Below are 144,179 nucleotides of genomic sequence, written 5' to 3'. Positions count from 1 at the left end.
CCTGCAACCTTCTATCTGTATATCAGATAACTCATTCAGGTGAAGGTAAAATTGTTGAATTTTCACCTCATGATGTTGTAATCAAGGATCTAAGAGATCCTAAATAGATTCTAGCTACTGGTATTGCTGATGATTCCACAAGGTTGTATAAGTTTCACAACTTTGGGTCATCAAATCTTCCCTCAGTATTTGTTGCTCATAATGATGAAGTGAGCAAACTTTGGCATGAGCGATTTGGTCACTTAAACTATCGCTCCCTTCAGCATCTATGTAAAGAAAATATGGTGACAGGTCTTCCTATGGTATCTTGCAGAGATGGTGTTTGTTCCGGATGTGTACTCGGAAAACATCATCGGGACAGTTTTGAAAAACGTGCCTCTTGGCACGCCTCAGCCCCTTTACAGCTTTTGCACAGTGATTTATGTGGTCCACTTCCTATTGCTTCATTCTCTGGCTGCAAGTATTTCTTAACTTTCATTGATGATTTCTCCAGACGCACTTGGGTATACTTCTTAAAACTCAAGAGCGAAGTATTTAACACTTTTTTGGCCTTCAAAGCCTTTGTTGAAAAACAATCTGGACATCAAATTCTTAAGCTAAGAACTAATAATGGTGGAGAATATGTTAAAAACACATTCATCAACTTTTGCACCGAAAATGGAATTCAAATGCAACATACTGTTCCATACACTCCACAACAAAATGGTGTAGCTGAAAGGAAAAATTGCATCTTAAAGGAAATGGCTAATTGTATGCTGCAATCTAAAGGACTCAGTCTTAGTTTTTGGGCCGAAGCAATTAATTGTGCAAATTATATAATCAATCGCACTCCTACTAAGGTTCTAAAGAATATCACTCCAGAAGAAGCTTGGAGTTCCATTAAACCAGATGTAAGTCACTTTCGTGTTTTTGGAAGTGAAGCATGGGCCGATATTCCAGATGAAAAGCATAAAGCTTTAGAACCTAAGAGTGAGAAATGTACTTTTGTTGGATATTCTGAAGATGTAAAAGGTTATAGACTTATTCCATTTAAGTCCAAAAATGTTATCATTAGAAGAGATGTAAAATTTGATGAAAATAAATCGGCCTGCGAGCCTAGTCCAGCGGATGTGCCACCTCTTCCTATCTCTTCTACTTTTGAAAACATTTCTTCTTCAGATGATGAAAGTGAGGATGATAATCCTCCCTCACCTTCTCAGGATCCTCAACTTCCAAGATGGGTCCGTGCTACTCGGGATGCAGCAGGTGATCTTGCCGGTGATCCTACAGATCAACGACGTACACGTTCTCAGTTTGAAAGAGCCTCTTCTTTACTGGCTCAAGCTCCAGTAAATCATGATCCTGACACTTTTGCAGAAGCTTCAGGCCATCCACATTGGGAAGCAGCTATGAATGAAGAATATCATTCATTGTTGACAAATGATACATGGGATCTTGTTCCTCTACCAAAGGGACGCAAACTTGTTAGATGTAAATGGGTTTACAGAACCAAGTATGGACCAGATGGGAAAGTTGATAAACATAAAGCTCGTCTTGTTGCTAAAGGCTTTTCACAGGTTGAAGGCATTGACTACACTGAAACCTTCTCCCCTGTTGCCAAAATGTACTCTATCCGCCTTGTTCTTTCCCTTGCTGCCTCTTTAAAATGGGAAGTCCATCAGATGGATGTTAAATCTGCCTTCTTGCATGGGGACTTGCATGAAGAAATCTATATGGAACAACCCATTGGCTTCATCCAAACAGACTCCAGCCTTGTATGTCGACTTAAGAAATCTCTTTATGGTCTCAAGCAAGCTCCTCGGGCTTGGTATGCCAAAATGGATAGCTTTCTTTTAGAGTCTGGATTTTCTAGGTGTTATTCTGACAATACTGTCTACACCAAGAAAGTGGGCAACTCTCTTATCATCCTTGTTCTTTATGTTGATGATCTTATTCTTACTGGTAGTGATCCCAACCTTATAAACCATGTGAAGTCCAGCCTTAAAAAGGAATTTGAAATGACAGACTTAGGACACTTACACTATTTTCTCGGTCTTCAAGTCTTGCAATCCAAGGAGGGTATTTCCCTTTCCCAGTCCAAGTATGCTTGTGATATTCTTCGTCATTTTCACATGGAAGACTGTAAGCCACCCCCTTCTCCCTTTCAGTCTGGAGTCAAACTTTCAGTCTCTTGTACTTCTCCTGAAGTTGATGCTACCTTATACCGTCAACTTGTAGGAAAACTCTTGTATTTAACCCATACTCGTCCTGACCTTTCCTTTGTTGTTGGCATTGTTGCTCGTTTTATGCAAAACCCCCGTGAAAGTCATTGGAAAGCAGCTAAAAGAATACTTCGTTATGTTCGAGGTACAGTACAGTTTGGGATTCATTACAGTGCCAAAGCAGCTCCTCTATTAGTTGGTTTCACTGATTCTGATTGGGCTGGTGACCCTAATGATCGGAAGTCTACTACCGGTTATGTCTTCACTCTTGGTTCAGGACCTATTACATGGGCTTGTAAGAAACAGGCTGCCATTTCTCTTTCGTCAGCAGAAGCAGAGTATCGTGGTGCTGTGGAAGCTAGTAAGGAAGCCTTGTGGCTTCGTCAGATCCTATCAGAGTTTGGCTTTGAGCACCAGCATCCAACCACACTTTGGTGTGATAATCAAAGTACCATTCAGCTATGCAAAGATCCAGTCCAGCATCAGCGCAGCAAACACATTGAACTACACATGCACCTCATCAGAAAGCTCATTCATGACCATGTTCTTGAAGTGCAATATTGTTCAACAGATGATCAGGTTGTAGACATCTTCACAAAGGCTCTCACAGAGGCGAAGTTCACTAAACTTCGATATATGCTTGGAGTTCAGGAAGTTGTCACTAAGGGGGGATAGGCTCTAGTGCCTCCTTCCTTCTCCTATTGTGTCATATTTGTAAATCCTTCAATCCTATCCCAAGTTGTTCTTAAGGGGGGATGTTAGGATATTCCGACACATAGGAAATAGTTAAGTTCAACTTGGTCTAGTATAGAGTTAGGTATAGAGTTAGGTAAAGTGTGTTTCTTTACCGTTGTACATTTTGTAACTTACAATCCGACGGTCACGATATGTAGTGATCCGACGGTTCACTCTCTCCTCGGTATTACCGACACTTGATCTGTGACTTGACACCCGATTGGTACATGAGTTCTATTTAAAGCGCATGGAGGGTCATTGTTCGGGTAATCCGTGCATGAGAGAAGCTTATGTAAATTTTCATTCTTTGATTAATAAATTGCCTGTAGTAGCCACGTTGGCGCAGGCCGTGGACTGTTTCCCTCTTTGAGGGTTTTAACCACGTCAAAAATACTGGTGTATTGATCTGTGATATGGTTGTGAGCGGTGTCCTTTTGGTGTTATTTCTGAGGAACTTACCCTGTAAATTCCTACAAAGTCTGAACAGATGAGCTGCTTGAAATATTCTAATGCAAATAACCTCATAGGCACATACCTAGGCAACTTGAATGGGCATAATTCACATCCATATATTCTGATTTCAGTGTGATTCTGGTAGAGGTACCAGTCACCTATCCTGTACTGTTTAGAAAGCTGTAAAATCTTTTTCATGTCACCAGAAATTCTAGGAGGAGGAGCTCCTATCAACAGAGTGGAGGTTGGGTGTACAAATAAGTCAATGAATTCACTATAGGTATAAGGGCAGTCACAGTCATGAAAAACTGAGCTCCAAATGATCACAAACCTCCGATTTCCTTTTGAGTCTAATTTCTTGATGGGAAATGGGAAACTGTCTGGGTGATAATATAACAGCAGATGGTATATGAAAGATGTATATTTAAACACTCATTCCCTTTCCAAATTCATGAATTGAGCATGGATTTTGTCAGCAATGAAAGTGGCATAGTCATACTTGACAGCAGGGGGCTGTCCTGGAGTAAAGATAGATAACAGAACCAGGGTGATATCATCCACATATTCACTGGACCTAAATCCCAAGATCAAGGATATCATGTCAAGAATGAGTTTTCTAGTCTCAGTGAACCAGACATGCAAATAGGGAGGTGGGCCTTGGGGTTGACAGTTTGGTTTCATGAACATCTGGGCAATACAAGTTATTTCTGAGCTGGGCAATTGAGAGGCCTTTTCAAGCAAAAATCCCATGGAAAGACGAGCGAGGGGTTCAGTGGAATGGAAATGTATCATCTCATTGATGGATTCAGTAGTTATGTAAAAAAGGATAGTTTGAGAAGGTAACATAACTGCTATGTGGACAGGGTCATAGCTGGCACGGCATTGGTGAATGATATCTGGGAAAACATGGATTGAGGGAAAAAAGTACATGGGGAGGTTGGATTCCCACAGTCCAAAAATGTCAGAGTTGCTTAAATAGCTATCCCTTATCTGGCAGAAGGTCTGAAGATGATTCCCGTCACCAGATGGGTCTTTTATTTGGAAATCTCTGTCGGCCAAAGGTAGATAATTCAAGTCTTTATGAGGTGCATTCACGGGCGCGACATTCAGGGCTATGGGAGCTTCCATGTTTGGTTCTTGTGTTTTCAAACAGGAATTTCGGGCTTCTGTGGAAAAATGGGCAAAACAACTGTTTTGGGTGTCCTGGTATGGCAGCTACGAACTGATTTTACTTGAATTTGGCTCTTTTTGGGAGAATTCACAGAGAAAAAACAAAATTACCGATTCGGGAAGTGAATTGGGGTAAATACCTGTTTTTAAAGGCGAACCGTGTAATTCGCAGGTTGCAGGACGAGCTGTAGAGCAGGATGCTGGAGTTTTTTGGGCAGGTGGCAGACTGGACATGATTTGCAATCAACTGGACGTATTTTGCATGAAAACAGTGCGCAGAAAAAATGGACGAAAATGACATTTTATCGTGGTTTTAATAAAATTTTGGCTTTGGCGGGGCTTTTTGGCGTTTATTGTGCGGCTGACATCACGGCGATGTGACATTTTGTCGTGAAGCGGAGGGTGGTAAGCGGTTTCCCCCGCACCACTTTTGGGGTTTGGCGGTTTCGGGCGGGGAGGTAGCGATCGCAGCAAGAGCTTGACGCGTGGCAAGGGTACGAGAGTAATACCGCCGGTTCCCCGTGAGTTAAAGGTCGGATGGAAGGGGGGGCGCGATATGAGCATGGACCGTTGGATGAGCGGGCCCAGATCTGACGGCTGATGGGCGTCGGAGATGGCGGAGGGTTAAGGAGCGGGCCCGATATATTTAAATAATGGTTTTTAATAATATCGGGGCGGGTTTGATTGGTTCGGGGGCGATGGTTCGTTAATTAACCAGAGGTTAATTAGTCCCATATGGCATGCGGGGTTTGGGTTGTTAATAAATTTCAAATAAATCTATTAATCCCCGATAAACATAATGCTATAGTCGTATTCGACCAGGGGGCGGGATATTAATACTTTGGGGTTTTATTGTATATTTACATTAATACGGGGAAGGGTATTCTTGCAAGGGAATTATATAATAAAAGTTAATATGGAAAATGACTGAAAGCGCCAAGTTTAATGTTTAGGAAACTCAGGCTTAAAGGGGAAAAGAGGGGTTTTTATGTGATATTTGTACATTTTCCTAAGTAAAAGGGGTTTTACTTAGGCTTTTTATGAAATGAGATGAATGGAAGGAGTTGTTTGGTGATATTAAGCAGATCTTAATATCACTGGGGAAGTTAGTAAATGATTTCAGGGAAACATGAGGGGAGTTAGTCATGCCTCTGCCATAGTACCTGTGATAGAGGTAAGATTATCATTCTGAGAGACAAAATCAATCACAAGTCTCTTTCTGCAACATCAAAACTGCCTACCCAGCCTACTGTACCTAACATTTTTTCTTCTTTTTCCAAGGGTGCATTTAGACTAGCAAACCCTTTTCAGCTTTTCTTTTCTTTACATGGCAAGCCTATCTAAGTCTGCACTTATTTCTTCCAAGGGCTCAGGTTAAACAGTTGAGCTCCTTTGCTTCTCTACCTACCTACTTATCTGCCAAGTTTAAACAGTTTGGACAAATTTTTATTCTCTATCTCTAAAACAGGAAATTCAAACATGAACTGGCCAAGATTAAGCTATTTGGCCATTCATCAACTACAGCATAAAGTTCAACAAACTGCACATGATACTTTATTTACAGAAAATGAAATAGTAGTGGCATTTGGACTTGCACACTCTACTAGTCCTTTTTTCTTTGGGGTTCAATTCTTTTCTTTTTTCTTTTGACCATTTATCTTTTCATCCTTTGATTTTTTATTTTAGGGTATACCCTCTTTTCATTTTTTAAATTTTTTGATCCTTTGAGAATATGGAAAACCTTTGCAACAAGGAAAGGTATGAACATATTGCAGAGCTAATCAAGTCAATCATGAAATATGATACCTATTGGTATAGGAGTATAACAGCACACAAGATTCTTTAGGTTGATTACTATTGGCCAACTATGTTTAAGGATTCATATGCATATGCACGCAAATGTAAAGCATGTCAAACAACTGCAGGAAAAGAAAAAATACCAACTTTGCCTCTTCAACATGTTGAAGTAGAAGGCTCATTCAAACAATGGGGTCTTTACATCATTGGTGAGATAAATCCAAATTCTTCAAAATTGAATAAATATATTGTCAGTGCAATTGACTATTTCTCCAAGTGGACTAAAGAAATCCCTTTGAAAAAGGTCAACGTTGAATAAGCAATGTGCTTTCTTGAAATATATATAATACCGAGGTTTGGAGTTCTTATATCTTTCGTATTTGAAAACACTTCTTATTTTTCATCCCTCAAGATGACTTAATATTGTTTAGATAAGGGCATTAAAATTAAATTTTCTGCAAATTGTTACCCTTAGGGTAATGGATTAGCAGAATCAACCAACAAAATATAATCCAAATATTAAAGAAAACTATTCAAAATCATCAAATAAATTGGCATAATCAACTCCCTAATACTTCATGGGTTAATAGAGTTACTCCTAAGAGAGCATTAGAGAATTCTCCTTACTTTCTTATCTATGGTAAGGAAATAATCCTCCCACTGAATATTTTCTTACCATCCATGCAATTAGCTGAGGATGTAAATCGAAGATATGGATGTTAGAATTGATACCTTACTGAAATTAGAGAAGAAGAGACAAAAACCTAAAGCGAATTTCCATGAACACCAACAAATCATTAAAATATGGTTTAATGTGTTGAATTATTATAGTTATGGTTGGTATTCATAATTGATATTTTATCCCTCCATATATGTGTAATATTAAATTCAATACATGTTCTTCATTTCTGTTGGGTCCCTATAATACTAGTAATTACCCCATTACTATTGTAGTTGCATCCCTTATTAATATTGTTGTGCCCCTATTATCCCCATATTTTTATTACTGTGCCCCATAGAATCCCTCTATTGTTATTTTTGTGGCTTTATATTATTATTGTTAGGTTGGCTGGGTTATATTGTGACTCCTTAGACTCCTATATATAGAAAGGAGGTTTTGTCATTTGTATCATCCAAGAATTGTTCATTTGTGTAATGTAAAGGAGGTTTCCCCCTCGAAGAGGCTGAATTATAAGGCGTTGATATCTTTTTTCTATCTTTTTGTGAGTTTGTTTCATAACATTTGGTATCAGAGCTTTGGATTCTAGGGTTTTGCTGCTCCAAACAGGTCATCGTGGAATTTTCGCTATAACTTTTTTTATGCGACGTTTCAGAAGTTGAAAAAAAAACCCATTTGAGAAGAAATCGCTCTGAACCTCGAGTCCAAATTTCAGAGCTTTTCGCACTATATTTGCGGAGATATGATCTGAGGAAGTTGGTCTTTTTGCAGACTCCTGAATTACATTCCAAAGAGGTGACCTGGGGATCGAATTGAAATTTCGTAAGAAGGTACAGAAAGAGGACGGATTTTAGTTTCTTGTATGCATTTTTTAGATCCAAAGGTCGAAACAGTGACTTGTCGCACGTCATACAAGTTCGCTCTACTGAACTAGTCTATAATAAAGTCACTGTGGGAGATTTCACATAACTCTTCCTTGGAGAATCCAATTTGGGTTAGACTTGTGGCATTGGAAAGAGGACACAGAGGGCTACTGCAGGTCACAAATTCAGAACTAGATGATCGAAAAGTACAGAGATACATCAGAGGCAATATCGAGCTCCTACAAAGTGAAAAAAGGTGTGTAGATTTTCTTAAATTTTTGCTTAAGCTTGGTTTGAAAATTTATTTTGAAGGAATTCAAAGGGCATAGTAGAGCATTATTATCGGTAACTGATGCCCCGAGGAAAGAAAATGCAAACACCTAGTAAGGAACCTGAAAGCTCTAGCATGACTCATGAAGAAGAGGAAGAAATGCTACATGATATATCAAAATTACAAGAACAAGTGCAACAAATGTCACTGTCACAAAAGCTAACAGAAGCTAAGATAAATGGTGTGGAAGCTAAGATGAATGGCATGGAAGCTAAGATGGACAACTTGAAGATAGATTTGAACACAAATTTGAAGACAGGCATGGCAGATTTGAAGACAGATTTGACAAATTTTCTACAAGAAATACTTACCAATGGTGAAAAGGTAGTAAAGGAAACTCATGATGCGAACAAAAGAAATGTTAATCATGATTTATTAGACTCTAATGTGGGATCGAAAACCCACCATATTCAAAAAATCGATATGAGGAAGTTTGATGGCAAGGATCCCGCAACATGGATATTACAAATGGAGCAATTTTTCGATCTCAATAATGTGCAAAACACACAAAAGGTACGTATTGCAACTTTATATTTGGAACCAAATCAGTTTGTATGGTATCAATGGCTTTGCTCTCATAAACAATTTATCACTTGGGCAATTTTTACGGAAGAATTGATAGCACATTATGAGGATACAAAAAGCAACACTTTTTTTAGCCAATTGATAAGTCTCAAACAAAAGGGTTCAATAATGGAGCACATTGAGGAGTTCCAAAAATTGAACATAAGGGTAAAAGATATTCTAGAGGAGCATAGGATTGATGTGTTCATAGGGACTTTAAAGGATAATATCCAACATGATGTTCACCTTTGGGAACCTGATTCATTAGAGAAGGCATTCAGGTTAGCAAGAAAAATGGAAAGCAAAATTATGGCAACCAGGAAGCATACCACTCACAACTATAAAGATGGAAGTGTTGTTGCTCCTAGTCTTCCACAACCTATAAGGTTGACACCACAACAATTGGAAGAAAAAAGAGCAAAAGGGCTTTGTTACAGTTGTGATAGCAAATACACTAAAGGTCATAAGTGTGCTGAGAAGAAATTATTCTACATAGATTGTGAAGAGGAAGAAGAAAAGGAGCAAGAAAGGTCAAAAGAAGAGGATATACTCCAGGAACAAAGCCTAGATAAAGAAGAAATGAATCCGACCATATCTTGTAATGCATTGGCGAGAATTACCACTCCTCAAACCATCAAGATAGAAGGACAAATCAAGAAGAAAAAGGTAATAGTGTTGATTGATTCAGGAAGTACCCACAATTTTATTCATTGTAAGGTAGCAAAAGAATTGAATTGCTTCTTATACCCAGCACCAGAGTGTCAAGTGATGGTTGCAAATGGAGGAACAATAAATTGCTCTGGAAAGTGCCATAATATCAAGCTATCGATGGGAGAATATGTATTGACTAGCCCAATGCTTTCCATTCCAATGGGAGGTGCTAATGTTGTACTAGGAGTCCAATGGCTACAATCCTTGGGTACAATAGCTTTTAATTTTCAAGAACTTTTCATGAAATTTTCCGTGGAAGGAAAGGAAGTTGAATTAAGGGGTATTGCAGGGAAACCGGAAAGATAATTAGCTCTAATGGTATGACAAAGCTTCTAAAAAAGGAACAAAGGGGTGTAATTGCACAATTATGTTCGCTAGATGTTTCCACATTGCAATCATCTATTTCTCCAGATCTCCAAAAAGTCTTGGACAATCATTCCAAGGTATTTGAGACTCCCAAAGGTCTCCCACCTATTCGTGATCATGATCATGCTATTCATTTGATTCCAGGAAGTGTTCCTCCAAACATCAGGCCGTACAGATATCCCTATTCCCAAAAGAGTGAAATTGAATGTATGGTTGCAGAAATGCTAGAGGCTGGTATAATTCAACCGAGTCAAAGTTCTTTCTCTGCTCTAGTAGTATTGGTGCACAAGAAGGATGGATCATGGCGCATGTGTCCGGATTATAGGGAGCTCAACAAGCTCACTATTAAAGATAAGTTTCCCATTCCCGTCATTGATGAATTACTGGATGAATTGCATGGATCAATTTACTTCACCAAGTTGGATCTTCGTTCAGGATATCATCAAATCAGAATGAAGACTGAAGACATTCCGAAAACAACATTTAGAACTCATGAGGGTCATTATGAATTTTTGGTCATGCCTTTTGGCCTTACCAATGCACCTTCAACATTTCAAGGTTTGATGAATTCCATTTTCAAACCATTCCTTAGAAAATTTGTGTTAGTATTTTTTGATGATATACTAATCTACAGCAAGTCTTGGAAGGATCATGTTGAACATGTTGACAGGGTGCTACAACTATTGGAGGAGAAACAATTATATGCAAAAAGATCCAAATGTTTCTTTGGAGTACAAGAGGTGGAATATCTGGGTCATATTGTATCTCATGAAGGAGTTAAGGTAGACCCTAGCAAAATTAAAGCCATTAAGGAATGGAAAATCCCCACATCCATAAAGCATCTGCGAGGATTTCTCGGGTTGACAGGGTATTATCGCAAGTTTGTTAAGAATTATGGGAGAATAGCAGCACCTCTAACAACATTATTGAAGAAAGATGCATTTTCATGGACTCCAGAAGCAACAAAGGCCTTCGAACATCTTAAAGAGGCAATGTGCCAAGCACCGGTCTTAGCTACACCGGACTTCACAAAAACCTTTATTGTGGAATGTGATGCTTCAGGAAATGGAATTGGTGCTGTTTTAATGCAAGATGAAAGACCCATTGCTTTTGAAAGTCGTCCAATCAAGGGAAAGTTTTTACACAAAGCTATTTATGAGAAGGAAATGTTGGCAATACTCCATGCACTTAAGAAATGGCGACCCTACCTAATGGGAAGACACTTCAAGGTAAAAACGGATCATGATAGCCTTAAATACTTTTTAGAACAAAGATTATCCTCTGAAGAGCAACAAAAGTGGGTCACAAAGATGTTGGGTTATGACTTTGAAATCATCTACAAAAAAGGGAAGCAAAATGTGGTGGCAGATGCACTCTCAAGAAAGGATGAGGATGTGGAAGCATTGTTGTGTGCCATTTCTATTATCCAACCAGATTGGATAAACGAAGCAAGGGAGGAATGGAAGAATGACGAAGAAGTGTGGGCACTTATTCGAAAGTTACAACAAGATTCCAGTACGTCTGATACATTTAGCTGGAAAAATGATTCTTTATGGTACAAAGATCGCTTATACCTCTGTAAGAATTCCCAACTAAAACAAAAGATTCTTATGGAATTGCACACTTCTCCCTTAGGAGGGCACTCAGGATTTTTAAAAACTTACCACAGGGTTAAGAAGGAATTTTTTTGGGATGGCCTTAAATCGGATATTCAAAAGTTTGTGGCGGAATGTTTGGTTTGCCAACAAAATAAAGTTGAAACAATTAAGACATCGGGTCTATTACAACCTTTATCCATTCCAAGCCAACGTTGGGAGGAGGTTTCAATGGATTTTATCACAGGTTTACCCAAGTCTGAGGGAAAGAGTGTCATCATGGTGGTAGTTGACAGACTTACCAAGTATGCACACTTTTGTGCATTATCACATCCATTTAAAGCCAGTACGGTTTCTACTGCATTTATGGAAACAATTCAAAAGCTACATGGAAACCCAAAGATTATTGTAAGTGACAGAGATCCCATTTTCACTGGAAATTTTTGGACAGAATTATTTTCTTGTCTTGGTACTCAGTTAGCTCATAGCTCATCTTATCATCCTCAATCTGATGGGAAAACTGAGATAGTAAACAAATGTTTGGAAGGATATCTTCGTTGCTTTGCATCTGATAAACAGACACAATGGGTCAAATGGTTGCCTCTGGCTGAATGGTGGTATAACACTTCCTTCCATACAGCAACAAAAATGACCCCATTTATGGCACTTTATGGATATCAGCCACCATCCATCACATCATATTTAAGAGAAAATTCTAAGGTTCAAGCAGTGGAACATCACATCGAACATCAACAACAAGTCCTCCAACTCTTAAAGGATAACCTCGTGTTGGCACAGAATAGAATGAAACAACAGGCAAATCAACATCGCAGCGAAAGAAGTTTTGATGTAGGTGATTGGGTATTCCTATAGCTACAACCATATAAGCAAATGTCCCTCAAGCAAGCTAAGAAGGATAATAAATTATCACCAAAGTATTATGGTCCATACAAGGTGTTGCAAAAGATTGGTACTATGGCATACAAATTGGAGCTTCCTGCAGCTTCTCGATTGCACCCAGTTTTCCATGTTTCATGTTTAAAGAAGGTTATAGGCGACAAGCTCCCAGTTCAAACAATATTGCCAGAACTTGACGAGGAAGGAAAAATTATATTGGAACCAGAAGCAGTCACAGAAACAAGAACTCGACAGCTACGAAATCGATCAATTTCAGAGTATCTTATCAAGTGGAAGAACTTATCCACTGAAGATTCCACATGGGAGGATGAGAATTTTATACAGAAGCATCCAGAACTACTCAAGTGTTGAGGACAACACTTTTTTTGAAGGAGAGGGGCATGTTGGGTCCCTATAATACTAGTAATTATCCCATTACTATTGTAGTTGCATCCCTTATTAATATTTTTGTGCCCCTATTATCCCCATATTGTTATTATTGTGCCCCATAGAATCCCTCTATTGTTATTTTTGTGGCTTTATATTATTATTGTTAGGTCGGCTGGGTTATATTGTGACTCCCTAGACTCATATATATAGAAAGGAGGTTTTGTCATTTGTATCATCCAAGAATTGTTCATTTGTGTAATGTAAAGGAGGTTGGCCCCTCGAAGAGGCTGAATTCTAAGGCGTTGATCTCTTTTTTCTATCTTTTTGTGAGCTAGTTTCATAACAATTTCAACTTCAAAAATATGGGATTTTGAATTTTTGCCTCCAAAGGTAAGGTTGGATTCAAGTCAGCCCCATTGAAGGTTGACACCAATTCAGCTTCCCAGAATCACTATATATATGCCATTCGACTTCCTCCTCTTAACCATTCAGATCAATCACAGAATAAAGTATCATCTGCTCATCCATGCGAAGTAGACATGGAAAGGAAGGATGGAGTTGTCTAGAAGAAGACTGATCCCTCTCTCTCTATCCTTGTTTGATATCACACGTGTATCAATTAGGCTAAATATTTATGGGCGTTTTCATTGTGAGCAGGCTGAGATTTTTTGTGGAAGGAGTAGGTTCGAATTTTGGCATGCTTGACTAACCTTGACCGAATATTCAAGCTACATTTTATCTCATCTTGTGGACAATTTGCCTTGGAATGTTTTTGGTTAGTTTTATCTTGTTTTGACTAGAAGGATTAGAGGTATTTATTGATGAACTAAATAATTTATCTAAGAAAATGTTGTTGGGGTTTTCCCCCAAGTGGGTTTTCCCATGGTAAAATTCTTGTGTCTCTTGTTTGGCTATCTCTTTATGATCCTACTGGAATTTTGTTTCTACTACTGAGATTTTCTATGTATTTGATTTATGATGAATGTGAATGCAACAGATATTAATATAAGAAATAATAAGAATCAATTATCATATTAGGAGACCCTTAAAAATTCAACATGATAAACATTCAATCATAGATAGGGATGTTTCAAGTGGTGATCTAGTGTTCAAGTGAGATAAGAGTCATGAGGAAAAAAGAAGGCATTCCAAGTTCCAACATTTATGGCTCGACCCTTTCCAAGCTGAGTGTAAGGGGCCGAGAGACTCAATATTGTCCTTAGGAAAGTTGAACAAGTCTGAAATCCCTCAAGGGCTGGGAAAATTAGGTTGTAGACCAAGGAAACTAAAAATCTTAACAATTCAAATCCATAATGCCTTAGAAATGATGAACAAAAGTTGCAAATGATAAGGATTCAACCATGAAGATGCCAATGATTTTGAAGAGGTCATGGATGTTGATTGATCTATCTTAAAGAAAACATGGAGAAATCATGATCCTGCTCTTGAGAAATTGAACTCATAAAGATGTGGAGGACAGTTTGAAAGCACTCTCAGTGCATAAGGATTTTTTGATATGATAAAGGTACATTTAAATATCAGATATGCTATTTCAAATCAAGGAGGAAACATGTAAAGCGTATGTTCTTTGATGTTTTGAACGAGTGATGTCATATATAATGGTACATTTATTCCTATATTCTCTGTTTTGAATACCATATCAAATCTTGTATGATGAGAATTTTATCGAAAGGTGCATATGGGAGGAAGATTGGCTTCATTATGATCATAGTTTCATTCCTTATTTCAGAGTATGATTGAATATGTGTGCTCTAATTGGGTATGTTACAAAAAACCAATCTCTTATCATGTTTACAATTTATATTGTTACCTATAATCCGTGGAGAGATTAAGTGCATAAGATTGAAATATGGAATGGTGAAACCAATCTTAAAAAAGGAGTAAGAGTTTGATCACATGTGAAATTGTGGAAGAAAGTTCAGGTTTGACAAAATCACAAAATACATATGACTAATCCAAGTTTTGACTTGAGTAATGATGAGATCAAGGAGTTTGAATTTTATGGAATAAAATGAACAAATTGAGAACAAGTGCGCAATTAGTAATCCAACATTCGATGGAAGCCAATGTTCAATACACAATTAAAATTTGTGCCAAAAATATATAGCTATCAGTTTTGATGCATGCATATGCGTGTTTTTTTGTAAGGATGCGATTTGATGCAAATTCAGTCCACAACTACCATCTACAATCCAATCCAAAAGGTAAGAGTTTCAATGATCTTAGATATATATTGTATTATAGCATAAATACCATGTAACTTATTCATGGACTTGTTTGATAAAGTGCGATCTATTTTCTCTCGAAAATATGAAGACATCCTTGTAAATAACAAGTTATTGTTGTTGGTATTATGAAGAATAGGTTGAGTTCCATTTCAAGTTTGGAGAATGAAGGCCTCTTTAGAAAGATGGGTCATTTGTATAACTGAAGCTGTTATTATTATTACTACTACTATGATGAAGGACAGGCTACTTGTAATAGCCCTGGATTAAGTTTCCATGTAAATAAATGGGCATTATAAAAGGAAAAAATAAGACCAAGACCAAGGTCATGGGAAATGTATTCCAAGCTAAATGAGGGGAAACACATTAAAGTGGGCATCATTTGTGGTTATTTATTGGCTGTGGAAATTGGCATTGGCATTGGAAAAAGGAAAAAGTCAATAAATAGAAATTAATTAAAGAAATAAAGAAAAATAGGAGAAAAGGAAGATGAAGGGACAAGAATATGCAGGCAAGGGAAAATGAAGGAAAAGCAAACAAAAGGAGAGAGAGAACATTCTATGCCTCTTGTAGCTACTCTTAGTCATACATACACTCTTGATCACTTCTTGGTTACTCTTGGATCATTCTAGCATTCACTTGGACATTGAGGAATTCTCACTTGGACTTGGAGAGAGAGAGCACTTGGAAAAAATCATGCAAGAAAGCAAAGGAATTCGTGAGAATGAAAGAGAAGGTTGGAAAAGAAGCTACAATAGGAGACCATTGTAGGTAACAAGTTACATGTGTGATTTCCTTGGTGAGATTTAAATGCATGGTACATGCATTTGGTTATTTGGTCACTTTGCTATAATTACATGGGATTCGCTTAGATTGACAGCGGTTTCAATCTTTCCTTGCAATTTCTTGGATAGCCATGATGTAGTGGGTTCTATGTTTTGATTAAGCGTTGGATGGTAGACTTTGGATCCTGGTTTAGATGGTATCGGGAAAATTCCCAAGGGTCGATGGTGGAGATGATGTTTCTCCTGGAACTCTCGATGGATGGGTGGAGATAGGAAAATTCCTCTAGGTATGGTGAAGAAAGTTGGAGGCATCCAAGCTTGTTTGGTATTAGTGATTTCTGAACCGATTGAAGTGAAATCAATGTGGTTGAGCATAGAAGTGGTTTAACCTCTTGATTCATTGGTTGGTTTTGTTTTGGTTTATCCCATGTGATCCCACATTCATGCTTGGAATATGTCACAGGGTGATTTGTTGAAATAAAGTATTGGTCAGCCCAATCTATGGTCTGGTGGTACGTGGAAGTTCCTAACTTGGTTGGATTTATGCATATGTTATTATGTGTTATTATTTAATGATGATCTATGAGCAAAAACTTTAATTTATGTGTGATTTTATGACTATTTTGTCATGGTCTCATTCTGGTTCAATGCAAGTTACATACATGGAATAACTCTCATTACATGATGTGATCTTATTATGGGTCCATTCCATGGTTTGGTAAGCTCTTGGTTATTTTATATGAATGCATCAACTAATATATATTTGTTGCAGCTAGTAAGAGAGGGAAACAAGCATTCTTGATGAACATATGATGAAACTAATTAAAACAATGAACAAACTATGCATCCATGACTTATAGGTACCACGATCATAAAATGTTTGTAAAAATTAATAACATGTGCAGACAAGTTAGACCCCATTTCCGTAACTACATCTTGGGATTTGGGTCATGCATAGTAACTCTCAACTCATGTTTACCTTGGTAAGTATGTTAAAGTGGGTAAATGAGGGGCGGGGTGTTACACTACTTGGGTTGAAAGGGTCGAAATCAATGTTTAACTGAGAATACATAATTTCAAGAATATCATTACTAGTACTGTTGATGCAGTAATCCAGTATTTCTTGGGTCTACCGTATTATTTCTTGATGAATACATCTCACATTTATATAACAATCTTTAATATTGATACATTTGTTTATTATAACATCAAAATGGAACATCCTTTGATTGTTTGATGACATGATGAACTTCATCACATATGCTGAACATTTGGATATGAAAAATAAATTTTGCAGATGACAAAGTATGGTAGACTTACAAAGGATGAAATGAAAATTCTAGGGTTTGTAAACCCTGACATACTAGAAGGACCTAGGGGTTATGGATAAAACCATAGAGCTAGACCTAAATCAGTGTTTCTATTGAAATAAGAAAACCTAGCTTATGCAAGGAAGAAAGGACATCACAAAAATGATGAGGATGAAGTTGGTAAATTTGCAAGATGGTTGCAAGAAGGCTAAGATCAAGAGGGAGTTGAAAATTCCCTTCAATCTATCATAAGATAAGTAACTTATATCTCTCTTCCTTAATTATATTGTTATCGTTTTTACTATTAGTTAGCTTCTTGTATTTTTATCCCATGCTTGGTTATAATTGTTCTTCCTTGGCCTCCTAGTGAGGATTGTAGGTACATAGTGAAGGATGCCAAGGCTCTGGTGGCAAATAGAAGTAGTGGAAGAATGAAACAAAGCTTGTAACAAGAGAACTCTCCCAGAATTAATGATTTGTGTTGAGAGACACTGCATTAGATGAGATCCAACCTTAGAGGGAGCAGGAATATCAACACATTTGAAGTATCCTTTGATTGTGTTGAAGGGAAATTATTGAAGACTTCCAAATTGATCTACAAGATCTCGCGTTCAAAAAATGGAACATAGACAAGTACAAAGCAAGATTCGATACAAGAAGGTTCTCCCATAAATAGGGAGAGAATCATGAAAAGAAATTTGTTGCAGTTGCCAGGTACACTTCTATTAGAATTATTCACTTCTATTATGGAATTACATTAGATGGATGTAGAGGTTGTTTTTCTCCCTAAATAAATTGAGGAATAAGTGTACATAGGACCACATCAAGACTTTGAGGGTCATGAAGGATTCTGTTGATTTAAAATGGAAGAATATACCTCAAACTTGGATTGATGGACCAAGGTTGATCCTATATGATTTGTTTATGACTGAAGCAAAAGGACTCATGTGACAAAGGAAGTAGTCAGGGATTCGTCAAGAGCCTTGTTTTAGCTTCAGAGGGAGTTGACCTCTGAGTTTGAGATGAAGGACCTATATTTGATGCATTACCTCCCTTATAAAAATAAGAATACTATTAAAGATCCCTCAAAGGATTTTGGAATGTTGGAATTCCATTGATATTGCTAGGCTAGATAACTGATATGCTACAGTAACTAAAAAGATGCAGTGGTAGAGGGAGCAACCAGGATTTCCACAACGCTATCTATTTTAGAAAGAACACCCAATTAGGGTAACTATAAAGTAGCCGATTAGATTATGGTTGAGCCAAGGCATGTGACTCAACATGTATTGAAGTACCAACATGGTACAATTGGTTATGGCAAAACTAGTTATGGTTTGAGATATGTCTCAAATAGTGAAATACAACTGCAGGGATACACAAATTCAGATTGGGAAGAAGATAGATAGAGTTCATCAGGATATTAATCCAGTTTGAGTTACGTTATAATTTCTTAGATGAGAAAGATGCAAACATTTTTTGCTATCAATATTGCAGAAGCCAAATATATTTCCACTTGGTTGGTGAGTTGAGAAGTAGTATGGCTTCAAAAATTATTTGCAGGATTTTTTGATCAAGTGCAGGTGAGAACCATGATGACAAGTCAAATCATAGTGGGATTTAGTACCGAGACATGGTACAAAAGGAAGCAATGTGGCTCCAATACTATTCTATAGACAAGCAAGATACTGATAAAACCTCTATCCCAAGATGAAGTTTGTGTACTTTGAGGACAAGTTTGAAGTGCCGCTCTTAGAAAGAGGGAGTGTTGAAGTTATATCATCAAGGAAAATTGTTCTCCCTAGGTCAAGTATATTGACCAAAATTAAGGACAATGATCCAGAGTGTTGATGTGATAGCATTAGGGACAAACATTCTCCTTGAGTCAAGTATGTTGACTAGGATTAGGCATAATGGACAGGAAGAGGATAGTCATTCTTCCTAGGTCAAGTATGTTGACTAGAATTAAGAAGAATGGTCGAAGAGGCCAAAAATTTCTCAACGAGAGAGTTGAGTGGTTACCTTTCAACATCAGTCTCAGAAATACTCTCCAGATAGGTTGAGTGAGCACATTTAGCATCGTGGCATAGAATTATGCCTTTGGATTTGGGACTAGGATTACTCATTGTGGATTGAGTGCGTCCCTAGGGTTTCACCATGGGTCAAAGAGATTGACCAGGATAATGGTGAACCAAGACTAGTCTCTGTACCATGGGTCAAAGGTGCCGACCAAAACCATGGTGACTAGTTGATGCTAATGATGTACCATGGGTTAGAGATGCTAACCAAAATTATGGTAACTAGTTGATGCTGTTGATTTTCTAAGCGTTAGAGTTACTGACCAAGATATGGTAATCAGATGATGTTGATACTGATAATAAATGACTAAGTTGTCTAAGCATTTTCTTAAAGAAATTGTTCATCAAGAGAACATTTGGATAGTCATTATGAATACCTCCCTAGATAAGAGGGAGTGTTCAATTTTTGTAGTTATGGTTAGTCTTCATAATTGATATTTTAGCCCTCCATATATATGTAATATTAAATTCAAGACATGTTCTTCATTTCAACTTCAAAAAGAGGGAATTTTGAATTTATAACTATTGAATTTCTCCAAATGGAAGGTTGGCTTCAAGTAAACCACGGTGAAGGGTCACACTTATTCAACCTCCCAGAATCACTATATATATGCCATTCGACTTCCTTCTCTTGGTCAATTAGGATTAACCACATAAGTAAGTATCATCTACTCATATAGAAAAGGAGATAAGGAAAGGATGAAGTTGTATAGAAGAAGACTAATCTCTCTCTCTCTCTCTCATTTAATTTCACATGTGTAACATATAGGTTGAATCTTTCAAGGCATCTTCATTGGGAGCAGTCTGATTTTCTATGGAATGAGTAGGTCTGAATTTAGGCCTACTTGAATGCCCTTGACTGAATCTTCAAGATGCATTTCATATCATCTCGTGGAAGATCTATCTTGGAATATTGCTAGTCAGTTTGATCTTGTTTTGACTAGAAGGATTAGATGTATTTCTTGATGAACTGAATAATTTCTCTAGGAAAAAGGTTGTTGGGTTTTCCCAGGGTAAAATTATTGTGTCTCTTGTTTGGCTATCTCTTTCTTTATGATCCTATTGGAATTTTGTTTCTACTATTGCGATCTTCTGTGTAATAACTTTATGATGAATGTGAATGCAAGGAAGATTAATATAAGAAATCTTAAGAAGTAATTAACAAATTAGGATATCCTTGAAAAATCAACATGATAAACATTCAGTGACAAATAAGGATTTGGAAATTGGTGATCTAGTGCTCAAGTGGGATAAGAGTCATGAGGAAAAAGGAAGGCATTCTAAGTTCCAACATTTATGACTTGTCCCTTTCCAAATATCTTCAAACCTTGGTCCTTCAACTTACATTCTGTAAACATTAGAAGGCAAGGTTGAAATTTTGTTCGTGAATTGCCATATTTGAAGAGATATTTCTCTTGAAAATCATTAGACCATATGTAAATAAATTTCCATTTACTAAAAGAAGTGGGTTTCCTAAAATTTACATTTTATTTTTGTAAATACTATAATGTTTCTTTTTGTACATAAGATTATATTTTTTGTTTTTGTTTTTGTTGTATAGTCTCAGCAAAAGTTACACTTGTAGAGAAATGTATGTTTATCATTATAATATTTATTATTCAAACATATCAAAATGTTAAGGGAAAAGTAATCTTCAATTATATACTATCATTCATGCTTGATATGAATTTATTTACTAAAGCTTTTCATTAGTTAAGAAAGTACTTGACTGATATTTTTGGGAGAGTACCTTTCACTTTCACATAAAATAATAGAATTTACTAGATTGATGATGAATAATAAAATGACAAGTTAGAATTATTAATGCACCAAAACTTCTACTAATCAAAATAACTCTCATATGATGTCGCTCTTAGATATCCAAAAAAATGCAAAAGAAATACACATATTCAATACCAAAAGGATATCAAATTAATAAGGAGTTGAAAACATTTCAAAACAAAAATGTGGAAAGTATTAGAAAACTTGTTGGGGCTATGAATGCTTTTTGGAAGTAGGTTATTTCTTCTCTGGCACGAACGCATCTTTTTCGGAGATATGAACATTCGCATGTAGCGAAGAAATTCTTGGTTAAGGAGAGATCATGAAACCATGAAGAAAATTGTTTTGGTAATATTAAAATTAAAAACTCAATATTAAAAAATTTAAAGTTAATTGAATTATGGTTGAGAATAATAACTAAAATTCATCATTTGGCTCTTCTATAAATTTCAGCCATGTTATGAGCACTTCCTTTGACTTGCCTTATTTTCTAAATACCAAGAATTTTAAAATTGATTGTAATTTTAGATGAAATTTCTAAAATCTTTAGGATTTATTTGAATTTATATATTTTATGTTAGAGATAACTATTTCTACTAGTGTGTTGCCATTTGATGCTAAGTCTAAAACAACCCCTTTTTTTGTCAAACCAAAAAAAATCTTAAAAGAGTAGGGACCCTTTTAATTTTTTTTTGCGTTTATTAAGAAACCTCCCAATGAAAAAAACGAAGTAACAAAATAATTTATTTTTCTTAGTGAGAATAAATTTTAAGTCGTATAGGTCAAAGGTCGGTCTGCAAACTAGAACTTTGTTTTTTTAGTCCTCCCAACTACCTCTCCTTTTGACCTCCTGACCTCTTGAGTTTTATTTTTTCTCGACCGTATCGACTCCTGACTTCTGGAGTGTTCAATATTGATTTATTTTGACTTAATGCTTTCAATGTTTTTTGTGCATTTTTAATAAAACCAATAATTTTGTGAATCAATATTCAGGTTACTTGGTGTTAGTTTAAATGTTAATTTAATAAATAACCTGACCTTCCAATCGCCCAACTACATTTTCCGCCAATTGAAGTGACAAGCAGTTGGTTATTTATTACATAATTTACTAAGACTTAACGTTTATCTCATGCTGTTGGAGGTTATTAACTCCATACGTTTTTCAAGAAAATAACCTTTTAGCTTTTCAAAAACCCATTACAACATTGTAATTTGAGATTTACGCTATAAGTTATTCCCTACCCTCTACGTGTGTTTTATCACTTTTTATTCAAAGAAGTATCAATGGTTCATAAGTTCAAAGCTCTTCAGGTTGGTATTATCTTGTTTCTTCCTTTGAATTCACCTTTCAAATTCATGATTTTTTAATTTTTTTTATATCTTATCATACTTTAATTATTACTTAAAAGTGAAATGGGTAAGAACGAGAAAACACAACCTTCCAAGCCAATGTTCCTAAACATCAAAATGAAAATGAAAGCAGTGGAAGCTCCAGAGTTTGAAGAAAGAAACCTCAATTCCTTATTTGTTTTAGAAACAACTTACAAAACTCAGAATGTAGGTATACTTTGTGGGAAGAAACTTATGTTTTTTTGAGAATAACAAGTGGAAGAGCCCTGATTATTCAAATGACAAGTCATCTGATAATGTTGTGGAGTTTAAACCGATAAAAAAGACAAAATTGCATAAGGTTGCAGCTAAGGCTACTATGTTTCCTTATTATGATATGGTAAGTTGGATTTTATCTCGTGCCCATGTTCAAAATTGTTCTATTGTTGACCATAATAGGAATGTGATTACTTCATGGAGACTTGAAGTGCTAAGTTCAATTTATAAGTTGAGTCCTCTTGAGATTCCGCTGAACAATTTTTTTATTATTTATTTTCATAACAATGTCCTTAGTGAAAGGAAAAATATTACATCCCACTTGTTAAGAAGTGGCTTCATGACCTTGAGGGTTCCAAACTCAAGACTAGTAAGGATTATCCAATAGCTCATTTCAAAGGGCCTCATAGATTTGTCATCAAAATTCTCTCTAGACTAAATGGTGAGTCGAACCTTGAGCACTGCAAAGTGGAAAGGGTTCCACTTGTTATTCTGTCCTAGAATTTATTAGAAGCAATCAAATTAGCCCTAGTCGCCCCTCCAAGGTTTGACCAAGGATTTTTCATGTCTACCTATCTCATGGATGTGGTTATTGCATCAATACCTTTCCCTTTAATGGAATGGAACTACCCCTTAAATCATGAAGAAACTATACATAATTTTTGTTCTATCTTGTGGGAAAGTAGATATAAAGACCATTTTTATGAATTTTTGTTTGGAAAGAGTCCACCAAGAGTAATAAATAGTTCCAATCTGCCTTGTTTAAAATAGGAGACTAGTCCACAAAGGATAAATTTTCTTATATCAAAGTTTATGGAAGTGAGGTAGGACCTCATGTGCTGTCACCATATATTCCAAATAGATTGGTAGTGAGGGAAATTGCTAATCAAACAATATTGAATGGAGTAACCATATTTTAGTACAAAATGTAAAATAAATTATGGCCTACTTTCCCTATTAGGATTGGCCAAATGATATTAAAGGATAGAGGGCATGCTGCTAAAGAAGCAAGTGATTTACATGATATCTCGTTACCTTCACTACCATTAAATAAATATTATCCTAGGAATGTTATTGTTGATCATTGCATCTCAATTACTTTATCCAAACTATATGTTCATTAGCAACATCCTTTCAATTATGTTTTTATTCACCATGATATTTTTGATCAAGTTGTATCAAAGGCTCATTTCATGAGCATGGAGGAGAAGGTTAACTTGTAGAAGTTTGGAGAAAACACTTGTGAAGTATACCTTAGTAATAGAAGTATGTATTCTGGTATAACATTGGAAAACTTAAAACTTTCTGAAGGTATTAGTTTTTGTTTTATTGACATCCCTTTAGAGCTTGATTTTCAATTCGCACAGGAGGAGAATGTTGAAATTAAAGAGTTGCATGTTTCTCCTACTCCAAATGATAAAACCCATATTCAATTAGTTTCAAACAAGACTTATCAAGGAGTTAGTTAGAAAAGAATATCAATACAGTCCCAATAAACATAGCAAATAATAGTACAAGCGCAAAGTATCTCTCTTCAAGAGAACATGATGATAGATGTTGAGTCTCATGAACAAATAACTTAACCTCACCCTGATGACCATATGAAGAATTATTCCACTGAAGCAAGCAAAGTTAGAGAGATAATTAAATCCCAAAACACTGTTCAAGCAATTATCTAGTAAATCAATAAATATATAGAAGAGAATCTAGCATCACCAACTTAGGAGATTCAAGATATTTCACTACATACTACTCTAGTTTCTATAACAACTTCTCAAAGCACATAGGAGTAGCTAATTCAAGAAATTGTACAAACTCCAGTTTCATTAATATAGGTTATAAAGGTTGTTTCTCCACAAGCATCAATTACTCCCATCTCCACCAATATTCCTTTTACTTCTTCAATTTTCAAGCCTATTTCAGAAGTTGCACTAATGACTGAAACTATACCTTCTTTTAGTGATTATTATTTCAACTCCCAAACCAGTTCAGTAGTCAAGAGATCCAAGGAAAGAAAACATGAATTTATTGAAAAAATTTCTAAGTTGAGTTGGAAAGCTACAAGAGACATTAAAGAAAGAGAAAATGAGTCAACATCAACACTTGAATCTTTTGTGACTTATACTCAGAGCCAAGTTAAGGAGTTAATTGAAGAATTTAATTAAAAGATCAACATGATTAAGGAGCTTGAAGAATAATTGGAGAAGAAAAAATTGTTTGGTGTAGAACAATGACAAATTCATTCCTTAAAACCTAGAGAGGGATTTACTTTGGCAATATAATAGATGGAGACGACACATAATTTAGAGAAATCTGATATAGAACAACAATGACGCTCATAGTTGCTAGAATCAAATGACCTACATTCTCAAGAAATTTCAACTTTGAAAGAACTCCAGAATAATGTAATCGAAGTTCTCAATCAAGGGACATAGATCAAAATCCAACTAGTCTCCTTAACTCATCAAGAACAGTTTCAGGCTCTGCATCAATAATTGAATCAAATTCAAGAGGTTTCTGCAGGTCAGTGCTCTTAGAGAACATGATTTAAAGGTAAATGAACAACTTAAAGGGATACAAATTAAGTTTTTCAAATATATGGGAAATATTTACGAATTATTTTAGGAGTTAGTATTTCTTTCAAGTAAAATATATTCATTAAGCATGGATGACAAGTTGATAAAGCATAGGTTTGGTTTGATTTCTGATTGAGAGAAACAATTCACTCTTGAAAATATTAAGAATTTATCCAAGAAAGATAAAAATCTAATGTGAGCATCATTAGATGAAAGGGATTCAAATTGTAATCAAATTAAGGAATGGATTGCTCAAGTTACAAAATTTGTGTTGTTGTTTGGGATTTTGGTCTAGACATAACATATGAGTTTGATATGCCTAAGCCTAAATCTATTTGAGAAGAAGTTCCAACATAAATCAATCAGCTGGAGGTAGAAGAAAAAAGAGAATCAAATGAAAATTTTATCAAGGAAATCAATGTGTGGGTTGTGCAAAATGTTCAAAAATTATTTCAATTTCCTTATGAGAAGATGAATTGATATCTAAATTTTCATTCGAATACAATGTGAAAAAGAGATAAAATGAAGGATTTGTGTCTAAATGCCAAATCAACATTGAGAATTTCATGCTTATCCAATTTTCACAAATATCTGAAAGGTTCACAGAGTGGTCTCAATACATTAAAAAGAATGCCCCAAGAAAGTTGGCAGATGACTCAATAGAAGTCATGCAACTGCAGGAGGAAAACTAAATGGACCACCCAAAAGACAGGGTGAATTTAATGAACCGATAAGATTTCATTTATTGTTATCACTTTAGGAGAATATCTTTCAAAATTTCTATCTTTAGAAAAATTTGATCTTATCTTTAATTTATTTTAGTTATTTATATGACCCTTTACATTGGAGTAAGGGTTGGAAATTGTTGCACTATAACACTTTGGTTTTCTAATCAACATATTGCAATCAATTTTTTGAAGGCCAATTAGACATTGATGTTTATTGAATGGCGTGATCTGAGTATTGTATGATCTTTTGTTTATTTAAAAGACATTGATGGTATTTTCCTCTATTAGTTTTTGGTTTTGTTTTTATTGATACTTGTTGAATGTTGGAATGTACTTTTGTCTTTTATTTTGAAACAATAAAGTATATGAATTGTCGAGTTAATTAATCACTCCAAATTTATTCTTAGTTTAATTTGAGTAAATTTACATTCATATTCGAAAAGATAGTTTGACAACCTTGCTCTCGTTATCGAGATATATTTATTTTATGTCATTTAAACGTATTCAGTTGCATCCAAATAAAAATATAAAATACGTAAAATATAAACCCCGACTTTTCATAATATCCATAAACAAATCCTAAAAATCAATCAAGTGATAAACTAGACCCACATTCCAATCTAAGGTAATCACCATCTCAAACAATCTGCAACATTGTTCAAGTTTTGCACTTGGGTGATTCCCCATATTTTTTTTCCACTGGAAAAATCCGTAATATTCATTATTATAGAGAAAATTACATATTGTAAATGCTGTTGCATATGCTGTAATCAGTGCCATCCATGTACTAACATGATGGGTTTTGTGTTATCCAGATACACCACGCAGGGCGATCTGACTATAAAACAAAACAACTGTTTAAAAAACTATTTATATGTCTGTATAAGCCTGTACATGACCACGCAGGGTCCTTTTCAGTATATTATCTCATAAGTAGTGTGTCTTTTATACATCAAAAAGATTTCAAAAATTGAGTTTCAGATCTTTACACTAAAAACCATTGATAGTTCAGGGACTAATGTCCCTTTGATAATGCTGATCTATATATGGCCAATGATAATAGCAGAATCCTTCGATCCCCCTCTGCTCCAGTATTAACCATTCTCCTCTGGGTAGTAACGTGGCCTCCTTGGATAATTGATTAGCGCTGCAGTTATACTCCCTGTATATGTGGTTACAAGAGATATTGTTAAATGTTGCCTTGAAAGTATTTACTTCGTGCAATATGTTGCTGAGTGTGTGAATGTGACAAATAGATATGTTATTGAACCAATTAACAATGATCTTTGAGTCCCCGAAAATGTTAAGATTATAGCACTGATGACCCAAAGAGAAATGTAATAAGTGGCGGAGGGTAATGAGTTCCGCGAAATTATTTGTGCCAGCACCGAGTCCCATCTTAACTTTGTAGCAATGTTGTTCATTTATGTAGAGAATGAAACCACCTCCACAGCCTTGTTGATTTGCGGCCCCATCAAAAAACGCCCAGGGGGTAGTTTTATCAATGCTGGGAGGAGGTTGAGTGCGTCTCTCCCTAGGGGGAGTAGGATCCAGCAGTTCATTGTATGAAGAGATAATGCCGGCCTCAATGCGCGGCCAACACACAACCAAGTTGTAAAAAATGTACCGGTTTCGGGCCTGCCAGATATACCAGCATACCAGTAAGGGGAGGCTCTGTAGTTTTGATCCTGTATGTCTGCCAAACCATTCCTCCCAAGCGCTGTATATATCATGGCCGGTCCATAACCCAGCTGAACAGATAGATGAGGATATACTCTGCCAAAGTGATCGAATTGCGGTGCAGAGTAGGAAAAGATGTTCCGTGGATTCCGATGCACATTTGCACAGTACACACCAGGTAGGCCCGTAAATCGCTCTATGTGTAAGGTGCTCCCCCGTGGGCACTATGTCTCTAAGAATACACCAGAAGAATAGTCTGGTGCGCGGAGGGGCGGTAAGCTTCCAAATATTTCGCCACCAATGCAGAGATTGTTCTGGTTTTTTGTGCTGTATTAGTGAGCAGTAGCCTGGCTTAGGGGAATATATACCATTCTCTGCCAAACACCAAACTAATTCATCGGGTCCCTCTTTGATTCTTATGTGTGATTCCGATAATGCAGTGGTATATTGGTGCCATTGTGGGGGGAGGTCAAGTTGTTGTGCAGACTTCCATGCCTGTGTGAAAATATCCGAATTTAGCTGATCTGCAATGTGCGAGAAAACCCTGATCTCATGTGCATGTAGATACATGATGAGGTCTCTATTAAGAATGTGTCTTCCTCCACTTCCAATCCACGGATCCTGCCCGATCCTTCCCAGAGAGCCATCATTGATTCTCCATGCCAAATTGTCTCGAATGTGGGGAAGGGAATGGAGCAATGCCTTCCATACCGATGAGCTACCCTTCGACGGCCAAGTAGGTAGTCTGATCCAGTCCAATATGTTCTGTGGCCAGATGTATTTGTGGTATGAGATATGATTCCATAGATTCTGACCAGTCACCAATGTCCAGCCCATTTTAGCAGCTAGGGCTTGAGCAAAAAGGGGAAGATCTTTCAGCCCCCATCCTCCCAATTTCTTTGGCAAGGCTATCTTTTGCCAGCTGATCCAGGCAAATAATCTTTTTTCCTGATTCCCATTCCAGAGGTATCTGTTGCATAGTTGATTTAGTCGGGCGAGGATATTCCTGGGAATCCATGCAAGAGCCATCCAGAAAACCGGTGTGGCCTCCAGGACCGATTTGATAAGCACTAATCTGCCCGCCCTGGATAAATATCTATAACTCCAGATTGAAAATCTCTTCTCCAGTTTAGAGACAAGCCAAACCCAGTCTGTAATTCTCTGGCAAGTAGGTTTTAGCCAGAATCCCAGATATTTGAGGCCTCTATCCAAGGGGTGTATGCTGTAGGGAAATACCTGATGAGCAAATTGGGATTCATGAACGGAGGTGCGGGTGAAGGTGATGGTGGATTTGGATTGATTTGCAAGCATTCTAGTAGTGGATGAGAAGAGAAGAAGTATCTTGGAAAAGGATCTGGAGTCCCGAATGCTGCCATCCAGCAGAATAAGCACATCATCCACAAATAGGAGGTGAGTAAGAAAGCAGTCCTCCAAAATCCTGAGGCCGCAAATATCTCCATTCATCTTGGCAGATGAAATTAGATGGCTAAAACCCTCCATGACAATAAGGAAAAGAAGTGGTGATAGAGGGCAGCCCTGCCTAAGCCCCCTTTCAGAGTGAAAGAAGTGTGAGGCCGAGCCATTGATGAGGACACTGAAGGTAGGGGAGGTAATGCAGGCCATAATCCAAGTGATGTAGTTGTGAGGGAAGCCCAAGTGAATAAGAAGCATCTTAATATAGAGCCAACTGACACGGTCGAAAGCTTTGGACAAGTCAATCTTGAGAATGATGCTTTTGAGATGCTTGGACCAGATAGAATGGATGGCTTCTTGTGCCAAACCGATGGCTTCATGGATCTGTCTGGATTCAAGGAAGGCAAACTGTTGAGGGGCAATATGTCTGGAGAGTATCGGCCTGAGACGATTTGCAATGATCTTAGAAATGATCTTATAAAGGTAGTTGCACAAGGAGATAGGCCTATAATCATCAAAAGATGATGGGGAATCGGATTTAGGGATGAGGGCAATGAAGGTCGAATTGATGGCGTGATAAATGGATCCCGTAGTTCTGCTCTCCTCCACTACTTTCAGAAGATCCTGCCCCAGGATCTCATAAAAAGCCAGATAGAATTCGATGGTCCAGCCATCCGGGCCCGGACTCTTATCTTTTTTGAACCATTTTAAAGTGCCCTCTAGCTCCCCTGAAGTAACCGGAGCAGATAGTTCTTCTGCATCATCCCCATTGACAAACCTTGGAAAATGTCCCGCCACATTGATGATATCAGGAAGATTTTCTCCACGAGGACATTTGTAGAGGTTTCTGAAATGTGTGGTGCCAAGGTGGGCAAGCTTGTTGAAAGTGTCAGCAGTGCCTCCCTCAGGTGAAGGGAGATTCCAAATGGTATTGGATACCTTTTGTCCCTTGGCATAGCTATGAAAGAACCTCGTGTTATCGTCCCCCACTTTTAACCAAATAGCTCTGCTCCTCAACCTCTGGGATTCCTCACACTCCTTTAGAATGTTTGCCTTCTGATTTTCCAGTTCTATCAATCGGATCTTATCCTCCGCAGAGATGAATCCCAGGCTTCATTCATCAAGTAATGAGCTCAGCTCAGATTCTATGTGAGTGAGCTGTAAAGTTTCCCGTGAGTGCTTCTCCCTGGCCCAAATAATGGAGAGGTGTTTGATCTCGGAGAGATTTTTGCAGAACCCTTTTGCGGGGGACTCTGCGCTATTAATGGGATTTGCAATCCAGTAATCAGAGACTAGCTTTATGTATGAAGGGTATCTCAACGAGACGTGGTTGAATTTGAAAGGGGCTTTCGGTTTCTTGAAAGGCCCCTGGATTTCCAGATATATAGGCGAGTGATCTGATATGCCCCCCGTGCCCACCCATTGCTTGTAGTGATGCAGCTGTTGTAGGAGCGAATCTTTCATTATAAATCTGTCAAGTCTACGAGCCAGTGCTGCATCCCCCACCCTTCTGTTCCTCCAGGTGGGTAGAAGTTTGTGCATGGGGACATCAATAAAATTTGTCTGTTCCAACAGATTTGTCATATAGTCGGTGATAACATCTATTTGAGCCGCAGACCCCCATGATTCTCTGAATCCCAATGAAAAGTTAAGATCCCCACCGATAATTGTCTGATCAGAGTCCAGAAGGGAGAGATGTAATATGCGCTGCCAAAATAGTTCCCTTTGTATACAGGGTCCATATACATTCACAATCCGAAGATTCATGCCCAGATCCGCTGAGAATATATCTAGTCCCAAAAATCCCGAACCCCCCCAAGATGCATCAACCTGGATGGTTCTAGGGTTATATCCAATGGCCAGTCCCCCAGATCTGCCAGCAGCATCTAGGGCGACAAAGGACCAGCTCGGGATCAAAGATTGAAGGGTGTGGGAGATCTGGTCGGCCTTGCAAAGAGTTTCTTGTAGCAGGATAATGTCAATCGGCTCAATCTCGATGAGTCTCTTCATGGCTAGTTTCTTGGAGGCACTAGCCAAGCCCCTGCAATTAAAGGATAAACACTTCATGGAGGAACACCACGCGGAGTGTTTCCTACTCTAAGGACCCCATCAATAGTGGATTGGTGACTGAAGACAACCTCCACCCCCGCTCTCTTAATAGCCTTGGATAGATCAGACTTCCTGCCCCTGGAAGACAGGGGAATAACACCGGGCAAAGTAAGACCAAGACCAGACTGTCGGACCGGAAATTCCTTGGTGTGGGATCTGGAGCGAAGGAAGTATTGGTGGGGGGGAGAGACCTCGGAAGATGACTGAGAGATAGTAGATGTAGAAGGTGAGAAAAATATGGGGGCAATAGTGGCAATGAGAGGAGGGGAGGACATGATACAATGAGCCATAGATGTCTGAACAAATGTGGCTACCGCAGTAGAAATATAATCAAAAGATGAGAGAGGAGGGTTCAGAGGAGTACCCGAAGCTATCACGGCTTCAGCAGCAGAACGGGCCCTGGTCAGCGGCGGCGAAGAATGTCTATGTCCCGGATCCACCGTGGGAGAGTTAACCACCGGAGCCGGACCAGAGGGCGCGGGGCGCGAGCTGACCGGTGAATTTGCCCTGGAAGGTGCAGGCGTGATCTTCGGGGAGTCTTCTGCTTTCCGATTAAGAGGGCAGTCTTTGAATAGATGTCCCACCTTGTGACATCGCCTGCAGCGAAACGGGACCCCCTCGTAGTCCAGAATCTGGACTCTGATGTACCTCCCCCACTGAAGGGTTATCTTTTCCTCCAGTCCCTCGCGAGTATCCAAGTGAACCAATATGCATGCGAGGGTTCTGCTTCTCGACTCCACAAAGGTACGATCATGATCTAGATATGTGCCCAGAGCATTTCCAATCCTGATAAAAACCTCTTCACCCCAGAACTGTAGTGGGAGTCCTGGCAAGCACACCCAAATCGGTCCTGCTCCAATTTGTTCACGTTCAGGGTCGAATAAAGGGCTCCACCGCTTGAGAAGGACTGGGGCCATCTCGATGTGCCAGTACCTGGCCAGTACCAAATCCGTGTAACTTTCCTTGGAGAAATGTAGGGAGAACCAACCTCTAGGCAGGACATGGACTTCTGGTAGTTCAATAAGCATCCCTCCCCAAATCTCCTTTACCCACTAAGTCAGCCTGTTGGCTGAATATGCTCGACCACGCACATGCCTTATTAATATAGTGCCTACCATGATTGCAAATTCACCAATAACCGAGGTCTCACCAAATCTGATGGTGATATCCTTTGAGGTCGCCTTGATGCACTTCGACTTCCTTTTGCTGGTGCGAGGAGATGACGGGTGGTCCACCAGAGGGTTTGGGACGCCTTCCAGAGGGGTATGCTTGGTTGGTTTAACCTTAACCGCAGGAGTCTCGAAACACCCAGATGGACGGGCTCCCGAGCAGGAGGTGTGGGCCGCAGCAGTAACCGGGGTATCGACAGGGGGAGCAGTGAAAAATGATGAAAGCGGGTCAAAGGAGGGCGAGGGAGGGGTGTGCGAGGATAAAATGTGGAGGGTGCCCGGTGAAAGAGGAGGGACTTCGAAGCTCGGAGAATCGATAGAATGAGACCCGGTGAGGGGTGGGACAGGGCTATGTCGAGGTAAAGATACGACGGGAGAGCGATGAGGCAGTTCCGGGGCAGCCAGCGGAGTAGATGTATCAATCGACAGAGCGGGAGTAAAACTAGGGTTATCGAAAATAACGTGATCCGGGTAGGGCTCCTCGGAATAGTCTACCTCTTCAATCTCCATAATGTCACCCATATCCAGCCACAGGTCGATATCAGAAAGTGATGGGTATGAGACGGTAACGGACCGGGTGTACAATGCGCGGTGCCGGAACAGGAACGGAAGTCTGCAGTGCCCAGAAAATACCTTAGGGTTTTACCCTAGACCTTCACTGATGTTCTCCATCTCCGCCCGTCCCCGTTACGTCTCCTACTTGTTAATTCATACAAGTTTGTGATTCCCTATCTATCTATATATATATATATATATATATATATATAGTATAGATCGATACTAACTCCAAATCTTTTAAGCACTAAGAGGGACCAAATATCTCAAGATGCAAACCTCATTTTGAGTGTAAAAGTCAAGGAAATGTTTGCAACTCGAGAGATTTGATTCCTCTTGATGCTTGGTAAATCCATAGTTAATAATATCATTTATATTTATATAAATTTCACATCTCTATATATAGAAATATTCTTATTTTTAATTTTATTAAAACATTGATAATACATATAGTGGTATTTTTCTTTGACATGTTTTTGTAATTTAATTTTGTATTGTGATATTCATAAAATTGGTTATATATGTATAACCGATCATAAATATTGAATTTTTATGTGCTTATTATTATTATTTTTTTAAGATGATGGAACCTTTCATTAATTAGAAAAAAGTTACATATAGTGCGAATTTGTGAAAGAAGACCAAAATCTAGGAGATTCTTTATCTCAAGTTTGGTTGACACTTACAAGCTACCTACCAATAATAGACAATTAGAAAATAACTATGACAATCATTACTACATAGAAAACGCCTTGAATATTTAAGAATTCAAGGGACAGAATGATGTTAACATTGGCACATTTTTCCTTGAGTTGACTAATTGGAACCATTTGCTTGAATCAATGCGTTATTGGTCTTGTGGCCTTGTTTTTTGGCTTCCTTGTCTTACTTAAGACCACCTTGAAATACTTTGTGTGAACCTGTTGTGGTAAAATCACAACCCCACCATTTTTAGCTTATTATCTTCATAATAATAATGAGGACCCTTTAAATAATTCTAGTTATATTGCCTTTTTGGTTAAGTGTGCGACAATTTTGTGAAATTTTCATTTTCTTCATATTTTCATTATGATTGCTTCATTGCGTTCAATTTCTCGTTGACTTTCCATCGGTTCTCGTCTCATCTCATTTGCACTCACGATTTACAAATGGTGCTTATCCGAAGTTCGATGATTTTTACCACCTGGATTAACAAATGTTCAAAATGTATATTATTTTATTTTTTATAAATTAATTAGTTTTAATGATAAATATTAATTTTTAATTTATTTTATTTTAACCGTTCTAGAGAACCACCACAACCGAATATATATATATATATATAAAACTTGGATTCGAATCTCAGAAGTCCTTTCTAATTCCAATTTTAAGATCCAAGATCCCAAAATTAATATTTATAATAGTGGTTGTAGTTGTTTTTTGATATACAAATAATATTAAATTGGTTGTAGTTTATATATGAGGGAGGGAGGTCCCACTCCTACGTGGGCCTCACCTCACTTCACCTTTCCTCCCTTATTCCTCCTTGGTACCTCGTAATCCTTCCATCTCGTAATTCCCTTTTCAATTTATCCCTGAAATCCTCTTCCTTCCGAAACCCTGAGACCTCCTTATATCTCCCTCCTTCCCACTTCATCTCGAGAATCCATTATTTCATAACTTCATTTCGGCATCAATTCCATATGACTCCCGATATCCCTTATACCTTCGACTTCCGAAATCACTCTACCTCCTTATAACTCCCGAGAACCTCACCTGGAATTCACCTTATGAAAATCCTCTCCTCCACTCCATACATAACAAGGAGAGTTGCAGAGCAACTAGTCCCTACCCAAGAGCATGATGGCAGGAGCAAAGTTGCAGGGCAGGAGAAAAGTTTGTTACAGAAACAAAGTCTGTTGCATACCCATGTTGAAGTCTACAATGCAATTCATACATGCTTTGTGCAAAAGAAAGAGCTTGGTTTGATATAGCAAACTCATATAATGTTTAGATATGTTGGCCTATTCTAAATTCTAGCATGGTATTTGATAGTGCAGTGTAATGAAATTTAGATACGCAGAACAGGTCACAGAGGAGAGAGAATTTTGCATTGTAGAAAACAACAGTAATACCCATGTTGAAGTCTACAATGCAATTCATACATCCTTTGTGCAAAAGAGAGAGCTTGGTTTGATATAGTAGACTCATATAATGTTTAGATATGTTGGTCTATTCTAAATTCCAACATGGTATTTGATAGTGTAGTGCAATGAAATTTAGATATGTAGAACAGGTCACAGAGGATAGAGAATTTTTGTTAGGTCCCTATAATACTAGTGATTCCCCCATTACTATTGTAGTTGTATCCCTTATTAATATTGTTGTGCCCCTATTGCCCCCATATTGTTATTACTGTGCCCCATAGAATCCCTCTATTGTTATTTTTGTGCCTTTATATTATTATTGTTAGGTCGGCTTGGTTATATTGTGACCCCTTAGACTCCTATATATAGAAAGGAGGTTTTGTCATTTGAATAATTCAAGAATTGTTCATTTATGTAATGTAAAGGAGGTTGCCCCCTCGAAGAGGCTAAATTCTAAGGCGTTTATCTCTATTTTCTATCTTTTTGTGAGTTGGTTTCATAGCATTTGGTATCAGAGCTTTGGATTCTAGGGTTTCGCTGCTCCAAACAGGTCATCGTGGCATTTGCACTATAACATTTTTTTGTGTGATGTTTCAGATGCTAAAAAAAACCCATTTGGGCCAAAATTGTTATGAACCTCGAGTCCGAATTTCAGAGCTTTTCGTGCTATATTTGCGGAGATATGATCTGAGGAAGTTGGCCTTTTTGCAGACTCCCGAATTTCATTCCAAACAAGTGACCTGGGGAAAATCATCATAACTTTTGTTTTGAGCATCGGATTGAAATTTTGTAAGAAGTTACAGAAAGAGGACAGACTGTAGTTTCTTGTGTATATTTTTTAGATCCGAAGGTCAAAACAGTGACATGTGGCACTTCATACAAGTTTTCTCTTTTGAAAAGGTCTATAATCAGGTCATCTTGGGATATTGTGCATAACTCTTTCTTGGAGAATCTAAATTCGATCAGAATGGTGGAATTGGAAAGAGGACACAAAGGGATACTGTAGGTCATAGTTTCAGAACTGGATGATAAAAAATTATAGAGATACATCATATTCAATATCGAACTCCTACAAAGTGAAAAAGGTGTGTAGTTTTTTTTTTTTTTTTTTGCATAAGCTTGGTTTGAAAAATTAGTTTGAAGGAATTCAAAGGGCATAGTAAAGCATTATTATCGATAATTGGTGCCCCAAGGAAAGAAAATTAAAGCACCTAGTAAGCAGCCTGAAAGCTCTAGCATGACTCATAAAGAAGAGGAAGAAATGTAACATGATATATCAAAATTATGAGACCAAGTGCAACAAATGTCACTCGCACAAAAAGTAACAGAATCTAAGATGGATGGTTTAAAGAAAGATGTAGAAGCTAAGATGTATGGTGTGGAAGCTAAGATGGATGGTTTAAAGAAAGATGTAGAAGCTAAGATGAATGACGTGGAAGCTAAGATGGATGGCATGGAAGCTAAGCTGAATGGCATGGATGCTAAGATGGATGGCATGGACGATAAGATGGAAGAATTGAAGATAAGTTTGAATGGGTTAAAACAGTCACCAAGGATGTGGTATCAGAAATTTGATACATATATACGGGGACTTGGCTTCACCAGAAGCAAATCGAATCACTGTGTGTATTTTAAATTAATTGGTGACTATGTTATTTATCTGGTCTTGTATGTGGATGATATGTTGATGTTTGGAAATAACAAAGAAATTATCCAGGAATTGAAGACCCAATTGTCCTCCAATTTCGACATGAAGGATCTTGGTGTTGCAAACTATATTTTGGGCATGAAAATTAAACGAGATCGGGAAAAGAGGAAGCTCTGGTTAAACCAGAGGAAGTATGTTGAGACAATACTGCAGAGGTTTAATAAGTAAGATAATAAACCGATGAAGGTTCCTATTCTTGTAGGTGTAAAGGTATTTGTTGAATAGTGTCCCAAGGGACAAGAAGAAGAAGGGTACATGTCCCATGTTCCATGCAAAAGTGAAATTGGTAGCCTGGTGTGTGCAATGGTCTATACTAGACCAAACATTACACATGTGGTGGGAGTATTGATCAGGTTGATGTCAAAACCAGGGAAGGAGCATTGGACCACAGTGAATCAAGTTTTCAAGTATTTGTGTGGCACTAGTGATTATGGTCTGTGCTACCAAGGAAGACCAGGATTGAACAGAGTTTTGGACATCCGTGGATTTGTTGATGCAGACTGGGCTAGAGATCTGGATTAGAGAAGATATACAAGTGGGTATGGGTTTAACCTATTTGGAGGTGCAATCAGTTGGATGAGCAAGAGACAGTCTTTAGTGGCACTTTCAACTACAGAGGTAGAATACATGGCAACCACCCAATCAAGCAAGGAATAAATTTGGTTGCAGAGATTATGTTCAAGTATGGGGTTACTACAGCGAGCTATAAGGATAGAATATGAAAACTAAAGTGTAATTTTCTTGGCAAAGAACCCTGCTTATCATTCAAAGACAAAGCACATTGATGTTCAGTATCATTTTGTGAGGGATATGGTTGAGGACAAAAAGGTGTTGTTGGTAAAGGTAGACACTAAGAAGAATGTTACATATGCATTGACAAAGTTTGTGAGCATTGAGAAGTTTTCTTGGTGTAGATAAATAATGGGTGTTGTAGGGCTATACCAATGACTAAGCTCTCCTGTGACCCCCTATGTGGAAAGAAAAACAGAAGTGGGAGAATGTTGGGTGTGTGTTATAATATTTCTATGACTAACATTATGTGTGAAGTCCTCTATGAGGTCCGGGGCTGTGCCCCGGGAAATTTTTTTTTGGACCCTATATTAGGTGGGCAAACCTACCTATGGTTTTATGCATGGGTTTTGCACATGGTTTTGGGCCTGATGGTTTTCTTCCCATGGTATCTTGTAGATCCGGTCAAGAGAACTATGGTTATGTTCTAATCCAGGGTTAATAGATTGGGGTTTATGAATGATTTGACTTGTATATATATATGTGTTGTAACATTGAAAGGATTATAATGAAACATAAATCTGGTAGTACCGGTTCTGGGATCTCGGGGAAAATATCTATGTATATTTGTTTCATGTTTTATGTTCTCGCCATTATTTATTTTATGTTTTTAGAATTCGTATGCAAGTAATCTATGTATAGGGTTAAAACCTACAATTTTGGAATACAAACAATGGTTCACATAGCTCTAGGTTGTGGCAAACATACAATGGTTCACATAGCTCCATACTATGGCTCGCATGGAAAAAATACAATGGTTTTCATAGATCCATGCTATGGCTCACATGGTAGACATACAATGGTTCACATAGCTTCATATAGTGGCTTGCATAACAAACACACAGTGAAATCAAATGGAAAATACATTCTATGCATGGCATCACTTCTATCTATGGCATCTCTTCTATGTTCTTTGTGGGGAATGACTTCTATACTCATGGTATGACTTCACTTCTATATCTCTGTGTAATAAAAAGTTGAGATTCTAGTGACATATGACTAGAATAAATGACGTTGATGTATATGAGTATGGCTATAATATATTAATAGTAAGACAATACTATTGTCAACAATGATGCATGACTGTGTGACCTTGATTACAAAAAGAAATGAAAGTAATGACAATGACTATGCTTCTATGATGACAATAACCATGCTATTATGATGATAGTGAAATATATAATGACACGATGACAATGATCTTCATATTATATGTAACAGTGATATGATAACAACTTTCTTGGACTTGTTTCATTCAATTCACAAATGAAGTTGTGAATTGAATTGGGTTTTCCCTAAGGGACCAGGTGCATCTCATTCTTATTATACTTTGTATCTCAACTGAACATTTGATGAAAACCTAATAGAAGAATAATATGGATGGGATTTCCCCCTTGTGGGGTTTTTCCTTGGTCTCTAACCTAAATACTAGTGTCTCTCTTGAGTATGTGTTTCTTGTATCGTTCCTTATTGTTTCACTTTATTATTGATGTTATTTTTCTCTCTACATAGTTACTAATAATGAAATGATGTTGTGGGGTGAATGTTATATGAAAATATTTAAAAATTGCAATTATCTACATCAAAGAACAATCTAGCGCTAAAAACTAATAGGAGGCCCAATCTCTAATTTGGCTAGTAAGCCATCTCTAGGGTCCAACCTTACCAAAATGCATGCCATCGTTAACCTTCTAATTTCTTTGAAAGACATGTCTTCCTCCAAGAAAGTCCCTAGCTAATTCTCTAATGCTCTAAAAATATCAATAGAACAATATTGAACTGGCAACATCGGTAGCCTAACCCTGATTGGAGCTAAATCCACCCTCTCATTTCTGACATCGAAAAGGTGCATCCATCTCTTGACCAAGATTAGATATGAATTAATATGGGAATTCCTCTCCAAACCCCACCCAACATCAGCCCCCTATCTAAACTAGAGCAAGAACCATCTTTTTGCAAGGGGTAAGACCATAGGGCACATATTTATCTTGTGGCTCTAGGTGTGGGCCGCCCATTCTTAAATTGACCTCAATCTTAAACAACATCCTTGAACTTGAACCACTACTACTAAATCCACCATTTGGATATATTCATTCATTTGGACATCATCACCAAGGAAAACCTAGATTTCCTATGGTTTCTATTTACACACTTATCCTTCCTCTTCTTGGAGCTTGATATGCCCTTGAGACCTGTTGGGGAAATCAAATCCATGCACTTCCTAGACTCTCCACACCCTACTTGACTTCCTCAACCCTCCTTGCGGGAGCTTTCTTCTTGCTAGGATTCTTTCCATAGGGATTTTCCTACCATATTTTCAGTGCTAAGGAGAAAGCTCTCTCTCTCTTCCTCTTGATAATGCCCCAATATGGCCTTAGGAAAAACCCTCCTTAGGAAAGAGCCCTTTGCCCTTGAATAAGATGTAGACCTTGAAACAACTAGTGTTGGAATCTCATCCTTCACATAAACTTCCTTTTCATCACTTTCTTATGCATTTCTAGGGCTTTGCTTCCACCCATGACCAGGGGTATTTTATACACTCTTTCGAAGTTCCCATGAAAATCCTGAAGTACCTCTTCCAAGAAGAAAGTGTATTTTCTGCACTCTTTCGATATTCCCGTGAAAATCCTGAAGTACCTCTTCCAAGAAGAAAGTGTTGGGGGTTTCAGAAAAATCCTGGGTAACCTCGATGCCTTCCCCCACTTGTCCACAAACTAACTCATTTTCTGCATCTTCTACTTTGTGAAGTTACGTGTCCCCCCAGATGGTCCCTTTCAAGCATAAATTAACCCCTTACAATGGCGGAAACAAATCCAACTTAGTAGAAGTGAAGTCTATTCCTGGGCCAAAATTTCATCCCCAGGACCCTCTTCTTGGGAAAAACCTCCATCCCCAAGGCCATCTTCATCTACTAAAGAAAACTTGCTATTTATCACCCCTATCTATTAGAATTCATGAGGGTCTAAAGAATAATCTACGTGGATCTCCTCCATCGATTCCTAAACAATCACTCTCTTTGAAAAGTGATAAAAAACTATTTAGATATCATAAGTTGTCATGGATGTTGTCTATATATATATATATATATATAGACAACATCCATGACAACTTATGATATCCAAATAAAAGGAAAAATTATTGTAAATATTGAATTTTTATGTGCTCATTAATTAGTTTTTTGGTAAGCTAATGGATCCTTTCATTAATTAGAAAAAAGTTACATATAGCTTGGATTTGCAAAAGAGGACCAAAATCCAATATATTTTTCATATTAAGCTTGGCTAAGACTAGCAACCTACCTACTAATAATAAACAATCAGAAACTAACTATGACAATAATTACCACATAGAGAACTCCTTGAAGTTTCAAGAATTCAAGGGAGGAAATGACTCTAACATTGGCATGATTTTCCTTGAGTTGACTATTTTTTCATAGTCTACTTCGATCAATGACTTATTTCCCTTGTAGATTCCTTTTTTGGCTTTTCTTTCTTGAGGACTGCATTGAAATCCTTCATGTGAACACCAAGACAGGACTTTGAAGAACTTGAGCTTGGTTGGTCTTCTTCCTTGCACTTGAGATAGGCCTTGTAAATAATCCTAGAATGATAAAATGAAATGTCCTTCATATCTTTTCCATGCCATTATTTTGCAAGGTTAGTTAGGCATGGATCATCTAAATCCATATCTTCTAGTAAGGCTTGCACTTTAGCTTCTTTTGATAGAGAGCGAACCATTTCCTACAGTAATGGATTTTGTTGGTACTCTTCTAGAAACTTGCACATGGGCTCTCGAGAATTTAGTAAGGATTTATGGTTGGTTACATGCTTGATTGAATATTATATTGCTTTGGAGACTCCTTCAAAGAAGTGAGAGACTTGAAACTACTTCCAAATCTAAGGACTTGGTCAAGATTTGAGGCACTTTGAGGACTCAAATTTCTTCTTCTTTGGGGGACTTTTCCCAAATCATCTTACCCTTTTTGAGAGGGTTGTTTGTCAAGTGATTCCTTTGCATTCATTAGAAAATACCTAATAATATGCCTATATTCATGAAAATGTTTGAATGTTCATAATCTAGAGGCTGCTTCTAAAGACTATATTGATAATAAATATCTATTGATGCTGGAAGAGGTTAGGTGTTATTCATATAAATATAGATATGAGCATATGTTGTACACCTCCCTCTCTTTGTATCCTTTAATACTTTGACAAATCTGCCAATGGAATTTCCTGTTCCTTCAAGGGTTTCCTCCTCCCAAAATTCCTTTGGAAGAGAAAAGAGTCAAATCCACATTGGAGTAGCAAGGAAGTCTTCCTTCTCCCGATTATACTGCTCCTTCCAAAATCGCATGAAGAGCCCTACATTATTATAAAAAAATGGCCCTCCTTCAAAAGCCCTGAAATTTCCTTCCAAGCTGGAGACAATATCTGTGAAGAATCCTTTTTCTCCTAGCCCTAATTCTATTTGACCCTAGAGTTTCCATTTATTTTGGATCCACCCAATCAAATACTTTTTAAAGGGCTATAATCTGATGAACTTGTAGATCATATCATGGTCCTACATACATTAGATATATTCTCTGATCCTACTGGATTTAACTTCATATTTTGGATCTTGCACTACTTTTGGAAGGCAATGAAGGTTTCTCTAAGAAACTAGAAACCCCACTTCATCCAACTGCTCTATGAAAAGGATGTTGGTGGAGGAGCTAGTTGACTCATTGAATTGACACTTCAAAGAATATATTGCAAGTCAGTTGAATCTCTAGTTGAGTTGACCAACCAAGTTGGTTTGGTTAAGTCGGTTAACATAATTAAACTACTATAACTGCTTTATATATATATATATATATATATATATATATATATATATATATATATAAACCCGACTCTATGTACTAGTTCAGATTGGGTGTTGAGGATATATAATACAAGTGTTGATTTGTTGGCTCTCCACTACTTTGTGTCTATTTAATATGTTATGAAACCAACACACAAAAAGACAGAAAAGATAGATCAATGCCTTAGAAATCAGCCTCTTTGACAGAGAAACCTCCTTTATATTACACAAATGAACATTCTTGGATGATACAAATGACAATACCTTATTTCTATATATAGGAATTTAAGGGGTCATAATATAACCAGAGCCGACGTAACAATAATAATGTAAGGGCACAACAATAACAATAGTGGGCTTCTATGGGGCACAATAGTAACAATATGGGGACTACATGGGCATAACAACATAATAAGGGGGTTGCACACACTAATAACAATAAGGGGTTACACTAGTAGTATAGGGACCTAACATAATATTTCATGTATTGCATCCGATTATGTAGTTTACTTGTTGTTCCTTCCTACTGGTAACCAATGCATACTTTTCATTAGATTATATATATATATATATATATATATATATATATATATATATATATATATATATATATATATACTCGACTCTATGTACTAGTTCAAATTGGTTGTTGAGGATATATAATACAAGTGTTGATTTGTTGGCTCTCCACTACTTTGTGTCTATTTAATATTTCATGTATTACATACGATTATGTAGTTTACTTGTTATTCCTTCCTACTGGTAACCAATGCATACTTTTCATTAGATTACAACATTCGTTCCATTGTCGATAGTGTTGGACCTGAGTATACACAATATGCGTGCATAAATGTTAACACTGGAATAGATAAAAGAGTAGTGGCAGAAAAAAAAAATCAATAACTACTTGAAGAATTATGTCAGGAGAAACAAACTATGTATTGTAGAAGCTAGAGTGCACTTTTTCAGGGAAGTGCATGAAAATTTTATTGAAGTAGTTATTGTTGAATTAAAGAAATACCTAAACTACATTTAATGTGATAAACATAACCTAACGACCGACTAAATCTAAATTTAACAAACAGAGGAACAATGAACTTGCATGAGTGGGTTGAGAAGATATTAGATGATTTCTGTGAGGAGCAAGCAATAGAAGAACATACTTATATTGAAATAATTAAAAAACGAATCTGTTATGATTTCCATGATAATTTATTTTTGCACTATACCCACTTTATTACATAAATTTCTCCTCGACAGTGGAGTCAAACTTATAGTCGAATACTGACCACCCTTACAAAATCCAATAAAATTCAACTAAATAAAATAGTAGGACGTCTGGGAGAAGTTCCTTGACGCTTGGGGAAAAGACCCAAAAGAGGCATGGGATTACTTCTTAAGCAAATAAAAGTGTCTTTCAAATTCACCCTTGTCGACCAGGAGTAAGTTCAGCCAGTGATGGGGGGCAATGGTTCATGAGAGACAAATAGAGAAAAAGAGAGAAGTAAAAATATTTTAGAAGTCAATTGAGAGGAAAGACGACCAGTTACTGATGAGCCTCCCAAATAGGTAAATCATAAGGCCCATCTGACCTTTCCTTGGCACATAAAGGTTGTATTAGACCTTTCCTTTTTGCACTTAATAATTGTTTCTTAGCTTAAATAAGTTTCTAGGAAAGATAAAGAGATTTATCATGCTTTATATGCTTAATGTACTTATGATGTAGGATATTGAGAAGTATTTGGCATAGATCATGAGGATATCTAGTAAGAGAGATTTATGGGACCTATCCCTTTCTACAAGAAGATCTAACTCGATTGGATTGAAGCACTAATTACCTCTCCTTGTAGCTACGAGGTCACTCAGGGAGTGTGATACTACTTTTTAAGAGTTTATATAGAAAATAGTCCTCATTTCAAGGAGGATACCCCTCACTCATCTTGTATAAATATAGGGATCAAGTAGCCCATTAGGGAGGTAGAATAAGCTAGCAATAGTTGAGTTAGAGGAAGTAAGCGCTTAGGAGTTTTTTTTTAGTTCTACAACTTTTCAGGTACAAACAATTTTTTGATTAATGAAATTCATCTGTGGTTCTTAGATTGTTGTTCCTTCAGGGATTTGAGCTTCCTTGGGTTAGGGCCCACCCCAGGTGCTCAAGACCCCTTTTGCATGATTTTTAAGCACTTTTTTATTTTTATTTTTTTGCAAATTTATTTATGAGTATTTCTTTTATGTAGGGTTAATTAGTTTATATTTGAATAATTTCTTAGTGCATAGTAGTTGAGTACTATATGGTAGTTTTAGCAATGGTTATCTTTCTTATTTAGCATCTCTTTTCATGCATTGATTTCACTTTGGTTGTTGATCTTTAATTGTTGTTTATCATTTCTGTGTGTTGTAACTGTATAGTCCCCTATTTTACAGAGCTACAAGAGATTTTAATGTCACCCATCTACTGAATAAATATTTCTATCATTGACATTATTACATGGAAATGCATGCTTAATCATTTCTTATCCTCCCCTTAGCTCATTTTTCCTTGAAACCACATCCTTAGGACATTTTCCTGTTGAATGGATTGTCTCTTGTAGCAAAACATGGACTCGTGTAGCAGTTTTCATTTTGCATCCAAAACTCATCTAAACTTGCATCCAACTCATGTTTAATCTTCTTTGATGTGTTACAACATCCCTAGAACCCTGAAGATGAAATTTAGAAGCTAAGAGACCAAGTAGAACCTTTAACCTAGTTTGTTGTAGAAATTATTTTTTCCTGCAAAATTAGGGTTTGATGTTTACATGCTTTATTTCAATTATGAGTTTTCTTTCTCCATAAAAGATAGTAGATATGCTTTTATTTCCTCATAGTTAAAATTGTTAGATTTCGATAGCATAGATTTGCCTATTTCCTTTCATTTCCCATAATTCTGAAATTTTCTTATAACATAGGACAATTAGAGTGGTTTCTCAATAACTAGATCTCATCTAGATGTTTTCGTAGAAGTCAACAAATGAAGAAGATAAATGCATGTTGTACACATAGTGTTGACCCATCTTAAGTTTGTACGAACCATGGGTTACAATTAAATTTGAGACCCTTGGGAGTTGCAGTGTTCTTGTTGCAATATGGAGGTCATTAGGTTCGATGACATGAGAACATATGCTTGAGGAAGAAACCCAATGGAGGACCCAAATGTGTACATGTCAATACAAATAATCGATCGATATTCAAATGATAGAAAGGGAAAAAAGGAAGAAGAAGCAACAAGAAATAAGGGATGGAAAATTCAAACAAAGATTAAAAACTAAAGAATTTCAAGAGTGTGAGAGCAATGATGCACACTTCTCCTTTGAAGGTATCATACAACAACTAGAGTTGAGAGGCGTAGCAATGCCCACTTTGACAAGAAGTGACAACTACAGTTAAGCTTTGGTGGGCATGTAGAAGTATGGAAGTTGTTGACTTTGGGAAAATGATTCTGTGTTCCCTAGTCACAAGCATATCGATTCTCGTTATCAAAGAATTCCTCTGTCAAAGAATACATATTAATTCAGATCCATCCATAGTCTGGTATAGAAGAGAAGAACATGGAAACTTGAGAGATTGACTTGAAATCAAAATTCTTGGAGTCAACTAAACTTGGATAGACAAAGAAGAAAATGAAGATATACTTCCCAATATACGAAATCTCACAAATATACCCTCCTTTCCACAATTGCTATCTATTAAGGAAGAAAAAGATACAAGTTGAGAAGATTAACCATCACAACGTTGTACGAACCGGTTCATCAAATATATAGATAAGGGGTGTCGAACCAATGATAGTTTGACAAATTTTATAGTAGTTAAAGTCGACGAAGAGGAAGGTATGCCATGCATAACTCAACCATTTGTTGTCGAGATCAACAAGGATGGCCAACTGACCAACCCTAAGAAAACATAAAAAAAAACCACCTCCTCAAGTAAAAATGGGGTTAAATCATATCTCTCTCTATGAAGGTGATGAGGATCCAAAAAAGCATTGGTTCATCTGTGAAAAATTATGGACAGCCAATGAAATCATAGATGAATATAAACAAAGGGCACAATTTGCAATAGCGCTCCAGAAGAGAGCTCTCACATGGTTCATGAATTTCACAGAGGACCAACCTAGAAATAAAAGAAAATAATATATTGATGAAGGCTTACTAGTTCAATGGTACATTGCTAGGTTACTATAGAAGATTTTTGGGCCACTAAGAATGCATGAAATATAATCATGTGAAGAGGCCTTGTAATTGGCCTAAAGAATTGAGAAAGATTGATAGTCAAATCCATCAATGATTAAAAAGAGGTTAGAAGAAAAAATTGACCAAATACAATAGTCATATCTAACTTTATTCTCACAGAAAATTAGTTTCTGGTGCACTAATTGTAGGAACGAGGGGTGTTGTTCCCTGGAGACAACCCTTGGCTGCAATCCATCAGTGCCCAATACATCTACAAGAATTGATAAAGATTTTAAATATATGGCTTAAGAAAGAGACCATGAGAATTGCAATGAATGATCTAATTCAAAAACCTATAATTCAAAATAAGAATGGAAAAAGTTGATGAAGATTGCAGAGTTTTTGAACTAAAGAGATGACTAGAGGAAAGATGGAAAAGGACAAGGTTTTACAACTCAAGCATTTAAGAATCCGTGTTCAAACTCTGCTAAAAGAATGGTGAAAAGACTAAGAAATTGTGTATGAATTCCTGGAATTGGAGCATCCATTAAGGGATTTAAACTGAAAAATGAGTACCATTTATGAGGTAAATTCATACTCCTAAATTAAAAGGATATGCTTCTACATAGTCTTTTCTAGGAGAAGAAAAACATAATTTAAATGACAAACACAAGAAATAGAACAATGTCGCAATTTACCCCAAAAATGGAATAAAAAATGACTTTTATTCTCGAGTCTCCAAGATATTTTTCCATTACATTACCTTTTGGACTCCAACCTCTGAACCCTTCTCTCTGTTGGTCTTTTATTTATGTTCCTAGCCTAAGTGTTCTTGATCAATTTCAAAACTAATTTTAAAAAAAATTATAAAATTTCTTTTTAAATAGTTATAAAACGTGTTCATATTATTGAGCCGAGAGGTTCATTCTACAACCCAATATGAGGGGATGTGTAAGTTTATACGTCCAACCATGCCCCTTTAAAAATAAAAATAAAAAAATAAAATAAAAATTATGTTCTAAATAGAAATATAATGTCACTATAATTAAAAAAAATGAATATGATTTAAAGTAATTAGAAGTAAAAAATGTGTGAATAAGATGTTTAAATCTTATACTTTTCGAAAATGTTTTAACAATAGATTTAAATAAACTATTTGAAGATCGATGTTAACTAATTTATGTCAAATTATATATATCTATATTTAGCATTCAAAAATACAATTTAAATAATGAAAAATAACACATTATATTTTGCACTCTAAAAAATTCACATAAAGAAATTTGATCCCTCTCAACTAATCAAAGGATTAGTGAACATGAAGTTGACCTCAAGCATAGGAGAACCAAGTCTTCCGCTTTAGCTGGGCATGCAGAGAGTACCAAACATCATGTTTGCATAGAGGAGGCGAGTGTTATTGCTAAGGTTTCGCAATTCCATCACCGCAAATTTAAGGAAGCCCTTGAGATTGAGAAAAGACCGAACAATCTCAATAAAGATGATGGATGGAAGATCAACAGTTGTTGGATCCCAGCCCTCTCTTCCTAGTCGTTTTCTTCTCGTCCTCCCCTCCCTCCTTTCTTAGGTTTTTTTTTCCGTATCCTTTTTTTTTTGGGCCTTTAGTCTTTGTTGTGATTTTGAGTCCCGGCCCTCTCCTCTTGAGTTGCTCTTCAAGGTTTTGTTATCTATTATAAGATATGTATATAGGATATTTAGGAGTATTATGATAACATTATTATATTAATCCTTTCATAACTCTAATAATAACCTGATATCAATTTAGGATATTATGACAGTTTAAAAAAAAAAAAAAAAATTAATTTAGAAGTTATTGTTAGATATTATGAAAAGTTTTAGGGGTTTAATTATTCTCATTTATTTTTTTTAATTTAGAAGTTATTGATAGATATTATGAGAAAACTTTAGGGGTTAAATTATTCTTATTTATTTTTTTACCTATTTTTAATTAATTAATTAATTTTTTATTTACAAATTTATTTTAATTTTATTTTTTATTTTTTTCCTTTTTAGTCCCTTTATATATCTATAACTAACTTTATAATAATCTATTTAAATTAATTTCTATGGTATTTTTTTTATAATTAATTTATAAAATAATTCTCTTTATCTTTAGGCCGATAGGCCTTTCTTTGAAAGGGACCTTTCGTCGTCCTTTTCCTTCTGACGCTGACATCTGGCCAACGACTAGACGCTGACACCTGGCGAACTCCGTTTTCGTTTTTACTCCGTTTTCGTTTTTGTTCAGGAAACGAATACCTAACCTCGCGAACTCCGTTTTCGTTTTTGTTGAGGAAACGAATACCTAATTACCTGCATATCGGCCTGCATATCGGCCTCTGCAAAGAAGGGGCGGAGGTATTCATGGTTGCCGCCGCCTCACTGACTGACCCTGGGCATAGGTGGACGATGCGCCCGCGCCTGCCGGAACAGAAAACACCCGGTTCAACGACAATCCATCCATTTTTTGCTCTTCATGTCTTCTCCACGCCCTCTGCAATAATGTCTTTCTGCTTTTCCACTCACTGCTGCACTATGTCTCCAGTTTTTGCTGTCTTATCTGCTTATCTGCGTTCTGGGCTTATTGCTGGTAACTTTCTGCACATTTTTCTCACTCTACATATTCGAAAACCCTTCTGCGTTTGTTTGGTTGATATTTTGTCCGCATCTTTGTGCTCGTCCTCGACCTGAAGCCTGCCACAGCAAATACGTCTCACTGCATCGATATCCGGTATCCAAGGTATGTAGTTTTTGCCTTTTAATTTCTAGCTTCATAATCTGTGAATCTGAAATAGGTTTTTCACGGGTTTTTTTGGGGATTGGGGGCATTTTATATTCCGGATTTTAGGGCAACGGAGCTGATTTTTAAATTGGAAGTTTCTTACATTAAAACTGATATTCTTCCCACCTTGCTTTCTGACTTGCACGACAATTGTTCAAGGATACACTTCGTCTTGCTTTTACTTCTTTTCCAGGTTGGAATTCTAAGTGTCTCTGATTCTCACTGTCTAATGGATTTTTTTCCCGGTTTTAGATAGCTGGGATTGTTTAGGAAATAGGGAATTCCTCCCACTATATAATGTTTTAATTATTGGCTGTGGGAGCTGTGCATAACTGTTATGGGTTTTTTTGGAGTTTCAAGGCCCTCAACCTACTTTATTGTATGAACATGTATATTTGCCTCTCTGAAGTTCGAGCCTCTCAGCCCTGGTTTGAGTTTATAGCATCATAATTTATGTTTGGACTTTGTTTTGATTGTTCGACCCTACTACGACTATATAAAATCAACCTTTTCGTAGTTTCATTTTCATAAATACTTTGAATGATGTGTTTATTAATTCTGTTTAAGATATGAAATCTTGCGAGATATGCATTGTTGAAAAGCGAGACTCATTTTCTCTTATTATTTACTTGGAAGAAAGAAAAAAATGTTTTGTGTCAAGTTGTAGATTACAGGTTGGGTTCTTTTGGTTTCAACCCTCGTTGAGAGCTTGTTTGTACTACTCCCTGCAATGCTTTCCTATTCCATACACCTGCAATGAGAATTCTTCATAGGACCCTGAGTTGCACTATTACTTTACATGCAGCATTAGCATCCATATCCTAAGTTTTTGTACATCCTTATTTAATGGTTAATTTTCAGTGTATGAAAAGGATGGATGCCAATCTGAAGTTTTTGTACAGCTCTGCGAAATTGTTACTTACAAAATTTATGCACATCTTGGGGAATTATACTCTCGGTGGCACTGTTCCTGACATGTGCAACGCTGGCACTCACATCCCTTTTTGGGCACCACTTAGCTGTCTAAAAAATTGATCCATACACCTACAATGAGGATTCTTCACAGGACCCTGAGTTGCACTATTGCTTTACATGCAGCAATAGCATCCATACCCTAAATTGGGCACCATCTAGCTATCCAAAGGAATGAGTTACACCCATGTTTTTAGGAATCTTCATAGTGTTCCTTATCAGATGGTTATGACTTTTGCACTAAATATATACTGTTTTTTTTTTAAATCTTTTGGAGATTAAATAAATCATTTCTTTAGGCCCCTTTTATTTTAGGCCAGTAATTTCATGCTTCAAGAGTTGCAAACTTTATTAAACTAGAAAATTAGTAACAGAGGTCTCAGGTGAAAGATGTAGTACAAAGAAACTAATGAAATTGATATTTCAGTTTCACAGACCTTCTCCACTAAATAGTCGTAGAATTCGTTTATACAAACATTAGAGTCCAGTTCCTTGACTATATGAAATACTAGGCATGAAGTGAAACATGGCCTTGGTGGAGGACTTATTTTCCAGTTGATGACTGTCGTCAAACTGGGTTGTGCACGATTATAAATAAGACACTATATCATGTCCATTCTGACAGGCATATCAAAACATTCTTTTACCCTTCTGATTACAGCAAAGAACCTTTAGATGTGATTCTTCAAATGTTTTGGATCAAATCATGTTGCTAGAACACACTCATTGAGTTCTCTATTGTTTCTGATTTCTGCCAGAGCTTTACTGGCATATCTGACTGAAAAGTTTGAACTTTATGAAATGAGTAGTGAGTTTTATTCTGAAAAGAACTCTATTGTGTATTTGTTGAGTACTTGTTTTCAAGGATAAACCTGTAAAACGAGTGCTTATGTGAAAAATAGAACAGAAGATCTTGACTGCGTTTGTGACATATTTGCTGGAGTTCTTTAGTGTTGTCTCATTAGAATTCTTCTACCTAGAGTCGTTTATAACTTTGAAGCATTGATCATTGATGAAGCCTTAGACCTTTTGTTGTAGATTTTTTATGCTCGATATGTTGGAGAGCTTAAAATCTTTAGCCCTAGATGACTGTTATCATTATAATCTGAAGCCAAACAATTCAAACTGAGAGTTAAGCTCCACAGGCTGTTAAACCAGCAGCTGTACAGTCAGACAAATCACCAAAATCCTTGTCTGTATGGCCTGCAGCACATATCTGCTGTATGGACCTGTATGGCTGCTTTAAGGCTTGATAATATGATATATGGTTCCGTTGTATGGCCTTCTCACTGACTTCTGGTTCCTCTCCTGCTCGCTAGATCTGTTCCACTGTAAGTTACCTCTTCTATCTTGTTTTATTTATGATTTACTAAAAAACCTCTAAACTGCCAAAACCCTGATCTCATCCTGAGATGTATGACCCAGTTTAAATCTAACTCATTAATGTATTAATTACACTTCATTAGACTCCTTAGGCTATGTCAACTGTAAAACATAATATATTTCACTTTTTTTTAGTGAATTATAAAATAGAATTATTTACCCATTTTTCTAAGTGGTCACTTTCCGCATGTCTCAAACCACTCACTGCACATTCACACTGAAATCTGTGCAATAAGTTCCTGTCTGAGCATGCTTCTCAACAAATCATATATGACATATTCACTTGGTTGTTTTTCTTGTTTCTTCGACCGCATTTCCCCCTACAAGGCATTGGACCTGATTGAACCAGTTTTATGTTGAAAGTTTATCTTAATCAATTGATAATATGCCATCTTTAGGGCATGAAATATTGCTGTTCTCTGTATACCTTGGAGATCTGAACGGAACAGCAAGGAGATTGCAGGTGCGAGGCACTTTTACTATTTACTATTTTTGGCTCAGCATTTGTTTGAGAACCTTGCAGAATTTTAGAAGGCTCCCATTCACACCTTAATACATTAGACTTGTCCAAATTTCTTTGAACAGATGTCTTTTGGTTTTCTTCATGACCACCATTACCATAACTTCTGTCATTGGTGGTTTTCCCAGCATCTACAACTGCAGTTGTTACCACTCTCTCTCTTAGTTGTTGTTGTTGCTTCTGTTGATTGTGACTAGCAGGAATGCTATATTGGTGAGCTTGTCCAGAGATTGGTTGGTTATGGGTAGATTTTTGGGATGGACTCTGCCCTCTTGCAAGGTCAACCATGCTCTGAGCTGTCTGTCCTTGTGAAGCCGTTATTGATGCAACACTAGGTAGCCTCAAATCAGGACTAATAGGTCCTCTATTTATCTTATTATTCATAGAAGATGGTTGTGATTTAGAGTCAAATCCTTTGGACTGTGTTTGCAAACCAGGAACAGTTGCATGATTTTGAGTGGAAAGATATGCATTCTGTTGTTGGAATGGTAAATGTGCTTCTGCTTGTTGCTTCATTTTTCCCATTTGCTTTACTCCAAAGGTTGTCATCAAGCTAAAATCCTGAGAATGAACTGGCAATGTAGGTGTGCAACTAGCAACTTCTGTAGATTGAGAATTCAAACTTGAGACCTGCCCTGAAGGAAAGTTTTGGCCATATGCATTTTTTTGAACCATTGGAAGCTGTACTTTTGCAGCTGATCTGTTATCTGCTGGAATGTTCTTTTCATTCATATGGTTTGAATTCTGTGATACAACTCCAGCTTGTGATGATGAGATTGCATGTTGATGTTGCAGCTGGGAAGATTCTGAGGCAGGAAAACTGCCAAGGCCCTGAGAATTCTTTGGCTGCTTTTGACCAGGGGTTACTGAGGTTGGATTAGCCAACTGTTGAGACATCATATGAGGTTCATAGAATGGGTGATTATAAATGTGGCAACTGCAAAAGATTGTGTATTGTTATAAGAACAAAATTCCATAAAGACAAAATCTCATTGATAAATTAGAAAATTTGAAAAAATATGTAGTGTTGTCTATCAGAGTTATTGCTCAAGAATGAACCATCAACCTGCTGTGGTAGTAGAGGTCCACTGTATGTTGTTCCAAAGAGAGCAGGTGATATAGAGAAAGGGAAAGTAGGTTGCTGGATGACAGAATTAAGTAGTTGAGCCTGTAAAACTGCAGCATTTGCAACACTCCCATCAAGTAAACTGTTCCCAGCACCACTGACTGAAGAAGTGCATGTAGATGTAGTACTGCCAGTAGAAAACATAGCTGCAGTTACCAAAACATTTCCTTCCGTTGTGTTACCAGCTCCTGTACTACTGCCACTGAGAGAAGTTGCACCAGTAAAAGGCAAACTAAAAATAGATCCATTCTGCAGAAGAAAATGAAATATTACACCGATGCAGTTTGTTATTAGTCAACAGTTCATTAAATGTCAACTTAAATTTCCACCATACCTGAAATATTGGACTCTTTTTCTGTGATGGTTGAGTTTGCGGTTGTGAATTAGACTTTATTTCCAGTGCATCCATGCATGGATTACCTTCCCTATTCTTTGCCCCATTTACATTTACAGGAATAGAATTTACATCAGCACTTCCTTTATCCTTGAGACAAGTCCAAGCTAAGTCATGGGATCTACCTCCAGGTGCCAGAGCAGTACTTGCAGATGTTCCTATTAAACCATTTCCATATAGACCACTTGAACTTCCATAGGAAGCAGCCCACAAGGGGTTAGATTTCATCTGCCGCTGGCAATCAATGAAGTGGGTTATATACACATGTGTTGCACAGCGCTTCCGTGACTGGTGTGTGGGGAATAGAAATGAGGGAAGCTGCAGAAAAGATTTGAGTATGCAATAAGTACACCGTGTAATAGCTAAAACTCAAGTGAAGTGAAAGGTAAACCAATATAGAGAAGCCTGTAATTAAAGACTATTCTTCAGGCTACAATTTCTGTATTCTTGAAAGCATGTGAAAGTTCTCACAAACATAAGACAAACAGTTGATCCTTGAATCCAGGGATAACTAATATATTCCCTTACCAAGTCATCATTGTGATTACAAGTCATCATTGTGATTGTGATTTACAATGATTGTAAATTAGGATGTTCCGTTGTAGACTAAAACCAATTTTTTTTTATACATTTGTCTCATCTATTAGAAGTTTCAACCTTTATCTACCAAGAGATGTACATTGACATGTTGGTTTGCAGAAGGGCCATGGCTTTCTTCTCAGAATTCTGTTATTCGAGTGTTTTCTTAGTGTTCTCTTTTGTGTTTTTCACTGGCAGGGACAGAGCTGTTCCCAGGTTCAGAAATTGTTCGCCCAGGTTCCCAGTTTCTCAAAATTCTTCTGTTTACCTTGCAGGTGAGTGCTCTCAAGCACAAATGTCGTGCCTGTGTTTCTTTCTATTCTTGCTGTCCATGGTTTTTGGACCAATTTGGTGACTACATAAGCTTTATTGTCTCGGATGCTTCTGTACCTATTCTCAAATAAACCCAGAATAAAGTATATAATGTATTGATTTAATCTGATTCCTCAAAGCATCAGATGGAAAGTTCTTTTATTTTTGCAATTAGGTTATTTCTATTTTTCTCTCAACCTATGATGTTGCTTTCATGGTTCTATTCCGAAACATTACGTAGACTTTAAAAAGGACTGTTTAATCAATAAGTGTGAATATGTTAACTGAAAAAATTATGCGGTCGATAAAACTGTAATTCGTGGGGTGGATAAAGTGTTAAAATCTGTCAAAGTCACGTAAGAGTTACCTGGGAGTGTCGGATGCTTTAATTACCATTTATATACGCCACTGCTTTCACTGTGATTATGAACCCTGCCCCTACGGTTCACTTTGCACATAGAAGGTCGGACCTTCACTTCTCCCATGGTCCTTAAACTGCACATGGGCTTATCATGTGGATCACTCGCAAAGGCATCGTCTGAAAATTGATTCGGGTGCTTTTTATATTACCTTCTTTGTTTCAATTTCATCTGAAAACCATGTGGGCATTTGAGAATAAGCTTCTAATTGCTTTGAAATTAATCTGGGAATTTGGGTATGGGCAGCCTTGAAATCTAGTGTTTAAGAAAACAACACTCACAGGCCTTTTGATAATTAGGTGATCGAGATTGTCACAGAGATTTTCACTACTTGTTGGGATTGAAATTGTAGTCCCACTAGAACATATGATGATGTCAAGGGAAGAGAACAAGGATGTACAGGCCCCGGACTCGTCTGCCATTGAAGCTCCATGCCCTCTTGCAGAACCAGGAGATGGTGGTGGTGATAATAATAACGATGGAGATGTGGTTGTTTCTGCTTCTCAAGAAGAAGCCAAAATGATCAATAGTAACATCAACAAGGATGGGTGGGAAGCAGCTCGTGCATGGTTGATGACATTGCCCAGGCGGAGGAATGTCATGCACAATGAGATCGAAGATTGGCTTCATAACAACAAGCACAATCTCTCTAGAGAAATCATCACAATGCCGCGTCAACAGCTTTACCGATACTTTGTCAACCAGCACAAGCTCATTCGCAGAGCTGACCAGCCACAGTCGCCCCAACAACAGGTACTCACTTTTATCTTTTTTGTTTTTTTGATAAGTATGCTTTTTCTTAAGTCACTAGGAGATATGAACCCCACTTCATAATACAGGACAATACCCACTTTAACAAGAAGAGTGATTTGAACTTTGTACCTTTACCGACTGATCATGCAGTAATACCTTTAATCTCAATCTAATTCTGAATTTTCATTTATATGGGTGTAGTACAGTTCTGAATTTCCATTTATTTGGATGCGGTGTAATTCTGAATTTTCATTTACTTGGCTTTCACAGGATAGATTTATGCCTTTTCTTTTCCAAAATTTCCAAATAATATCTCTTGTGAAACCCAAAAGATATTTCCCCACATTTGTGGAAGGCATCTCGTGTGCCAAATACAGAGGGGTTTGAGCTAGCTGAATTACCAGCAACTTTGGCCGCAACTGGTTGAGCTAAATGGTAGATTATGTTTTTATCAACAACCGTTTTATTATTTTTTCAAGTCTTTGTGTGGTCATGGAGGTCCTCTTTTTGGTCTTTTTGGTCTTGTGCAACTTAAATCTATTTCAATTTCCAGGTTTCTATATTGGCAAGTTTCTGCAGTTTTTTTAAATCTGATTTATTAATTTTTTTTTGGTCTTGTGCAACTTAAATCTATTTCAATTTCCAGGTTTCTATATTGGCAAGTTTTTGCAGTTTTTTTAAATCTGATTTATTAAATTTTTTTATAGGCAATTTTGAAATTGTGTTCTCATAATTGAGTGATTTAGTCAGATGGGTTAATTTGAGTGGTTGAGTGCTTTAAGCTTCTTAGATTAGATTCCGCATTCATGTCATATCTTCTTCGACTATAATTTTGTATTGTGGTAAAATTGATGAATTGCAGGTACTCCTATCACAGGAAAAAGAAACCTCTTGTTCTATTATGGAGACAACCTTGACACCGAATGCCATTTCTCTATTGCTGAATGGTTGCACCGAGATTCAACCACTACTTCAGATAATCGATGTAGGTTTCGTTACCTCATTGAAAACAACATCCTCGCACTTCCACATTACTCTATCTGATGGAGCACATCAACATAAGACTTTGCTACCATCCGCATATGGCCCACAAGTTGTCTCTGGAGACATCCAAATTGGATCAATAATTCTGCTCAAAAAAGCAGCTTGCACGGTGCTCCAAAACTCCTCGTAAGACCCACCATTTGAAACCACCCTCTTTTACTTTACCCGCCTAGCCATTTTTTGCAACAAAAAAAGGAAAATGCAATATTTAATAATTCATTTCTTACTTGTTTACATAAGGTCCATCCGAGTCGTCGAGCTTGAAGTTGTGAAGCGCTCAGTAGTGTTGATGAAGGACACATTGACGCTGCAACATGCACAGGCGGGTTCAGCCCAATCTAGCTCTTCGTCAGCTGAAGATCCCTTGCCCTCTTTAGTTACTCCACCACCTACGGCAACAACTACAACAATTCCATTCACAGCACTCAACCCTTATCGAAAGTATTGGTCTATCCAAGGCAGAGCATCTGCAAAGACGTCATTGAAGGCATACAACAATGTGCGAGGCTCAGGAAAAGTTTTCGGATTTGACCTTATCAACCGTGATAAGGAAGAGATCCACCTTTCTGCATTTGCTGAACTGGCCGAATCTCTTTACAATCTAATTCAGGTTGGGCAATTATACATTGTATCAAATGGCACAGTGAGAGAAGCAAATCCAAACTACAACCACCTCAAGAACAAATGGGAGATTTACTTATCTGCTGCTTCCATTATCAATCCATGTCCTACAGATGATCCAACGTTTCCCTACCAAAGCTTTCACTTCAAGAATATTGCTGAAGTAAGAAATGCAACTCCAAATACAAATGTAGATGTCATTGGTGTTGTTACTTCCACATCACCTGCATCAACAATTCGACGAAAAGATGGAAGTGAGACATTAAGGAGAACACTCATACTAAAGGACATGTCCGGTTTTAGCATTGATGTAACATTATGGGGAGACCACTGTGACTATATCGGACAGCATCTTTCTGATTTCTACTCTTTTGACAACCCACCAATTCTTGCAATCAAAGGAGGGCGCGTGTCTGAATTTAATGGCACCACAATAGGGACAATACCAACAAGCACTCTCACATTAAATCCACAGGTTCCAGAAACTCAACAACTACATGCATGGTTCCGTGAAACCGGCTATAGCTCTTCTTCTCCATCTTTGAGTAGAAACTATGGTGTTTCTTCGAAACGTGCCCTGCCACGAAAGACGCTTCATGAAATTGCTTGCATGCAGCCCTCTGATAAAGCGGTCTGGGTTTCAGTTCGAGCAACAATTACTGCTCTTCATATGGATGACTTCTACTTTCTAGCATGTCCACTAGATTTCAATGGCAAACAATGCATGAAGAAGGTTGTGGAGCATTCCAACAATCTTTGGCATTGTACAAAATGTAACGGTGACTTCCCAGAATGAGACTACCGTTACAAACTCAAAATTGAACTACATGACCACACCGGGAATCTACAGAACGTCACAATTTTCAATGATGCAGGGAACGAGCTCATGGGCATCACGGCTAAAGACTTGTTCCTACTTTCTATCGAACCAACTGATCTACAAGAAATTTGTGGCCGCATTTCAGGGCACCGCTTCCAGCTAACACTTTCCATTAAAACAGATTACTTCAACGGTGTTCAACACTTGCAACCAATACTGATCAATTCAGAGGAATTTCAATATGCCTCTGCATGCAAGGAAGCGCTCACTGGCATTCAAGCATTGTCCGCTTCAAAACGACCTATTGTTCGCCGCCTGTGAACTTTCTCTTAGGGCTTCATCTACCAAGCCTGTCTGTACATAAAGAACCATTTCCACACAACTAATTGTCTCATCTTTGTAAATTACACACCCATGTTATTATGATGAAACCTATAGTTTTCATTGCAAATACTCTCTTCCAGTCATTCCAACATATGTATGTTTGCCATTTACTTTTTACGTAATATAAATATCAACATTTGTAAAGAGTCACTATGTGTCTCGTTCGTTCTCTACATGCTACACATTGATCCCTTGCTTGCTAAGCTATTCATTTTATCGCTCAAACATGTGAAACAAAAGTTTTTTTAAGTAAAGGGAACGAAATATTTTGATTCTTGTTTCTCTTCTCTCAATGATAGATACTGAAATAACATATGATTTCATAGCATTCCTAATTGCATGTTTTCCCTTCTACCTACTCTACCTATCTTCACCGATGTCGAACTAAGAAACATTTAAAACTATGTTCAAAATATAATGTTCCAAATTCACAATGGATGTGCACCCAATAAAATGAGATACCAAACATGCACTACTTGTTTACAAAAACTAACAACTATTACTTGTACTTGTTTAGATATGCCACCAAACAATCAACTTGCGGACAAAAACAAGCGACGGCGTATTCTATATGCACAACAAAAGGATCGAATAAATGCACGGCGTCGACTACTTTATGAACAACACAAAAACCCTACTACTTCCTCTACATCCCTTCCCACCTCAAATGCTCTCCCACCTATACAAACCAACCCAGCACACATTCATCATATCGATTATAACCCTCCCCTTAACGAAGAGCACCGTCGCTTTCGAGAAAGGATTGATGGAATTTCTACCTTGCATGTTTGCACAACATGCAAGGAAGCATACCCAGGAATGAAAACAAAGCTCTTCCACAATAGACTCTCTTGTTTTCGCTGTGCGTCATCTAAATCTACCAATCGTTTTTCTAAACTGAACAACATGGACCCTGGAGAACAACCCTATGTCCTTCACCAATTAACGCAAGTTGAAGAAATGCTCATTGCACGTGTCAACCCCATTCTACAAGTCACTCATTCCCGTGGTGGTCAATATAAATATAGTGGCCATACAATTAGCTTCCCTCAAGATATTACCACTATTGCCAAATACTTACCCCAGATGCTCTCTGACTTAGACATCCTCATTGTGAAAAGGCAAAATCCATGCCCTCTTGCAGAACCAGGAGATGGTGGTGGTGATAATAATAACGATGGAGATGTGGTTGTTTCTGCTTCTCAAGAAGAAGCCAAAATGATCAATAGTGACATCAACAAGGATGGGTGGGAAGCAGCTCGTGCATGGTTGATGACATTGCCCAGGCGGAGGAATGTCATGAACAATGAGATCGAAGATTGGCTTCATAACAACAAGCACAATCTCTCTAGAGAAATCATCACAATGCCGCGTCAACAGCTTTACCGATACCTTGTCAACCAGAACAAGCTCATTCGCAGAGCTGACCAGCCACAGTCGCCCCAACAACAGGTACTCACTTTTATCTTTTTTGTTTTTTTGATAAGTATGCTTTTCCTTAAGTCACTAGGAGATATGAACCCCACTTCATAATACAGGACAATACCCACTTTAACAAGAAGAGTGATTAGAACTTTGTGCCTTTACCCACTGATCATGCAGTAATACCTTTAATCTCAATCTAATTCTGAATTTTCATTTATATGGGTGTAGTACAGTTCTGAATTTCCATTTATTTGGATGCGGTGTAATTCTGAATTTTCATTTACTTGGCTTTCACAGGATAGATTTATGCCTTTTCTTTTCCAAAATTTCCAAATAATATCTCTTGTGAAACCCAAAAGATATTTCCCCACATTTGTGGAAGGCATTTCGTGTGCCAAATACAGAGGGGTTTGAGCTAGCTGAATTACCAGCAACTTTGGCCGCAACTGGTTGAGCTAAATGGTATATTATGTTTTTATCAACAACCGTTTTATTATTTTTTCAAGTCTTTGTGTGGTCATGGAGGTCCTCTTTTTGGTCTTTTTGGTCTTGTGCAACTTAAATCTATTTCAATTTCTAGGTTTCTATATTGGCAAGTTTCTGCAGTTTTTTTAAATCTGATTTATTAATTTTTTTTTGGTCTTGTGCAACTTAAATCTATTTCAATTTCCGGGTTTCTATATTGGCAAGTTTTTGCAGTTTTTTTAAATCTGATTTATTAAATTTTTTTATAGGCAATTTTGAAATTGTGTTCTCATAATTGAGTGATTTAGTCAAATGGGTTAATTTGAGTGGTTGAGTGCTTTAAGCTTCTTAGATTAGATTCCGCATTCATGTCACATCTTCTTTGACTAGAATTTTGTATTGTGGTAAAATTGATGAATTGCAGGTACTCCTATCACAGGAAAAAGAAACCTCTTGTTCTATTATGGAGAAAACCTTGACACCGAATGCCATTTCTCTATTGCTGAATGGTTGCACCGAGATTCAACCACTACTTCAGATAATCGATGTAGGTTCCGTTACCTCATTGAAAACAACATCCTCGCACTTCCACATTACTCTATCTGATGGAGCACATCAACATAAGACTTTGCTACCATCCGCATATGGCCCACAAGTTGTCTCTGGAGACATCCAAATTGGATCAATAATTCTGCTCAAAAAAGCAGCTTGCACGGTGCTCCAAAACTCCTCGTAAGACCCACCATTTGAAACCACCCTCTTTTACTTTACCCGCCTAGCCGTTTTTTGCAACAAAAAAAGGAAAATGCAATCTTTATTAATTCATTTCTTACTTGTTTACATAAGGTCCATCCGAATCGTCGAGCTTGAAGTTGTGAAGCGCTCAGCAGTGTTGATGAAGGACACATCAACGCTGCAACATGCACAGGCGGGTTCAGCCCAATCTAGCTCTTCGTCAGCTGAAGATCCCTTGCCCTCTTTAGTTACTCCACCACCTACGGCAACAACTACAACAATTCCATTCACAGCACTCAACCCTTATCGAAAGTATTGGTCTATCTAAGGCAGAGCATCTGCAAAGACATCATTGAAGGCATACAACAATGTGCGAGGCTCAGGAAAAGTTTTCGGATTTGACCTTATCAACCGTGGTAAGGAAGAGATCCACCTTTCTGCATTTGATGAACTGGCCGAATCTCTTTACAATCTAATTCAGGTTGGGCAACTATACATTGTATCAAATGGCACAGTGAGAGAAGCAAATCCAAACTACAAGCACCTCAAGAACAAATGGGAGATTTACTTGTCTGCTGCTTCCATTATCAATCCATGTCCTACAGATGATCCAACGTTTCCCTACCAAAGCTTTCACTTCAAGAATATTGCTGAAGTAAGAAATGCAACTCCAAATACAAATGTAGATGTCATTGGTGTTGTTACTTCCACATCACCTGCATCAACAATTCGACGAAAAGATGGAAGTGAGACATTAAGTAGAACACTCATACTAAAGGACATGTCCGGTTTTAGCATTGATGTAACATTATGGGGAGACCACTGTGACTATATCGGACAACATCTTTCTGAATTCTACTCTTTTGACAACCCACCAATTCTTGCAATCAAAGGAGGCCGCGTGTCTGAATTTAATGGCACCACAATAGGGACAATACCAACAAGCACTCTCACATTAAATCCACAGGTTCAAGAAACTCAACAACTACATGCATGGTTCCGTGAAACCGGCTATAGCTCTTCTTCTCCATCTTTGAGTAGAAACTATGGTGTTTCTTCGAAACATGCCCTGCCACGAAAGACGCTTCATGAAATTGCTTGCATGCAACCCTCTGATAAAGTGGTCTGGGTTTCAGTTCGAGCAACAATTACTGCTCTTCATATGGATGAATTCTACTTTCTAGCATGTCCACTAGATTTCAATGGCAAACAATGCATGAATAAGGTTGTGGAGCATTCCAACAATCTTTGGCATTGTACAAAATGTAACGGTGACTTCCCAGAATGCGACTACCGTTACAAACTCAAAATTTAACTACATGACCACACTGGGAATCTACAGAACGTCACAGTTTTCAATGATGCAGGGAACGAGCTCATGGGCATCACGGCTAAAGACTTGTTCCTACTTTCTATCGAACCAACTGATCTACAAGAAATTTGTGGCCGCATTTCAGGGCACCGCTTCCAGCTAACACTTTCCATTAAAACAGATTACTTCAACGGTGTTCAACGCTTGCAACCAATACTGATCAATTCAGAGGAAATTCAATATGCCTCTGCATGCAAGGAAGCGCTCACTGACATTCAAGCACTGTCCGCTTCAAAACGACCTATTGTTCGCCGCCTGTGAACTTTTTCTTAGGGCTTCATCTACCATGCCTGTCTGTACATATAGAACCATTTCCACACAACTAATTGTCTCATCTTTGTAAATTACACACCCATGTTATTATGATGAAACCTATAGTTTTCATTGCAAATACTCTCTTCCAGTCATTCCAACATATGTATGTTTGCCATTTACTTTTTACGTAATATAAATATCAACATTTGTACAAAGTCACTATGTGTCTCGTTCGTTCTCTACATGCTACACACTGATCCCTTGCTTGCTAAGCTATTCATTTTATCGCTCAAACATGTGAAACAAAAGTTTTTTTAAGTAAAGGGAACGAAATATTTTGATTCTTGTTTCTCTCCTCTCAATGATAGATACTGAAATAACATATGATTTCATAGCATTCCTAATTGCATGTTTTCCCTTCTACCTACTCTACCTATCTTCACCGATGTCGAACTAAGAAACATTTAAAACTATGTTCAAAATATAATGTTCCAAATTCACAATGGATGTGCACCCAATAAAATGAGATACCAAACATGCACTACTTGTTTACAAAAAATAACAACTATTACTTGTACTTGTTTAGATATGCCACCAAACAATCAACTTGCGGACAAAAACAAGCGACGACGTATTCTATATGCACAACAAAAGGATCGAATAAATGCACGACGTCGACTACTTTATGAACAGCACAAAAACCCTACTACTTCCTCTACATCCCTTCCCACCTCAAATGCTCTCCCACCTATACAAACCAACCCAGCACACATTCATCATATCGATTATAACCCTCCCCTTAATGAAGAGCACCGTCGCTTTCGAGAAAGGATTGATGGACTTTCTACCTTGCATGTTTGCACAACATGCAAGGAAGCATACCCAGGAATGAAAACAAAGCTCTTCCACAATAGACTCTCTTGTTTTCGCTGTGCGTCATCTAAATCTACCAATCATTTTTCTGAACTGAACAACATGGACCCTGGAGAACAACCCTATGTCCTTCACCAATTAACGCAAGTTGAAGAAATGCTCATTGCACGTGTCAACCCCATTCTACAAGTCACTCATTCCCGTGGTGGTCAATATAAATATAGTGGCCATACAATTAGCTTCCCTCAAGATATTACCACTATTGCCAAATACTTACCCCGGATGCTCTCTGACTTAGACATCCTCATTGTGAAAAGGCAAAATCCATCTGAAAAGGCTTACGAATTCTACGTTTGCAAATCACGTGTCCTTGCAGCCCTTGAATACAAAATAAAATATGACCCTTACTACCATGATGTTCAATTGAATTCATCTACAATTTCTACACTGCCAGATCTCCCTACAGACATTTCTTCTCTTCTCCACAGTGTAACCACCTCCTCTTTTGAAACCCATCAAACCACTACTGATTCCACTTATAATCTTGATGATGTCATGCTACCTCCATTAGAAATCCAACCCTCTTCTTTCGTTCCAGTCCTCCCAAATTCATGTACCGAGCGTGAGCACATTTCTAACTATTTGCACTCGACCCATTCAAATTAAACAAGCTCTATCGATTGGCCTCCAATATCTCCAACCGCTATAAATGAATACAACACCATCGGCCTCCTTGCCATGGCATTCCCCACACTCTTCCCTACAGGCATTGCAATGATCATGCAACCAAGACTTACAAAAGTTGAAATGCATGAATATGCTTTGCACTTGCTTCACTACCATGATAACCGCTTTGGCCAACACCCAAGATTCCGCTACTATCTTTATAACATTCTAATGCGCCACCGTAGCCAAGCAACAGCCAGTGTCTTCGTGAAGAAGTACATTGAGAACAACTTTCCAACAACGGTATCAGAACTATGCCAGTGTCTTCATGAGTCTCCGGATTCAAGATTGCCAGAGCAAATAATGAGGTTTGGGTCAGCTCTACGAGGAACACGGTCTTTCTGGAACAAACGCCGATCTGAGCTGACTAACATGATCACACAAATAGGAAGCCCAACATTCTTCTTCACTCTCAGTGCAGCTGATACTAAATGGCATGACTTGCACGCGATCATGCCCACAAGTGTTCATTCCACTCCAGTCAACCCCTTCCAATGGAAAATCCAAAACATAATTAAAAACCCACATCTAACAGCCCAATATATGCATTGTAGATTTACAATTTTCCTTGAAGAAATCCTTCAAAAAGGCCTCCATGCAACCGACTACTGGTGCAGGTATTATTTAATATCCATATCCCTCTACGTTAATTTTATACGTTGCATATACATGTATTAACTGAATGTACCCTCCATGTTATATTCAGATACGAATGGCAACATAGAGGATCCGCACACATTCATGGCTTCCTTTGGCTACAAAATGCACCAGACATGGACACACTTGATTGGGACAATGCATTGGAAGTTGCTAATGCACAGAAATATTTCGACCACTACGTAACTGCTTGGAATCCACGTCCGGCAGAACACCGAACTATTTCGCTTCACCAGTCAACAATTCATAACCCGTGTTTCCTTGACACAGCAGCAATATTCGCATCCAATCAATTTGAAGACTACACAAAGCTTGTCAACTGCGTCCAACGCCATACAAAGTGTCATGAATCTTCCTGTCTTCATAAGAAAGACAATGTGCTTAGCTGCCGATATGGAGTACCGTGGGAATTGAAGTCCACTTCTTCACTTTTCATTGATGATAAGGGTCATAAAACCTACGTCCCTGCTCGCAATGATGAGAGATTGAATATTCACAACGCCGATCTACTCTCTATTTGGAGAGCAAATGTTGATTGCCAACCAGTCCTTTCTCGCCATGCTGTATTGAAATATATTTCAAAATATGCAACAAAAGCAGAGACACGATCTGAGAGCTACCGTCAAATGCTATCGCGACTATCACAAAGTGCCCTTCCAGAAGCACCTACTAGTGGTGTCATCCAGAAACTCCTTACAGAAACCATTGCAGATAGAGACATTGGTGCACAGGAAATATGCCATATGTTACAAAAGCTACCTCTCTCTCTTTCCAGCCGTACATTCCGTTCCTTGAATGTCAACAGGACTGTTTTCAAACGTGTTTCGCAAGATACTGAAAATCCTGGTTCGACACCAAACTTTATCGTTGCGTATATGAACAGGCCTGCCTCACTAGAAGCACTGCCCCTCCTTGAAGCTGCTCGCTCGTGGCCATATTCTTCCCAACGGAGAAGCAACCAATGGAAACACATATTTCCCCCAATGATTGTACATGTCTTGCCCCATTACAATGTCATTCCTTCCTCTACTAATCCTTCTTATGCCACCTTCTGTTGGAGTGAATTACTCTTGTATTTCCCCTTCCGAACACTCCCTGATGATATCGGTTCAACTGATGCAGAAATTATTGCACATTGGGAACAAAAAAAGGGTGCATATACACCATGGCATGTCCATCGTGAACCTGAAAACCCACAAAGCCCACCTACTGAAGATCAACCTACCCCACACACCCCCCCTGATTCCATTCAGATGGATGAATGGCAAATCCTCTCTCAACTACACCCAGGTTACAATATTGCAATTGATGACCTCGACATGATTGGCTACCGCGACTTCGATGTCAACCACAATTGGTCACAAAATACTGTCCCTCCCCCCTTGCAAGAAACTGCCATCAATTTCATTGAATTCAACCGCTCACCCATTCAAAACCAGCATCAATCATTTTCCAACCTTCTCCATGAGCATACATTATCCCCTACCCAAAGCATAGCTTTCACCGCTGTTTTTTCACACTTCAAAGCCCCTTCGCCAAAATCCCCACAGAAGATCATCGTACAAGGAACAACTGGCACAGGAAAATCCCATTTGATTAAATGCCTTCACCAAGCATTTGTGGACAACTCGCTAGCCAACAAAAACCCTTTATTGTTACTTGCACCAACCGGCGTTGCAGATTTCAACATAAATGCCCTCACAATTCATTCTGCCCTTCATATCCCTATCCAGACAATGCATCCTCTCGAAGGCCAGCCGCTCCTACACTTGCAAGAGCAGCTCCGTCATGTAGAATACATCCTCATTGACGAAATGAGCTTCATTGGTCCAAAAATGCTTTCTCGCATTGACGATCGTCTAAGAGAGGCATTCCCTCTTCATCGGAATACACCATTTGGTAATTGCTCAATTATCCTTGTCGGAGATTTAGGCCAACTCCCACCTGTAAAAGACATTCCTTTATATGCTGGGACATCGCGTGGCACTGCACTTTGGCGCAGCTTCGACATATTCATAACACTTTCAACCGTTTTCCGTCAACAAGGAGCTAGCTTGTCCCAAGTTGCTTTTCGGCAAATACTTGCAAATATTAGGAATGGAATATCTACACTTGAAGATTGGCAACATCTAATGTCAAGAACAAATTCCTCTCTTACACCAGAGGAGAAATGCACATTCAGCGACTCCATGCACCTATTCGCAACAAACAACGTAGTTGTCTTGCATAATAAGAAAAAGCTCAAACAATTGAACATCCCAGTAGCAATTTGCTCTGCGGAACAACAAATACAGAAAAATCCTACTACAATAGAAGATGAGCACCTACCTGCCAAGGTGCTCTTATGCAATGAACAAAAAGTTATGCTCACCAGCAACTTATGGGTACATGCAGGCCTTGTCAATGGCGCGCTTGGGAAGGTCGTCTCAATATTTTATTCAACTGACTCAAAGCCCCCAGCATTACCATCCTTTGTGGTTGTTGACTTTCAACAATACAAAGGAACACCGTGGGACATTTCACACCCAACATATGTACCCATTCCTCCCATCACAAGGGGTGCACGCCGTTAGATACCACTTCAAATGGCATGGGCTTTAACGATACACAAGTCACAAGGAATGACATTAGACAAAGCAACAGTGGACATCGGGACCAGAGAACGCCAAGGGCTAACATTCACTGCAATTTCAAGAGTGCGGTCACTATCGGACATACACATCAATCCAGCATTCCCATTCTCCCGCATTGCACACATGCACAAGAATCCATATCTTAAGCGTAGACAGCAAGAGGAATCATTCCTTGCATCAAAATCTATCCAGGATAATACACTTTAGCCAATCATACAGCCTGCCTTCCAGATTTACCCACATGGTAAACACCAGTCACTACATACAGAAGTTTCACATAGATTCCTTGCTATTACATTAATTTCATATGATTTTATACTCATTTGGAATCGTTTAATTTATTTCGAGTTTTCAAACAAAATCGTCAAACATATTCATTTCCATTTACAGTGTTCCCTTTTCTGATGCCAACAGGTATGAATACATGCTATTTACGACAATTGTACGAGTGTTGCGAAGAAATCCAGCAACAAGAGCTTACATTACAGGATATGCAGATAAGGATCCTGCCACAACCATCCATGCCACTATACTGTTTGCGCCCAGCAATTACGCTGTTAAAGAATATAAGGAAACTACTTAAGATTACAATTCACATCCATGAAAGTGATGCACACAGGCAGATGCGACATCAACTGCAGGAACAGCTCGCACAACATGGCACCACAATAAACACAAACTGGTGTTGCCGATGCCATGGCCCATCATGCATATATGATTAGCGGCTCATTCTCAATGACATCTCTACATAATGTTGTTATTGGACATATGCTTACAAGCCAACAAAACTTTCATTGTATATATCTTTACTTATATATGGCATGTTTAGTTATATCTTAATAGAACTCTTCTCTGTTGTATGAACAAAGAGTATTCAAGTACGTGGTCCACTGCGCTTTGTTTTGGGTTTTATGATTCAAACAACAACTTTTTGTATAAAGAAACATGTTCTGACTTTAGATAGGTCGCTTGGGTTTTATGATTCAACCAACAACTTTTTGTATAAAGAAACACGTTTCTGACTTTAGAAAGGTCGCTGTTTACAACAACCTATTAGGGAAATTTTCATTTAGCGCTGAATCTCTCAGTATCTGGATTTGAGCAGTACCTTTCTTAATTGTTAAATTTCCCAGTATCGAAAATGCACTTACCTCTGCCCAGTAGTTGGTACCTTCTCCCAATGCAGCTTTGAAACAGACTCTATGGTTTTCTTTCAGAAAAAACACACGTCCAGCACCACAAATCCCTGGAATTTATGGGAATTTCATGTCTCATGCATGTCAAATTCATATTTGCAATTAAAATAGTAGATGACGAATGTTCTTGACAGTAGAGGTGTTTTCTTTATAATGAACTATTTCTTTTATTCTGGGCTCTTCAAGGTTTGTTCAGTTGACATTCTTTACTGTAGATTACAGCTGCACTAACTCATGTGTTGTACACCTTTGTTTCACCTAAAAAGTGAGTGGATCACCAAGGTTGCATCATCCAAATGAATGCAGTATGATCAAGCCCCTACTTCAATTAGTGTTCTCAGGAGTGGTTTATTTATGTGCGTACTCAGTACTTATATTTATTATTTTTTTTTCCTACTTTTAATGTAGCTAAGTGAAATATGAAAATACAAGTGCAAGGGATGTCTTGGGTTAATGCGTGTTTTTAATACAAATCATACTGTAAATTGCTTATACCGATGGCTGAACAGATTTTAATTGAAAAGTGAGCAGCAGATTAAGTGCACATAAGGTCTATCTTACTCTGATACTGCACACAATTTTCCGCAGTTTATCAATTATCCTAATCTATAACATTTAGCAATTTGGTTCAAGATCAGATAGTTTTGCTGCGTCCACAAACTCTTTAACAAGATAATGTAATGGAACAGGATGATCCCATTATCATGCTAGAAAATTCTGCTTGAATATTCATAAATATATTTGGCTCCTCTGCAGTTTTGGTACATCTTTGATATTGCATTTTAAATTATTCATTTGTCCTGTAACATCTTTTTCCACAATATGAAAACAGAGTAACATCATTTAACCAGAGCTACTATCTGTAAGAGATAGGGTGACCATCATTAAAATGGCGTCGTTGATACACTTTTTTTCACATCATTTAAAGTAGAGCTAATATTTGTAACAAATAGTAGGAGAGCAGAGTTACACTATGAGCATTTAAGCATTTATCGCCCTTCATTCACGTTTTTTCTTCACATTATGAAAGGTGAGTAACATCATTAAACCAGAGTTACTATTGGTATGGTCTCTTTAACATGATAGTGGTTTTTAATGCTTTCTGTACCTAACTGCATATCTTGTATGTTTTTTGTCTCAGACTGATAAGGTTTTCCAGCTGGAGACGGTTCACAGTTACCGTTACCTATAATGGCTCAACCTTGTTTATCAATGTAATTAATGCGTCGCCCAAAGTGCAAATCTTGCTCTATCTCTTTGCCATTCATTTTCCTTGTTGCCCAACTTCTAATGCTGCTAAATAATTTCTTAAATGCATTATGCCTATGACTGATTTGCATCTCTGTTTATTCTGCATAACTTGTTCTCCAACTTATTTCCGTTCAGTCAGTGAATAACTTGCTGCAAATCTTGCAATGGAACAATTTTAAATGCAAATAACTTTTTCTATAACTGTTTGTAATGCAATTTATCCGAGATCTATATGCATCCTCTGCCCTCAAATCCCTCCCACTGCATTTTGTCACCATTTCATATGGCTATCTTGCACTGCAACTATTTGCAGGGTATTTTGCGTTTGGGCTATATGCATATATTTCAATGAAACTGATCTTATTCAGTTTGTCTGTGCCTCTGGTTCTGCTGTATCTTTTCCCCTAGGACGTGTCTCACAGATTTGCTCTAATTTTTAATTATGTCTTTACTCCGTATGTTGTGTGGTCAGCTTTTCATCAAAGATTGGCTCATTTTATATTTTTATTTGGTTGGTAAATATTAACTCTTCACCTTTGCTCCTTAAGTCCCTTGGGATGGACACTACGTTTTCAAGTTTCTCACTCTGAGGTGTATTTGGACAATGGATAGTATTGATATGCCTTATGTGGAATTTTAGCTGTCTGGTTGCTTTGACCGCTTAACCATGAACTGCTGTCCCTTTATTTTGACCATTTTCTATACCAACCAGAGGCACTGAATTTTTGGTGACAAAAAGTAACTGGATATTGTTTGGCCTGATGGTATGTCTAATTTCAGGCAAGTAAACTTGTTTGCCTTAATGAGTCTACTGCTTTATGTTTGCAGAAGTTAAAATGATGACACAAAGATTTTCAAAGTTGTTGCTGGGTGAAGACATGTCAGGTGGTGGTAAAGGAGTATGTACAGCCCTGGAAATATCTAATGCTTTTACAAACCTCTCAGGTATAACATTTTTAATTCTGTTCTGGAATCACACAGGATTTTATGCAAGTCTTAAGCAAATTTTTTTACTTAATCTTAAGACATAAATTTTCACTTAATTTCAAGATACTAACTCCTAACATGCGGATCTCTTGTGGCAGCTACTGTTTTTGGACAGCTTTGGAGTCACCACTGATCCGAGGTCCTGCAATTAAATTATGATGTCTGTTTTCCGAGCTTCTAGGTAGTAATACAAGCCTCCAAAACTGAGCCTTTCAACAAAGGTCTGTCCACTCGGGTAAGTTGTTAAATCTCTTATAAACAATCTACATATTTTATCATTCATTTTCTAATACCTATAAATCATATAATCACTAAAATAAAATAAAATAAAAAATAGTCTTCAATAATTATCCACTATTAATAAATAAAAACTATTAAAACAAATTTTAAAATTATTATTTTCAAATAAAAATAATATAAAATAAAATCATATTTAATTCCTAGAAAACAATTTTTTTACTTCTTATTAACCATTCTCTAACATTTATAATCATTAAAATAAAAATATTCAAAACAATCCGTATTTGGTGCAGGAGAAGAAATCAATGTGGCGAAGAGATGGAGTGGCTACTATCCGTTAGTGATTACATTGTTGAACTCATCCCAGCTTTCCAGAACTTTGCACATAAATGGTGTCATGGTATTCAAACTTTAAAATTTAACCTAGGCAATTCTCTACAGAGAATGCACTTGTTTCTTACGAATAAGTAGAAATTGTTTTTGTTCTTGTTTCAGGTTATGGTAAGCAATTCTCTACAGATAATGTACTCGTTTCTTACGAACAAGTAGATATTGGTCTTGTTTCACGGTTAGTAAAGGGTTATTGCTGCATTTCTTTTCCTTTAAAGGTGGTTGTGTCCCTTAAGTCACTATACAAGGACAGTCTGATGCCCACATGTAGTTAATACAGAATGTATTTTGAAAACTACGATTTAGCTTTGTAGTGCTTGAATCATCATTTCATGTTGGTTTTCATCTTTTGTTTCTCTTCTGTGGGAAATTTTGTACAGGAGTCTCAAATTTTGTACTCAGAATTATCACAAGAAAGCCCCTGCTGGGTTTGTAAGGAAAGAGAGCTTCAACACCAGTTCTGTCTCCAACCGCCAAGATGATCAGTACACTACTAACATGTTTAGTGAAGAATTTCTGCTATTCTCTTGTAATCTATTGGCCCCCAAAGCTCCTCATAGATGAGAATATTTGCAGGATGTTCATATTGTTGTAAGTTTGTAGTAGTTGTGGAATGCCTGACTCTTGTGCTGCTTCTCATCTTCAACAACAAGAGTTTCTGTGGTGAATAAGCAGAATCCATGTCCTGCCTTGTGAAGCAGCTCTCCACTGTGATAGCGTTTTTTGTAATGTCTCTGATAAAAACTTTAGACTTCTATTTCATTCTGTAATATGATGGGATTCACTCTACAAGATTAGGGGATTCACTCTACAGAGTCCATGTCATACCTTCTGAATCAGCTCTCCACTTATGTTAATTTTCTCTGTAATGACCCTAATAAATCCTATATAATGAGATTTCGTTTTTTAATATGATGGGATTTCACTCTACAAGATTGGTTTCAGTTTTACATGTATTGTGGTATATCAAATTTCTCAGCTTTACTTGTAATAGGATGGGATTTCATTCTATAATATCATGGAATTTCCCCCTGCAACATTTGCTACTAAATTTTACAATTCCAAATTAATAATCCTATCGGCCTCTCTTTGTACCTTTTGGGACAATTGCTAGTTAATATATATATATATAAATAATTATGTACATTTAATAACTTTTTAACTAACTATTAATTCAAATTAATTTATTCATTTTAATGGTCCCTTTAAATAAGAATATAACTAATTAACTTTTTGATATTTATTTAAATTAACTTAATTATTAAAATATAGGTCATGCTCTTAATCCTGTCCATCTAGTCTCCTAGTCAAATTTAGCAGCCATTTGATGTTCTGCTCCGACTATTTAATATGCAAAGCTTGCTCTGATTCTTCAACTTGTCCTGACAATGAACCACACTAGTTGGTTCGAAACGTGTCGACAAATGAATTTTATGTGATTTACGCTGAAGAATCTCTCATAAATTTCATATTAAATCCGTACTTAAAATAAATCACTAATATATATAATATTAAAAACCTCGTTATAATATAAAGGAGTCGTCTACAGAGACGGAGGAATTGTGGCCGGAATTGTGGCCGGAATCGGGCAAAAAAATTCAAAAAATCTTGTACATGCAATGTTTGAATCATGTTTTTGATGGTGGAAATAGATTCAACATCAAAAACGTCTAAAACAACTAAAATTATAAATTTTAATAGCTTTTACTTAGATTTACAAAAATTCCTGCTAAAATAAATTAAAAATTTCCATAATTTTAAAGAAAAAACATAATTTTTACAACACGGCTAATAACCCCAACCCCATTAACCCTTTACGAAATATGTCGTACGCCCATTTGGTTTTACATTGTAATACCATATTTAAATAAATTAAACCCCCGTCCCACTTTTACAAAATGAAAACTTCATTACAGCATTACAATATATCCTATTGGGGGTTCTGAACCCTAAGTTAAACCTGTTCACAATCTTACAGTAAACATAATAACGTTCAAAATTTGGTGAATGATGGTGTGGGCCCTGTGGTTGTCGTCATGCGCCTGTCATCAGACCATGAATGGTTTCGGGAAACCACACACCACTTCCCGACAGTTCCTTTGGCAGTTTCTGGAAATGATGGAGGAACTATGGGAAATAATCCTGGCCGTCCATCTCGAGATTAATGGTTTCATAATTCAGCTTCCTGATGGTTCCTTCTTAATTGAACTTTGATTTAACTAACCCATCAGAATTTGTTGATCTGGACTTTAAAGAATATAGGCCGTCGATTTCTTTGTTGACAGCTGGACGTTAACTACTATTTTCTCGTATAGCTCCGTCAAATGATTGAAACATTGAAAATCATGCAATTGAGACATGAGGAATGCAAGGTTATGTTAGTTTTGCTGGCTCACTCTGTCGCACTAGTTGTTTTGCGAAAATCTAACTTGGAGTGGTTGTGTTTGCATTCACGCTTAGGACGTTCAATCAAGTTACCAGTGACCGCTTTCTTGAAGTCAGAATTTTTATCCTTTTCATCGTTAAAATCATAAAGCTAAGCATTGCCATATGACTGGAAATTGATTGCATCTTCTATGAACTTTCTTCATTTTTGCATCAAGCTTTGCTGTAGCCTCCTCACCTTTTGTATCTACTTGTAGCCTCCTCACTTTTAGCCGTTATAGCCGTTTCCTGATCTTGAATTATATTGTTGGAGGTCTGCTCTATCTGTTTAACATGCATAGCTTGATCTGCTCCTCAACTTGTCCTGACGATGAACCACACTTTAGCCGTCATAGCCGTAACCTGATCTTGAATTATAGCCGTTGGAGGTTTTCTTTGTCTATTTAACATGCATAGCTTGATGTGCTCCTCAACTTGTCCTAACGATGAACCACACTTTAGCTGTTATAGCCATTTCCTGATCTTGAATTATAGCCGTTGGAGGTCTGCTCTGTCTATTTAACATGCATAGCTTGATCTACTCCTCAACTTGTCTTGACGATGAACCACACTTAGTCGTTATAGCCATTTCCCGATCTTGAATTATAGCCGTTGGAGATCTGCTTTGTATATTTAACATGCATAGCTTGATCTTCTCCTCAACTTGTCCTGACGATGAACCACACTGGTTGGTTCGAAACGCGTCGACAAATGAAATACCATGTGATTTATGTCGAAAAATCTATCATAATCTTTAATGAAGTTAAATACCATTTCTGCACCAAATTTTACTATCGACAACAATATTTTTTTTGTTTGTTTGTTTTGCGAGATTAAGCTGTTGTATGACCAAAGCATCAAGTGCAAGTTTCTTTATGGATGTGTCCATCTTAATTACCGATCTAACATTAGCTGAGAGGAATCAAATTTCTTCCCTGCAAATTTTTTAGAGTGCAAAATACAATATGTTATTTTTCATTGTTTAAATTGTATTTTTGAATGCTAAATAGAGTATATATAGGACCAAATAAAATTTTTGACCATATTTATTTATTTATTTATTAGATATATATGAAGCTAATATAGACATAAATTTGTTAACATAGATCTTCAAATAGTTTATTTAAATATCTTGTTAAAATATTTTTGAAAATTATAAGATTTAAATATTTTTTGCTTCTAATTACTTTACAACATATTCATTTTTTTTAATTATAGTGTGTTAGAGATAATGGAGAATATCCTAGAATAGTGAATTGGTTCACGGTACCTCAAGATAGGAGTTAGTTTCTATTTCTTAGGGTATGGTTCTAACTTCCCTAAAATTGTGTGTGCTATTTAATGTGTGATGCACATGGACAATGTAGAGCGTTCTGCAGTGCCAGACTCCTGGTTCAGACTTTCTGTTGTAGAGCTGACCAATGGATGTTTTTTTTTTATTAATTCAAACATCATTTTTTAACATGGTATCAAAGCAACAGGGCTGAGAAACCTGTTTGCTTAGTGAAGGATTTTCCTGTCGCGCCTAAGGCGAAATCGTCGCATGGTTTGGGGGAAAAATCGCGCCGATCCCACTATGAGACTCCCGCATTTTATTTTGGACGACCGTCGTGAATCCGTGTTGGATAATTGCGTTGACCATCGCGAATCCGTGTTAGCTAATCGCGTCGATTGTGCAAACAAAAAAAAAAGAGGTGGTTGCACGTCTCTGTTTGGGAATTGGCTGTGGTAACAAGCTGCGGGATCAACCTGCTCAGAGGTCGCTTGGAGTAAGGCTGCTCCGATTATGGAGGTCTGTCGTGGAGGAGACTTGCCATAGGAGGCTGCTGCGTGGAAAAAGGCCGCACACCTACTTGGAGGCTGCGCGCTGGAGGCCATAGAACTTACAGGACTGATCGCTGCCTACATGGACTGGCTGTGTTGGAGGCGCACACCTGCCTAGAGGAAGCGCACTGGAGGCTGTAGAACCTGCAGGACATTGGTGCGGTGAGCATGGAGGAGCCCTGAGGCTGAGAGAAGTGCAGTGGTAGTGTGGTCATGGAGGCATTCAGCCTGAGGAGGAGGCATTCAGGCTGCGTGGAGGCCGAAGACGAGTATGTTGCTCAGCGTGGTCGTGGAGGAGACCGAGGCTGCGTGAGAGGCATTCAGGCCGCGAGGAGGAGGCCACTACAACATGTGATGTTGTAACATGCAAGAGGCCAAGGTTGCTGCAGCCTGGTGAGGAGGATTGCCACGGAGGCCGCAAGAGCGGTAGCACAGAGGAGCGTGCGCAGAGGCTAGTGGCTGATCTGCCATTTTTTATTTTCATCGAGGTTGTGGATTGGCATGAATCGCAGCAAGAGATCTGCCTGAGAAGGAATCCACGAGCATAAATCAAACTTGCAGAGATCAACGATTTCTGTCTTTGACATAGATCTGGGGTAGATCTATTTTTTTTCCTATCAAATATATATATTTTTTAAATCATCAAGATGAATAATCAAATGATCAAAGCATACTTGAATGAGCATAACAAGCTTGATGGCTCTAATTATGCGAATTAGAAATTCAAGATGCAGACTTTGTTAGAAGTGCATAGTACTTAGACGATTGAAAATAGAGATGAGCAGAAGCTAGCAGCTCGATCAGCATCGATCCCAGATTGGGAGAAGCGAGAAGGTAAAGCAAGGACGCTGCTGAAGATGTCAGTAAAAGACTGCATCATACCACATATCAGAGAATGTAAATCAGCAAGAAAAATCTGGGGAATTTTGAAGGATTTGTATGAGATCAAGAATACAAATCGTCTTTTGTTCCTGAAGAGCAAGATCTTATCCTTGAAGATGGAGAAAAATGAAACAGTTGCTTCCTTCATAGCAAGGATCAAAGATCTGAAGAACAAATTGGTAGACATTGGTGAAACAGTTGCAGATACAGATCTAGTAACCATTACCATGAATGGTGTGACCGATGACTACCAAATGTTTATCACTAGGATAAATGCGAGGGAGAAGATCCCAAAGTTTGAAGAATTGACAAGAATATTGATGCAAGAAGAAGAAAGAAGATCGACTCTGAAGCCCCAAAATTCTGATTTAGCGTTGATGGTGAAAAAGAATTTCTTCAAAGGAAAAGGAAATCCGCAACAACAAAACGGAGGAAACTCACAGAAAAGACCAAATCAAACTCAAGGTATGCATCCGAATAGAAACAACTCTATAATTAAATGCTTTTATTGTGGAAAACTTGGTCATATAGCTAAGGAGTGCAGGAAGAAGAAATATCATGAATAACAATAGAAGCAGAAACGACATGCAGGTCATCTCGCAAATGATAATCATGAGCAGAACTTCAGATTGTTCATGGCAGACTTTGATGAGAATGTTGATGCAGACATCTAGTATGTAGATTCGGGAGCATCAACACATATGACGGGGAACAAGCAATGGTTCGAAGATTTTAAAGAAATCAACAACAGAGCACAAATCTACCTAGGTGATGATAGAAGTCATCAGATCAAAGGGTGTGGAAAAATTTCTGTCATTTTACCTAATGGTACTGTAAGACAAATTCATAATGTCATGTATGTGCCCGGTGTAACAAAGAACTTGATTTCTGTATCCATGATTACAGATCAAGATCTCAAAGTTGAATTTTTTAAATCTAACTGTTATATTAAAGATCTGTTAGATGGCATGAAGACTATTGCTACAAGAATTCGAACAGGAGGTCTGTACAAATTGGATGTAAGACCAGCACTAGTTCGAGCTTTGACAACAACGAGTTTGACTACAGAAGAGTTGTGGCATCAGAGATTTGGTCATATCAACTACAATGATTTGTTGTTACTTCAGAAAAAGGAAATGGTAAGAGATCTTCCTATGTTAAAACAAGTGCATAATGATTGTGATGCTTGTACATTAGGAAAGATGCATAGAGAGGAATTCCCTGTTCGAGTAGAGAAGAAACAGAGAGACATACTTGAATTAGTGCACACAAATCTTTGTGGACCCATGCAAACAAATTCATTAGGAGGTGCACTATATTTTTTACTATTTATTGATGACTGCACAAAATTTTCTTAGGTATATTTTTTGAGTAAGAAAAGTCACACATTTGAATACTTTAAGCAATTCAGAAACATGATTTAAAAGCAAACAGGGAAGCATATAAAAATTCTCCGCTCCGATCAAGGGGAGAATACAGGAAGGATGAGCTTATCAAGTATTGTAAAGACCATGGGATATTACAACAATTCACAGTACCCCATACTCCTCAGTAGAATGGAGTAACAGAAAGAAAGAACAGAACATTGGTGGAATGTGCTAGGAGCATGTTGAAAGGTAAGGATCTTTCGAATGGTTTTTGGGCTGAAGCATTGAATACTGCAGTTTACTTGAAAAATAGGAGTCCTACAAAGAGTCTTGAGTTTAAAACTCCTTATGAAGCATTATATGGATTTAAACCTACAGTAAAACATTTAAGAATATTTGGGTCTAAATCATTTGCCCATATTCCAAAGGAAGAAAAAAAAAAACTAGATTCAAAAACCATCAGATGTACCTTTATAGGGTATTGTTCACAATATAAAGCTTATAGATTATTTAATCCCTCTACTCACAAGATTTTTGTTAGTAGAGATGTCATATTCCATGAGCAAGATCATGAAGAATCTGATAAGCGCAATGAGGAATGGGATATTTCGTTCTTGGTGGAAGAAAGTGAAGAAACAGGAAACAACCAGGATCAACAGACAAAGGTAGAAGAAGAGAATTCAGATGTAGTAGTCAAGCCAAGTCCAGCAAAGGAAACTCAGAATAGGTCAGAAGCTACACCAACGCTCAGAAGATCAGGTAGGCAGACTCAATTGCTTGCTAGATACAGGGAAAATGCTTTTATAACTAGTATGATGAATGTTGTTGAACCTTCTAGTTATAAGGAAGCAAATGAATGTAGTGAATGGAAAATAGCTATGGAACATGAATATGAATCTATAATTAAGACAACACTTGGGAGCTAGTTGAACTTCCTAAAGGGAAACAAACCATAGGTTGTAAATGGTTGTATAAACCAAAGATTAATGTAGATGTAACCACAGATAAATTAAAAGCTATATTGGTAGTGAAGGGGTATTCACAAAAAGAAGGCATTGAATATGAAGAAAGCTTTGCCCCTGTAGCTAAACTAAATACCATCAGAATGTTAATTGCTTTAGATACTAAGAAACATTGGATGATTCACCAACTAGATGTAAAGTCTGCATTTTTAAATGGAGAATTGAAAGATGAGGTTTATCTAGAACAACCTGAGGGGTTTTTCTAGAAAGGGAAAGAACATTTAGTTTGTAGATTAAAGAAAGCTCTTTATGGACTAAAGCAAGCACCCAGGTCCTGGTATGAAAAGATTGATTTATTTTTTCTGCAACTTGGCTACAACAGAAGTAAAAATGACCCTAATATGTATACCATGAAAGATGAACAGGGGCGCATAGTGTTGATTTCTTTGTATGTAGATGATTTAATTATTGTAGGTGATGTTATTTTTCTAGTCAAAGAAATCAAGCAAAAAATGTCACAGGTGTTCGAAATGAAAGACCTTGGTGAATTAAAATATTGTTTGGGTCTTGAGATCTGGAGAGATTCAAGACAAAATTTTCTGTCCGAGGGTAAGTATGTCAAAGATCTAATGGAAAGATTTATGATGGGTCAGTGTAAGGTTGCAGCAGTACCATTACAGAAGAACATTAAACTTCAAAGTGAGGATGTCTCTAAAGAGGCAGATACAACACTTTATAGACAGTTGGTTGGGAGCCTAATCTACCTAACCACTACTAGAACAGATTTGGCTTATGTAGTCAGTGTGCTAAGTCAATACATGTCCAAGCCACTTGAGATTTATTGGAATGCAGCGAAATGTGTTTTGAGGTATCTACAAGGTACTATAGACTATGGTATTATTTATATTGATTCCTTTGATGTTAGATTGACAGAATTTACAGATTCTCGTTGGGCTGGAATTGTAGACGACCGCAGATCCATAATAGGCTATGCATTCAACATTGGATCCGGGGTGATTACATGAAGCAGCAAGAAATAGAACATAGTTTCCTTGTCTTCTGTGGAAGCAGAGTATCAAACTATGTGTGCAGCAACGTGTGAGGCAATTTGGTTGCGGAGACTTCTCCAGGATGTCGGGGAAGAACAGAAAGATGAAACAACAATCAGATGTGACAATCAGAGTTGAATCAAACTTGCTAATAATCCGGTGTTTCACAAGAACACGAAACACATTGATACACAATTCCACTTTGTCAGGGAGAAAGTACAATCAAAAGAAATCCATCTTGTATACTGTAATACATGTGATAATGTTGTAGACATTTTCACTAAACCTCTTCGCAAAATTAAATTTGAAATGTTTAGGGAGATGTTAGGCATATTTGTGAACCCCTTCTCCATTAAGGGGGAGTGTTAGAAATATGGAGAATATCCTAGTGAATTGGTTCACGGTACCTCAGGATAGAAATTAGTTTCTATTTCTTAGGGTATGGTTCTAACTTCCCTAAAACCGTGTGTGCTATTTAATGTGTGATATACATGGACAATATAGAGCGTTCTGCAGTGCCAGACTCTCCTGGTTCAGACTTTCTGTCGTAGAGCTGACCAATGGATGTTTTTTTTTTATTAATTCAAACATCACTTTTTAACATAGTGGACATTATTTTTCTATTTAGAATATATTTTTTATTTTAAAATGGCACTAACAGACAAACTTACACATCCCTTCATACTGGGCTGTAGAATGAGCCTCTCAGCTTAATAAAATTAACTATTCGATAGCCAGAATTATTATTATTATTATCTATTTTTAAGGTCAAGGTCAACCCAAACACACAATAACCACCAAAATTATCCATTAAATGTTTTAATTCTCAACTAGATATGAAATTGAGCAATATAAGTCTTTTAAGTGTTATAGTTCTCAACCAAATATGAAATTGAGCAATGTAGGTCTTTAGTCAACCTCTTGTTCTCCATTTTCCATAACGCCAATTCTCCTCCTCTTGGTTAGAATGCCATTGGTTACATTAGTATTATTTTTTCTGTAGACATGTGCATTGCGTCCATTGCTTGCTTCAAATAGAGGAAGAACATCGTTCTCTCTCTGTCAAAGTGATAATAATCGACTAAGCCATATCATTATCACAAGATTTATTATAAATCAATCCAAGAGATATAACAACGATAGCAACTACATCTATTGGAACCTGCAAGTTTATAAAAATAGGAGAAACCAACAACCCAATACTTACAAATACGTTCAGAATGTGGAATCATTTGTAAATACCGAGTGTATACCCTTAAAAGAAATGACAAAATCTCCCAAACTGTACCTAATTTCTTGAATTCTCTAGCGAAAAAGTTAATTGGGATCGCTCTGCAAAAAACCCATGTCGCAATTTTTTGAATTTCGTCTCCATTTGTTTGAAAAGTGCATTTGAAATTTGTCGTCTAAAAACCTTTGCGTTTTTTTTAACCACTATAATAATGCTGCTCCATCAAGCTTGATATTACTACTGCTATCATTATTCTTTCCATTTCTTAATTTGATGCCTATTCAATAGTTTTATTCTAACATGGAACTCTTTTGACTATACATTGTGCAGTACAAGCTTTAGAAATTTCTTCATGACACAATTACTACTGCTATCATTATTCTTTCCATTTCTTAATTTGATGCCTATTCAATAGTTTTATTCTAACATGGAACTCTTTTGACTATACATTGTGTAGTACAAGCTTTAGAAATTTCTTCAGGACAAAGAATAGGCAGAGCCATATTGGATTGCAGTGTACTAAGTCAATTTCTAAATTTGCAAAAAATTCTTCATTTGGAAGCATTATCATAAATATGAATGAATTCATCAACCACAGGGGTGAATACCTTCTCATACTTTCATTCCAAAAGCATGGTTGTCACCCCTACGAGTTGCAAACACTCTCATGAAAACACTATATTCACATTATCCTTGGATTCCAAATAAACAATTTCAACTTAGACCTTGTTTAATTTACATTCAGGGGTGATTTATTAAACCGATATTTTAAAACCATCGACATTGGAGCATTATCCATAGTCAGAAAACATATGTAGTCATTGTTATGTTCCTATACTAATAGGTGTCATATATCATGATTGACTTGGTTTAGCTCTGAAATATGTACATACCTTTGCTTTCTGCAAATGTTTTCCATATTCAAAAAAATCAAAAGAATTAAAAAATGTAAAGAGGGTATATCCTAAAAGAAAATCAAAGGATAAAAAGAATAAAAAGAAAAGGTCAAAAAAGATGAAAAATGAACCCCAAGAAAAAGAAAAAGACAATGAAAGTGTGCAAGTCCAAATGCCACTTCTCTTTTATTTTTTGCATAATAAAGATTGTGTGCAACTTTTCATTTATGCCACAATCCATGGTAACCAAATAGTTTAATTTTGGTTATTCCATGTTTAGAATTTCATTTTTATAGATATAGAGAATAAAATCTGACCAAACAGTGTAAACTTGGTAGATAATTAGATTAGGTAGAGTGAATAAAAGGAGCTCAACTGTTTAATCTGAGTCCTTGGATGTAATAAGGATAGACTTAGATAGATTTCCATTGTAAAAGAAAAGAAAAATTTGATAAGGGTTTGCCAGTTTAAGTGCACCCTAATAAAGAGAAGTAAAAATGGTAGGATAAGTAGGTAGGGTAAGTAGATGAATGGTTGCAGAATTATGTATGATGAATGGTTAAGTTAAAAGCTCAAATCATTTGCTTTCATCATTACATTACTTTGGCAAAGAAATGGATGACAATGAAGACATTTACATCAGAGACAAAAGTCAAACTAATTAACCTCCTCACTCATTTTTCCCTAAATTTACTAATTTCCCATAAAGTACTAAAGGCACCAACAACCTGAAAGTTAAAGGGGCTCAGAGCATTTCTCTGACTTCTGGAGGGACTGGACCCTCGGCCCAATGACTTGCAAGGCCTAAGTGCTAAATCCCCTTCATCAAAATTCACTCATTCCATAAATCACTCATCCCTTTCAAATGCTTTTCCTAAGTAAAAACACTATTTTACTTAGGAAAAATAAAGGTTCTTTATAAAAACCCCCCAAACACATTTTTGCCTAAGTTATAATGTTGGATGATGAATATATTTTCGGAGACATTTACTTAGCACATTTTCTTTTTTCCATAAATCATATTAACTTTTAATTTTATTATTATTTAACTCCCAAAACTTTTTTACCCTTTCCATTATTATTAATAAAACCCCTTAATAAATAAATATCCCGCCCCATGATTTGTAAAATAATTAGAGTTAATTGAGTCGGATTAATTAATCGAACCGCGATTAGTTAAGAACCAAACCCCCGTCGTATTAAAGAGGGATTAATTAATCACCTAGATTAGTTAAAAAGCCTCTCCGCCAATCATATCACCCCCGATGTAATTAAATTCATTTTAATTATAAACGGGCCCCTCCATTAACTCCCCGCCACTTCCCGTTGCCAACTACCATCCGATCAACCTCCCCACATCCAACGGCTCTTGCCCATATCGCATAGACCTTTGGGCCGAATGTTAACCGCGCGATACGAGCGGTTTTGACTTTTCGCCAGTGCTACGTGTCACTCGATCTATGGCATCGTGCGACCCTCCGCCAAAACCACCAACCTCCCAAAGGCAGTGCGATGAAAACCATTACCGCTCCCGTTTACCGCCTCCACTAAACGACAAAGTGTCCCATCAATCAGTTGTCGCCAACTGTCATTTTCATTCACCTGCCAAAAATCATTGAATTTGTGCATAAAAACAAAAATGTTCATTGTTTTCCCTTTTTTTCCGAGAAAGCGAGTTCTGCCTTCCATGCACGCACATAGTACGTCTAGTCCAACAATTGACTTCCAACCGTCAACCGCCATCAGTTGTTAAACTCCAGACCACTGTGGACTAGTGTGCGCACCTTGAAAAGCCTTCATTGTAGCCATTTGTCTAGACAGTCGACCAAAACATGTATTTACTGCATTTCCCTCTCAGAAACCCTGTTTTAGTACTGAATTTCCACTAAATTGATTTAAACCCAAATTATTCAGTACAATTGAACTATTTTCTTAGTCCCCAGCTTCCCCAAGCACCTTTTTTCCCTGAAATTCCTTGAAAACCCCCAACTTTCTCCTTGAAAACACAATAAACAAGGATGGAAGCTCTTGTTGCCCTGAACATTGCTCCAATCACTACTCCCCACAGGGATTTGGACTACCTCCCCTTGGCCAATAAGGATTTTCAAATCAAATACCTCACTTTTGAGGATAGTCCCTTGAAATTCTACTGCAGATACCGAGACAATTACCTGAACCACTCTGATAACATAGGTCTTTGGGAATCAAATCTACCGAAGTATCAGTTCCCCACTGTCCATATCTTCCCGGATATTGTCCACCAATGCCATGCAAATTACAATCCCAATTTAAGAGTTGTAATGTCCCCTGACCAAAGAATCCTTTTCACCATTACAACCGAGTCTATTAATGAGATGTTGCAATTACATCTTGACCAGAACCTCACTCCCCTCTCCATTGCAGAATTACTTGAGAAATCCACCAAGATGTCTAGTTCTGAAATTAACCAAATTTGTCAGACTTTCATGGAGGAAAAATACAGGCCCAAAGACCCCCCTCCTTATATGTCAAGCTTCTTCACAACTCTAGGAAAGGATATCATCACCATGATTGCTTGCATTTTGGGTTTTACTACTAGTGAATATGTTGATGAATTGACCTTGGCCTACATGTCTATTTTCACCCCTGGTCAACCTCCTTTAGCTAAATTTGACTATGCCACATTCATTGCAGACAAGATACATGACCAATTCATGAGACTAGAGAATGAGAGAGTCTTTAAATATTCCTCAGTCTTGTATCATCTTTTTCTTTACTACTAGTCTGATAAATTCCATTTCTCTATCCAAAAACTTGACACTAGAGGGAATCCCAGGTCTGTTGTCTTCTGGACTTCAATTTTTCACAATTCACCTTCTTCCCCTTATTCTTATACAGATTTTATCGATCAGTTTGTCCATCCTGTAACTACAATGTTGATAGGAAGTCCCCCTCTTAGAATCAGTGATGATATCAAAAGAATCCTTCAATTATCCAAGCAATACAGGGTTGGTGACTGGTACTTATACCAGAACCATACCGAGATCAGAGTTTATGGGTGTGAATTGCCTCCCTACAAATTGCCCAAATATGTCCCCATGAGATTGTTTGCCCTGGAGTACTACAGGCAAATGATCAAATCTAATGACATCCACTTTATGAAAGCTAAGAAGAAAGCTCAATTGAGGATAAAGGATCACCTAGGACCATTTGTTTGTAACAACAGAAAAGCAGGGAAAGAGGCAGAGGAAATCCTAGAGAGGATGAGATTAAAGAAAAGTTTCATATGGATTTATGATCCTCACAGCTTCATCTGTGACAGAAGACAAAAACATAGACTATCCCCCTACATTCATCATAGAATTCCAGAGATAGAACAATATGCAAATCAGAATGAATGGGTGGAGGGAACACTTATAGATCAGGATAATACTCAGGTTGAAGTAGAAAATGTTATGAAGGATTTAGAAAAAAGACTTGATCTAGATTCCTTTGAACAGGTGCCTGAAGGTTCATGAGAAAGACCAGCATAGGAGCATAGTGCAGAGACTACAGTACAACCAGAGACTTCAAGACAGCAAAAAACATCAGCACAGCAAAAGGATTCAGGGTCACAGAGCATTTCTAAGGAATTGACCCAAACTGAAACAAACATGGGCAATCCTCTAGTGTTGCAAACTCCTCTTAATGAGGAAAGAGTTCAGAAGAGAAACAGGACTGAGGCTAGTCCCTCAATAATGCCATTAGACCAGGTATATGTTAAAAGGACAAGATTGAATCCTCTGTCTGAGCAGGAATTTGAAGAAATAAGGAGTGACATAGTATAGACTACAGTAGCAGGAGAGAAACCATCTGCCTCCCAAACTCAGGCATTAAGTAGGCAGCAAAGTGTAGAAGTGTCACCATTCAGAGTAGTATTAGAGCAAAGCCAGGATTTGAAGGAAAGATACAAAGAGATCAAGACTAGGAATGCGCAGCTCAAAGCTCAAACCTATGCCAAATATATGAAAATGGCTCCCACAAATCAGACAAGGTTGATGTGAGCTTTTGACATCAAAGAAGGAAAAATGCAGATGAGTTTCTTGAAGCCAATAGTACAACAGTCAAAGTCCATGGCTAATTATTTGAAGAAAAAAAATTGAAGTTCTTGCTAAAGATATCCACCCAATTGATCAAATTTAGCGCCACAAGCAAACGAGTGAGATGTTCTATTCCACTCTGACCAGTAAAGCCATCATTGCACATCAATTGCAAAATTATTTGAGCAATACTACAACCCAATTACAGTTGGAAAAAGCCTCTTCTCAGGCTAAGGACACTAGGATAAAGTCATTAGAATACCTAGTGATTGAGTTGGGTCATAATCCCAAAGATGTTAAGGCAGCCGAGACTTTGATAAAAAAGAAAAATGAAGACATTGTTGCACTCAGAAAACAACTCAAGCTCCCTCCCCTCATACATCCACAAACTGCAGAAGTCATTGAGAAACAGAATGAGGAGGAACTTATGGACTTGGTCCTTAAGTTAAATGAACAATTGAAAGAAACAGAACAAGAGTTAGAAAAAGCTTTGCAGTCTAAACAAGGTGAGTCGACCACCATGCCTCAGACTGCAGTACCCATGGTTTCTACAGCAGTGACATCTACCATTGCAACAACTTTGGCACCCAACATTCCCCTAACAACAGCTCTTCCAGTAACAACAACAACATGCACTTCTAAAACAACAACAACTTCAACACAGCAAACAGAGGACTTAATCAAGTCCATGGAAGAAATGAAAATCCAAGTGACTGAGATTCAGAAATTAAAAGAAAAGGTTGCTAACTTAGAATACAATTATGAGATATCACAGATAAACTACACTGAAGAGGAAAGAAAGAACAGAAGGATGACTGATAGAATAAAGACTTTAGAGAAGGACTTAACATTTGAAAAGCCCTTAAGAGATATCAGAGAGATTTTATGGACCAATATCATTAATTCCATTAATGATATTTGGTCTTCTATTCAGATTATCTTTGAACAAATTGATTTAATGAAACTAGCTATAGAGGCTGTACAAAAGACCAGAGAAGAATTGGGGGAGAAACCTGAAGAGGCAATCCAATTAATCAATTTCTTGAATAGCCAAAGCAGGGAAGAACTGGAACAAAAAGATATAGAAGACCAGACTGGTACCATCCTTGAAATCAAGAAAGTTCTGACCAAAAAGAACTTGATGCTTAACCTGGAAAGGAGATGTCAAATTATTCAAGAAGACATTGATGAGTTTATAATAAAATATAATATTCTGAGAGAGAAAGGGCTTCCAAATTTATTGGTCATAAACGACAAATTGATGAAGCATGGAGACTACATTGACAAACTGCACCAACAAGCCAGAAATCAAGCCAGCTCTTCAACAGTGAAAGCACTACCCACAGGAAAAGTGCTATATGATGGCTTAGAAAACCTTTTATATATTGAGCATGAAGTGAAACACTTGTTCACAGCTCAACCCAATTTTTCAAAGCACACTGAGGTTGATGAAATTTATAGAAAATTGATTAGGATGAAGATACCCCAGGAAGAGTGGTGGACTGATATGCTCGAAGTCCTGTAAGTTACTATGGTAACTCTGACGTAAAAGGAAATATTCATTGAGGTAAAGTCTGGTAAATAGGTAAAGAGTATCAGTAAACAGGTAAATAGTATCAGTAGGGAAAAGTAAACAAGGATCCAACACACAATTACCAAAGCAACAGCAAGAGGCAAATTCGAGCTTCAAACTCTAGCTCATGCATGAATAAAGGGACAACAACAATCTGTTTTACATCTGTCTCTATATTTTTGTAAAAGATATTTTGTAGTTCCTAGAATAAATCTCATATAGTTATGAGATATTTTTGATGTAAATTTTGTATAAATACTTCTCCACTCAAAGTATTGGGGGTGGATTCTATTACATTTATGTATATCTATGCTATCAAGCTGATAAGCTCTTGTAATCAAACTTGGATTTTTGCTGGAAAAGGAATGAAAGTTGAGGACATTTCATCATATTCTTGTGTAGTGTGATCACAAACAAGTATTCTATCCTTATGATTTTGTGTTTCCTATATGTTTCAATGTTTCATGCATCTTAAATATAAATGGTAAAATAGTCAAACTGTATCAGAATTAGCTTTATTGCTCTCTGCTATTAACAGTGTACCATTTTTATGTTTTCTTCTAAGCTATTTCGGTAAAGGAATTCTTGATTTCTCCTCTATCCCCGTATCTTCTCTCATAAGTCCCTGGTATAGGATCCTTAAGTGCCCTCTGCCAATTGACCTATCTTCCTTTCTTCTTTCTAATCCTGACTTGGGGATTCTTGATTGCCCTCTTGTTTTGAGTAGAAATATCACCCATTCAAGCCCCAAAGTTTGTTTTTATTCTGTTATCTTTCCTGTTGAACTCTTATCTCAGCAATTTGACTTGATCTAGCGAATTATCCCTGATTGACTCCATAGCCCAATGGCATAAAAGCCTAGTTTACCCATCTATTCCTGAATTCCACCACCAAATCAAAACAAATCCCTCAAGCTTTAATAAGTAGCCTAATATCCTATTAAAACAAAGCTAAATCATAAAGAGAGAGCCCTCTCTGAGTGTAGGTTGGCTAGAATCTATACTTAAAAGATTGATTTGTGGTTACCTCAGATCCTTTCCTTCTTTTAATAACTTCTAGGGAAAATCTGAGTGATAACAGTTATCATCACAAGTTTTCTTCTAAAGTGCTAAATAGTGACCACTCAATAGAGTAGCTTTCCAAAATACCCATGCCTTTCAAACTTTTAAAAATTTAATACAAGAAAGAACAATTGATTGGATAGGATTTGAATCCCACTCGCGAACTTAATCCACAATTTGAGTCTCTATTCATTTTGTATATTTTGCAATAGAAATACCACAGTAGATAGTTTCTAAATCGCAAGTTGAGGACTTTTATCACTCAAAGAGTCTAATAAATTCACACCCACTTCGTTCAATTCAAATGCCCTTTAAAATTTTCGATCTAAATTTCAAAATAGTTGAAGGAAACATGTTCATGTTCTCATATCTCTATTATTATTTAACAATATTCCCTTTGTCTTTTCTCATATATGTAATAATTTTCAATTTTCTTGAATAATTGTTTCACACCAACCCTTGATTTTCTTCGATGAACATTGCATTTTAGGTCCTCCTCATGTCTTAGATCAAGAGTATAACGTACCACAAAAAAAATTCTTAACCCATTTTCCTATGTTATTAACAAGAATAACATTCCAGGTGAGTAGTATGTAGTCTATGTAGCCTTTAACTGGCTCATAAATAAGAGGATTAATAAGATCACATAGGCATAAAAGTTTGAGGGGCATATTAACCATGGATAAATATTAAAATTGATTGATTCTCATCTCTTTTCAGAGTTTGTTTGTTTTTTTCTAAATACCTTTGAGTTTTTTTACTCCACAAAATTGTTCTACAACAAGGGGTACACCAAAGATAACTGCAAATTTTCTAACTATTTTTATTAGGATGTCGGACAAGTCTAGATAGACACATATTGTGACATTTGTAAGTTGCATTGAGTCATAGCACCATAGGTTGTCAATATAACTTAACAAATGCAAAGCCAAACAATGTGCCACTTGCGAGGATAATACACACTTTGCACAAGAATGTCAATTGAATGCTAAGAACAAGCCTAATTACCATGTTGTCTATCATACTCAGGTATCAAAACAATTTAATTACCCAACTATGCAAGAAGGAAGAGGAAATGACCAAGGAGGATATGGTGGATGATGTGGAGGCTACAAAGGGTGAGGTCAAGGCCAAGGTTACGATCGGGCAAGATTATATTGCTTCATGTGTTGGCAAGAAGGCCATTCAATGCATAGTTGTCCTTTAAAGGATAAAATTGATTTAAGATTCTGAAACATGTGTGGATTGGGTGATCACTCTTTTGAATATTTACCCAAAATATTGGAAAAAATATTGAATAAAAGAGTTGTGAATCTTCTTCAAACTATCCCAAAGCAAGAGGTTTTCAACTTGAAAAAATTCCATGGTATTACCTGATTAGGAGGCGATCAATTGAATATTTTAGGAAATCAATAAGTTCTTTCTAAGAACACTTCCGAATACCCAGTTATGAAACAACATAGTGATACAATGGAGAAGGCAATCAAATTCTTTAAAAATGAAATTGGAAAACAAAAATTGATGAAGGACAATATACTTGAAGAACTTATGGAACTATTAAAAGAAGAGCAGTCAGTTGGTCGTTTGATTGAACTTCTCAATATATTAAAAGACTATAATGAGGAGAGGAATCAATATAGAACTTGCACCAACTATCTCAAGGAAAACACTTTGACGATTATGACCCTTAAGTAGGCCTTGAGATAGGTAGATACATGATAAATCAAGTTGTGGTAGACTTCAGATTGCAAGTGAACATCCTTTCGAGAGAAACGTGGATAAAATTAGAAGGGCTAGCTAAAATGAACAACTATATTAAGTTAGTATATTAGAGATTCATCAAGCCTATTGGAATGGTAAAACAAGTAGAAACATCGATTATGGGGATTCTGACCTTGATCAATTTTGAATTAGTCGACCTATTCAATGGAATACTGACATATCTAACTCTAGTTGGAAGACTATGGGGTCAGAGAATGAAGCAAATAATCTCCCTAGAGAAAGATAGAATCAAACTAAAAGGAAAAAGAAAAATCATAATACCACTTGACCCGTGTGAAGGAAAGTCCTGGGTCGAAGGCTGGGAAGATGACATAGAAACAAGGAGGTTATACCAAATACTACATGAGGATAGAGATACTGTGGAGCCCAATTTGTTTGGATAAATTCTATTAGGCTTCCCTCTCTCCATAGGAAAAAATTCAGATAACGAGCTACATTAATGGTAAATTAAAAATTATGAATCCTAGGTGAAGGAATGCTGGTTGATCAAAGCAGTTCCGACCAATAATAACTGATCGTGCTTCACTATAAAAGTAGTGCATATCATTCAAGAAATAAAACTAAAGTAAACTCCTACACTGCTTCCATTTTAATTAAGGAGGGAATTCAATGCTCCACTTAGGCTTAAAGAACATGCTTCCCCTATAAACCCTGTCAAGCAAGTAATTAAAGCAATTGGAGAAGAGGGAAGAATGCAAAGCTTAGTTCAAACCTTTACTAAATGTTGAAGACCAAAATTGTTCCTTTTTGACACCTTCCCTAAACTCCATACACTCCATTCTCTTCCTTTTTTATCATAATAATCCCAATAAGGTGTCAGCTTGCAAGGTTATTGGCAAAAGCAGGTACCTAATCATATTTTATTCATAGTTTCATTGTTTCCTTATTATTTGATTTAATATTTGCATAAGCTACCAGATTGCACCAATTTTGCAGCTAATGATCGATTCTGCAACTTACTTGAAGAATCTGTAGGTTCCAAAACACCAGTTGAGGAGTGAAATATATGGATAGGTAGTTGACAACCAGCATAACAATATCCACCTATCTTCATGATCCAGCAAGATGATAAGGGTGTTGTATGAGCAGGTCAACGTGGAAGTCAACCCAATGGAAAAGGAGCCCAAGATGAATCAGGCGAGCAAGAAGATCAATGATAAGGATGAAGTTGATATTTTGCCTCATGATTTGCTTCTCCGATAGCAAATCATGAAGAATAGCTATTTCGTATTATCTTATGTCATTTTTAGGATTTTTGTCGAGTAGGATAGGTGTAAAAATATTTAAACAATTTATTGAAGGAGGTTATAAAACCTACCTCTCGGCTTGATTAGACAAACCAATTATTATTTTGAAAACACTCTTTGCATTTATAAAAGTGAGTTTGATTACTACTCTATGCATTGCGTTAATCGTGTTTAATCTTTGACTCATTGTTTCTTACCTTCAACTCATGGGAGGCCCCCTTGGGAGCTGTAAGGTCTTATTTCATTTTCAGTTAATATTTCAGTTTTATATCTTAAAGTTCTGTAACATTAGTTTATCTCTACTAATCTTTCAGCTTTGACTTTCAGTGAATGCTTATGACAGTGAGAACAAAGTTTGTGACAGAGTTTTCTGAAGATTTCTTTTATAGATTTAATCATTTCATTATGTGAAGGAAAATGATTCTGCTTTCCCCGGTCGCAAGCATATCGAGTCTCATTATCAAATCATTCTTCTGTCAAAGAATCCATATTAATTCAAATCCATCCAGAGTTTGGTATAGAAGAGAAGAACATGGAAACTTGAGAGGTTGACTTGAAATCAAAATTCTTGGAGTCAACTAAAATTGGATAGGCAAAGGAGAAAATGAAGATATACTTCCCCATATATGAAATCTCATGAATGTACCCTCTTTTCCACAATTTCTATCTATTTATGAAGAAAAAGATAAAAGTTGAGAAGTCGAACCATCACAACCTTGTACGAACTGGTTCGTTGAATATATAGAGAAGAGGTGTCGAACCGATGATAGTTCGATTTTATTTATAGTAGTCGAAGTCGATGAAGAGGAAGGTACACCATGCATAACTCAACCATCAGTGGTCGAGATCAACAAGGATGACCAATTGACCAACCCTAAGAAAACATAAAAAACTCCATCTCCTCAAGTAAAAATATGGTTAAATCATATCTCTCTCTATGAAGGTGATGAGGATCCAAAAAAGCATTGGTTCATCTGTGAAAATTTCTGGACAATCAATGAAATCACAGATGAATATAAACAGAGGGTGCAATTTGCAATAGCTCTCCAAAAGAGAGCTCTCACATGGTTCATGGATTTCATAGAGAACTTACATAGAAATAAAAGCAAATAAAGAATGAATATATATATCGCTCAAGATGTTAAACACATTGCAACCCAAAAATTAAAAGAAATTAAACAAACACTAGATGAATTAATCAGGGAGTATGACAAAAGGATCAAGGATTTTAAGCCAAATCCCTTACCATATTGATGAAGGCTTACCAGTTCAGTTGTACATTGCGAGGTTACTATAAAATATTTGTGGGCCACTAAGAATGCATGAAATATAATCATGTGAAGAAGCCCTGTAATTGGCCTAAAGAATTGAGAGGTTGATAGTCAAATCCATCAATGATTAAAAGGAGATTAGAAGAAAAAATTGAACAAATACAATAGTCATGGCTAACTTTATCTTTGCAGAAAATTAGCTTTTCGTGCACTAGTTGTAGGAATGAGGGGTCTTGTTCCCTAGAGACAACCCCCTCACTGCAATCAGTGCCTAAGAAATCTACAAGAATTGATAAAGATTTTAAAAATGTAGCTTGAAAACAAGACCATGAGAGTTGCAATGAATGATCTAATTTAAAAACCTATCATTCAAAATAAGAATGGAAAATGTTGATAAGGATTGCAGAGTTTTTGAACTAAAGAGATGGCTAGAGAAAGATGGAAAATGACAATGTTTTACAACTCAGACATTTAAGAATTCGAGTTCAAACTCCTAAAAGAATAGTGAAAAGACTAAAAAATTATGTATAAATTCCTGGAATTGGAGCATCCGTTAAGGAATTTAAACTGAAAAATGAGTACCATTTATAAGGCAAATTCATACTCTCAAATTAAAAGCCTTGCTTCTACATATTCTTTTATAGTAGAAGAAAAACATACCAGAAATAGAATAATGCTACAATTTACCCCAAAACTAGAATAAAAAATGACTTTTATTCTCAAGTCTCCCGGAAATTTTTTCATTGCATTACTTTTTAAACTCCACCCTCTGAACCCTTACACTTCTCCTCTATGCTGGTCTTTTATTTCTGTTCTTAACCCAACTATTCTTGATTAGTTTTAAAACTAATTTTAAAATAATTATAAAATTGATTTTAAATCATTATAAAGCTAGTTCACAAAAAATACTACAATATATAAAAAAAATACTACAATATAAAAGCTTATTAGTCCCTGCCATCTGGCAATGGCGAGGGACTATAGTAATCGATTATGCCCATCTTAGCATTAGTTCACCCCACTAATCACGATATAACCAAAGTTCTCGAAAAAGACCGATTCGTCGTCCAAAGTTTTTTGATACAGATTTATTTTCCTTCTTATTTGGCCTCTGCCCGAGGCCGAAGAGCAAAACCATATGTTATAATTAGCAATTCGTTTCGTATTTTCAAGTTAATAAATACTAGATGAATTAATGCTGGCATTAGCTGAGCATATTAAATGCCAGTTCTGTTTCACCGGCATACATGGCAAGTTTATGTTTGCTTTCCTAGCTTTCCCTTTTTGACCCTTTTTGACGTCTAGATCTTTTTGACATTTCCCTTTTTGACCCTTTTTGACGTCTAGATCTTTTTGACATTTGGATCTTTCCGACACTGCCATTTGGGCCTTTGTAACACTTATGTGGCCTTGGAGATCTCCAGAGCTGGGTTTAATACCTTATCGCTGAGGATGTCGGATGCCTGATCTCTGATCTCTGCTGAACTGACGTTGTGGGTGATCTGCTGAAGTTCTAGCCTGAGTTCTGCTGCGCTGTGGGTGATCTGCTGAAGTTCTGGCCTGAGTTCTGCTAAAGTCCTCCCTCTGCCTGAGTTCAAAGCGGATGTCTGTCAGGTATTTTGCATTAGCTCTGCAATTCTCCATAACTCCATAACCAATTTGTATCCCTGTAGCATCCACAATAATTTTAGCTTAATAAAGCCCAGGAATATGATGCTACAACAATTTTAGGTCAATTGAAAAGCCCAGGAATATTGTTACCATTCAGACTTCAAAGCTGGTTTCCGACTCAATTAGTATGAAAATAAATTTTAATAGTGCTACCACACCTAACCATATCATCTACTGAGTTCTATGTTTGGCTAATGGTTATCACGTTGTTTGAATTATATGGGGAAGGAAAGAAAGTGATTCTAACTGTGTTCTAATTCCCTACCCTTGGTTGGAACTTAAGGTGTGGGTCTGCCTGGGTAATTGCCCTCGCCTTTAGTTCGCTTATGGACTAGAATTTAGGCTATAAAAATTGGGCACTAAATCAATTGAAAGGAAGCAGGCAGATTTCCTATTTGTTACTACGGCTACTTCATCAACTGAATAAACAGACTCTATTGAATAAGCTACCAATAGAAACTACTTACAAGTGTGCTTCGAAGTAATCTTCGGAGTTGTCAGAGTTCCAAGAGAAAGGCGCTCGGAGATGGTATCGGGGCATAAATTCATATATAATGTAATGGACGGTCTTGACCTGCCTGAGAGAGGGGGAGAACCACCTTACTGGATTCCTTCTGTCAACACCCCACCGCAAGATCAATTCCCTTCGAATCGAGAGGGTTTCTGCACACAATAAAATAAAATTATTGCTCATTGTTTCCTCAAAGAAGTAACAGAGATACCCTTCAAATTGTCTTCTTTGCTCGCCATATATCACTCATTCCTTAAGAAACGCGCCCGCCTAAAATTATCCAGCCAAGTATGTCGAATTAGTTAGTTGTGGTTCCCGTTGTCTATCCCCCATTATCAGTCGCCCTTCACTCGTTTTAGTAGTGCATTGCTTTGCCCCCTTTCGCTCGATCTAGTAGTGCATTGCTTTGCTTCAGACGAGATTGGGTATTGAACGAGGAAGGGTATTAAAGATTACAGAGAATATTATCACAACATATCAGGTTGGTTCATCTCAGGTTGGTTCGTTAAAGGATAGGTTAATAGGCGGTAAAGAGACATGTGTCATACATGCAGGTGGGTCACACATACAGCAATGTGCATGGTGATCATGGCGACAAGTAAAATGGGGTGTGCATGGTGATCATGGTGATAAGTAAAATGGGGCCCGTGACAAGTGGAATGGTAAACTAAATAAATATCATATATTTAGTAAATTCATGTTTTTCCTTGTTAATCGAATGGTGATAACATCTAGGTAAAATATAATACTAATCCTAATGAATTATTAAGAGACTATCTTACACATGGTGCTCAATGCTGCATGAATAGTGATACCGAGGACTCTGCCTCCTGCCGTTTATCACATCTATTCCAGGTTCAATTTTAAGTGCATTCATGTATGGGTTCCACTCAAAATCCCCCAAAAATAATGTTGCTGTCATGGTTTTGCAATTTTTATTTTAGTGTCTTGGATTGCTTTTGATCCTTTGTCATTTAAGCTTATGTCTTTGTGCAGCAACGCGTGGAAACACAAAAGAAACATCAAGGAGGCGACAGTGCAAAGGCTTTGGTTGTGTCTGAGAAGTGTGGGGATGATGTGTTATCTGGGCAACAACACGCTCTAGAGAGAACTAAGGTTGAGCTTGCAATTCCCGACTTCGATAATGCAAATGAATTAGAACGGGTAAATCTAAATTTTTCTGTAGGCTCCCTTGAGAGCCAAAGAGCTCATTTGGAGGACAAAGTTGTTGCAGGGGATGAAATAAACTCGTTTGTTGTTTTTATTTTCTCATATATTGGGTATTGAGGATGTCTTTATTCATTTATAAGCTCACCTTGTTTTGGTTAGGGTTTTGCAGGAAGTCGGGTCTCCAGTTCTAGACTTGAAAAATGATGAACATGGAGACCTACGGGGAGCTAGACAGTGTAGTGAGGATAGACCTGTTGCATTTTTTTAAAATTGCATTTCACAGCGTTCTCATGTTGATGTCCTACATCATTTCAAAGGTAACAAGAACAGAAATATGAGCATGGACAAGTCCTTTGTGGATGAGCTTGACCATCTGATAGAAAGTAGAAGTGTAAGTCTGGAAGAGTCTAGTTTTCTTCTGAAGGGCGATTTTCTTGAGAAGGAAGGTCAATTATCAAAACTTAGTTCCTTACGAATTACTAATAGCAGTTCCTTACCCAGCAGTAGTTACAATCCCGTGTCCGAAGAACTTGGTATTCTGGTGACTCAGTTCTGTTGAACGGGCCAACCTCTCTATCTCTCTAGGAAAGCCAGTCTCTAGGATTGCTTTTGATCCTTTGTCATCTAATCTTATGTCTTTGCGCAGCAATGCGAGGAAAGGCAGAAGAAACATCAGGGAGCAGACGGTGCAGAGGCTTTGGCTGTGTCTGAGAAGTGTGGGGACGATGTGTTATCTGGGCAAAAACACGCTCTGGAGAGCACTGATGTTGAGCTTGCAATTCCTGACTTTGATAATGCAAATGAATTAGAACAGGTAAATCTAAATTTTTCTTAAGGCTCTCAAGAGAGCCAAAAAGCTCATTTGGAGGACAAAGTTGTTGCATGGGATGAAATAAACTCGTTTTCTGTTTTGATTTTCTTATATATTTGGTATTGAGGATGTCTTTATTCATTTATAAGCTCACCTTGTTTTGGTTAGGGTTTTGCAGGAAGTTGGGTCTCCAGTTCTGGACTTGAAAAATGATGAACATGGAGAGCTACGGGGAGCTGGACAGTGTAGTGAGGATAGACCTGTTGCATTTTTTAAAAATTGCAGTTCACAGCGTTCTCATGTTGATGTCCTACATCATTTCAAAGGTGACAAGAACAGGAATATGAGCATGGACGAGTCCTTTGTGGATGTGCTTGACCATCTAACAGAAAGTAGAAGTGCAAGTCTGGAAGAGTCTAGTTTTCTTCTGAAGGGCGATTTTCTTGAGAAGGAAGGTCAGTTATCAAAACTTAGTTCCTTCCACGAAAAATGATTAATATAATATGTGGTTGTGCATTTATATTTTCCAGGAATACCCATGATTTCTCTGCACTGTGTGACTGCAAAGAGGCTGTCACTAAGAGCTGATCATTTCTGAACAGAGCTTGAAATGTTCCAGGTTGCATTTCTATTGTCTGTGTTATAAATCTATCATTTTATAATTGCAGAAGTTAGAGAGAAATATATATATGTTGGGCATTATTTCTGAGTTGTACACAGTACTGGAATATATCTTAAATGGGTTGCATTAATAAATTTCAGTGGTTTTATGTTATGCATAATAGATAGTGTCATTTCAGCTGCGGGCCAGCCTCTCTATCTCTCTAGGAAAGCCAGTCTCTAGGATTGCTTTTGATCCTTTGTCATCTAATCTTATGTCTTTGCGCAGCAATGCGAGGAAAGGCAGAAGAAACATCAGGGAGGAGACGGTGCAGAGGCTTTGGCCTTGTGACCCTTCAAGCTTCAATCAGGCAAAATCAATCTTTTGCTTCCCGATTACAGGAACTTAAACATTGCTTAGTATTCCTTTGAACATCTGAAAAAAGTTACTATATCTTTCTTTGCATGCATATTTCATTTAATTCTGTGGAGCTGGGACTTGCTCTAATTTGTTAGATCATGCCTCGCCTATGGGCCAAGTAGCATGTCAGCCTGAGAATAGAGTTGCAGTACTCGTTTTTCATTTTTGAGAAGCAGAAAACCAATTATAGAGTTACTTCCCAAAGCAGCATCAATCAAACTCGCTCCCAGCAATTCCGAGAGCATTCCCATTATCAGTCGATCACAGGATTCAAATCATTATTGAACCGGATCATTTCTGAGAGAAATCATTCATCATCATTCATTCTAACTGGATCATTCCTAGCATTTGAAACGATTATTTAGACACAGTCATTTTTCCATCAGTGATCGAACTGACATCATAATTCCTGAGAGCATTTCCCTCTGGTAATTCTGAAATAACACAAGCGATATATTGAATTAAACCAAAAAATGCTAGTTTCCAAATATCTTAACGAAGGTCAAAAATAAAGTTCGCTAAAAATAAATATCGCTACAACTTGCTGTGCCCTTGCTTCAGCAAGGCAACCGCAACAGCCCGGAACAGCCGCTTCACTCCCTAGGAACAGAGAAAAACTAGAGGTTTTTGCGGCAATATCATCACATGCGACGAAGTAATCCAGGATGCAGAAGCGCAAGTGACTGGCCCTTTCTTTCTAAATCAAGCCTTATAGCTACTATTTTAACAGTGTTTTGTTGTTAAAGTTCTGTTTTAACTGCTTGCAGGGACTTGCTGCTTCGCAGCGGATCTTGTTATAATATAAAAACCCCAACCCTTTACAAAATATGTGACGGAACCATTTGGTTTTACATTGTAATCCAATATTTAAATAAATTAAACCCCAGTTCCACTTTTACAAAGTGAAAACTTTATTACAGCATTACAATATATCCTATTTGGGGTTCTGAACCCAAAATTAAACATGTTCACAATTTTACAATAAACATATTAATGTTTAAAATTTGATGAATGATGGTGTGGGCCCCGTGATTGTCGTCATGCGCCTGTCATCAGACCATGAATGGTTTCGAGAAACCACAAACCACTTGCCGACAGTTCCTTTGGCAGTTTCTGGAAATGATGGAGGAACTATTGGAATTAATCCTGGCCGTAGATCTCGAGATGAATGGTTTCGTAATTCAACTTCCCAATGCTTCCTTCTTAATTAAAATTTGATTCAATTAAACCGTCGGAATTTGTTGATCTGTGTTGGGTATTTTTAAATGGGGAAATACCAAAACCAAACATATAAACACAACAGAGGAATGCTCTGTTTCCTTTGTTCCAGGATCTTTGCACAGGGAACCTCTTAAAACAAAATGACTCATAACAGAGTATTACACAGCCATAAAAAACATTTCTATTGATTAAAATATAAAGCCTCAAACAACATTCATCCTCTTTGCTGAGAGGGATTTACCAAAACTTACATTCACCCATCAAAACTCTGTTTTCACCTGAGAAATTACTGTGCTGGGTTTACTGCAGTAAAACCCATTTTTACATTTGCTGGTGTAAAACTATTTTACACATACTGCTGTAAAATATTTTTACATTTACATCTGAGTGAAATCCTTTTTTTTACATTCCTGGATTTTCACATTACATAAAAAACTTATGCGTTCTTTTTCTTTTGCATTTCAATGCAAATCCACTTCATTAAAAAATCTATGCACTGCTGTGCAATATCTTCTGCTGCGAGCTTCACCATTACTCAACAAAAACACACACACCATACTTTTACGCTCCCCTGCTTTTTTTGTTCATTCACTGCTGTGCAAATCTTCTCATTCCTCTTTTGCTGCCCTCCAAGTTCTCTGGTTCCTCTTTTGCTGCCCTCCAAGTTCTCTGGTTCCTCCCATGTGTGATTACTACAACATCGAGCATTTCTTTTACTCGTTCCATGGTTCCTCCAAGTTCTCTGGTTCCTCCCATGTGTGATTACTACAACATCGAGCATTTCTTTTACTCGTTCCATGTGTTAAAAAAATAATACAACCACACACCTATTTCTTGTTTCATTCGATATGTTTTTTTTATAATGGTCAACACTTCTTTAAAAGATATAACACGTATGATGGATGTGCCCATAACCATTTAAAGGGGCCACCAAAAATTACGTGAAGCATTAAAAACATTAACTCCTCCATTCTCGGCGGTCAACCAATAGGACAAACACTCCACGCAATGTGATTAATTTGCTGCAGGCCCGTGCACCTTCAAAGATCGACGACTGAGGACGATGAGGCAGATCGGACGGCTCACAAGAATATCGGAAGACATCATGTGACTGAACAATACCTCCCGAGAAACTTACGTTGCGTTACGTCAGTGGTAAACCACGTGTCAGCTCCCTATTTTCTCGGAGCTCCTTGCCGGATTATTCCTTCATCGGAAAGCTGGTCCGAGAAGTTCCAGGCGTGTATGCTGTACGGATTCTGGCGATGTTGCCGCTGCGTTGAAATTACGATTTCAACAATCTGAACATCAAAGAATGTAGGCCGGCGATTTCTTTGTTGACGGCTGGCCCGTCGATTTCAAATGTTGAATCATTAAAACATTGAAAATCATGCAATTGAGACATGAGTAATGCAAGCTTATGATAGTTTTGCTGGCTCGCCCTGTCGCACTAGTTTTGAAAAACTCTAACTCCAAGTGGTTGTGTTTGCATTCGGAGGTTCAATCAAGTTACCAGTGACCGCTTTCTTGAAGTCAATTTTTTATCCTTTCATCGTTAAAATCATAAAGCTCAACATTGTCATTTGACTGGAAATTGATTGTGAACTTTCTCCATCTTTGCATCAAGCTTTGCTGTAGCCTCCTCGCAACAATTCGGTCAATATCTTCAATGAAGTTAAATACCATTTTGGCACCAAACCTCACCACTACAACAAATTATTCTCGTTTATAGTCGTTTTTTTCTCTTCTAGACGCCATAGACGTCATTGTTGTATGACGAAAGCATAAGTGCGGGCTTTTTCCTGGATGTGTTAACTCTAACATAGATTTATTTTAAATCTCACTCTAACATAGATTCATTTTAAATAGAGATTTAATATGACTCGAAAGAGATTTAATTTTTCATTAGCAAATTTTTTTATGAGTTATTTGTTATTAAATTTTCTGTATAGTTATTTATTTATTTATTTTATTTTAGTTTTTTTTGATTAGCAAAATTTTAAAAAACTAATAAGGTTACACATCACACTAGACTGTAGAATGAACTTGGTAGCTCAATAAAATTAACCACTGAATAATCAGAATAATACAAAATTAACCATGAAATAATCGGAATAATACAAAGTAACCTCTGAGATTGTCTATTAAGTATTTTAATCTGTTTGTTTGTTGTTGATTTTTTTTTTTTCATTTTCAGTATGAAAAAAAAGAAGTTATATTCATATTCCAAAATAGTACATAACATCATACATGATACCAATATATATCAGCAATTCAGTGGTACTCATACGAGTCCATAACGACTGGACAGTAAACATGTAAAGCCATATTTCAGATATCATGCCCATATGCACAGTTCTAAACATATTTACATAATATTCAAATATTAGAAAAGTCTAATAGATCCCCAGTTCAGTGAGCAAGTTCTATAGAATAGAGATATACATGTAAGGACACTATAGTGAAAGAGAGTCATAAATCACCAAAAAAGTCCTGATAATAATCCATTAGCGGTAGCAATATGGATCCAGGGGAAGAGAAATTATTCTGGGAGTGGCAGCATTTCGATATCCCTGCTGTGATCCCCCATCTTGATCTTGATGTGCATCTCATCCAGCTTGTCCAGTAGCTTTCTCTTCGAAAGTCCATGATTTGGTTAAAATTTCTTCCAATGTGCTCAATCATAGAGTCCTTTAGATTGGCAGTAGCTTTCTCTTCGAAAGTCCATGATTTGGTTAAAATTTCTTCCAATGTGCTCAATCATAGAGTCCTTTAGATTGGCCCAAAGGTATGTGATTTGTTGTAGCCAACCTTGAGTGTGGGTTGGTATATTTTTGCATATCCCATGACATAGTCTATGATAATTTTAGAGTCCCTGAAAATGTGGATTTTGGGGATGTTCAGATATTTAGTAAATCAAAGTAATCCCCATAATGCCATGGCTTCTGTTTGCATATCCCATGACATGGTCTATGATAATCTTAGAGTCCCTGAAAATATGGATTTTGGAGATGTTCAGACATTTAGTAAATCACAGTAATCCCCATAATGCCATGGCTTCTGTTTGCATATCTCATGACATAGTCTATGATAATCTTAGAGTCCTCGAAAATGTGGATTTTGGGGATGTTCAGATATTTAGTAAACCAGAGTAATCCCCATAATGCCATGGCTTCTGCCCTAGTGTTCGTGCTGCTACCAGCGCCCAGCATACCCAAAAAGTCTGATCCGGTGAATAAAGAATCAAGAAACCACATCCGCCACTGCTTCTTTGAGATGCTCCGTCAAAGTATCTAGCCGGATAGACTATCCTTGGGCCACGTGGATTTTGTTTAATTTTCTTTGGTCCCATGCCTGATTGTTGTCCAATAGTGTATAATTCTTTAATGCACTCGAGCACCTGCAATGCATTTTCTCTGAAATTTTTAAAAATGATATTGTTCCTCATCTCCAGATCTCCCAAAAGAGTATAGAAGGGATATTGCGCTAAGAGGAATTTTGTTGGCTCCGCCATTGCAAGCAGTCAGAAACACAGTTGAATTGAATGTATTGGAAGTCAATAGAAACACAGTTGAACTGAATGTATTGGAAGTCAATATATGCAGCAAGGTTTTGCCAAAATTAAGCAGCCACAGAAAATGTTTAGAATAAGTGGAGATTATTCTCCTCCCCATCCCTACAAAGTACACATATCCCCGGTCCATACCAATTCCGCTGGTTCTAGTTCTCAACCACATATGAAATTGAGCAATGGAGGTATGTAGTCAACCTCCTGTTCTCCATTTTTCATAACGCTAATTCTACTCATCTTGGTTGGAATGCCATTGGTTACAATAGTATTAGTTTCTTCTGTAGACATGTGCATTGTGCATTGTGTCCATTGCTCGCTTCAAATAGAGGAAGAACATCGTTCTCTCTCCGTGACAATAATCGACTAAGCCATCTCATCATCACAAGTTTTATTATAAATCAATCCAAGAGATATAACAGCGATAGCAACTACATCTATTGGAATCTGCAAATTTATAAAAATAGGAGAAACCCACAACCCAATACTTACAAATACGTTCAGGAATATGGAATCGTTTGCAAATACCGAGTGTATACCCTTAAAAAAACTTACGAAATCTCCCAAACTGCTCTTAATTTCTTGAATTTGCTCTCACATCAGTTAATTGGGATCGCTCTGCCAAAAACTCAGGTCGTGGTTTTTTTAATTTCGTTTCCATTCGTTCAAAAAGTGCGTTTGAAGTTTTTTTCCAGTATGAAGTATTTTTTTACATGTATCATCTTTCCAGGTGCCAGTATTTTCGAGAAAAGATAACTATGAACAGCTCACAAGATATCAGATGTTAAATGTGACTCTGGAGAAACCGAGAGCCAGAAACACATTTGAGCAGCATAAATTACATATAAGCATGATACTGTTCTGAATTGATGTGACAGAGAGAAACATATACAGTGGCAGATACTGTAAGGAATATACAACAGACATCATATAAATTAGTATTAGTCCCCTCCCTGGAGAAAATCTGTAGGCACTTGTATGACCTGTAGCATTTAAAAAGCCAGTGCAGAGAATAAAAAGTTCATATACAAAAAATACATTTGGTCAGCATAGTTATGAAGCATGATTTTTGGCCTGTAATGACACCATCTAGCGAGGAGTTGTATAAAGTTCCTCGTAGAGGACACTGTTTTTGCCCAGTGGCCAGGCATATATCTTCAAAAAAACAAAAAAAACATTTCTGTTATCCAAAAAAACTTTGAGTCTTGCATAGAAAAGGTTAAGACGGATTGGGGAAGCTCTCCATGTTGAATATGGTTTGCTCCCATGTAATCTCTAAGTGCCAGTCATCATTGTTTCCTTGTAATCCTTTTTTTGACAATCTGTCTGCATCTTTGTTATAACATCTTTCAATGTGTTGTATTGTGAGTCTATCCTGAGATTTCCATAAAAAATCAATTCTTTCCATCCATCCTTGTAGTCTGGGATTGTTGATTGTTGCTCTCCCCATGACTTGGTCGATCATGATTTTTGAGTCACCGTATATGTGTAGCTCGGGGTTTCCAAGGAAGCTGTTGAACCATAGGAGACCCCAGAGAGCTACAGCTTCAGCTTTTGTATTGGTACCATCACCACATTTCCAATGCATCCTGTATATCAAGTCAGCATTTATTGCAATCCAAAATCCACATGCACATTTGTTTCCTTGTGCTGCCCCATCAAAAAAACCCATAGGATAAGAGAAATGTAAGTCATTTTTCATTTTGGATTTCTCTTTAGAGCATAATGACTGTGCAGAATAAAAAGAAAGATTTGTTATTATTTTTTCAGTGATTATAAAGAAACCATCCCTATTGTTTTGAAATATGTTTCTGTTCCTCCATTTCCAGATTTCCCAGAAAAGAAAGAGAGGTATAATTCGCCATGCAGGTTTCTGGGAACTCCACCATTCCAAGGACTCTCTAATGCAAGGATGCTGAATATAGGGGAAACCTATAAGGGAAGAAATTTTTTCCAAACCCAAGTAGTGGGAGGGCAATGTAGAAAAATGTGATCATTTTCTTCTGAGTGGTTTTTGCATATGCGGCAAATGCCCGGCCCATGCCAATTTCTTTTTTGCAAGTTTTCCCAAACAAGATTCTTGTTATGGTAGACTAGCCAACTAAAGATAATAACTTTGATTGGAGCTTTTGTTTTCCAGAAGGCATAAAGGGTGTGATTCTCCTCTCTCCTCACAATTCTTCTTGTTAAAGTTTGGTAGGTGTCTTTCACCACTATGTTGTCAGATTGCATTTTCCCCAACCATATTATTTTGTCCTGGGCCCCTGATCTACAAATGCCTAGATGTTTCATAGATGTTGTGAGTTGCTTCCATTCTTCTTTCCAGAAATCGGTTAAACCCAGTTCTTCTGCGTTTTTCCAGACAGGTAAATTTCCTTGCCATTCTTTTATGGCTTGGCCCCAGAAGAAGATACCACGGACATTTAGGAACTGTATGAAATAGTTTGATATGGATAGATTCGGATCAGTGCCCAGAATTGGGTCAAAACCAATCAAGATATTATTACCCGACTGGAATTTCCATGTCAGTAGTTGGATGAAACATGACTCAATTTTCAGAAAGCTTGACCATATTGCTGAACCTTGTTTTTTCCCAATAGTACCCAGACGGTACCAATATATGAACTCTTTGTTTTTTTTATATTTATGTTGGATAACTTTACTCCAATTGCTTGCTCCAAATAATCCCCTCCAAAGTGATTTTATGAGTAAAGCCTCGCCAAAGCAACGAAGGTCCAATATTCCCCATCCACCTATTTTTTTGGGAGAGTTATATTTGACAGTTTTGTAAGATGGAATTTTTTTCTATTATTTTCCCCCGCCCAGATGAAGTTGGCCATTAGACGGTTTATGTCATTTAGGATGGAAGGTGAAAGAGATGTGCCCAATATACCCCTAGTTGAGCTAGGACAGTTTGTGTCAGAATAGCCCTTCCCCCTAAGGATAGACATCTGTATTCCCATCCAGCAATTCTTTTGTAGAATTTTTCTATGAGCCATTTCCAATCAGATGTTCTATAACATGATGGTTTAAGCCTATACCCTAGATATTTCAGACCATTTTGCATAGGATTAGTTGTTATTCCAAATAAATCTTTTATATATGTTATAGTTCTCATATCAGATTGGCTATAGTAGAGAACATATTTTTTTGTATTCATGCACATACCCGAAGCATTTGCAAATCTGCTGAAAATGTTAAAAAGATAAAACCAAGATAAGCGGCATAACATACCCATTATGAGGATATCATCGACAAAGAGGTTGTGCGTGATGTCTATATTGTTGCCCAGCTTCAGTGGTTTGAAATGCCCCTCTGTCATCGCTCTTTTGATATGCAGGCTCAGGAAATCCATTACCAGTATAAATAACAATGGAGATAATGCTGCTCCATCAAGCTTGATTTTACTACTGCTATCATTATTCTTTCCATTTCTTAATTTGATGCCTATTCAATAGTTTTATTCTAACATGGAACTCTTTTGACTATACATTGTGCAATATAGCTTTATAAATTTCTTCATGACATAAAAGAATAGGCAGAGCCATATTGGATTGCAGTGTACTCAGTGAATTTCTAAATTTGCAAAAATTTCTTCATTTGGAAGCATTATCAGAAATATGAATGAATTCATCAACCACAATAGTGAATACCTTCTCATACTTTTATGCGAAAAGCATGGTTGTGATCTCTACGAGTTGCAAAAGGATTCCAAATAAACAATTTCAACTTATAACTTGTTTAATTTACATTCCGGGGTGATTAAACTGATATTTTAAAACCATCAATATTGGAGCATTATCCATAGTAAAAAATCATATGCATTCATTCTCACAAGTTTTTTAAAGTGATAAACCATGACCACTCAATAGAGCAACTTTCAAAATACTCGTGCTTTTCAAACTTTTAAAAGATTAATACAAGAACAATTTATTGGATAGGATTGGAATCTCACTCGTGAATTTAGTCCACAATTTGGCTTTCGATTTATCTTGTATATTTTGCAATAGGATTGGAATCTCACTCGTGAATTTAGTCCACAATTTGGCTCTAGATTCATCTTGTATATTTTGCAATGGAAATACCACACAGTAGATAGTTTTTACATTACAAGTTGACGACTTTATCACTCAAAGAGTCTAATAAATTGACACCTACTTCGTTAATTGTTTCACACCAACCCTTGATTTTCTTGGATGTCCATTGGATTTCAAGGCCTCCTCATGTCTTAGATTGACAAGAGTATAACTTACCACACCAAAAATATTCTTAACCCATTTTACTATGCTATTAACAATTTATTGGATAGGATTGGAATCTCACTCGTGAATTTAGTCCACAATTTGACTCTCAATTCATCTTGTATATATTGCAATAGAAATACCACACATTAGATAGTTTCTACATTGCAAGTTGAGGACTTTATCACTCAAAGAGTTTAAGAAATCAACACCCACTTCTTTGAATTTAGAAGCCCCTTTAATTTTTTTTTATCTAAATTTCAAAGTAGCCAAAGGAAACATGTTCATGTTCTCATATCTCTATTATTATTTGACAACCTTCCCTTTGCCTTTTCTCATATATGTAATATTTTTCAATTTTCCTGAATAATTATTTCACACAACCCTTGATATGGATGAACATTGGATTTCAAGGCCTCCTCACGTCTTAGATCAAGAGTATAACATACCACAAAAAAAATTCTTAACCCATTTTCCTACGCTATTAACAAGAATAACATTCCAAGTGAGCAATATGCAATCCATGTAGCCTTTAACTGGCTCATAAATAATATGAGGATTCATAAGATCACATAGGCATAAAAGTTTGAGGGGCATAATAGCCATGGATAAATACTAACATTGATTGATTCTAGTCCCTTTTCAGAGTTTTATTTTTTATAAGACCTTTGAATTTTGGGACCCTGTAAAATAATATTACAACAAGGGGCACACCAAAGATAACTCCAAGTTTTCTAACTATTTTGATTAGTATGTCTGATGAATCTAGATAGACACATATTGTGACATTTGTCAAGTTACATTGAGTCAAAACACCAAAGATTATCAATATAACTTAAGGAATATAAAAGATTAATTATAGATATAATTCCAATTTTAATAAAAATATTTATCATTAAATATTATTTCCTTATCAATTTAAAAATAAATCATATTATAGATTTCATCCATTTTAAAATAGACTATATCATTATTAGAAATATACATATTACCTGATTAAAAAATATATTATTATTTTAAAAATCAAATATATTTATTTTCATAAATTAAAAAATATATATATAAATTATTAATTTTTTTATTTATATTATAATTATTCATGTATATATATATATATGAATCTCATAATTGTATTCTTTTAATCCAATGAAAATTAATTTTATAAATATATAAATAAAATCAAAATTTTCAACCTCGAAAATGTAATTTATAACTTTAAAACAATTTTATATTAATTAAAATTTGCCATAAAATACATTCAGAATTCAAGATCAAAGTTTTCAACAACTAATGAAACCACTCTAACTTCAAGATCAGAGTTTTCAACAACTAATGAAACCACTCTAACTTCAATCACATAATTACACCTACATGTTACATTTCAAATACTTAGTCAAATAGGAAGTTTCAATTTTTTTTCCAAACATACAATCCACGGCCGTTTGGACTTAACCACGGGATAAGTTGTATGTCGCATGTTTAGCATCGTTTAGTAGGCTTCAAAAAATATAAACACCAAGGAATTATTAATTAAAAAATTCAAATTAGCACACAGCTTAAATAATCATTAATTAATTAATTGCAAAACCATGCAATGCACATAAAATAGCCAGATACATGACTTGTCTTGAGCACCATGGCCAAGCAGGATTATTGCAAGAAGATTTAACTGTAAAACAAGAAGAGGAAAGAAGAGAGGAAATTTTAAAGGTTACGGCAGCAAAAGATAAAGGAAAGAGAGCATGGATTTATAAAAGCAAAGCTATGATAGCGCAATTTGGACGTCTTTCCAGAACAGAGTAGCAAGATGGTAATAAAGAAGAGGCAACAAACTCTTCAATAGGAAATCAGAAAGCAAGGTCGGTATGGGAAATCAGGGACAAAGACTCAAATGTGAGTCTTGCATATCAAAATAAATAACAATCAAGTCATACCCAGGTTTCCTTAAGATTAGTTTGTTGGAACTGCGGAGGTTACCCATGGAGACGAGGACTTGGGTTAGAGCCTATTGCGGAAAATAGAGACTTAATTTGCCTCATAGAAACACATGAGCATGAAGGGTGCAAGACACCTTTGTTTGAAGGATACTGGAAGATGGCAGTGTGGAACAAGGCAGCAAGGAATGGCAAAGGGCACGGGGGTATCATGGTTTTGGTAAGGGAGAAAGAAGGTCGTCTTATTCAGTTAGAAAAAGAAGACTCAAATAAGCAATTCATTTGATTTAAAATATCAGAAAATGGAAACCAAATCAGAATTGCAGCTTGCTATTTTGCACCACAGGTTTCAAAAATCTACAAAGGTAGAGGGCTTGCCCACAAAGATCCATTTGCAGCTTTAAAAGTGGATATTGCAACATATTCGCAGCTAGGTGAAGTCCTTATAGTGGGTGATTTCAATGCTAGCACTGCAAGTGAGCAAGCTAGCATTCTTTGTTGTAAAGATGATTGTGACCCTATTTCACTAAAAGAAGAAAGTAATCATCAGTGGGAAAGAATTTCAGAGGACAAGGGCTGCAATCTCTTTGGTGAACAATTGCTTACTCTATGTGGGGCCTTTGATTTAGTCATTTGTAATGGCTTGACTAGATGGGCAAAGTCCGGTAATTTCAGTTGCAATACTTACAATGGATAAAGTGTGGTAGATTTTGTAATTTGCTCGCATGGTTTGTGTGAGAAAATGGAAGAAGTTTTGGTTGGAGATCAGCTGTGGGATTTGAAATCAGATCACAAGCCAATTTATTTATGTTTCTTTTGGATTGAAAAAAAACAATTAGAGTAAAAAATTCAACATGTCCAACAAAATCTTCCACAGGGCAGAATTCTTTTGACCCCAGAAAATTGTAATACCTTCAAAATGACGCTAGAAAGGTTCTTTGAGAAGGAGAAAATTACAGTTCACAACCTTCATAGTCATGACTTAACACATTTAATTCAATGTGCACTTGCAAAGTGCAAAAGAACAAAAATTAAGAACTCTGAAACAAATTGCTTTCCGCTTAACGCTTGGTTTGACGAGGAGTGCAAAAAGGCAAGGAGAATGTGGAAAGAGTCAAACAAGGATAACATAAAGCTCAAATCGTACAAACTAAGCAAGAAAAAGGTTGATTTCATTGTTTCAAGGAGGGAAGAATTAATCTTCCTTAGGAAAAATAATCCCAAATTATTTTGAAAGGAGCTCCAACCGAAAAATATACAAATTGGAAATAATATTACAGCTTCTAAATGGTTTGACTATGCAAGACAACTCTATGAGCAGGTTCCCAAGGTTGACCCTCCCCCCTTAATCAACATTGATACTGAACTCTTTACAGTACAAGAGGTAGAGATGGGTATCAAAAAGTTGAGTGTTGGAAAAGCAAAAGACTTAGCTGAACTCCAAGCAGAATATCTAAAGTGGAGCTCAAAGATTCTTGCACTTCACATTACAAAAATCTTCAACAACATCATACAAGAAGGGCTCCCCACAAATTAGTCAACTAGTCTGGGAATACCTCTTTTCAAGAGCAGTGATGTCAATAATCCCTCCAATTATAAGACCATCATGATAAAACCTTTGTTTGCAAAGCTATTTGGAAGCATGCTAGAAAACAAAATTAGCAAGTGGGTAGAAGAAAGAGATAAGCGTGCTAAAGGGCAAGCAGGTTTTGGACCTAAACATTCCATAGTTGATCATTGCATAACTTTAAGGCACATCATTGAAAAAGTTTGGGAGAAAAAGGAAGAAGTCTTTTGTTGCTTTGTTGATTTCAGAAAAGTGTTTGACTCGGTTCCTAGGGATAAACTTTGACAAAGAATGGAGGAACTTGGGGTTCCTAAACATTTGAGAGAAGTTATGCATAGGCTGTATGAAGATGTGAAAGTCAAAATTAGGACTTTAGCAGGAATTTCTGAAAGTTTTAGAAGCAATATCGAGGTCAAGCAAGGTTGTCCACTCTCTCCTATCCTTTTTGGTTTATATATCAACAAGCTTGAGGAGTGGTTAAATTCGCAAGGGGGTGATGGTATCTATTTGTGAAAGTTTCTTATAAAGCTTCTTTTGTATGCAGATGACCTTATTCTGATTACTAAATCGGCTCTTGGTTTGCAAGAGCACTTACTATCCCTTGAGCATTTTTGTAGAAGTGCAGGGATGCAAGTCAATATCAGCAAAACGAAAATAGTGGTCTTCTCTAAGAAAAGAAAACATAACCAGCATAAGTTCTACTTTGAAGGCAACATTCTGGAAGAAGTTGCGGATTACAAACACCTTGGGATTGACTTCAACAAAAATCTAAACTGGAATGGTTGTAGAAATAAAAGAACTTTGGGGGGTTGGAAAGCATTTTATGCTTTTCAAAATAGGTGTAGAGAGGCAGAGTTATGGAACTGGAAGACCACTCAAACTCTTTTTGAGCTTCTAGTGATTCTCTATGGTTGTGAATTGTGGGCTAGAAGTACCTCCGACATGCAATGGAGACAAATTGAGAAAATTCAGAAGCGTTTGATTACAAACAAATTTAAGATTGAAAGTGCAGTTCCTTATGATATCTTGTTAAGTGAAACAGGGACTGCTCCCATTGAAGAAATGGCTATGGTGCGAGTCATAAGGTATTTAAAAAAAATTGAGCAAATGGAAGAGGGTAGATGGCCTAAGGTTGTCTTTAATGATAGATTATGCAAGAGCAAAAAACTTGGATGCAACAAAATAACAATGGTTTAGTAAATGGGGTATTTGTTTGAATGTGTGTCCCATAAACAACAAAGAGATAAAAACTTTTGTTATGGAAAAGTTCCACAAACGTACTTGGGATAAGGAGCTAGGAAGAAAGAACAATTATTATATTGAAGTATTTAATCCCACTCATAATCATCAACCAAAAGCATACATAGAGGCCGATATCTCTTGGAGAGCCAAAATTCTTATTGCTCAGTTAAGGATTAATTCTCATCAACTCCGTTGTGAAACAGGGCACTGGAAAAGGCCAAAGGAAGTGTGGGAGGAAAGGGTATGTATTTTTTGTTCTTCCAGAAAAGTGGAAACATAAAAACATTTCATTTTAGAATGTGAGGCCTTTAAAGACAATAGAGAAAGTTATGCAGATACGCTGGCCGCTAGCTCTTGGGATAATCTATTTAACGAGGGGTTGTCGAGAAATTGGGAGCATTTATTGTGAAGCTTCATAGAAAAAAGGCCGAATACATCAAGCAGATGAAGAAGCAATCTGTCCCATAAGCTATCTTTAGCCTCGTGGAAGTTAAAATAATTTATTTCTTCTTTCTACCATTTAATGTTATAAGCAAAAAAAAAAACATACACATAGCCTGTCGTGATGGCCATGGCCATGAAGATGCCTGGAATGAAATGCTTGGAGGAGGTATGTTAATCGTATCGGCATCTGTTCATCCCACTGCAGTTTGGGACATTTATTGGCATTGAACATGTCCAGAGAACACAAATGATCCACACCTTGAATTTCTTCTAACTCAGAGCACTCGGAAACATCAAGCACTCGAAGCTTTTTGAGCTGCGCAAACCCCCGCATGCTCATCAGTGTAACACATCCACATGCATCCAATACCAACAATGATAACAGTGTTTCAACACTCGGCAGCTCCTCCAATTCTGTATCTGACTAATGTCCAGCATTTGAAGTTTTGTACGACTACCAAGCCCTTCTATTTCTCTCAAATTATGAGAGAGTTTCAGTTGCAGTGTTATAAGAGTATTTGGCAATGTGACCAGATCATTACACGACTCAACCAGGAGATGCTGAAGCGTGGGAACTGATACCTCTTGTATTCCTCTGTTGATCTGGAGGGGAGGCCGAGCCATGTACCTGTCAATGGAAGAATCCAGATTACTCAATATATTTTGATCCCTTTCGACGGTCTTGATATGTTGGAGATTAGTTAAATCTCTGAAGGAATATAGAAGTGATTTTTTGAGCGATTTGTTAACTCAAAGCGTTTCAACGACAGCAGCTGACAAATTTCGTTTGGCAAACTTTCTAGGTTACTCGTCTGGTAGTCTAGGACAATCACTTCTAGCTTCTTCAACAGCCCTGTGGACTCTGGTAATTTTAAGAGAGGAGCAACAATAACTAACTCGCGCAGTTGCACAGGTGCCTGCAAAATGTTCCCGGTTTCAACAATAAGACCCTTAAAACCCTTAAATTTTTCATTAATTTTTTTATAAAATAAATAAATTTAATAATATAAAAAATCTAAACTATATTTAAATTTAAAAATGTGTAAATTTAATAATTATTAAATATATATATTTTTTATATTGGAATAATTATAATTATGAATAAATAAAATATATATTTAATAACTAGAAAAATAAAGAAAGATAACTTTACTTTACAAACCCAAAAAAATTATACATCAATTTAATATGCCCTAAAATCATCATTTTTAAAATTTGAATTTTATGATTAATAATAAAATAAAAATAATATTTAAGTTTTTATCTATATTTATTATCTTTAAAGAGTTTTAAAATATTGAACTCTTTGCATCTAGAATTTTGTTCTATAGAGTTTTGGCACATCTCAAAGGTTTCCAAATATACATCATACTCCAAGGGTTGTGAATCTAAAAATTAAATGATATATATGTTTTAGTCACAGTTAATAGGTAATTTGTTTCACTAATCTATAACACCAAGAGTATATCAAACAATATACTCTTAACATCAATATAGCCAACAACATACTCTTAACACCAAGAGTATATCCAACAACCCTCAAGCCATATATATATATATATATATATATATATATATATATATATACCATAAACTTATGACTTAGCAAGAGCCAAGACTCCAAAGATAAAGGAGAGCCTATTCCTTGAGCCTTATCGTAACAAACCAAAGATATTCAAACTACGTGGAGGGGATAACATTCCAATGAACCGGCCACCTTTCCCTTCCATGAGGGAACAAAAATCAAATAATACTTTAAAAACAAATCTTAAATCTCGGAAATGGATTAGAACCCTTAAATTAACATTCCAATGAACCAACCACCTTTCCCTCCCACGAGGGAACAAAAATCAAATAATACTTTAAAAACAAATCTTATTGGAACCCTTAAATTATGCATGGCAGATGCAAGGTTGGAATTTGGATTCTTTCCTGCTAGTCTGACAAATTTTTTATTTTTTATTTTTTGGGATTTTTTGGATCTTTATTCTTCCCGTAAGGAACATGTTTAAAATTTTTCCCTTCAAAAGTGATGTTTCAATAAATTAACCCTTCACCAATAAATATTTAATTAAAAATTACCCTTTAAAATGACCATAACACATAAATGCCCATATTGAATCATGAATTCTCTTTTGAAATTGCATGAGACACTTACAATAAATATCCATAAGACTGAAATCAAATGTTCTTGATCCAAACATCCCATAACATTTGTATATATTAGATATGATCTATATATGTCCTATTAATATGAATATCCTCCTCATAAATTAAATGAAGCACGTGGATTTCAAACAACATTAAAAACAAATACATGTAAGAACATACTTCCAATTTGGAAAAATCAATAAAGCAAACTTTACTCATACCCCGATCAAATTCAGAGAAAACTTTACACGTACTCCAATTCAAATTCAAATACCCCTGGATTTGCCTTCAAGTGTCACTTTGGTGCCCTTATTTTCTTGAATTCTTCACTTGTTGGGGTGATGAAAGCAATATCATATTTTTTTGGGTGTCTTACCCTTCCTTGGAATCTTACGATTCCTTGGAATAAGCTAGAAAAATAATTTCTAGAATCTCATCACAGTACAAAATATACCATTGAATCTCTATAAATAGATGCACGATGAGCATGTATTGGTAGCAACAACATGTTGTTATGGTTCCTTGTCTAGAACCTAGAATCTAACAACTTCAACAGGACAATGATCAATTAAGAATGATGAATCAACTTAAGGAAAATCAAAAGGATAATAAGTCTTTTGGATTGGAGGAAAAGTTGCACTCATCAAATACTCACATTAAGTATGCCAATGTCAAAGTAGTGATAACTTCAGATTCTGAGGGTCAAATTTCTGCTAAATAATATGATGTCAATTGTATATTCAGGCTAGAAGTTTAGGAAGGTATGCTTGATTATTTTTATTTATGTTTGCGAGAATGATTTCAGCAAAATCACATAGAAAATCATTTGTCAACGCGTTTCGAACCAACTAGTGTGGTTCATCGTCAGGACAAGTTTAGTTTGTTAGTTTTGATGGAAGCTACATAATCTGAAATTATGTAGTCTCCTTATGTTAATTATAATATCAATTATTGACTTTATGTTTTCGATTTGTGGTAGGTTATCTTCATGTATTGGATGTTGGCATTTGTTTGCACGATGTTTGTTGTTGTGGACGTGGTTCATATGTTTCAAAATATACCAATGCAAAGCTAATTCAAATAGATGCACACAGAGCATGTATTGTTAGCAACAATATGTTGTTATGGTTTCTTGTCTAGAACCTAGAATCTAACAACAATCATTCAGAAAAGTAGTTCATATATGAAACCAAAACCTGTTTTATGCAACTACATTATAAAAATTCTTAGACAGTTGAGAGATAAACAATCCTTAGGGCATGTATTTATTTGATACTTAGTTAGGGCTGAATATTTTAACTTTTCCACTCAAATGTTGGATTTGCATTGTACAGTAAGGCAATCATTTCTTTTGGGGATGACACAGTTGACAAGGTTCAGGGTTAAAAGCTTAACACCATGTTCAAACAACTACGTTATCATTGTAACTTGAGGGCTGATCTCATCAACATGGGATAATAACAAGAAAATGAAAATGAACATAAAAGAACCTAGACTTTTAGCGACACTGACATGTTGTTGGTTCAGGTGGATCGTGTCCTTTAGCATCTTGAGATAGAGTATTAATGACGTTGTTGTGAAAAAATAAACCTTTCAAAGTACGTTTTGTAAACTTCACTACACATCGCTAGAGACAATCATGTAAATTTTTTAAATGTATATAATGGGAAAAATACCTTTGGGCAGTTTTCTTATCAAATTCCAACACTGCATGGATGTCCTCTTCCATATTCAATAGAAACAACTTGGTGCACATGTATACGTTGAAAATTACAACAATCATATAAAGATAAAATAAAATACTATCACAACCATATTTGGTATAGTTTTATTTTTCACTTTCAAAATTAACAAATGTTGTAAGGTAATTTAGTCAATGTCATCTATCTTTGTGAAAAAATGCATAAATAATTATAATTTATACTGGTTAATGATAAATTAATATTGGTCAATAATCAAATTGAATCCTATAATCTTGTTTTGGTGGGAATTAATAAATTGAGATGTGAAATGGATATATTAATTGCTTGCTTAGACATAAGGATTTGCATAAATTTTAGAAGGTAGTAACCAATAATAACTCTACATATTTACAATTTTATTCCTACATAACAAAAGCATAAATAATGGTGAGAAGTAATTCCTAATAAATATATTTATTTACATTTTTTTTCTATCCATTATTGTGGGAAGTAACTCATGGGGCAAACCTATTATTTACCTATGTGTGAACTACTTTCAAAGATTTTATTTTTGAATAATTTTCCTACAAAGCTTGAGAATAAAAAAAATGCATAAAATCCTAAAAATCATGCATGAATATGGCAACGATATCAATAAATTATGGCATAAAATATGCAAGACAATTATCCACATGGCATTATATTGTGCAAAGGCTACAATATATAGAATTCGTGCTCAATAGATTGAAACTTTTATGCCTTATAAAACTTAAAACAATCCTCGTTTGAATTCTCATCTATAACATTTCTCTGTGATTTGCTATTTGGAAAGCAAATCAGAGAGGTGCCATTTATCTAAATTCTCGTTGCTCTGCTTATCCACGTAGTGACCTTCTTCTTTGACTGCGCCACTGGGCAACTTCCTTGATGATTTGGCTCAGGCGAATAGGAGGAGATCCATGAGGATATCAATCCCCATCTGCCCATGTGCTTCTTTGCTTAGCTGGCATATTGGAATCCGGAAAACCATGGAGATAGCTGCGGAATCATGAAACAACTGCAGAATCGTATTAATTCTGTAGCTATTGCAATATTTTAACTTAATAATAAGGCACATTAATAAATATGAAAAATAAGACATATGAGTACCTTACCATGTCAAAATCTATAGTTTATTGCTTTATTTGAGTTGATAGTGATGATGAAAAGAGGAAAAATGGATGAAAAAAGTGTCAAAAACAAAACAGTCATGAGACTCTACATTCCCCCATGTTGAGGTTTTTGCATGTCTTCATGAAAAACACAAAACTGATGTCTCCTGTTTAATTACTGCATTTATTTTGAGACCTCTGCAAGTACATCCAACTTCATCTTTTTCCCTTTCTTTCTGACCACTGCCATCCTTGGCTTTTTCATGAGAATCTTGTACTTCAGGTTTATGACTTGTCTTTGTAGAGCTTTGTTTTTCTGCTTCAACTTCTTATTTTTCTTATACCACAAACTTAGGTGTAAAAGAATATTATCACTCTTAGATATTTGGATTTCACTCTACGCCTTTAGGGTTTGATTCTCCTTCTGAATGTACTTGTTTAGTGTCTCCAATTCAAAATTTTCTTGTTTTAAAACATTTATCACTGGAGGTTCTTGTGGTTTACTAAACTGGACTTCTTCTTGATTTAAAGCTGATGTTCTTGTCATGTCTCTTTTCTCTAGGGACTTGATATAATCATAAATTTCCTGTTGTACAAGATCAATTTCAGGTGTTCTTCGTTCTGGGCTCTGAGGAGGTGAGATGAAAGTTGGCGGAGAAACCCTTGAATCTTCCTCTGCTTCTAAGTCGATATGCTCCATACTTTTTGAAGGAAGTTATTTTGTTGCTAGATTGAGTCTGGTACTTCTTCTTAAACTTGTCACAGGAGGCATTTGAATTTTTTCTTTCTTCCTTTCTATCTTAGGCTTTTCTATTTTGGGTGTGCCCTCTGTTTCCTTGCTGGCTTTCTCTCTTCTAACATTTTTCTTGTTTATATTCTCTAAAATTTTTGCAAGAGGAATGTCATCCTCTGACGACTCTTGTGGCTGTTGTTGTTCTTGTTCCACTGGTTCTTCAATTTTTCTTTTTCTCCCTCTCTTGGCTTTGTTGCTACTTGGTTGTTCTTGAGTATCTTCCTTAAAATGATTCCTCACTAAAAATCTTTCCCAATTATCACCCATATTTTTAAGATGAAATTCAATAAGGATTTTAACAAGACCATGGTGATACATGGTATTCTCTATAAATTGATATTTCCTTTGAACATTTCGTGACATCTTCCTTAGACTATTAAGTAAGAAGTATGGAAGATTTTTTTCATTATCTTCAATAAAATTCATCATCAGTCAAATATGATAGAAAAGCATGCATCCAAACCTCCCTTCACAAGTAACACATTTTTGAATTATCAAAAGTAAATTTCTCCACTTACTTTTCAATGCTATGCTCGGAATGCCTTTCTTAAAAATGGTGGTGTCCATGCTAGGGTTCTTCACAAAAACCTTCCAATATTCCCTCTCAATACCTCTATTTTGAAACCAATTTTCTCCAATTCGAGGCAATCCAGTAGCTTTGGCAACAAAGGACTCTGTTACTGTAAATTTTATGTCCCCTATCTTGACTTCCACCCCATCAAAAGCTCTGGTGAAATATTTGGTTACTTCTTTGTGGAAACCATCAAATTTCTCCACAAACTCCAGCCACTGCGCTTTCTGCAATAATTCTCTTGTCTGTGGATATCCTTCTAAAAAATTTCTCCCTGCTGGTTATGTTCTAACTATAACCCCCATGGATGAGAAGCTTTGTCTCAAGAATATTTTGTTTGACAGGGTAGGAGGGTTTTAGAGGGTTTCAGAGTGACGAGGATGAGAGTGTGAATGATGGAATTGTAAGTGGTAAGGGTATAAAGAAGTGAGACAAAATATAATCGTTGAGAGCATCAATGAGCATGATTTGGGCGATCAGATCAATAAATCGGGATGTGGGTGGAGCGTCAATATAATGATGAGGAGTGAATGGTGGCTTAGATTCGATTTGACATGATACTATCAACTCTTAGTAACAATGATTTTGAATTTTGGTAGTATGATGTTTATATGATTCATACATTTAATGTTTTTGATCCCTATTATCAAATTAAAGAGTTTCATACCTTTGAATTATTGCTTTCTAACCTTTGGTTGTTGTCCTTTATATTGTCTTCAAGTGCTTTGCAATGGAGGGAGTCAATCACTCTTTCAATTGTTTCATCAGAAATTCTTGTCAAATTGGCTGCAGAAATTTGTTAGAGCTGCAGAAACTCAGTAATTCTGTAGCTATTTTTATTTCTGAAAAGAAAAGAGTGGGATATAAAGAAAATGGGTTTAGAACATGTATGAGGAAAATTTAAGGTATCAAAAATTGATTTTCACCTTAGATTTTCTATATAAACATGCCAACCATTGTTGATTTTCAAGTTTATACATTTTTTATTTTTTTATTTTTTTTTCTTTTATTTTTCAGAAAGAAAAAGAATTTTGGAGATCAAGTTGGGGAAGAATGAAAATCCTTCTTCACCAACTTTACATCAATATGATCTTGAAAATATTTGATAAATTCTTCCTTGGTCAATGGTTTATGATAGATTCTCGGTCGATGACCATTTGCAAGAAAAGTGGTCCTTTCTTCATCAATAGTTATGATCGTAACTACACCATTATCAAATATTGCTTCAATCTCATAAGGCCCAAGCCAATGAGTTTGAAATTTCCCTTGGAAATCTTTGAACTTTGAATCAAACAATAATGCCCAATCTCCTGGCTGGAACTTTCTCTCTTTGATATATTTGTCCTGCCATCTAGATCTCTATTATTGAACTAGATTGGTTCCTTGGATTGCATCTTGTCTTATCTCATCAAGTTCATTCAGTTGCTCCATTCTTTGTTTTTGTGCCTCTGAAAGATCAAGACCCAATTTGACTATTGTCTTGAAAGTTTTGACTTGAAACTCAATAGGAAATAGGACTTGTTTCCCATAAACAAGCTCATAAGGAGTATGCCTTGTAGTATATCTCCATGTGGTACGACATGCCCATAAAGCTTTTGGAAGCTTTTCTGCCTAATCTCTTCTATTCAAATGCACAGTTTTGGTGAGAATTGGTTCAACGACTTTATTGGTGGACTCCACCTGTCTATTTGCTTGAAGATGATATGGAGTAGACTTCTGATGTTTGATTTTGTATTCCTCCATCATCTTCTGTACCAACTTGGATGTGAATTGAGTACCTTGATGTGTTATAATTTCTCTTGGGACACCAAAACAAGTAAATATATCCTCGAAAATAAATGAAACTACAACATTTTCAGTAGCAGAAAGAAGTGCTTTAGCTTCTACCCATTTTGTAACATAATCAGTGCAAACAAGGATGTACCTTTTTTTCTCCATGGTGGATTGATTGGACCAATAAAATCCAAAGCCCATTTGTCAAAAGGCTCAATAAGTACCTGAGGTTGTAGAGGAATATCACCAGAAGGAACATGTTTCCCCATCCTTTTACAACTATCACATCTCTTAACATACTCCCTGTGTTAGGTCCCTATAATACTAGTGATGCCCCCATTAATATTGAAGTTGTATCCCTTATTAATATTGTTGTGCCCCTATTGTCCCCATATTGTTATTACTGTGCCCCATAAAATCCCTCTGTTGTTATTTTTGTGCCTTTATATTATTATTGTTAGGTCAGCTTGGTTATATTGTGACCCCTTAGACTCCTATATATAGAAAGGAGGTTTTGTCATTTGAATAATCCAAGAATTGTTCATTTATGTAATGTAAAGGAGGTTTCCCCCTTGAAGAGGTTGAATTATAAGGTGTTGATCTATCTTTTCTATCTTTTTGTGAGCTAGTTCCATAACATTTGGTATCAGAGCCTTTGGATTCTAGGGTTTCGCTGCTCCAAATAGGTCATCGTGGCATTTTTTCTATAGCTTTTTTTTTTTTTTTTTTTTTTTTTTCTGTGACGTTTCAGAAGCGGAAAACAAAACCCATTTGAGACAAAATCACACTGAACCTTGGGTCCAAATTTCAGAGCTTTTTGCGCTATATTTGCTGAGATATGATCTGAGGAAGTTGGTCTTTTTGCAAACTCCTGAATTACATTCCAAATAGGTGACCTGGGGAAAATCGTCATAACTTTCTCTCTGAGCATCAAATTGAAATTTTGTAAGAATGTACAGAAAGAGGATGGACAGTAGTTTCTTGTATATATTTTTCAGAGCCAAAGGTCGAAACAGTGACACGTGGCACTTCATACAAGTTCGCTCTTCTGGAAAGGTCTATAAACAGGTCATCTTGGGAAATTGTGCATAACTCTTCCTTGGAGAATCCAATTTGTATCAGACTAGTGGCATTGGAAAGAGGACGGCAGAGAGCTACTACAGATCACAATTTCATAACTTGATGATCCGAAATTACAGAGATACATCAGATTCAATATCAAGCTCCTACAAAGTGAAAAAAGGTGTGTAGTTTTTTTTTAAATTTTTGCATAAGCTTGGTTTGAAAAATTAGTTTGAAGGAATTCAAAGGGCATAGTAAAGCATTATTATCGGTAATTTATGCCCCGAGGAAAGAAAATGCAAACACCTAGTAAGCAACTTGAAATCTCTAGCATGACTCATGAAGAAGAGGAAGAAATGCAACATGATATATCAAAATTACGAGACCAAGTGCAACAAGTGTCACTTGCACAAAAAGTAACGGAATCTAAGATGGATGGTTTAAAGAAAGATGTAGAAGCTAATATGGATGGTTTAAAGAAAGGTATAGAAGCTAAGATGGATTGTTTAAAGAAAGGCGTAGAAGCTAAGATGGATGGCATGAAAGCTAAGATGAATGGCATGGATGCTAAGATGAATGGCATGGACGCTAAAATGGATGGCATGGATGATAAGATGGAAGAATTGAAGATAACTTTGAATAAGTTGCTACAAGAAATGGTCACTAATGGTGAAAGGGTAGTAAAGGAAACTCATGATGAGAACAAAAGAAATGTTAATCATGATTCCATAGACTCTAATGTTGGATCGAAGACCCACCATATTCCAAAAATCGATATGAGGAAGTTTGATGGCAAGGATCCCGCAACATGGATATTACAAATGGAGCAATTTTTCAATCTCAATAATTTGCAAAACACACAAAAGGTACGTATTGCAACTTTATATTTGGAACCAAATCAATTTGTATGGTATCAATGGCTTTGCTCTCGTAAAAAAATTCACTTGGGAAATTTTTATGGGAGAATTGGCAGCACATTATGAGGATACAAAAGCAACACTTTTTTTAGCCAATTGATAAGTCTCAATAATGAAGCACATTGAGGAGTTCCAAAAATTGAACATAAGGGTAAAAAATATTCCAGAGAAGCATAGGATTGATGTGTTCATAGGGACTTTAAAGGATAATATCCAACATGATGTTTTCCTTTGGGAACCTGATTCATTAGAGAAGGCATTCAGGTTAGCAAGAAAAATGGAAAGCAAAATTATGGCAACCAGGAAGCGTACCACTCACAACTATAAAGATGGAAGTTTTGTTTCCCCTAGCCTTCCAAATTGGTCGAAATGAACCAATTAGTTTGAGCCCCGACTAATAAGGGAAAGCGACTACGTTCCTTCACCATCGCCTTTGGCCTTACCTTCACCCCGAAAGGGGAAAGAACTAACCTTACCTTCTCCTTGGCCTTACAGTACCTTGGTGATGAGCTTTTCCAACAGAATGCTACCTATTCAATGGCTTTCCCGGGGCAAGTGAGGCACCTCATGTAGGCAAGCACTCAATTCAAATAGGTTAGGCTTCAAACTAACTTTGAAGGTAGGCAGAGTAAGTGACCGGTCATTCAACCTCCATATAGTAATATATTAGAATCAATGTATAAATGGATATGCATAAATGGAATTAATGATGCTTTATCACTCAATCGACTATATATGGAAGGCTGGTTGTTTATCGCTCGCTCATGAGGAAGAAATACCACATTGCCGGTGCTCCTGGCTTTATCAATTCATATATAAGACAGTAAGGAGAAGCAAGATGTAACTTACTATTAGGGCAGGAAGAGAAGTAGGCGTAATGGACAGTATTTTCAATCCATAAATATAGGCAAGGTCCCGGAGGGGCTTGCGCTTCCTAGTGCAAGGATCCGACAGGGGGCTCGACTGATAAGGAGAGGAAATAAGGAAGGTCACCACAACAATTGGAAGAAAAAAGAGCAAAAGGGTTTTGTTACAGTTGTGATATCAAATACACTAAAGGTCATAAGTGTGCTGAGAAGAAATTATTCTACATAGACTGTGAAGAGGAAGAATAAAAGGAGCAAGAAAGGTCAAAAGAAGAGGATATACTCCAGGAACAAAGCCTAGATAAAGAAGAAATGAATCCAACCATATCTTGTAATGCATTGGCTGGAATTACCACTCCTCAAACCATCAAGATAGAAGGACAAATCAAGAAGAAAAAGGCAATAATGTTGATTGATTAAGGAAATACCCACAATTTTATTCATTGTAAGATAGAAAAAGAATTGAATTGCTTCCTATATCTAGCACCAAAGTGTCAAGTGATGGTTGCAAATGGAGGAACGATAAATTGCTCTGGAAAGTGCCATAATATCAAGTTATCCATGGGAGAATATGTATTGAAAAGCCCAATGCTTTCCATTTCAATGGGAGGTGCTGATGTTGTACTAGGAGTCCAATGGTTACAATCCTTGGGTACAATAGCTTTTAACTTTCAAGGAATTTTCATGAAATTTTATGCGGAATGAAAGGAAGTTTTAAGGGGTATTGCGGGGAAACCGAGAAAGATTATAAGCTCTAACGATATGACAAAGCTTCTAAAAAAGGAACAACGAGGTGTTATTGCATAATTATGTTCGCTAGATGTTTCCACATCGAAATCATCTATTTCTCCAGATCTCCAAAAAGTCTTGGACAATCATTCCAAGGTATTTGAGACTCCCAAAGGTCTCCCATCTATTCGTGATCATGATCATGCTATTCATTTGATTCCAGTAAGTGTTCCTCCAAACATCAGGCCGTACAGATATCCCTATGCCCAAAAGAGTGAAATTGAACGTATGGTTGCATAAATGCTTGAGGCTGGTATAATTCAACCTAGCCAAAGTTCTTTCTCTACTCCAATAGTATTGGTGCACAAGAAGGATGGATCATGGCACATGTGTCCGGATTATAGGGAGTTCAACAAGTTCACTACTAAAGATAGGTTTCTCATTCCTGTCATTGATGAATTATTGGATGAATTGCATGGATCAATTTACTTCACCAAGTTAGATCTTCGTTCAGGATATCACCAAGTCAGAATGAAGACACAAGACATTCCGAAAACAACATTTAGAACTCATGAGGGTCACTATGAGTTTTTGGTCATGCCTTTTGGCCTTACCAATGCACCTTCTACATTTCAAGGTTTGATGAATTCCATTTTCAAACCCTTCCTTAGAAAATTTATGTTAGTATTTTTTGATGATATACTAATCTACAACAAGTCTTGGAAGGATCATGTTGAACACATTGACAGGGTGCTACAACTATTGGAGGAGAAACAATTATATGCAAAAACATCCAAATGCTTCTTTGGAGTACAAGAGGTGGAATATCTGGGTCATATTGTATCTCATGAAGGAGTTAAGGTAGACCCTAGCAAAATTAAATCCATTAAGGAATGGGAAATCCCCACATCCATAAAGCATTTGTGAGGATTTCTCGGCTTGATAGGGTATTATCTCAAGTTTGTTAAGAAATATGGGAAAATAATAGCACCTCTAACAACATTGTTGAAGAAAGATGCATTTTCATGGACTCTAGAAGCAACAAAGGCCTTCAAATATCTTAAAGAGGCAATGTGCCAAGCACCGGTCTTAGCTACACCAGACTTCACAAAAACCTTTATTATGGATTGTGATGCTTCCAAAAATGGAATTGGTGTTGTTTTAATGCAAGATGAAAGACCCATTGCTTTCGAAAGTTGTCCAATCAAAGGAAATTATTTACAAAAAGCTATTTATGAGAAGGAAATGTTGGAAATACTACATGCACTTAAGAAATGGCAACCCTACCTAATGGGAAGACACTTCAATGTAAAAATGGATCATGATAGCCTTAAATACTTTTTGAACAAAGATTATCCTCTGAAGAACAACAAAAATGGGTCACAAAGATGTTGGGTTATGACTTTGAAATCATATACAAAAAAGGGAAGCAAAATGTTGTGGCAAATGCATTCTCAAGAAAGGATGAGGATGTGGAAGCATTGTTGTGTGCCATTTATATTATCCAACTAGATTGGATAAACGAAGCAAGGGAGGAATGGAAGAATGACGAAGAAGTGTGGGAACTTATTCGAAAGTTACGACAAGGTTCCAGTACATCTGATACATTTAGCTGGAAAAATGATTTGTTATGGTACAAAGATCGCTTATACCTCTGTAAGAATTCCCAACTCAAACAAAAGATTCTTCTGGAATTGCATGCTTCTCCCTTAGGAGGGCACTCAGGATAAACTTACCACATGGTTAAGGAGGAATTTTTTTGGTATGGTGTTAAATCAGATATTCAAAAGTTTGTGGTGGAATGTATGGTATGCCAACAAAATAAAGATGAAACAATAAGACACCAAGTCTATTACAACCTTTATCCATTCCAAGCCAACGTTGGGAGGAGGTTTCAATGGATTTTATCACAGGTTTACCCAAGTCTGAGGGAAAGAGTGTCATCGTGGTGGTAGTTGACAGACTTACCAAGTATGCACACTTTTGTGCATTATCACATCCATTTAAATCCAGTACAGTTTCTATGGCATTTATGGAAACAATTCAAAAGCTACATGGAAACCGAGAGATTATTGTAAGTGACAGAGATCCCATTTTTACATGAAATTTTTGGACATAATTATTTTCTTGTCTTGGTACTCAGTTAGCTCATAGCTCGTCTTATCATCCTCAATCTGATGGGAAAACAGAGATAGTAAACAAATGTTTGGAAGGATATCTTCATTGCTTTGTATCTGATAAACAGGCACAATGGGTCAAGTGGTTGCCTTTGGCTGAATGGTGGTATAACACTTCCTTCCATACTACAACAAAAATGACCCAATTTATGGCACTGTATGGATATTAGCCACCATCCATCACATCATATTTAAGAGAAAATTCTAAGGTTCAAGCAGTGGAACATCACATCGAGAACCAACAACAAGTTCTCCAACTCTTAAAGGATAACCTCGTGTTGGCACAGAATAGAATGAAACAACATGCATATCAACATCGTAGTGAAAGAAGTTTTGATGTAGGTAATTGGGTATTCCTACGGCTACAACCATATAAACAAATGTCCCTCAAGCAAGCTAAGAAGGATAATAAATTGTCACCAGAGTATTATGGTCCGTACAAGGTGTTGCAAAAGATTGGTACTATGGCATACAAATTGGAGCTTCCTGCAACTTCTCGAGTGCACCCAGTTTTCCATGTTTCATGTTTAAAGAAGGTTATAGGCGACAAGCTCCCAGTTCAAACAATATTGCCAGAACTTGACGAGGAAGGATAAATTATATTGGAACCAGAAGCAGTCATATAAACAAGAACTTGACAACTACGAAATTGATCCATTTCAGAGCATATCATCAAGTGGAAGAACTTATCCGCTAAAAATTCCACATGGGAGGATGAGAATTTTATGCAGAAGCATCCAGAACTACTCAAGCATTGAGGACAACACTTTTTTGAAGGAAAGGGGCATGTTAGGTCCCTATAATACTAGTGATGCCCCCATTAATATTGTAGTTGTATCCCTTATTAATATTGTTGTGCCCCTATTGTCCCCATATTGTTATTACTGTGCCCCATAGAATCCCTCTATTGTTATTTTTGTGCCTTTATATTATTATTATTATGTCGGCTTGGTTATATTGTGACCCCTTAGACTCCTATATATAGAAAGGAGGTTGTCATTTGAATCATCCAAGAATTGTTCATTTATGTAATGTAAATGAGGTTGCCCCCTCAAAGAGGCTGAATTCTAAGGCGTTGATCTATCTTTTATATCTTTTTGTGAGTTGGTTCCATAACACCTTGGCATCCTTAAAAATGGAAGGCCATTAGTATCCTAAGAGAAGGAATTTGTAAGAAATTCTTTTGTCGGCGAAGTCTCCTCCACATGGCTCATCATGAAAAACTTTCAATATCTTTGGTACTTCATCTTCTCTAACACACCTTTGGATGATCAGATCCCCCTGATTTATACAATTCTTCATTTATCCATGAATAAGATGCACTAATTTGAATTGCCTTCCTTTTTTCTCGAGGAGACACGTATGATGGTAATTTTCCTATAGCCAAATAGTTAGCAATATCTGCAAACCATGGAGATTTAGTAGATAATGCAAAAATATATTCATTAGGAAAATTATCTTCTACATGCATGTCATTGTTATCATTTTGAATTCTTGATAAAAAGTTAGCACCTTTATTTTGTTTTCCAGGTCGATTCAAAATAGTAATGTTAAACTCTTGCAGCAACAACAACCATCTAGTGATTTTGCTATTAGTAATTGTTTTATTCATTAAGTATCTAATTGCATAGTGATCAGTATGCACAAAAGTTTCATAGCGAGTAATATAATGTCTGAATTTATTGATGGCATGAACAACAACTAAAAACTCCTTCTCTATGACAATATAATTTAACTCTACAAGAGTCAAATTTTTACTAGTGTAATAAATGGCATATGGAGTTAAGTATTTTTTTCCTAGTATAACTCCTAAAGCTGTGTCTGAAGCATTAGTCAAAATGTGAAAAGGTAATTTCCAATTTGGTCCTCTAAGAATGAGTGCTTCAGAGATTTTCTCTTTTAATGACTCAAAGGCCTTTTGGCAATCATAATTCTAATTGAATTCATAGTCTTTTGTGAGAAATTTGAAAAGTGGAGAGGCAATTTTTGTAAAGTTTTCTATGAATCTTCTATAATAACCAGTGAAACCAATAAAACTTCTAACATCTCGTTGACAGGTTGGAAGTGATAATTTAGAAATATCTTCTACTTTATATGTGTCCACTTTAATTCCATTTCCTGAAATATGGTGTCCTAAAACAATTCCCTTAGTAAACATCATAAAACATTTTTCATGGCTTAATGAGAGATTTTCCTCTTTACATCTAATGAGAACTTTTTCCAATTTTTTAAGAGCTTCTTCAAAATAATTTCCATAAACTGTAAAATCGTCCATATACACTTCCATACAATCATGAATTAGATCTGAAAAAATGCCTAATATTGCTCTTTGGAATGTTGCAGGAGCATCACATAGTCTAAAAGGAAGTACTTGGTAAGCATAAGTTCCCCATGGACAAGTAAAGGTAGTTTTATCTTGGTATTCTGGGGTTACTTGAATTTGATTATACCCACTAAAACCATCTAAAAATGAAAAATATTTATTTCTTGCTAATGTATCTAAAACTTGATCTATGAAAGGGAGTGGAAAGTGATATTTTAAAGTGGCTTTATTCAATTCCCTATAGTCAATACACACTCTCCATTTTCCATTCTTTTTAGGAACAATTACTAAGGGTGAAACCCACTGACTGTCTGATATTGGATAGATAAAATTGACATTCAACAGTTTTTGTAGTTCTTCCTTAACAATCTCCCTTAGATTTGGATTCATTCTTCTTTGAGGTTGTCGAATTGGTTTGGAATTTTCTTCAATATAGATATGATGTATGCAAGTATTATGATCAATTCCCTTCATGGCAGTATATTCCCATGCATAAGAAGATGAATGTACTTGTAACACCTTGATTCATTCTTTCTTTTGAAAATCTTCCAAATTATTGTTGATATTCAAAGTTTTTCCTTGAAATATTTCAATTATACAATTTCCAAATTTTTCCATAGAATGCAAGGATAGTTGACGGGATGATAAATATTCAATATTGCATTGTTCTTGAAAATTCTGACTAGATTCACAATATGATGAAGATTCATTATTTTCCATTAAATTTAAAATTTGATCTTCTTCATCTATTTGTGAAGTAGCAAAGATTGGTCTTATATCGAAGTCATCATCTATCCATTCTTCATTTTCAACTTCTACTGTTGTTTTTTTGGTGGATACAGTGTGAATTTCTTTGTTGTACTCCCATCAGAAATGAACATATCACCAGATCTACAACTTATAAAAGCATCGGTTGTAGCTAGCCATGGTCTTCCTAGAATCAATGGATGTCCTCCTAAGTTATTCTTGGGTGTTAAAATCATAAAATCAATAGGGTATTCCCAAGAATCTAAGGATACATATATGTCTTCTAATACACCATCAGGTTTGATTACATATATATCTGCCAATTATAGTAGTGTAGGTGTATATTGAAGATTATAAAGTTTTAGTTGATTCATAGTTTGTTTACTCGTGATATTTATGGTTGCTCCTAGATGAATCAATGTATTTGGGATCTCCACACCATTGATGTGTGTTTTAACAATGGGACTTCCTGGATCAAGATATTTCTGAATTGTTGTTTTACCCATCATGATATCTTCAATTTTGGCAGCTAGTTGGATTCTTTTGATTTCTTTTCTTTTTCTTCGAGGTCTTTTTATGATCAAGTCCCTTTTTTTTTGCAAAAATTGGTAGTTTCTTAATGGCTTGAAGAAAAGGAATATTTATGCAAACATTCTTGATTTCATCTAACATGTCATAATCAGGAAATAAAATTTGTTTTCTTACCCTTTCATCAATTTTTAATCTTTCAGGGAAAGGTGGTTTTGAAACAAACACTAAAGGTTGTTCCATAATAGGAGTTGAGTTATTTGAATGTGTTGAAGTAACTTGTTTTTGAGTTTCTTATTTTTCACTAAGAGACTTTTCTTCTTTAAAGATATTTTGTTTTTCACTTTCTTGAATAACAACTAATGGGGACTTCTTTTCTAATATTCTACCAGATCTAAGTTGAACATTGTTTATATCTAGTGGAGTTATCATGTAGATTTTAAAACTTTGTCCTTCAATATTGTAAACAGGTTGTGAATTTTTATTATTATTTGGATTTGGGAGTCGATGGGTAGGTAATTGGTTTGGTATTTGAGGAATTGGTAATGAAAGTTGTGGATTCAAATTGTGAGGTTGAGTTTGTTGAAGAGGTTGTGTATAATATTATGGAGGAAAAGTAGGATATGATTGTTGAAATTGAGGATATTGAGGGAATTTTCCATAAGGATTTTTCCATCCTTGTGACCAAGGTTGTGGCCAGGATTGCCAAGGCATTAGGGCAGCCCAATTAATTTTTGAAGATTGTGCAAATGGTTGAGTATTAAAACCTTGAGTTGTATTTGGTTGTGGATTCTGCCAAGGTATTTTAACAATAAAACAGAGAGGATCTACCTGATTCGGTACTCCTTCTTCTTGATAGACAACTTTAAGACCTGGTATTAAGGGACATTCTTTTGTATCATGATTTTCCGCACAAATAACACAAGTTTCTATACTTTTTAAATCAAGAGGACATTCTCTCAAGGCATGTTTCTTTCTGCACTTAGGGTAAAAAATGGACAATGCAACATTTTAAGATTTTTGCTTGTTTTGTATTTTAAGGGTGTTAATTTTTCACTACGACTCCCTAAAATATATGTTTTAAAATTATCAAGTAAATTTCCTAATTCTGCTCTACTTATTGTCCTAGCTACAGATTTATTAATCCTTGATAAAAGAGGATCTCTTGGATTTTTCCCAGTTCTTGTTTTGCCTCTTGGAATGTGTATGCACAACTCAAAAATTTCTCCTAGTGACAATTAAGAAATGTCTCCCTTACCCATTAGATTGAGAAGATAAATCCACTCATCTCTAATGGATTTCAATAAGAGAGCTTTCAAAGTTTCCTCATCTAGATTATTCACTTTTTCCCTTTTTACATTGTAAGTAAATCTTTCGACGAAATGTTCAAGATTTTCATCTTTGTTTTGCATAATTTTAAAGACTTCATCTTTGATTTTATGGGGCATACAATAATCATTATATTTCTCTAAGAATGTAATTTTCATTTGTTCCCATGTTCTTATGGAGTTTATTCCTAAACTCATAAACCATTTTAATGTTTCATCTTTAAGGGTGGCAGGGAATAATTTCAACATTTGAGCATCATGTAGATAATCATATGACCTACACAAGACTTGAATTTCAAAGAGAAATGTCTTAGGATCTTCACTCCTTAATCCATGAAAGTTTGGAAGGATAGAGGGTGAGATATTTTTCATTGTTACAGTTGTATCTTCATCGAGGTCAGGAAATCCAAAGGGTTCTGTATTTATATCTTCTTCTCTTCCTTTTCCTCCACCTATTCCACCTCCTCTTCCACCTTGTCTTCCATCTCCTATTCCCCCTCCAATACTAGGTTGTTCACCATTCAAATTATGTACCTCTCCTTCCCCTTCTCCATCCATTGTAGATTCTTCAGAACTAATATAAGGTTCTGGTTAGTGTTCTAGGATTGGATTTTCAACTTCCTCTAGTTCCTCTGGTTCTTCTATTAATGGTTTGAATTAGGTTTCTTCTTCCTCTTCTTTAGTAGGAACTTCCAACTCTTGAGCTAGAAGTTGTTCTCCAGTTGAAGATAGAAAAATTATTCTGGTTGCTGGGGATATGGGATCTTCTTCCATTATGGCTTTTGTTGATGAAGTTGGTGATTCTCTAGGTTGGATTTCAGATCTTAATACCTTAGGAAGTTTATGTTTTCCTGCAATGGATGGATTTCAAGTTTGTATGGGTGGTGTGGCACTACAAGGTCGTAGTGGGGTAAGTGATGTTGCTGGAATTAAGCTCTTTCCTCTACCTACAAATCTACCCCTAGAGTCTCTTTCCCTATGCATATATGTTACAAATCCATTTGGGCACATCAATCCCATCATCAAAATCAGTGTTTTAGGGCTCATCAAACCCTAATTTCAGTCGCTACATGCCCTAAAAAAGTCAACCTTTTGAATGCCTCCTTCCCAGATAGTTTCATGGCCTGAAGATATCCTGAAATGACCTCTAAAGGGACTAGCGTAGGTAGGCCCATGCAAGGGTGCACTACAGAGAAATTAAGTCCATGCCAGGGTGCTCTGCAGATTACTTAGGCCCTCTTTGACCTGCACTGGGCAAGTTTGAGCAAAATACACATAGGTTTTGGGGAATATTCTTATCTTCTGGAGCCTTTTAGATGATTCCAACACTTATCATCTCCTATGAGCTCGAAAATGGATGAGGAATGAATTAAGATACATCCTATCCTCTCATCCCTTCCTCCATGGAACTAATTCTAAGTATGGAAGGCCATTCAATACCTTCATTGATGACAATACCTCCTCCATCTTCCGATAAATTGACCACTCATCTAAGTGATCAAGGGTTGGACTTTGATGAATTGTAAGGAGATAATGTTAGTTTGAGATTTGAGACTATTGTAAGTGTTGATATGGTGCCGGAATGTCATGCTTATTATGTGATGTGGATGGAACCAAAGCTGGAAGAGTGACTTTGAATTAGGCTTCATGGTTGTAATTCTTCCTTCTATTCAATAAAGTATTTACACCTTTTTCCATATGCTTATCTTGATACATGAATGCTTATATGTGTGAATGTATCTTATTCCATTTACTTTTAATCAATAGATCTTTTTCTTTGATTGGTTCTTTGTCTTCTATTGATCTTTACCGGTACTTCTCAAGCATGTTAAGTACGGGAAGGAGCGACGGGACCAATACAAAAGAGACAAGAGGAAATCGAAACTACAAATAGGTCCTCTCATTCTCTTTGTCTTATCTATTGTTTATAGAAAAAGGTTAAAGTGCTTTAAACTGTTGTTCTAGATATGGCTACTTATCTAGGGAATTAGTATTTATCCGTAGATACCAAATTCTTCATAACAAATTGGAGACCATATTGGGGAACGATCCTCGTTCCAAGTAGCTTCTTACATCCTAGGACACTCTAGCAGCCCTTAACACCTTTCATTGATTGTATTTCAGCCTTGTTGAAGTGAATTTTGGTTAAAAACTGTGTTTATTTTCCTCTTGAAATGACTTACTGCCACCAATGTAGGCTTGTGAGGGACACAGTGTGTTGCAGAGAACCCTTGGCTTAGGGACAGTGCTATGAAGTGCATTGTCTCCCATTCAAGGCTGCGCTGATCCTCCTTGGGTCAGTTTTCCACTTTTGGATAGGGTTTTTCACCAAATTTCTTCTATTTGATTGCTTGCTGAATGATCAATGAGTATTATGTCTCTAAAATCAAGACTGTATCTCCTTTGGTAACCCTACATTGACTTGATTGATTAATGTTTCTTAAATGATTTATTTTTCATTATCGATTCATCGTCAAAGTTAGATTATAGTCGATTAATCTTTGTTTGAAAGAAAGTGTCGTAAAAGTCTTCTTTTCCTTTGAAACTAAATTGTCGTAAAGTCTTCGTTCTTATAAAAAGATTGATTGATTGTATGTGCATTAGTTTCCTTTTTTGTTCATCATAGCATTAAGGGAATCAAAAAGAAAAACTTGCATTGTGCATTAATTTTTTTTGTGTGTGCTCATAGAAATAGTTTAGGGAAATTGCATTAGATTGTGCTCTTTGCTCTTTGATTGAAAGAAATCTAATTGCTCTATCCCTATTAGCTAAGATTTTCATTATTAAATTCTATGTTGTACGGGTTCCCAAAACTATGTGTGGGGTTCTCGAACCCGTCCTGGGTTCCCGTCCCCACGTTCCGGGTGTTGGAATAGGTACCTCTGAGAAGAACCTGAAGAACCCGGTTCTTCTTGAAAGAACCCGAGACTTCAAAATCATAAACCAGGTTCTTTTGATACATCGGAAAGGATTGCAAAGTGTCGATGTAGATGTAATATTCCCAACTCAAATATACTCAATTTTCTCTTAAAATTTCTGAGTTTTTAATTGAGTTTCAATGAGTCTTAATTGAGGTATTTTATCAAATAGTTGAAGGACAACTGTTGTAGATGTTGGTTTTATATTTTCTCTCAGGTGACATGGACAAGGGTCATTGCAGCAATGGGAAAATGCTTCAAATAACTAGACAACTTATTTATAAACTCATAATTAGACTCTCACTGTTGTTACCACTTAAAATGATGAAAAATTATGAGCATAAACAACCATGCAATTAACTAGACACAAATAGATGTAGTGAAGGTCAAAATGGTGGAACCTGGTAGCATTACAACAATATATAAATGGAATATCAGCCTTTAAATAATAGATCTCCAGCCATTAAAATCAGTCTTCTACAACAGAGATGGATCAGCAATAAACATAGCTTGTTCTCTGAAAAATCATTGTTTAGCAAGGCAAAGTCTGATAGTGTTTAAGAGAAAATTTCCCAAATTTTAGAATGCCATTGCGAAGGACACACCTGGAACATGCTCCATCTGATAAGAACTTAAACTTACTGATTGTCAGAGCTTCTGCATTTAACTTGATTCCTTGAGTAGCCAAGCTACTACAGGATTTGGCAAAAATCATGAAATCTGGACAGTGAATAAGGATACATAAATTGGGCTCTATTATCTCTTGAAAGAGAATATTTGATCAGCCTTTAACCTCTGAAATCAATACGGTTAAATCATAAATATTTTGGTTTTATTGTTTAAAGTTGAAAAATATGCAAATTCATATATATCATAATTTATAAAATATAATATTTATATATTATATATATAAGTTATAATATACCCCCGACGAACCCACACACCTTGTTTCAAAAAATGACGTCCCCGTCCCCGTACCCATCCCCGAACCCACGTTTCCTGGCAACATAGGTTAAATTGAATGGAAAGAATGCTTATCATATTAGTTGCATTCTAGGAATTGAAAATACATCACGTGGTGAATCCTGAACGGAAAATTCTTAAGCAAGATCAACTTAAAATTACCATCAATTTTCCTAATGGAGCATTGTCACTTGATGAATAACATTTAGAGGTTCTAGGCTAGAGATGTGTTCTGGCGTCATAAAACATAGCAGTTGTCGCTAAATTGTCTACAATACATCCCGAGTGTGATATCTCATTCCACGTACGTGAGTATATCGTAGCTCGTCCACATACCTTCGGGTATATAGGGCGGTGTTACAGTACATAAAGTAGATGGGAATGCTCTCACTGTGTGGTTTTTCATTAGACAACGCTAATACGGATTTGGCCTCCACGTAATTTCGGGTATATATGGGAGGACAACACTAGGTTGCTATCCATCCTTAGGTGACCAAGTCGGTCGCCTTCTACACTGTCATACACCAAACATAGCATTCAGGGAGATTTCCTACCCGTACTTCTTGGTTCGCCAAGAGGTATTCTGTAGTTCACAGTTGCTTGGTAAACATTTTACCTAGCTTACCCCATTTTGTTTATTTCTTTTTTGTAATAAAATCAGTCAGCAATTATGGAGGAAAATCAACCCTTACCCCATCGTTCTTGGAGAGCAACAAGTAAACCGCCTTTAACGCCCGAAGCTACACCTATTCAGTCAAAGTGGTCTCATTTGACTGGATCCAGTACTTCACAAGCATCTGGTTCTTCATCTGAATTACCAGAAACACCTATACCGATAAGTATTGTGACCCCAGTTACTCCTACGGTTACCGGTACATCTCTTGCTAAAGTGGAATCTCCACAATTACTTGAGGAAACTAGAGCTGAATCTAGTGAAACGGTAACCCAAGTTGTTCAACAACAAGTTGATTCTCAATTCGAAGTTGTTCAACAAGAAATTACTTCTGAACCTGAATTTGTTCAACTAGAACTAGATCCTGAACCTATCACTGTTCAATCAGAAGTTAATTCTGAGCCAGAAGTTGTTCACGAAGCCCAACCTGAACTTATTCTTTTACCAGAACATTTGGACCTTGAGGTGGAACAATCAGAAGTTGTTACCCTATTGGAAGAAGATCGACCGGTAGATCCTTAGACATCTGCAACTGTCGAGACCTCCTCTTTACCTCAGCAACAACCAGAAATATATTACGGACCAAACGGTGAAGTTCTTCCACTTGGTTTGATTTCAATAAAAGAGGAACCTGAGGTAGAATCACCAAAACTCCATTCCATTTTGGAACTAGATTGCATATGTATCCTTATACTCCTCATTTTACTACTCCTTTTGATCTTGATTACTTTTAGACACCTGTTGATTCGTTAGGAAACTTATTTGGACATTTGACTATGGTAAAGTTAACATCCCAAATCGTACCATCTGTTACGGCTACGGAAGAATCTTCTTTCGCAACATATTCAATGTTTACTATGACACCTGAGTCACATTTGTATGGTGTTCCATCCGTCCCATCGAGTTACCAATCTTTATCGAGAACCCACTCAGGTGTTGCTTCTAGCCCTTGGTCTTCACCAATGTCCTCTACTGGAATTTTATTTGGTTCCTCATTTACAGGTACCGAACAACTGGACCCATCAAGTTCATATCAAGTTGGTTCATCTGGTTGTCGTCCTTTGTATCCTCTTAACACTGGACTACCCCCATATGGAGAAAAAATGCATATTCTCCTTATACTCCTTATTCTGGGGGGCAACCATATGTCGATATGTTGTCATCTTTAGGTCAGCCTGGAATGATTGTCTGTCAGTGGTAGCCAACCATGCCTATTCAACCTAGGCTTGTGTATCCATCACAACTTATGCAAGTTGTGTCATCCATACCTACAACACCTATTGTTACAATTGTGCCACAATCACAAGCCAAAATTGTTATATCGCAACCTGTGCAAGCTAGCCCTTCTACCTCAGACCCCCAAGTTTTAGGTATACAGATCCAACCTTCTCAGGTGGTTTTACAACAACCACTTGTGTCTGGAGCCCAACAACTTCAGGCTAGTTTACCTTTTACTGGAATGACACAGACTTACACTAGTTTAGTGTATTCACAACCTGGTCAACCTTACATTGGTGGGAAACAACAACCATTGTACCAACAACAAAAACAGTTTATTCAACAACCTTGGTAGCCCCAATATCAACAACAACAATTCCACCAATACCAACCTCAACATGGACTTGGAAAACAAGCTTATGCTGGGTTTGTTTAGCAACAAGTTTATCTAGGCCCTAGTCAACAAGCTTATGCTGGGGTTGGACAACAACAAGTTTACCCTGGTACACAACAACAATAACCTTACACCGGATTTGCTCAACAAACTTACCCATATCAAGGTTACCAGCAGCAGATGCCCTATGCTGGTATGCAAAGACCCATTGCCCAGGAAATTCCATCTTACCCTGGATATGCTCAACCTGACCTTAATAGACAGTTGCCTTTCATTGCGACACTTGAGTTACCAGATCTAAATCGGCTCACCAATGACCCAATTCTTTATGAACCTTAGTGGCTGGTGATTCCTCATAAGTTACCTTCCGATATTCCAAAATTCAATGGAAATCCTGGAGAAGACTCGTCCAACCATGTCATGAATTTTCATTTATGGTGTTCATCAAACTCCTTGAATGATGATTCTGTTAGACTTCATCTTTTCCATAGAATGCTTACTAGTCCGACTGTGAAGTGGCACATTGAGTTACCATGAGCTTCTTTCAATAACTTCACTACTTTAGCTACCACTTTTTTAACCCACTTCCAATTACCCATATGATATGATATTGGAACGGAACTATTAACCAACTTTAAACAGATTATTGCTACTCATATCTTTGATCATATTCATGAATGGCATCGTCGTTGTCGCATGGTTAAAACTTTTGTTCCTGATCAGCTTATGGGTGAGTGGTTTATAAAATCCTTCCTACCATCTATCACTGAGGATGTGGCGAAAGGTGGAGTTGCTAGAGAAGAGCAACTAATTGCTCGTGCCCAATATTAGGATTTGATTTATACACAATCCCGCACACTCTATGACAAGATCCTGAATGCACCCCGACTAGCTTTCACTATTCCTCCTCCACCATCGAGTAAGGACTCTCATGTTGGCGACAGTGTGATTGGTTCTTCGAGCACACAATCGGTAGGTAGACCATATGGTCAAACATTTTCCATTTCCAATCAAACTAAAAATGCACCTGATAACACTCTTACTTTCGACAAGGGCAAGAATGAAAAGCAACCAAGAGGTGAGAAAAAGGGGAAAAACAAGAAGAAACAAAATAACTCCCCTCAATAGAAATCATCTGATTCCTCTTCTTCGGCTAGGAAACCTCGTTACCCGTGTTTGATCTAACGATGAGAATTTTATGTGAGATTGTCCGCACCACTTCGAAGTCTCCAAACTTCTGAAGACTTCTAATACATTTGTGGTATTGACTGATCCTTTTCCAAAACTGGAGACAAATATGGTTGCTACAGACCAAGCTTCCACTTCCCAAGTGCTTATGTTATCCGCCTCTAAGCAGCAAGATGATGTTTTGTTGTCAACACAAAATAAAGATTATGGAAATCAACCGTCGTCGTTGAATAACCAAGTTGATCGACCTAACCCTTCGACTACAACTTCAAATGATCCTATTCCACCACCCATTGTACCAGAGTTAACAATAAAACCACTTAAGGGAGTTGTACACAAATCGAAATTTAACCCTCGAGCTCGAGCTGCACAGAACTATAACATAATAGAATATTTGGCTCAGTCACCTTCTGCTATGCCTACACTTGAGGTGCTACAAAAGTATCCCTCCTAAAAGGAGGCTTTGTGGTCAGCAATTGGTGGAATCAATCCAACTAATTCCAATCTTGTGGTTTTCAATCATGCGGGTTATACACCATAGTTACCAACATAATTAGCATTTCTGATTCAAGTAAATGCCTTGAATGAACTTGTTCATTGAACCATTATTGACGAGGGGGCATCTACTTGTATAATGTCTATGAGTTGTTGGAAAACACTTGGTTCACCGTCATTGTCATGTTCACCAACAACATTAAAAACTTTTGACGGTCGCACATATACACCTTGTGGAATATTGAGTAATCTGCAAATTGAACTAGGAGGCAAAACAATAATAATTGAAGTTGAGGTAGTTGACGGACCCCTTGACTACAACATTTTGCTAGGAAGACCGTGGGTTTATGCCATGGCTATTTTGGTTTCAACATACTTTCGTGTGATTTCATTTCCTCATGAAGGTGGAATCACAGTTATCGACCAACTCGCCTTCATCGCTTCTAGTTCACAGGCTACTGGAAGCATTCCATTGGTACACGGACCCCCACTCTCTCTCCAAAGCATTGGTGTAGGTCTCTTTAAAGACTCTTCCCTAATGGGTACTTTTTCATTACCACCACCATCAAGTTTGGAGGAAGTGGAAAAAGTGGAGACTTGTCCAAAAGACAATTATCGCACTCCCTTTATCGACCAAATTATTGATGAATGTGCTGGATGCAAAATATTTTTGTTTATGGATGGATTTTCCGGCTACAATCAAATCAATATTAGCCCACAGGACCAATCTAAAACTACTTTTATTTGTCCATGGGGTACATTCGCTTATCGGAAACTCCCATTTGGTTTGAAGAACACAGGGGACACATTTCAGAGGGCAATGAACTATGCCTTGCATGAAATCAAACATATTGTTCAACCATACCTTGATGATTTACCTACTCATTCACGAAAGCAGTCCGAACACCCGCATCATTTAAGAGCTATATTTTTATGGTACCGACACTACAAAATACGACTCAATCCACACAAATGTGTGTTTTCTGTTGGTTTTGGTCATTTTCTTGGATTCGTAGTCTGTAAGGAGGGAATTCGACTCGATCCATTCAAGGTTCAAGCAATCCTTGACTTGCCTCCACCTTCAAATCTACTTCAGTTACAAAGACTCCAAGGGAAGGCTAACTTTCTGAGGAGGTTCATTCCCAATTATGTTGAAATGGCTAAAGGATTTACTCGTTTATTGAAAAAGGGGATACCCTTTCATTAGGATCAGGTTGCACAAGCTTCCTTTGATGCTCTTAAAGATACCTTGATTAGAGCCTCATTAATGTATTCCCCAAATTATCAAAACGACTACTTCTTGTATCTCGCCACTACAGATACAACCATTGGAATGGTTTTAGTCCAAGAGGAAGATGGGATTGAACATCCTATATATTATTTGAGCCACAATCTCAATGATACAGAAAGTAAGTACTCTTATGTCGAGAAACTAGCTTTGGCAGTTGTTCAAGCTGTACAAAGATTTTGTCACTATATCCTGCTCTGAAAGACCATTGTCATTTTGGATTGCAACCCTATGACATATATTTTGTCACGTCAATTGCTGGGGGGAAAATACTCAAAATGGATAGTCATTTTGCAGGAGTTTGATATGGAATTCATCAAGTCCAAATCAAATAAATCTCTAGTTTTCGTCGAGCTACTTTGTGACCTTCCCTCAACTTCTATTGGTTCAACATCAGAACCATCAATTCTATATGAGTCTTTGCTCCCGATTTCATCATCTGATGTATGGTATGGAGATATACTGATTTATCCCCAGACCCAAACTTTCTGGCTTGATACCTCTCCCTCGCAACAACGACGTATCTGATACCAAGCCAAAGATTATATGATCGTTGGTGACACTCTTTGCCGTCGTGGTATTGGTACGATTTTACGAAGGTGCCTCACTCATGAGGAAGCCAAGAAAGTTTTGAATGATTACTATTCAGGTGCTTGTGGTGGACACTTATCTGGTTATGCGACCATGCAGAGAATTCTCTGTTCTGGTTACTTCTAGCCTAGTATATTCAAAGATTTCATATTTGCCGTCAGAAGTTGTCATGCATGTCAGATCTATGACCATAAAGCTAGATTACCACCTGCACCATTGCATCCTGTCGTTGATGTTGGACCATTCGCTAAATGGGGCATTGACTTCATGACATGTAACCCCACCTCGGTCGGGGGGAATGGGTACATTATAGTCGTCATTCACTATTTTATCAAATGGGCGGAGGCAATGGCAACATTAAACAACAGTGGTGAAACAGATGCTCTTTTCTTTTTCAACCACGTGGTTGCCCGGTTCGATGTACTGCAGGCAATAGTTACAAATCATGGGCCGCAATTGCACAATCACATGATGAGTGAGTTAACTGACAAGTTAGGACTTTCACATCATAGTTCTACCCCTTATTATCCGCAAGCGAATGAACAAGTTGAGGCCATCAACAAAGTCCTGAAGAAAATGCTTCAAAGAATGATAGGGGTTCATAAATGAAACTGGAATTTAATCTGGTATTCTGCCTTGTGGGCATATTGAACCTCGGTGAGAAATGCAACTGGATTCACACCCTTTCAATTGGTGTATGGTCTGGAAGAAATCTTGCCGATACAATGTGAAATTTCATATCTCAAACTCACGATTGACCTGTTACCCAACACTTCTGAAGAACAAGCACGTTTCTTAGAACTTATCAATCTGGATGAAACCGTTGTGAAGCCGCATTGGCTAACAAAGCGCACAAGAAACGAATCAAGGTGCAATACGATAGAAATTTCAAGCCTCACATCTTCTCAGAAGGAGACTTAGTCTTGCTTTACGATCAAGAAGTTGATAAACTTGGAGCAGGAAAATTTGAACCACTTTGGATGGGTCCTTATATTGTCAAGCGTGTTTTGGAAAAAGGTGCCTACGAGTTGGTGGATTATGATGGAATCCCATTGTCACAGCCCTGAAATGGGTTGTAACTCAAACGTTACTATGATTAATTGAGTGTAGTAAAAATCACTATATATACACTTTAATTGCATGTGTGTGTGTCAATGTGTCTTTTAGAGTTTTTATGTGGTTAATTAATCCACTTTGCATCTGTTGCAGATGTCGGAACCTTTGGAACCATTTGTTGGTTATGTTGATGGTGCTAGTCATAGTACGCAGAACATATCTTTTACAACATGGGCCATTTTCACTCCAAGTGGCAAGTTAGTGAGTTTTCAAGGGATTTGTATCAGTCGATCGACGAACAATATCGCTGAGTATAGCACATTGATCGAAATTCTCTCTGATGCCATTTCACTTGGCATCCGCCGCATGATCATTAGGCTGGATTCACAACTCGTTGTACTACAGCTAACAAACATTTAGACTGTCTGAAATCCAAAAATTCTTCATATGTTCCTTAGAGTTTGTATTTTGGAAAGACATTTTGAGTACATTCAATATCAACATATTTCCATAAACTTTAACACATTAACCGACTCATTAGCGAATTATGTGTTAAACAGACATTTGCGACACATGTAAAAGAAAATTTTCAATTCACATCATTAGTTGAATAGGATTGCATATAGCCATACATATAAAAACTTTGAAAGTAAAAATAGATAGATTTTTTAAAATTCTTTACAAAATTTGTGTCCAGGACACGTTTGGTCATCTGATCTAAAAACTCAAAATGCATGCAAAAACATCCTAAGTAGACCTAGTGATGCTCATTATAACAGGTCGCAGGCTGAGCTATCATGTGCAAGATCTGCATCCAACGGCCTTGAACACCAATAGTATGGCACTGCAGCCTCATAGGCAACTCCTCAATCTGAACATTTAGAATACCAAGGGTTAATCCCTCCACATGATCCTACAACTCTGCCAAGGTCTCGACCAAATCAAAATCCTAGAGAACCGCTCTCTTGATGTTCATCCTCGCTAGCCCACCTGCCTCCTATTCGTGCCTCATAGGTCGAACAGTACCCACATCTACATGCATGAGAACAATTTTAGTTTAGTCTTGGAAACACTAAAAACACAAAAACATGTAGAAACTTGAAAATCAAAAACATTTTGGTTAAAAATTTATCTATAGCACCCCATTAAGCGCCCACTGGTAAAATCAAATATGGATATCCACGAAAATCCATCCATGAGTATGGATGCTACTCGACGACAATGTGTTGTCGATCGATCCAACTGAAGAATGCAGTGGAAAAAATGATTGTTGATTGACCCACATGTCTAGCCATCAATTCAACCCACCTCTGCATCTGTGGATCTCTAGGACCAGCTACACCCAGTGTTACATGTTGTGGTTGCATCAATGGAATTCTTTCTAAGGCAAAAATGATTAAGATTGAACCATAGCTAAAATTCTTCATCTTGCCACTTTTTACCTTTTTCAGTTGTTCTTTCAGTGAAGAAAGTACGGCCTCACACCAGTTGAATAGTTTTGGCTCAAGACACTTTAGTGCATATTGCATATATGATCTGTTCGCTAGATGAAGTGTCACACTGCTAGCCAACTTTACAATAGTGAAAAGGATAGTTCTCAAAGGCAAATCACTTACATCCGTGATGTTTATTTTCCCATCCTTACTAGGCTGTGTACCTGGCCGAAAAAAATGTTGAATATAATCCTTGACTGATTCACCTCCACGGGCAAATCCTGAAAGTGAGATGGGGGCACCTCACCTCAACAGCCTGGTAAGAAAGTAAACATCATCGATC

General features: G+C 36.8%; 5 protein-coding genes across 5 annotated transcripts; 3 read left to right on the top strand and 2 right to left on the bottom strand.

Moving 5' to 3' along the window:
* Positions 1-48,813: 48,813 nt before the first annotated feature.
* On the top strand, positions 48,814-71,370 carry LOC149170137 (uncharacterized). Its single transcript, XM_089427255.1, has 6 exons — positions 48,814-49,069; positions 49,173-49,219; positions 54,434-54,510; positions 70,067-70,139; positions 71,005-71,121; positions 71,262-71,370. Exons 1-5 carry the CDS (start codon positions 48,844-48,846, stop codon positions 71,014-71,016), a joined length of 435 nt encoding a protein of 144 aa, XP_089283381.1. The 5' UTR covers positions 48,814-48,843; the 3' UTR covers positions 71,017-71,121; positions 71,262-71,370.
* LOC149170139 (uncharacterized) lies at positions 52,933-54,176 on the bottom strand. Its single transcript, XM_089427254.1, has 3 exons — positions 53,597-54,176; positions 53,203-53,511; positions 52,933-53,073 (listed from the first exon to the last, which is right to left on the bottom strand). Exons 1-3 carry the CDS (start codon positions 53,882-53,884, stop codon positions 53,059-53,061), a joined length of 612 nt encoding a protein of 203 aa, XP_089283380.1. The 5' UTR covers positions 53,885-54,176; the 3' UTR covers positions 52,933-53,058.
* On the top strand, positions 55,310-58,525 carry LOC149170138 (replication protein A 70 kDa DNA-binding subunit A-like). The gene is made up of 4 exons (XM_089428069.1): positions 55,310-55,719; positions 56,582-56,889; positions 57,004-58,117; positions 58,235-58,525. The coding sequence occupies exons 1-4, from the start codon at positions 55,333-55,335 to the stop codon at positions 58,523-58,525; spliced, it is 2,100 nt and encodes a 699-aa protein (XP_089284195.1). The 5' UTR covers positions 55,310-55,332.
* A 331-nt stretch (positions 71,371-71,701) lies between the features above and the next one.
* On the top strand, positions 71,702-72,705 carry LOC149170136 (uncharacterized). The gene is made up of 3 exons (XM_089427253.1): positions 71,702-71,803; positions 71,899-71,971; positions 72,174-72,705. Exons 1-3 carry the CDS (start codon positions 71,722-71,724, stop codon positions 72,355-72,357), a joined length of 339 nt encoding a protein of 112 aa, XP_089283379.1. The 5' UTR covers positions 71,702-71,721; the 3' UTR covers positions 72,358-72,705.
* Positions 72,706-94,860: 22,155 nt separating this feature from the next.
* LOC149170135 (uncharacterized) lies at positions 94,861-96,063 on the bottom strand. The gene is made up of 2 exons (XM_089425458.1): positions 95,559-96,063; positions 94,861-95,087 (listed from the first exon to the last, which is right to left on the bottom strand). The coding sequence occupies exons 1-2, from the start codon at positions 95,638-95,640 to the stop codon at positions 94,861-94,863; spliced, it is 309 nt and encodes a 102-aa protein (XP_089281584.1). The 5' UTR covers positions 95,641-96,063.
* Positions 96,064-144,179: the final 48,116 nt, after the last annotated feature.

This window comes from Pinus tabuliformis, chromosome 4_2 (genome assembly GCF_031772625.1).
Source record: "Pinus tabuliformis cultivar Carrire ecotype Pingquan chromosome 4_2, CPIR1, whole genome shotgun sequence".
Lineage (NCBI taxonomy): Eukaryota > Viridiplantae > Streptophyta > Pinopsida > Pinales > Pinaceae > Pinus > Pinus tabuliformis.
This window is presented reverse-complemented; position numbering and strand designations above follow the sequence as displayed.

What these genes read in the sequence shown, in the direction of transcription:
- LOC149170137 (XM_089427255.1), top strand. Translation starts at nt 48,844, where the DNA reads ATGGTTGCCGCCGCCTCACTGACTGACCCTGGGCATAGGTGGACGATG. An exon ending in GCGTTCTGGGCTTATTGCTG is followed by an intron (nt 49,070 to 49,172) that starts GTAACTTTCTGC and finishes CTCGACCTGAAG; the next exon opens with CCTGCCACAGCAAATACGTC. An exon ending in TTCTTCTGTTTACCTTGCAG is followed by an intron (nt 54,511 to 70,066) that starts GTGAGTGCTCTC and finishes TTTTTGTCTCAG; the next exon opens with ACTGATAAGGTTTTCCAGCT.
- LOC149170135 (XM_089425458.1), bottom strand. Translation starts at nt 95,640, where the DNA reads ATGAATTTATGCCCCGATACCATCTCCGAGCGCCTTTCTCTTGGAACT. An exon ending in GATTACTTCGAAGCACACTT is followed by an intron (nt 95,088 to 95,558) that starts GTAAGTAGTTTC and finishes TGGATGCTACAG; the next exon opens with GGATACAAATTGGTTATGGA.
- LOC149170136 (XM_089427253.1), top strand. Translation starts at nt 71,722, where the DNA reads ATGGAGTGGCTACTATCCGTTAGTGATTACATTGTTGAACTCATCCCA. An exon ending in TGCACATAAATGGTGTCATG is followed by an intron (nt 71,804 to 71,898) that starts GTATTCAAACTT and finishes TTCTTGTTTCAG; the next exon opens with GTTATGGTAAGCAATTCTCT. An exon ending in GATATTGGTCTTGTTTCACG is followed by an intron (nt 71,972 to 72,173) that starts GTTAGTAAAGGG and finishes AATTTTGTACAG; the next exon opens with GAGTCTCAAATTTTGTACTC.
- LOC149170139 (XM_089427254.1), bottom strand. Translation starts at nt 53,884, where the DNA reads ATGAAATCTAACCCCTTGTGGGCTGCTTCCTATGGAAGTTCAAGTGGT. An exon ending in AAAAGAGTCCAATATTTCAG is followed by an intron (nt 53,512 to 53,596) that starts GTATGGTGGAAA and finishes TTTCTTCTGCAG; the next exon opens with AATGGATCTATTTTTAGTTT.
- LOC149170138 (XM_089428069.1), top strand. Translation starts at nt 55,333, where the DNA reads ATGATGATGTCAAGGGAAGAGAACAAGGATGTACAGGCCCCGGACTCG. An exon ending in ACGGTGCTCCAAAACTCCTC is followed by an intron (nt 56,890 to 57,003) that starts GTAAGACCCACC and finishes TGTTTACATAAG; the next exon opens with GTCCATCCGAGTCGTCGAGC. An exon ending in GCAAACAATGCATGAAGAAG is followed by an intron (nt 58,118 to 58,234) that starts GTTGTGGAGCAT and finishes GGGAATCTACAG; the next exon opens with AACGTCACAATTTTCAATGA.